Consider the following 106,859-nt stretch of genomic DNA (forward strand, 5'->3'; position numbering starts at 1 on the left):
TTTCTTAATGAGGTGCTCCCTGCACAGGGATCAGGGTTCCCACTGGCATCTCATCCCTTCCTCATGGGACGCTAAACGGCAGGAGAATTCCCCAGTTCCTCCACCCTGCACATCTCCACGGGTCTCTGGTGTTGCCTCCTCTCTCTAGAAGCACATGTGCAGGGCCTCTCATCTTGCTGTTCCCTCTGCTAGGTGCACTCTTCAATCCAGATGCCCATGCACCTTGATTCTTGATTGCAAACTTCTGCTTCTGTTCAGTGTCATCTCGGGGAGTCCATCTTATTTGGAATTGTAGTTTGTCCTCTTGTCATTCTTATCCCTTCTCTGCTCATTTATTTTTTCCAGTAGCACTTTTCACCTGCTGCTATTCTCTGCATTTGCTTGTCAATTATCTGTCCCCTCCCCCCACCAGAATGTAAGGCTCATCAGAGAAGGAGCGTTGTCAGTTTTGTTCACCTCTACAACAATCACCAGTTCCTCAGAATAGTGCCTGGTACATGGCACTTGGTAAATATTTGTTCATTGCATGAGGTGGTATCTGACTGGGGTGGGAGATGAAGGGGCTAATGAGGTTGTTTTCTGGCTGGGCTACAGGATAGGTGGCAGGTTAGGTTCCGGAGTTGGTCGGAGGGGAGTAATGTTAGTTGGAGACAGGTTGAGCTAGACACGCAAATAAAACTTTTCTCCTTGGATATCTCACATTAAGAGAGCCCTGCAGGGGTCAGGACAGCCTCCAAGGCAGAAAGCCAGGCTTGGCAAGCGGCACAGGGACTGCGTGTCCTACCGCAGGCGTGGACCAAAAATGTGGACACACGCAGACGTTCCTGGCAGGCAGAAGCCTGCTCCGCACGCGAACCCTGGCCCTTTGCACCGCCAGTCCCCCTCCATCCAATCGCACACTTGCGACACTTTCTCCGGTCTACCTCCACCCCTACCCCTACGGCCCGCGAGTTACTGGCACTTTAAGAGCCACGCCCCCAATACCCCTCCCCCGCTCGCGTGACTGTGCCGAGACCCGCGCGGGGCCAGGGAGTTGGGCGTCTGGGTGGCTGCGCAAGCCTCCAGGCTCTTCTCACGCAACTCCAGGGCACCGCGCCCCAGGCCAGGTGGGGCCGGGATGGGCGGCCCGACCTCTGGCCCCCGGAGGGATGTAGTAGGCGCACGCGAGCTAGCCTGGGGAAGCTGCGCGCCAGGCGCCCCCTCCCGGTGCTGGGCTCCCATCTTCTGCCTCGCTGGGGGACTCCTAACCCTTTCCTGGGCCACCCGCACGAAACCCCACTCACAGCCTGGTTTCTCTGTCCCGCCAGTCAAAGCTTTAGCAGCCCTAGGAATCAAGAGGGAAGCTCGAGGGCGGGTGAGCCCCTGGTGGAGGTGTCCCTGCGTTGCAAACTAAAGTGACCCTAAGAGGTGGCAGCGAGCCGTTAGCTCTCAGCTAGACTACACTCCCTACCATCTATTCACGCCCTTCGATCAAGGAGCGCGAACTTCGGCAGGCCGTCCAGGCTCTGGGGGAACAGGGTGCTTCTGGTCTTTGGGCCCGCGTGACCCTAGGGTCACTGCGCTTCTCATGCAAACCGGGACTCAGTAACCACAGGGAAGGTGGTCACCATCCAGTGGCCCAGCCCCTGTCTGCCTGGCATCAGTTGGTTTATAGTGAGGAGAAAAGCACTTGCCCGCTTGTGTTCTGGTGGGTGGGCAAATGATGGAGATGAGTACGAGTGCTCCGGAATGGAGCTCCCCATACCCTCTCTTCAGGCTGTCCTGGGACTTCTCCATCAAACCCCTCCCTCGGCTGGGTTCTGGGTTGTCCACGAAAGTGGAAGGTCCCAGATGTCCACAGTCCTCACCCTTTTCCGTGCCAGAACCTAGATGAGGTTCCCGTAATGCTTTCCTGTCTATCCCCCTACCCGCTTCTCCTTCCTGGAGCGACCATTACCACCCCCAGCCCCTCCCTCTGTCCCATCGGGGAAGGAGGCGTGGCCGGACGCACAGCCTCCTATAAAGGTAGTGGTGTCTTCACCCTTAACCTGAAGGTAGCAGTTCCCTGGAGCCTTCCCTGAACCCCTTTGGGGTCTCTGCCCCAAAGACCACTCTACTCAACTCAGCACCTCCTTGCAGGCAGCCTCAGGTGAGTACTGGGCAGCTTCTATCTTGCTCCTTCCCTCCCAGTAAAAGAAAGATTTTGGTGACTCCAGGTCTTTCTAGGTAGCTACTAGTCTAGCACCACCAAAAAAGGAGGCTGACTCTAGTGATTAGGTAGTTTGGTACCTTAGTGGGGAAACTGAGGTCAGAGAAGAAAAGAACTTGCCCAAGGTCCCATGATTAGCACAAAGCCTTTAGATATAAATCCCCTTCTTTCAGAACTCCAGGATCTAGGCTCCCTCTCCATCCCCATTGACTCCCTGACAACTCTGGGGCTTCCCCATCAGGGCTACCTGGGATCCTGGAAGAGGATACACAGCTGAGGGAAGCTGGGAGCAAGTGTAGTCCCTCCCTCAGGTTGTGTGATGTGGGTGGGGGTGAATGAGGGGATGGGATGGGTTCTTATTTGTACTCTGCCCTATTAGAAGGTACCCCTGATGGCCTATACCCTCCAAGGGTGGCTTATCAGAGCTGAGATGTCCTAGCCTGGTCAGGAGGGGCTGATCATAAGCTAGGCACACAGTAGCACACCAGTTACTCAGGAGATTGAAGCAGGAGGATTGCAAGTTCAAGCCCAACCTGGGCAACTTAGGGAGACCCTGTCTCAAAATAAAACATAAGGGCTGGAGATGTAGCTCAGTGGGTTCAATTCCCAGTAAGGGGGCGAGGAGGTTGATCTGACCAGGAGTCCAGGGGCCTTCTCTAGCCTTTTGACTGTCTCCTTTGTTCTTTGCTGTAAGACCATCAGTTTGACAGACTGCCAGGTGCAGGGAGATAGAAATACTAGAAAATACTGAAAACTCACCAGCCATATCTTCCTTGGCCTTTTACCATTTTGCAATGTCTGGAGATCCTTGGGACATATATTGTGTGGAAAGGAGCACCCTGGCACACCAAGGCTGGCAATAACCCCATTTCACTGTGGGAGTCAGGGATCTATAATCTCTGGGATTCAGTTCCTCCAGGGAGCCTCCCCACTACTGAGGCAGCTGTTGTACTTGAGGTTGGAATCACACATCTTGTCTTATGTGGTTCTCTTTTAAGGAAACCTTATAGGCAAGACTGTGAGGTTCCCCGGGGTAGATCTAGGTCTTCTCTTTCCTAGGAAGCAGCTGAACACTCTGAATTGGAAAATCTTGTCCCCCTTGTACCCTCTCTTGCACGTTATGTATTTGGAACCCAGAAAGGTAAAACAACCAATCCAAGGCTATTTGAACTAGACATTGGTTCTCTTGACCTCTAGTCCAGTGCTCTAGCAGATGCCAGGCAGAACTTGATGCTTGGGAGAGAGTGGTTTGTGAATTTGTACACACTTTCTAGGGCAAGCCTAGAAATCTGTTAAGTTCAGATCCATTCCTGATTTCCTTAGTCCAGTCTGCAGTTTTCTTACAGCCCTGGCCTGGTGGGAACTGTCCAAGTATTCTTTGTTCTTTTGATGACATGCAAAAGGCAAAAGTTCAGACAATCCATTCACTGAGAATTAAGTGTAACAAAAATCTGGTCAGGATTTCTGTTATTGGGGATGCAATCTGACTGGGTTTCAGCTACTTTTTAAACTTTGGACCAATAGAACTCAAAGAACTGGGACAGAGAACTGTGTGGCTTGGGCAATAGCCTTTATGTCCCTTTTCCCCTCCCTACTATGTTGCAGGGTTTGGTGGGATTCCTTAGGTCCTGAGCAGTAGAGAACAGGGTTATTGGGACATTCTTTCATTGATCTTCAAAGGAGGTTCCTGTGACAGCAGGTGGATACTCCAGGAAACTTTCTCTAAGAGCTGAATTCTGGCTCCTACTGATTGCTGGGTGATGTTGGGCAAGTCACTGCCCCCTCCAGAGGTCATTTTCCCCAAATATGAAATGAGGCCAAAGGAGCAGATGATCCCTAATTCCCCTGAGAGCATGGTTTTCCCAGGTGTGAGGACACAAAGGGTCTTGAGGTGACTCATGTTGATTATGTGTTTATTTGAATATGTTTAGGGGGGAAAGCTGTGCTTTCACAGAGATATTGTTTAGGATGATGTTACCTGAATGGGTTTAAAGCTGAATTTTGGATAATGTGAATCAAAATGATAGTACTGGTGCTATATGAAAACCACAGAGAAAGATTAGAAGACATTGTTTTAGATCAGTACAGCTGTTAATAGATGGTGTTGAGAGATCTATAATCATAGCTTCTTGGAAAGCTGAGACAGGAATATGGCAAGTTCCAGGTTAACCTGCACAACTTAGTGAGATCCTATCTCAAAATAAAACATAAAATAGACTGGGGGTGTAACTCAGTGGTAGAGTGCTTGCATAGCATGTGCAAGGTCCTGGATTCCATGCCCAGTACCAAGAAGATGTTCTGGAAGCAGGCAATTTGAAATCGGAGTCTGTGTCCAACACAACCTGTGTGACCTTGAGCAAGTTATTTAACCTTTCTGAGCCTCCCTGCAGTCTCCCTTGTAGCTTGTGGCCTGGACTGAAAGACAAATTACTGAAATTCTTGGTATACTCAACAATTTCTGCCGACCTCCTTCTCTTCTTCGTGTCTAGTGAGCAGTTCTGGCTAAGAACTTTTCTTCTTTATTTTTGATCAGCATACTATCATTTTAAGATACTGGCTTCTTCCATCTTCAATCTGATGACTTGATTTTTCCCCCCCCTTTTTGCACCACCTATCAGCAGCCACCTAGAAGAACCCTCCAACGATCATGCTTTCTGTGTGTGGATTCCCACTCTCTGTCTCAGCCACAGAGCTGCTCCTGGCTGCCGCCATCTTCTGCCTGGTATTCTGGGTGGTCAATGCCTCAAGGCCTCAGGTCCCCAAAGGCCTAAAGAGTCCACCAGGGCCCTGGGGTTGGCCCCTGATAGGACATGTGCTGACCCTAGGGAAGAACCCTCACCTGGCACTAGCAAAGCTCAGTCAGAAGTATGGGGACGTGATGCAGATCCGCATTGGCACCACACCCGTGGTGGTGCTGAGTGGCCTGGACACCATCCGGCAGGCCCTAGTGAGGCAGGGTGATGACTTCAAGGGCCGGCCAGACCTCTACAGCTTCAGCTTTATTACCGATGGCCAGAGCTTGACCTTCAACCCAGACTCTGGACCAGTGTGGGCTGCCCGCAAGCGCCTGGCCCAGAGTGCCCTGAAGAGTTTCTCCATAGCCTCGGACCCTGCTTCTGCATCTTCCTGCTACTTGGAGGAGCATGTGAGCAAGGAGGCTGAGTGTCTAATCAGCAAGTTCCAGGAGCTAATGGCAGAAGTTGGGCACTTTGAACCCTACAGATATGTGGTGGTGTCTGTGGCCAATGTCATCTGTGCCATTTGCTTTGGCCAGCGCTATGACCATAACAACCAAGAACTGCTTGAGCTAGTTGACCTGAATAATGAGTTTGGGGAGGTGACTGGCTCTGGGTACACAGCTGACTTCATCCCTATCCTCCGCTACCTGCCCAACCCTACCCTGAATAACTTCAAGGACCTTAATAAGAAGTTCAGCAGCTTCATTGGGAAGATGATCAAGGAACACTACAGAAAATTTGAGAAGGTAAAGGCTGGGGAGAGACAGGTGGGTGGGGGGAAGCTGGTAAGGGCCAGGGGCCAGGAGGTCAGAGATGAGAGGAACAGCTAGGGGTTTGGCAAGTTCTTAGGGAGGCTTCATCCTGGGAGTTTATAGTTGTTAGTGGAATGGACTCCTTCCTTGGCAGGGAAATAGAACTTTTTCTTGATTAACCCTTCTGTGCTTCCATCAGAGAGCAAGAGCCACTGCACAGCCACTCCAGGCAGGATGCTGGGTCAGTTGTTGCAGGAACCAGGAAGAGTTAGTCTCCTGGCCTCACAATAGAAAAAATTAAGAGCACATCCAGCTGATAACAGTACCTGACTCTGCTTCAGGGGTCCTTTGGATTGGGGCTATTAGTATTCTGAAGTAGGAGAGGGCCTTGGAGAGGCAGAGAGAAGTGGGTACAGCAGTTTCAGTGGTGTCACCTTTGAACAGAGATGCTAGTGACAGCAATAGCAAGGGACCAGGCCCAAATGGAGAGGTAGGTCTCGTCCTAGGATCTTGCTCACCTGCATGCCCTCCCTACTCAGGGTCGCATCCGGGACATTACAGACAGCCTGATTGAGCACTGTCAGGACAAGAGGCTGGATGAGAATGCCAATATTCAACTGTCAGATGAGAAGATCATTAATATTGTTTTGGACATCTTTGGAGCTGGTAAGAGTTACCCCATTGTGCTCTTCCTGTGCCCAAGTACCCTGATCTGCCACCTGCCTAACTTCTTTCTCTATTCTACCCTCTCCAGGGTTTGACACAGTCACAACTGCCATCTCCTGGGGTTTAATGTACCTGGTGACAAATCCTAGGGTTCAGAGAAAGATCCAGGAGGAACTAGGTAGGTGGTGGCTCTGTTGAAAGGGCTCCGGCTGGGGACCCTGCCAAGGTCTCGGAAGCCCCTTAGCACAACCAGACCTTTGTGTTTTGCAGACACAGTGATTGGCAGGGAGCGGCGGCCCCGGCTCTCTGACAGACTCCAGCTACCCTATATGGAGGCCTTCATCCTGGAGCTCTTCCGACATGCCTCCTTTGTCCCCTTCACCATCCCCCACAGGTGAAGCTTCATAGGCCCATTGTCATCTGATACTGGCCTTACCTCTGTTTCCACACCCAATCAGGAGGAGACAGGGGGATTCCCATGTGACCCTGAGCCTGATTGAACTTCTTCCCTCCCCAGCACTACAAGAGACACAAATCTGAGTGGTTTTTACATCCCCAAGGGGCGTTGTATCTTTGTGAACCAGTGGCAGATCAACCATGACCAGTAAGTTGAGGGGGATAGCCCACCCTGTCCTGAGTTACGGATTTTCCTGTTCATGGGCCACTTGCCCATTCCCTGTCCTTTGGGGCTCAACCTACTTGATACTTCCTGAGATGCCACCTCAGCTGCCTCTGTCTGATTACAGGAAGCTGTGGGGTGACCCATCCATGTTCCGGCCTGAACGGTTTCTCACTCCCAGTGGCATTCTGGACAAGACACTAAGTGAGAAGGTCATTCTTTTTGGCTTGGGCAAGCGCAAGTGCATCGGAGAGACCATTGCTCGCTTAGAGGTATTTCTCTTCATGGCCATTCTAATGCAGCAGTTGGAATTTAATGTGTCACCAGGCATGAAGGTGGACATGACCCCCATCTATGGGCTGACTATGAAGCATCCCCGCTGTGAGCACTTTCAAGCACAGGAGCGGTCTTGTGGACCTGAGGGCTCTGCGGCCTAAACTTTGACTGCAGGGATCTGAGATACCATGCCTGAAGGCGATCACCTTTGTCTGCCTTATCTCCTGACAGGTGCAAACAGGGCTACCTATTTGTCAGGCTCCAGTTTCTGTCCAGGAAGGGCTAGCACTTGTATCTAAGAGGAGCAGAGAGCAGAGAGACTGACACTAGGACCAGGGCTAGAGAGAAGGAGTGGTGTTTCAATCACCTTCTCCTTGTCTCCCTTCTCTATGTCTGAATAAAATATTAAACATATTTGTATACAATGACCTTTTTATTCTCACCTGCATTGTAGTTACATGTGTGCTTTTGTCATATATAAGTGCTTAAGAACCATTTATTTGTTGCGACAGAGACAGTTCTAACCCAAGCATCCAGAAATGTGCAGGAAATATTTACTTGAACTGAATAAAAAATGTTATCCACAAATCCCATGGATGAGTGTTTTTGGAGTTTGGATGAAGCCGTCCGTGATGTGTATGTTCACCTTCCACCCAGTCTTATGCTAGGTTTTCCTGTGAGGGGAGAGGAAGGGAAGCTGCAGTGGATGGTGAAGTCACTGCTCTCAGGCAGCCTGTGTAGGAGACAACACTTCACAGTCTTCCTCCCTCTCTAACTTATCACACATTGGTGGTATTCTCTGAAGCAAGCACCAGCAGTACAAGATGAATAAAACAGTCTCTCACTGTGGCATAGGCCTGTATTCCAGCTATTCTGGGAGGCTGCAGTAGGAGGATTGCAAGTTCCAGAACAGACTCAGCAATTTAGCAAGACCCTGTTTCAAAATAAAAAATAAAAAGGGCTGGGGATGTGGCTCAGTGGTAAAGCACCCCTAGTTGCAATCCCCAGTACTGAAAAAGACAAAGAAAACAAAACAAAACAAAAAAACCAACAATCTCTGTGTTCAAGTCTCCCAACTCATTGAGGAGACTGACTCCTAAACATGATATTCAATTGATGGTGATCAGGGCTCTACCTGACATGCACACAGTGGATGGGGCCCAGAGCTCCTGTAGGGCTGACTGGGAAAGAGGTGCTGGGAGACTTCCCAGGTCTTGAGGATAGCTCAGCTGAGCTTTTCATGAAGGACAGGAAGCAATCTCACTAGAGGGACTCAGAGATTGCAACTTGCCCTGCAAAACTTGCCCCGCTGTGTTCATGCTCTGATTCAGGTTCTGCAGCCATATTAGACCCCAAGGCTAATCAAGGTTGAGAACAAGGTCTTTGTGGTGTTCTCATAAGCAAACTGTGGCCCACATTTCAATGCTGAAAACCCCCATCCATTTGGGGTGGCAGAGTGGCAGTGTCCAGTAGAGGTGGAGACTAGACCCATATCATCAGGAGCTTTTCTGACCAAGGGGCTGAGGGGAGACACATCTTGAGATTTGACCTTCTCCCAACCTTCCCCCAGTCCATCCTCCTTCCTGAACATTGTGAAGCAGTTGCCATTCATGCTTTCTGGCGTATGTAGATGACTCCTGCTCACCAAGGGTTTCAGGTCACCACAAGGAACAAGCTGGAACAACCTCTTTGTGTGTGGAGATGAGACATTTGGTACCCTGTTACCCCCATATTGATTTTTTCAATAAAAAATAACATATGTTATAACATAGATAATCCCTGAAAACATGCTCAGTGAAAGAAGTTAGTTACAAAAGACCACATATTGCATGATTCTATTTACAAGAAGTATCAGAATAGGCAAGTTCATAGAGACAGAAAGTAGATTAGTGATTGCCAGGGAATAAGGGGTAGGGGAAATGGGAGGTACAGGGTTTCTTTTAGGGGTGATAGAGATATTCTAGAATTAGATAGTGATGGTTGTGCCTTGTGAATATACTAAAAACCAATGGGTTATGCAGTTAAAATGGTAGAAAAAAGATTCACTTGAAAAAAGATGGGGAAGGGAAAAAAGATGGGAAGGAGGAATGGAAACAACATATGCAAAACAATTTATATACCCATTTTCAGTAATCACATTAGTAATGATAATATTGCCTTTTGAGCTGGGCATGGTGGTGAGGGCCTATAATCCCAGCAACTCAAGAGGCTGAGGCAGGAGGATTGCAAGTTTAAGGCCAGTCTCAGCAAATTTAGCAAGGCCCTAGGCAACTTTGTGAGATCCTGTCTCAAAACAAAAAGTTAAAAAAAAAAAAAGGGCTGGGGACTTAGCTCAGTGGTAAAGCCCCCCTGGATTCAATTCCCAGTACCAAAAATAAGTATTGCTTCTTTAAGATTATAGTGTGGTGATGGGAGGAGGAGAAAGAGGAGGAGGGACTTGGCAGGAGGATGGGCTTACACTCCATTTTTGCAAGTTGAAAAGTGCACCAGAACAGGAGGTGAGAATCCTTCTCCTGGACTTGGGTAATACTGGCAAGACTACTCTGCTGAAGCAGCTTGCATCTGAAGACATCAGCCACATCACCCCTACACAGGATTTTAACATCAAAAGTATACAATCACAAAGCACAGGGTTTTAAACTGAATGTGTGAGACATTGGTGGACAGAGGAAAATCAGATCATACTGGAGGAATTATTTTGAAAATACTGATATTCTTATACATTTAATTAACAGTGCAGACAGAAAAACGTTTGAAGACATGGGTTAGGAACTAGCTGAATTACTGGAGGAAGAAGAGCTGAGTTGTGTGCCAGTGTTTATCTTTGCTAATAAGCAGGATTTACTCATAGCAGCCCCTGCCTCTGAAATTGCAGAAGGTCTGAACCTAAACACTATCCATGATCCAGTCTTGCTCAGCTCTCACAGGAGAGAGTGTCAGGATGGCATAAATTAGGTCTGAAAAAAATGTCAATGCAAAGAAGAAATAATGGAGAACAGGAACTAAGGGGACTGAAGTGAGTCCTGAAAACACTGATTTGCTACTTTCTGACGAAATATTTTTCCATCTGTGTATAACTATAGCTGTTTGAAGCAAGAAAGCAACACACTTTAAAGAGAATCCCCATTCCGGCAATAGATTTAACTGATCTCTAAAGTTCAGCATCATTTTTCGAATAAAGAAATTATTCCCTCTGCAAAACAAAAAAAGATTATAGTGTGATATGGGATTTAACAAATGAGTAATTAATAATGAGAATAGTCTAATTAATCATCTCTTTTTTCCTGGAGAGCCAGGATTTTCGTTATGGAAAAGGGGAGATACAGATATAACATAGATGCCAATCATACTTCAGATAGAGCACTAATCTCCAGAATCTATAAAGAACTCAAAAAACTCTACACCAAGAATACAAATAATCCAATCAACAAATGGGCTAAGGAAATGAATAGACACTTCACAGAAGAAGATCTACAAGCAATCAACAAACATACGGAAAAATGTTCAACATCTCTAGTAATAAGAGAAATGCAAATCAAAACCACCCTAAGATTCCATCTCACCCCAATTAGAATGGTGATTATCAAGAATACAAGCAACAACAGGTATTGGCGAGGATGTGGGGAAAAAGGTACACTCATACATTGCTGGTGGGGCTGCAAATTAGTGCAGCCACTCTGGAAAGCAGTGTGGAGACTCCTTAGAAAACTTGGAATGGAATCACCATTTGACCCAGCTATCCCACTCCTTGGCCTATACCCAAAGGACTTAAAATCAGCATATTACAGAGATACAGCCACATCAATGTTCATAGCTGCTCATTTCACAATAGCCAGATTGTGGAACCAACCTAGATGTCCTTCAATTGATGAATGGATAAAGAAACTGTGGTATATGTATACAATGGAATATTACTCAGCCATAAAGAATGATAAAATTATGGCATTTGCAGGCAAATGGATGAAACTGGAGAATATCATGCTAAGTGAGATAAACCAATCTCAAAAAACCAAAGGACGAATGATATCGCTAATAAGTGGATGATGACACATAATGGGGGGTGGGAGGGGTTAGTGTTAGGGTTAGAGTTAGGGTTAGGGAGGGAGGCAAGAATGGAGGAAGGAAGGACTGTATAGAGGGAAAAGAGGGGTGGGAGGGGTGGGGGGGAAGGGAAAAAATAACAGAATGAATCAAACAACATTACCCTATGTAAATTTATGATTACACAAATGGTATGCCTTTACGCCATGTACAAATAGAGAAACAACATGTATCCCATTTGTTTACAATAAAAAAAAAACAGATATAACATAGAAATGGTTAAGTTTAAAGAATCCATCCTATCTCTATCTCTCTATCTTCCTAAGTATTAGAGGCAATACCTGATTCAGCAATGAGTAGCCTCATTACCTAACACCCAAACTATGATCAGAACTTCTTGGAAAAACAACCATGAATTTGGGACAAGGGCTATAAAAGATAAGCCTGGAATATTTAGTCATGCCAGATAGGGATGCTACAAAGACTACCAGGAGTGGCTCTGGTTATTCTGAAACCAACCTGAAGAAGCCTCAACTCTTGAAGGTAGGACAATTTGAGTGTTGATAATAATAACAATGATCATTGCCATTGATTAAAATCCATCAAATATGTTTGAACACATGAGTTCTTAAGATTTTTTAGAAAAAATAAAGCTGGTTCCTTAGTGGAACCAATTTGCTAACTTGAAAAGTGAAAAACAAAATGAAGAATCATGCATTTATCCTACCTGGCCTATGTGAACTATACCAGTTCATAACCAAATAGTAGATTAGAAGCATCTCTTCTTATTTCAATTAATAAATGACAATAGAATTTTAATGTCACTATATTGCAGTCACCAATAAATTAATGGATCTGGACATTGGCTTAATAAATGCTAACATTATAAAAAGAGAGAAAACCCAAACATTTTGTGACTTCTGAAGAATGCAAAAAGGACCAGTTACAGCATTCTCAGAGTGATTGAACCAGCATCTGACCAAGTCTCTCGATTCAGCTTCCAAATTGCAATTAATACCAAGGTTGATAGGGCAGGCTGAATTGCTGCATGAGTTTGCAGTCAGTAAAAGGCTCTAGATTTGATGCTGTTGTATAGTGGGGACAATTCTCCAAGTGGCTATTTGGTGGCTTGCACAGGGACCTTGCTTTTATATGTGCTTTGACGAAATTATGAAGCAGACTTGCTTTGTTTCATTTTAGCATGCTTGCAGAGTAATCTTATTTGAGGTTGGTGTTCTTTGGACTGGAGAACAGGAGAACAAAATGGCCTATGAACTTCAGGGAAGCTTGTAATAATATTGAGGTCTAGTTGGAACATTACATCTGTTCTGGCTGCCGTAGACCTTCTCAGTTCTCCTTTACCAAGGATGGAGTTAAATCTCAAGACATTCACCCATTATATTCAGGTTTTCATCATGATCAAGGTTATATTTTATCTTTTAGCAATACTGGTGATGGGACCCAGGGCCTTGTGCATGCTAAGTAAGTGCTTTACTCCTGAACTATATCGCAGTCCTTTTTAAAAAATGATGTTTTTGTTTTGGGATTGAACCCAGGGATGCTTAACCACTGAGCCACATCCTTAGCACTTTTTAATATTTTATTTAGAGACAGGACCTTGCTGAGTTGCTTAGGGCCTCAGGAAGTTGCTGAGGCTGGTTTTGAACTCCAGCTCCTCCTGTCTCAGTCTCTTGAGCTGCTGGGATTACAGGCGTGCACCCCCACACCTGGCACATCCCAGTCCTTTTTAAAAAATTATTTTGAGACAGGGTTTCACTAAATTGCCAAGGCTGGCCTCCAACTTGTGATCCTTCTTCTTTGGCCTCCTGAGTATCTGTGAATTACAGGTGAGCCCCACATGTTTGCTCCATAGCCACATGTTTGCTGATTAAAATCAATTTGCTGATCAAGAAGAGCATTCACTGAATGTAGTCTATAAATGTAGTCTTTCCTTCTTTTGTTGTAAGATAAAACTTTGGCCCATATGATGTGACAATGGCTGCTGGGCAGTAGCACTTAAGATTCTGGATATTAGCTGGGTGTGGTGGCACACACCCTAATCCCATCTACTCAGAAGTTGAAGCAGGAGGATCACAAATTTGAGGCCAATCGGGGCAATTTAGTGAGAGCTTGTCTCAAAACAAAATTTAAGATTCCACTGCCTGTTGCCCGAGAGAATCTTAACCCAAGGACCAGCGTGATGAAGGCCTTAGTCACACTGGAAGGGCTGTTGCTGCTACTTTTTTCCTGGATGTGGATGTGCTCTGGGCAGACGTCAGTGGTACTGGTGGAATGCAGCTATGTTAACTTCCATGCAGTAGCTAAAAGAGCACTCTTCTATGAAGATGAACTGGTAGGCCCTGACGAATTGTTTCTTGGGACTGGCTGTGTGGCAAATCATGTGCAGCCAGAGGAACTCTAGTTTAACTATCCCGTCAGCTTCTGTGGAATCATCCCCCAGATTTTCTTTGATGGTTTCGTCTTTCATTCCTGGCTCACCTATAAACCAAGGAATCAAGCAATTTCTGTGGAATTTCATTTGCAGTGTATGGTTCCCAGCTCCCATGCCTGACCTTATGACATCCAGTCGACTCCTTTTTATGGGATACGCCTTTTTATTCATCATCTGATCTTTTGAATTTTAGAAGCCTCTGCTTGTGGATATTCGGCAACAACACAAATTAACTCAGTTTAAGGACAGGATGGGATCTTTTATTTTTATACATTTGCATAATTTTAATTCATTTTAACCTACTGTAACCCCCTTTATGATGCCTTTGAGAAAAGGCTATCAGTGTTTTTATATTTCAATGTGGACACAAGTCTATAAATAAAACTTGACATTTTATAAAAAAAAAAATTTAAAAGGGTTGGAGATGTAGTTCAGTAGTACATTGCTTGCCTAGCACAAGAGAGGCCGTGGGTTCAATCCCTAGCATGCACCCAAAATAAATAAATAAAGGTTAGGAATCTGCTTTATCAGCCACTTATAATAGGCAATTATCAGAATCAAAATAACTCTTGGTCCTTATAAAAAGTTTAGAAGCCAAGGGCGTAGGTTATGAAATCTAGGCAGTAAAAATACAACCCAGAATCTAGTTGAATTTGTTTTAGTCAGCTGGGTTTTTCTAGTTGCCTTATTTGTATGGGTGCAGAGAGTAGTGTTTGCTATAGCACAGATTCTGCCTTGACTGGCCTAGAGGAAATCAAAAGTTATATGATTGTCAATGGCAACTCTAGTTAATTTAAAAAAAATTGTTTTTGGTACCAGGAATTGATCCCAGGGGTGCTTAACCACTGAGTTAATTCCCTAAACCTTTTTATTTTTTATTTTAAGAGAGGGTCTCACTAAGTTACTTAGGGTCTCACTAAATTGCTGAGGCTGACTTTAAACTTGTGATCCTCTTACCTCAGCCTCCTGAGTCACTGGGATTATAGTTATGTGACACTATGCCCAGTTAATTAATTCAAACTAAATTTTTGGGTTTCCCCAGCCAAGTTAGATCTCAAGACATTAATCCATTATACCCAGGTTTTCATCATGGCTAAAGTTTTGTTGATTAAAATAATTTTGCTGACCATGAAGAGCATTCACTGAATGTAGTCTATAACTGAGTCAGAGCTAATCTTTTCTTCTTTAGTTTTAGGATGTTATTGGGCCATCAGAGGTGACAACTCTAAGTCAGAAACAGGTTTTGAACTTTTCTAGTTGTTCTAATCCCACCATGGGCCTTGTAGCTGACAGAGTGTGCGTGAGAGGAATCCATTATTCTTCCTGAATGTTCTCCTGAATATTCTAGGTTTATCACATTTGGGGGATTTTGAGTGTCTTTTCAGACAAGTATGGTATATTTTAGTGTTCTTAAAAAGAAACAGTCACCCATTACTGTGAAAATGCAAGATGATATAGCTGCTCTGGAAAAGTCTGCACCTCCTAAATAGGTTGAACATGGAGTTACCACTTGACTGAGTGACTCCACTCTGAAGTATATACCCAAGAGAAAGGAAAACAGGTGTCCACACAAAAACTTGTCCTAACAGCATTAGTCATAATATCAAAAAATGTTGAAACAATCCAAACTAAATAACTCGGATCACCAGATGAATGGATAAATAAAATGTGTTTTGTCCTGTCCACATAATGGAATGCTAGTCAGCTAAACCACAGAAAGGAATGAAACCTGGATAGGTGCTGCCACATAGATAAACCTTGAAAACAGGCTAAGTTAAAGAAAACAGAACATTATTATTTATGTAGGTCATATATTATAGATCCCATTATCTGAAATGTCCAAAGTAGGCAAATCCATGGAGAAAGCGTATTAGCTTGGGGAGGGAGTCATGGGGAGTGAAGTGATAACATGCTCTGGAATTAGCAATGATGGCATAGCTTAATATAATCAAAACCACAATGGCAAGAGTGCATATTATGGTATATGTATTAAATCTCAATTTTTGAAAATCGCACCAGGGACTAGTAGTCCAGAATATACCCATGTTATAGAGTATTGAAGTTGCTCATATTTGGTCTAAGAGAATCAGAATCTTTTCTTTGTCATTATTAGTCAGGGCTCTCTCTCTCTCTTTCCTTTTGCCCCCACCCTCTGCAACTATGGAGTCCTAGATGTCCCATAATTTGTCATCTGCAAACTGGAGATCTAGGAAAGTCAGTGGTGTAATTCAAAGACCTGAGAGCCAGAGAGCTGATGTTACAGATTCTATTCTGGGTCTGAGGGCCTGAGAATCAAGAGTGCTGAGGACAACGGATCAATCTCCAGGCTCAAGAGTTAGGCAGAGATAGTTCAACCTTCCTCCTCCTTTTTGTTGCACTCAAGATAATAGATAGTGCCCACTCATATTGGGGAGTGCTATCTACTTCACTCAGTCCACTGAATCAAATGCTATTCTCTTCTGGAAACACCCTCATAGACACACCCAGAAATAGTGTGAAACCACTAAGCAGTTTTCTGTGCATCCCATGTCCCAGTAGGCTGACATACAAAATAACTATCACACCCTGTTTGAGTTGACCCGATTCTTCTGTGGATACTCAGTGTAACATAAATAATATGTATATATAGCTGTACAACACTTAGCAATGGAGATACATTCTGAGAAACATAATTAGTCAATTTCTTATTCGTGTAAACATCACAGTGTGCCTACCCAAACTCAGATGGCACAGTTCAATCATTTAACATGACTTCCTGATGCAACTCTGTAAACCCAAAACATCTGAGGTTGCTGCTGGCATAACACAGTATACTGCTGTGCAGTAAACCTTTTTTTTTTTTTTCTTTTTAGTAAGTAGAAGGAGTACACTATAAAATAACAACAGAGCCACACATGGTGGCACATACCTGTATTCCCAGTGGCTTGGAAAGCTGAGGCAGGAGGATTGCAGTTCAAAGTCAGCCTCAGCAAACTAGTGAGACCCTAAGCAACTCAGTGAGACTCTGTCTCTAAGTAGAATACAAAAAGGGGCTGGGGATGTTGCTCATTGGTTAAGTGACCCTGGGTTCAATACCCGGTACCAAAAATAATAATAACAATAGAAAGTATAGTATAGTAGATGCATAAACTCTGAACAAAGAAGTTTATTATCATTATCAAGTATTATATACTATACATAAATGTTCCTCAAAGACTTGGTCCCCAGTCTGTGGTGCTATTGGGAAGTGGTGAGACCTTTAAGAGATGGGGTCTATTAAAAGAAAGTTAGGTAACTGGGGGAATGTCCTTCAAGGGGACATTGGGAGCTGGACCCTTTCCTCCCTCTGTTTTCCTGCTGCCATGACGTAAACAGATCTCCTCCATATGCATGCCATGAGGCTAAGCAAACGTGGATTGAAAATTCTGAAACTGTGAGCCCAAATAAATCTTTCCACATGATGAATTGGTTTGCTCAGGTATTTTGTCATAGCAATGGAAAGCTGACCAACAAAATAATTTTAAGTCCCTTTGAAGCTGTCCCAAGCTGTGGCTGTATTACATACAGTAGGGATGTTTACACAGCATCACCACAAACATGTGATTAATACTTTGCTCTAGGACTGGTGGACAGATATGATGTCTTTAGGTGATAGCAACTTTTCGGCTCTATGATAATCTTCTGGGACCACCATCATTTATGTGGTCTGTCATTGACTAAAACATTGTTAGGTGTTGCATGGTTGTATATGTCTGAATGGTCAAAACAAGGGAAGGAAATAACATGTTCATTTGGATTTGGGATAGACTGGACTTCCAAATGAATGCAGGTATTTTGTTGCTTAGTAAGTTTAATAAATTCATCTTTGTCAGTTGGTCTCCTTATCTCATTAACAGTTTGAAAATTACACCAAAATGAAAGCCTTTGAACATTGTTTATAAGATCTTTTTCTTCCTTTAGAAGTTCTTGCTGATGCCCAACAAAAGAGCCTTGGGCCATTTACCACCAGGGCATTATATTATAGAATTAGATGGGTTAAGATACTTGTTGACTGCATGAGGTATTGTCTGTCCTTTGGCAAACTCCTTCTCTTGTATATTTGGATATATGCTACTGTTCTTAGCCAGATGCAGTCGTACATGCCTGTGATCTCAGCAACTCAGGAGGCTGAGGCAGGAGAATGGTAAGTTTGAGGCCAAACTCACCAACTTAGTGAGACTCTGTCTCAAAATAAAAAATAGGGACTGGGGTTGCAGCTCAGTGGTAGAGCACTTGCCTTGCATGTGTGGGTTTTATCCTCAGCACCACATAAAAATAAATCAATAAAATAAAGGTACTATGTCCATTTACAACTAAAAATATATATATATGTGTGTGTGTGTAAATAAATAAATAAATAGTGCTGGTATGTAGCTCAGTGGTAGAGTACACCTGGGTTCAATCCCTAGTTCTTTTTAATTTTTTAAACATTAATCAAGTAGAAAGTTCTTTACAAAACAAGCTACTTGACTTCAAAACTATCCTTTTTGAATCAAGTCTCATGACTACATCTTGGGAAATTTTGTATTATGGTTTAGAAGTGCTTTCAAACCCTACCTATAGTTTGAATATTTATCTTTACATTAGAGTCATGTGTTGCTTAACTGTCAGAATCTCAAAAGCTACTGTGAAGCCACTGTTTAAAAAAGGAATCATGGAATGACATTCCAGAGAATGGACGTGGATCAATTATAATATCAACTCAATTTGAACAACTGATCATCAAGTGGGCACAGATTAGGAAGAAACAGAGTTGTGAAAATCTGGAGATATGACTTCGAATTTTGTGGTCTCTTCTTATAAAAAAGGAAGATTGGGAAAAGGACAAACAGGGTGCTAATTCAGATAATGAGTATCCAATGCCTAATATTAGAAATTATTTTAATTGAAATCATATCAACATCAAAGACAGTACTTAAAGATATTATTTTTTAAATTAAAAGACCCTAAAAAACTTTCTGTTTAAAATCATTACAGGGAATAAGAGGAATAAAATTGAAGGAATCACATTTCCTGATTTTAATACTTATTACCAAGACACAGTAATCAAAATAGTGTAGTACTGACATAGGACAGACATATAGGTCATTGGAATATAATTGAGTTTTCAGAAATAAATCCATACATCTGTCTATGGTCAACTGATATGTTTTCAGTACTGGGGATTGAACCAGGGGCACTCTACCACTGAGCTACATCCCCATCCCTTTTAATTTTTTTATTTTGAAAGAGGGTCTCACTAAGTTGGGTGAGGCTGGCCTTGAACTTGGGATCCTCCTGCCTCATCCTCTTGAATAGCTGGGATTACAGGTGTGGCCCACCGTACCTGGTTACTAGTCAATGGATGTTTAACAACAGGTACAAGACCACTTATTCTCCAATAAATAAATAAGTCAATAATAATCTCTTCAACAAATAGTGCTTGGTATCCACATGTAAAGGATGTAAGGTCCAAGGAAGTTGGATTCTTACTTCATATTATACACAAAAATTAACTGAAAATGGATCAAAGACCTAAATATAAGAGCTAAAGCCATGAAACTCTTATAAAAAAACATAGAGGTGAATCTTTGGCAATGGTGTCTTAGATATAATACCAAAAAGCACAGCAACAGTAGAAAAAACTATATAAATTAGAATTCATGAAAATTTAAAACTTTTGTGTATCAAAGGACATTACTGGGGGCTAGGGTTGTAGCTTAGTGGTACAGCACTTACCTAGCACATGTGAGGCACTGGGTTTGATCCTCAGCACCACATAAAAATAAATAAAATAAAGGTATTGTGTCCATCTACAACTAAAAAATATATATATATTTATATATATATATTTAAATATATATATATTTAAATATATATATATATAAAAAGGACATTACTGAAGGAGTGGAAGGACAACATGTAGACCAAGAAAAAGACTGATAATGGACTAGAATCTAGAAATATAAAGAACTTTTACAACTCAACAACAACCACAAAAAAAATTAGTAAAGGTCTTGAATAGGCATTTCTCCAAAGAAGATACACAAATGAGCTGGTAGAGGTGGTACATAAGGTAAGCCCAACTATTTGGGAGGCTGAGGCAGGAGAAGTACAAGTTGAAGTCCAGCCTGGGCAACTTATTGAGACCCTGTCTCAAAATAACAATAAAAGGACTAGGATGTGGCAGAGCATGTGTGAGGCTCTGGGTTCAATCCCCATTATTGAAAAAAAAAAGGATATACAAATGATCAACAAGAATATGTAAGCCAGGGGAGGTGGCCCACGCCTGTAATCCAGTGGCTGGGGAGGCTGAGGCAGGAGGATCAAGAGAGCCTCAGAGAGGTGCTAAGCAACTCAGTCTCTAAATAAAATACAAAATAGGGCTGGGGATGTGGCTCAGTGGTCGAGTGCCCCTGAGTTCAATCCCTGGTACCCACCCCCCAAATATATAAAGATGCTCAAAATCATTATTCATATAGGAAATGCAAATCACAATGAGATATCACTACATTCCCTAGAATGATTATCATTTTTTTAAAGAAAAAAATGTGTTGATAAGGATGTAGGGAAATTGGAACTCTCATGTTATTCATAGAAATATAAAAGTGTGGCCACTGCAGAAAATCGTTTGGTGGTTGCTAAAAACAGAATTGCCACATGACCCAAAAATTTCACTTCTAGGTCAATTTGAAAGAATTGAAAGCAGTGTTCAAACAAAGACTCATATAGGAACGCTTATAACTGTATTATTCCCAATAGCCAAAAAGTTGAAATAACCCAAATGTTCATCACCTGCTAAATGGATAAATGAATGTGGTATATCCATACAGTGGATTGTTATTCAGCCATGAAAAGGAATGAAACACTGATACATGCTACAACACTTATAAACCTTGAAAATATTATATTGGGTGAAAGAAGCCAAAAAGGTCACAAATTGTACAACTGCATTGCATTTTTATGAAACATCTGGAGTCAGTAAATCCATAGAAACAAAAGGCAGATTAGTGATTGACAGGGGCTGGTAAAGAGGGGAGAATGAAGAGTGATTGCTTACTGGGTATGGGGTTTCCTTTTGGGGCCATGAAATATTTTGGAACTAGACAGTGTTGATGATTGCACAACACTGTGACTAAACTAAATGTCACTATTGGTTAATTGTATGTTATGTGTTTTTTACCACAATGAAAAATAAGTTATAAAAATGTAAACTAAAAAATCACCAGGGTCTAAAAAGTGAGAATAAACCACCTGGTGTAGAATGATGAAGTTGCTCAGGTTTGGTCAAGGAGCCCATCAAAATATCTTCCATATTTATCCAGTATAAAGTCTTTCATACCTGCTCAAGAATTACTGGAAAAGAACACAGGGTTCCCTTGCCTGGCAAGTTAAACACACTCACATTTGTCTTTCTGTTGGTCTTATTTATCAACAATTCAAGTCTTAGCTCTTCCATTAACTGTTTGGCTTCCAGGAAGTGACTTAAGATTCTTAAATTCACTTTTCTTTTGTGGTACTGGGGATTGAACTAGGAGGTGCTTTACCACTGAGTTAAGTCCTAGCCCTTTTTGTTTTTTATTTTGAGACAGGGTCTTGCTAAGTTGCTTAGGGCCTTGCTAAATTGCTGAGACTGGTCTTGAAATTGCAATCTTCCTGTCTCAACCTCCCCAGTTGCTGGAATTACAGGCGTGTGCCACCACACTCAGCTTTAATTTACTTTCATTTAACTTTCTCTGAGCATCCGAAGTCTCTAGAATCATGCCTAGTTCATAGTAGGTGCATAATAATTATTATTTCCTTTCTTCCTTCATAGTTCAGAATTGTGAATGTATAAAATCAAGCCTCAAGGAGGTCATCCCTAAGAGGCAGGTGCTGAGGATGGATGACAGTGTGTACAGAATGGGAATCTTGACCTATTCTTTTACAACCCTTCCTGGAATGGTTAAAATGAAGAACTTACTGTGGCATGTCCTGAGACCTTGGGAAGGGCAGAACTGGACGTCAGAGGGCCACTCTAATAACCTGGCCATTAACTAGCTATGGGTCCTTGAACTAATCACTCTTACAATCTGAGTGTAGGGGCCATAGATATATTCCACATTTTTCTCCTCTTAGAGAACCATTGTGGGGAACATAACTGGCTGATGACACCAATGGCAACACTACCCTCTGTCCAAGGCCACTCCTCCCCTGGGCTGCTTCAAGTCAATGACTGAGCACAGAAGGGGTCCTTGGTGCTGAACTTTTTCTGCAGGACTGGGACTCTTCTAATGGTCAATTGGCTTGAGGACTCCTTTTATCCTGGCCAAACTTTTCTTAGCACTGCACTGAAGTTTGAAATCTTCCACCCCCAACCCTCCTTCCTTCCTACTTTCCTTTCACAGGCTCAGGCCTCCATCCCAACCTGCATACTCCTGTTTTTCTTTATCCTTCATGAGCATTTCCCCCAATAAATCTCTTACTCATCTGGTCCCACTTAATCATCTGCTTCTTGGGAAGGTCAAAATGGATGGATCTTGGTTCATTCATCCATAAATGAATGTTGTTTGAAAATATATAACAAATAGAGATAAAAATAAAAGCATTGAACAAGACCTTCAGGGTTTCTTCTAAATCTAACATCTGTGAGGAGGGGCATCATTCAAACCCAAGATAGTCAGAAGATTATTATTTGGTGAGTTGGCTAGCTCCATTGTCACTGTGAACAGAGAAACAGAAAGAGGTTTTAGTTGTGATTTAGGATTTGAAGGTTTTAAATAACATTTGCTGACAGTGAAAGAGGCTTTAGTTCTAGAAATGGGTAACTGAGAAAGGTTGGGGTATGTTCTTTTCTAAAACCTCTAACTATTGAAGCAAATCTGGCTTCTGTGTGGTGGTTATAAAAGGTAAGGTAATGAGTGAGTTAACATCATTAGAACTTTCTCTGTCCTTTAATCTGGTCACAGGCTCAGCCCTAATTCTATCTTGTTGGAGAAATCGTGGTATCCACTTGCAAACAAGCAAAGACAAGCCTGTATTGGGCATTCAGGTTGTCCCTCATGCTGGCTTAATGTGAAGCAGCCTCCAAGTCCCTTTCATATCAACCCATTCCTTACCTGTTTCTCCTCACAGGCTGTACCAAGCATTATATTGCCATTTTACAGATCAATAAGTTAAGGCCTAGAGCACTCACATGACCAGTCAACTGTCACACAGATTTGATGTGGAAGATCTAGCCCTGGAATCTGGCCTTCTGTTTCTTTTCTTTTGTTTCTATTTTGGTATTTTTTTTAAATTGAGCTTATTGCTGAAGGTTACTGTTAAAACTGGTGGTTCAATCAGGAATAAGGCAAGAATGTTCCCCTTACCATTTTTCAACATCATTCTAGAAGTCCTCACTAATGCAATAGGATATGAAAAAGAAATGAAAGTATACAGATTAAAAGGGAGGAATCAAATTGTCTTTGTTTACAGATAACATGCTCATTTATATAGACAATCTGAAAGAAGTCTTCTGGAATTAATAAGTGATTATAGTATTATGGTTTGGTTATGAGGTATCCCCTGAAAGCTCATGTGTGAGACAATGCAAGAATTTTCAGAGGCAAAATGATCATATCATGAGAGCTGTAACTTAATCAGTGAGTTAATTCATTTGATTAAGAATTTGAAAGGACTACTGTACTGGGTGGTAACTACAGCAGGCAGGGGATGACTGGAGGAAATAGATCACAGTGGCAGGGGTGGCAGTGAGGCTTCTGGGGTTTATATTTTGTCCCTTGGTCCTTGTTCCCTCTCTCTGCTTTCTGGCTGCTGCAAGTTGAGCAGCTTTCCTTTGCCATGCCCTTCTGCCGTGGTGTTCTGCCTTACCTCTGGCCCAGAGCAATGCAGTCAGTCAACCATGGATGGAAGCATCTGAAACTGTGAGCCAAAATAAACTTTTCTTTCTCTAAGTTGTTCTTGTCAGGTACTTTAGTCACAGAAACAGAAAGCCAGCTCAGTAAGACTGTAGGATACAAGGTTAATATACACAATTCATTTGCTTTCCTATATGCCACTGATGAACAAATAAAATTTGAAATTAAAGCATTAAATTGACCTTAGGACTCCCAAAATAAACTATTTAGGTACAAATCTAACAAAATGTGTAAAAAACTATATGAGGAAAACCACAAAACTCTGATCAAAGATATCAAAGAAGAATAAATATGGGATGGGGAGATAGCTCAGTCAGTAGAATGCTTGCCTTGCATGCACAAGGCCCTGGGTTCGATCCCCAGCACCGAAAAAAAAAAAAGAGAGAATAAATATGATGAATGATATTTCATTTTCCTGGATAGAAAGACTCAATATTGTCAAAATGTCAGTTGTCTCTAATCTGATCTATAGATTCAATGCCAATTCCAATCAAAATCCCAGCACATTATTTTGTGGGTATCAACAAACTAATTCTAAAACGTATATGGAGAGACAGAAGACCCAGAAGAACCAACTTAATGTTGAAGGAGAAAATTAAAATTAAAGAAATGATACTACCCAACTTCAAGGATTACATAGATAGTAATTAAGATAGTATGGTATTAGTGAAAGAACAAATAGATCAATGCAACAGATTAGACAGCACAGAAATAGGCCCACATAAATAATTAACTGGACTTTGACAAAAGAGGAAGGCAATATAATGGAGCAAAGATTTTTTTTTCAACAAATGCTGCTAGAACACACATACCAAAAGCAAAAACAAAAACAAAAACAAAAAAACAATCATCTGGACAAACACCACCTTTCACAAAAATTAACTCAAAATGGATTGTAGACCTAAATGTAAAATACAAGATGGCAAAACTCCTAGAGGATAACATAGGGGAAAAAAACTAACTGACCTTGGGGCGACAATGATTTTTTAGGTACAACACCACATTATGATAGGCCGACTTCATCAAAATAAAAATCATTATTTTGTGAAAGACAATATGAGGAGAATAAGACAAGTCATAGACTGGGAGAAAATATTTGCAAAAGACACACCTAATAAAGGGCTAGTATTGAAAATACACAAGAGCTCTTAAAACTCAACAAGAAAATAACCCAATTAAAAAATTGACAAAAGACCTGATCAGATTTTACCAAAAAAGATATACACATGGCATGCAAGTATGTGAAAAGCTGTTTAGAAACATGTAATTAGGAAATTGCAAATTTATCAATTAGAATGGCCAAAAACCAAAACACTGATACTACCAAATGCTGATAAGGATTTGAATCAAGAGAAATCTTTGTTCACAGTTGGTGGGACTGCCAAATGGTATAATCACTCTTAAAGAGTTTGGCAGCTTCTTACAAACCAAAATATATGAATTAGCAGTCACACTCCTTGTAGTCACACAAAGGAACTGAAAACTTATGTGAACTCCAAATTTTGCATGTGGATGTTTATAGCAGCTTTATCCATAATTGCCCAAATTTGGAAACAACCAAGATGCCCTAGAGTAGGAGAGTGGATAAATTGTTGTGCATCCAGTTAACAGAATATCAATTTGGCACTAAAAATAAGTGAACTATCAGGACATGAAAAGACATGGAGGAACATTAAATGCATATTACTAAGTGAAAGAGGCCCATCTGAAAAGCCTATATACTGTTTAATTCCAACTAAATGACATTCTGGAAAAGGCAAAACTACGGAGACAGTAAAAGGATAAGTGGTTGTTAGGGGTCAAGGAGGGAGGGATGCCTAGATGGAGCCCAGAGGATTATTAAGGCCGTGAAAATATTCTGTATGACAATACAATGGTGGATAAATATCACTATGAAGGTTTATGGAAAATATTATTCTTACAAGACAGCCCTGGGGAAAAATGGAAAGATTGTGTGTCTTGGGAGGAGGGAAGGAAATTAGTCAAATAGTAAACCTCTCCCAGTAAATCCATTTCCAGTAACAATGGGCCCCAACGAAAAAAGCAAACTTTCATTCCTTCTGGAGTTTATCCCCAGCATCTCCACCAAAAGCAAACATCCATCCCTTCCCAACCACAGTGGGTCTTGAAAGGAGGACTGTCGTGGGCAGTGAGTAAGACAGGAATCAGTTTGGTTCCAACAAGTGGATTTCATTCATGCAATGCACACTCAACTTAACATTCCTAATAATAGCAAGTCACGAATACACTCCCTAGAGTCCAATCCCCAAGAACTTACTCAATGCAATGTCTCTTAACCAAGAAGCCAGTCAACAAGACCGAGGGGATTCTTCTCAGCTCAGCTCCTCGGATGTCTTTGGATGTCCTCGGGTATCCGATAAGCTGGAGGTTGGATCGCAGTTGTCATCACAGGAGAGGTGGTCAGTCATCTGGCCTCAGTGACAATGGTCAATCAGCAATCAGCGATGGTGTGGACAGCAGCCGGGGCAGTCAAGAGACAGAGCGACATGGAGTCCTCTGGTCATGGTGCTGCTGACAGTTTGCTCCAAAAGTCCAGGGGTTTGAGTGGTGATTTTCAGCCCAGTCATGCTCTGGTCTTCATTGATAAAGACCAGAACACGACTATACTAGAGCCACCACTCAAATCATAGATAAAGGTTCATATCAGCATTGTTCAGGAGTGTCATCCTGCTACACAGTAAGTTTGTCACCGGGCGCCTTTTATGATTTTAGTTTTACAAGTCCAGGCAAATACCAAATACAGTTTATTATTACTTCATAACTCACAACTATAGCAATTCCTATTATTTCCTTGTCTCATTACAAGGACTCAGATACTGAAACGCTGGGCTCTGGAGTTCTACCCTTTTCCATTGATGATGAGTCCTGGAAGGAGAAAAGTAAATAGTGAAGCTCTGGGAAACAATGGGTCCCAGAGGAAGAAGATAAGCAGTGGACACGGAGTTCTGAGCATCTCCCAGTGACCAGTGATTATGAGTTCTGGGCTTTTACATCTTCTTTCCTGACTGTCCAAACCAACAGGTTCTGCCTCAGTTTCCAATTCACCCTCATTGTGAACTATAAAACAGACTCATTCTGTAACCAACCGTCATTTTTCCACCCCAAAAATGGGCCCCTTCAGTGCCTGATTGATGGACTCCACTGCTGCAGAATAGAGGAAAACTTGCTGATCTGTTTGAGGTCTGCTTCCATCCCAGTTATTTGTGCTTCCATAATGGTGCGAAACTGTGTTGGTTATTTTTGCTTACACACCGTAACATTTGTCAAAATCCATAGAATGTATAATACCAATTGTGAGCCTTAATGTAAACTATGGACTCTGGGTGGCAATGATCTATCAATGTAGGTTCATCAATTGTTAACAAACATATAACCCGTGGCACAGGATGTCCATGGGGAATTGTGTTTGTGTGTAGAGAACATACAAAGGAATTCTCTGTACTTTCTGCTCTATCTGCCCTGAAACTAAAAGTGCTCTAAAAATTAAAGTTTGGGAGTGGTGGGAATGGGTAGAGACAGTCAGCCAGTCAAGGTCCTTCCAGACCTAGGGAATTTCTGGTAATGTTGGGTGTTGGGGAGGAGGAAGGGGAAGGGGGTTGAAGTAGCTCCCTAGAATTTCTTTTGTGTGGTACCAGGGATTGAGCCCAGGAACGTTCAACCACTGAGCATGTCACACCCCCAGTCCATTTTTATTTTGAGACAGGGTCTTGCTAAGTTGCTGAAGCTGGCTTTTAACTTGCGATTTTCCTGCCTCAGCCTCCTGAGCCCTAGAAAATTTTAAAGTTCCTGATTTTGTAGCAGAGCCATGTCTGGAACTACAATACTACCCTATTCTAAGATGCCTGCTCATGTAAAAGTCCTCAGGTATGGCCTTACAAATTTTAAACTCCGCAAGGCCTCATTATGCTAGGTCTTGGTCCTAAAGGCAAGCCTGTTTTCAAAGTCAAGGTTACTTAAACCCTACAATTCCAAGGGGAGGAGAAAGCATCATCCCATGTACGGAACGCAGAGGCGGAGGGAGTTAAGCACCGACTAACTTATTATAACCCCTAAATGGGCTACAGCTAATAAATTTTGAAAATCAACCACGGTCAGCATTTGTTTCCTTTAATCCGTTGGGGTGAGGGGTGGCCTATTCATTTCAAACCATAGCTGCAACTTAGCAAGGAGAGGGTACCACGTGAACACGGAAACCTAAAACTCGTCTACTCTATCTGGGTGATGGGCGCTGGGCCCTGGGCGCTGGGCGCTGGGCGCTGGCCGGGGAGGGTAGGGAGGGACGGACAGGATGGGAAGCAGGAGCTTGTCGTGAAGATTTGCAAGGGGGATGGCCCCCCGGAAACCTGCACCAGGAAGTGGGAGTGCTGAACCCCGATTCCAGCCCAGATCCCATGGAATATAAGTAGGTGGCACGCGTAAAACGAGATCTCTTGCACATTTCTGAACTGTCGCGGGGCCTGCCCTCACGGTGCTGTCCCAACATCTCAAATTTCCCGGGCGCCCCGCCCCTTAATTGCTTGCCCTCCAGTTTCCTAGGAGTCGCACCGGAAGTGGCCTCATGACGGCAGCGTGGAGACGCGGGGGCGCTTCCGGCACAGCGACTGTGGTTGTGGGGGTGGGGTGGAGAAGCCCCCTCTGTGGGTCTTTTCGCGCTACGGGGTCGGCTTGGTGTGGTGTGTGGAGGAGGCCCAGGCCAGACGGCGCGGAGGTGGGAGCGAAGGGAGGCGGCTCGTTGTGGGTGCCTGTGGGAGGGGGCTTTTGGGGTTGCCATCCGGTTTGCTTTTAGACCCTAGGGTTCCAGGCCTTGTAAGCCTTGATAGAGGCGGGCGCGAGCTCGGGGGGAGAGCGACCCTTCGAGTTCGCCACTTTATAGGGGTGGTCCCAGAATTTTGGTTTGAGGTGGGAGGCCGAGGACAGAGGGATTCCGAATAGTGTGGGGACTGTGTGAAGCACTAGAGGCCTGGGCTCTTGGTCCTCCTTGTTCGTGGCTGCCGCCGCTCACTCGCTCGCTCTTTGCTTCGTGCCTCTCTTTCCTTTGGACAGTGGGACGAGTGGTAGGGGAGAGCGCGAGCGCCTCATACTTGACTGATAGCTTGAGCACAGAGGTGAACGGGATGCTGGAGGAGAGAGGGACTGAGAAATTGATACCTGACAGGGTACAGCTTCTGAACCCGCCGACTTCCCCTCGATTCATTCTTGCCCTTTGTAAGTCTGCCGTTCTTCTTACCAGTACCCTTTGTGTGACGTCGATTCTTTTTATCCATAATTGACTTGTTTAGTGGTTCAGTTGTTTTGGTGTGCGGGAGGAATAGCCCTTGTTGCCTTGACCAGGTGATACTCAATCTCCCAGTTGCAGAATTTGGAGTGGTTTTAATCCCCTCCTGTTGGTACAGGTGAGGAACTCCGGGAACTCGAGTGTTTTTTCTTCCCTAGCCACAGATTAAACTGTTTAACTCCCCTGTCTGTCACATATGGGTCTTAATTCCGACAATATAAATGAGCAGTTTTGTATTTCAGCTGGAAACCTCAGATGGATTCTCATGCTTTATTTTTTTTTTAAGTTGTGAAGGAAGGAGATTTATTTTGCCTCTTCTTTTCGAGTGAATGATAGTTAGTTGTACTTGGTACAAAAATTCTTTCTCGTTAGTTTCTAGGTTTTTTGTTTTGAGATAGGGTCTCGATAAATTGCCAAGGCTGCCCAGGAACGTGTAATCTTCCTTCTTTGGCCTCCCATTTAATCAGGATGACAGGTGTGGGCCATTTTGGGGAACTTGTTATCTCCGTATGAAGTGAAAATGGTTGCAAGGAGCGTGAGTTTTTAATTGCCAGGAATATTTTAGTGGAACTTCCTTGTGGGGTTTGGTCTGTAGACAAGTGTCTCAAACTTTTTTGGCCTGTGGTAAAAGTGTTTTACCTTGTCAGTCCTGCTGGTGTGCACACATACTAATAGAAAGTTTACTTACCCTTTCTACAAATGATGCCATCTGACATCCTCCATTTCATTAAAAAAAATAATAAAACTGGCAGTTTCTAATAAAGCAAAATACAGTATCTACTCTGATTTCCTGTGTAATGTGCACAGCAGAAATGGGTACATTTGCCAACTATGAAAATATGTATATATGAATGTGAATTATCTATATTAATAATTTGGAATTGAAAATAATCCTACTGTCTACCAACAGTAGAATGGATAAATATGTCAATGCATGCTTACAGGATACAGCACAGGCAAAAAAGAATTAACTTTTGGTATGTGCAAGAATAGGGATGAATTTTACAGGTGTACTACTGAGCAAAGGAAGCCAACTACTTTAAAGAGAGTCGCTATGATTCCATTTATATGAAGTTTTAAAATAGACTAAATGGGCTTTCATTATGTCAGAATAATGGCTACCTTTAGTAGGGTACAATAGAGCCTTCAGGGGTATTTGGGTGGTGGTTACATGGGTGAATTAATGTGTAAAAAATTCATAAAGCTGTATGCTTAAAACATGTAGACTGCTATATATGTCATAATTTGACATAAAGAAAACAAAAGGCATCAAAGATAGTAGTCCCTTTATAGCTCCTTTATTTCCTGCTTCAGCTGTGACTCTTGAAGTAGGGGTTTTCACCCTGTAATGGATGAAGCACTCTTCCTTAGTGTCTTCATCTGTTGAACCCAGTGGTGGCACTCTTATTTAATTTAGTATTTTGTGTAGAAAAAGGAATTTTCTTTAATTAATGCATAATAATTATACAGAATAGTGGGATTCATTGTGGCATGTTCATACATGTACATGATATACTTTGCTCAGTTTCATTCCTTAGTTCCTCCCACTGCCCTCCTCTTCTCCCTCCTTCTAAACCTACTGGTCTCCTTTCTGTTAGGAATTTTCTTTATAGAATAAACCTATTTGATGATTTTTCTTTTTTTTTTTTTTTTTTTTTTTTTTTTTTTTTTTTTGCGGTGCTGGGGATCGAACCCAGGGCCTTGTGCTTGCAAGGCAAGCACTCTACTGACTGAGCTATCTCCCCAGCCCCCTATTTGATGAATTTGGAATAAAGCATTAATGTGTTTTACAGAGGAACTTTTCCACAAAAGGAAAGGGCAGTTTGTTACACATTTAGTAGTTATTTTTTAAAAAGTTTCAGAACTAAATAGAAAAACTGCATCCACATTTTCAGAGTTTTAAAAATTTGATTTAGATTGGGCATGGTGGTGCATGCCTGTAATCTCAACAACTTGGGAATCTGAGGCAGAAGGATTGTAAGTTTAAAGGCCTCAGCAATTTAGTAAGGCCCTAAAGGACTGGGAATGTAGCTGAGTGATAAAGTGTCCTGGGTTCAATTCCTTGTACCCAAAAAGAAGAAAAATTATTTTTCTCTTTAAAATTTTGTTATTAGCATAGTATAAACCTGAATGTAGAGCATCAGGATACTAAAGATATATGTTGAATGGAAAAATAAAAACTTTTTCCTATCCGGATAATTTCTGGTGTTTTTAAAATTCGTATCACAGCTTTTTATTCTGCATCTACCTAAAATAACCATTGGGATGGAGTATAAGTAATAGGGAAGGAAGTTTGTGCTTTTTTGACATTAAATAGGCAAAGTCTGATCAGGAAGGGAAAATAACCTCAAGTGTTTGTATTTTGTGCCTTTTTTTTTAAACATCATCATCATTGTGGCAGTTAATATAGCATTAGAAATTCACCTGATTTCTTAAACTCATATATATTGATAATTGCTGCAACCCTGTGATGGGTATGTGAGGTTCATTATGCTATTCTCTCTGCATTTGTGTAAGTTTGAAAATTTATATGTGTTAAATATGGATGAGCCTACTGGTTCATTTTTTTTATTTTCTGTTTTGTTAACATAGTTTTTTGATACTTAGTTAGATCACTGGATAACAATGAGTTTGATTTATCTTAGAGATGGCTTTCATGGTCTGTTTCTGACAAGACATATTCTTTTTACCATAGGAGTTTTTTTTTTTTGTTTTTTTTTTTTTAAATTGCTCCTTTATATTCCTTCCTCCATCCCTTTTTCTTTCTTTTGGACCCCACATTTTTTGAAAGTATATGTCTAAAATTAACTTTTGAGTGATTAACTTCTCCCACATTTATTATATCTAATTCATTCATTCATTGAATATTTATTTTTAATATTTTAGTATTTTAAATTCAGAAATCAAATCTAAATGATAAATATTTATTTATTGTATTCCTCTTCCATTTCAGGCTATCTTCTTGGCTAAAGAAGACAGATATTCTTGGCCCTATTCTTGTAGGGTGACAACACAGTATAAACAAACAAGGAAATTTAGATGGTGATTTCATTTCAAAGTCATAACAGAAGGTGAAGTTTGAAGAGTGATGATGAATGTTAGACTGGGTAGCCAGGGAAAATTTCTTTGGGTTGCTAACATTTAGCAGGTAAATGAAAGACAAGGTGGAACTAGCCATTCATAGAGCTGGCAAAAGAGTGTTCTGGAAATACTACCTGGTGCAAAGTTCTGGAGGAACAGGCCTGATGTGTTTGAGGAGTATTAGGAAGGCCATTGTGTCTGGAGAATAGGGAAAAGGGAGTGTTTTGATTTCTTTAACCTTCTAGAAAATCTTGAAATATGATAGTGTAAAACATGTTTATTTTTCTCTTTCACATTGTTTTGACTATTCTTAGTATTTTGCATTTCCGTATATATTTTAGAATCAGCTTTTCAATTTCTCCAAAAAGGCCAGCGAGGATTCCCCCCCCCCCATAGGATTTTGGGTGCGATCTCAAGGCTTCCTTCATGCTAGGCATGCACTCTACTACTGACTGAAACCTCCAACACCTTAACTAGGGTTTTGATTCATATTTGTATTTGATCCATAGATCCAGATGGGCTGGGAATGTGACTTAGTGCTTAAGTGCCCCTGGGCTCAGTCCCTGGTACCAAAAAAATAATAAAAGTTTAAAATACCATTTATAATAGTATTAAAAATATAAAATACTAAGGAATAAACCTTAGGAATAAAAAGTTTGCAGAAGCTATATAATGAAAACTACAAAAGACTGCTCAGAAAAATTTGAAAATCTAAATGGAGAGAGGGGTATCATTTAGAGGTTAAAGAACTTAAATGTCAGTTCTCCCATACGGATTAAACCCAGGAACACTCTGTCACTGAGCTACATTCCTGTGCAGTAGTAAGAAGTAGAGCTTCTATGTACCCTATTTAGTTTCTCCCATTGGCAACATCTTGCAGAACCATAGTACAATATCACTATTAGGATACTGACGATGATACAAACATTTTCATTACCACCAGCATCCCTCATTCTCTTCTTTGAAAATATTACTTTTGTTCCACCCTATGCCTCCCTTAACCTCTGGAACCTCTATCTGTTCTTCATTTCCATTATTTTGTCTTTTCAAGACTGTTACTTGAACATAATCATGCAAATGTAACCTTTGAAAGTTGGCTTTTTTACTTTTTCCCTCCCATGGTATAGATTTACCAGTTTGTTTATTAACTTGTTGAACATCATCTGGGTTGTTTGTAGTTTGTGGCTATTTTGAGTAAACCTGATATAAACATTTGTGCACGGGTTTTTGTGTGAACTTGTTTTTCTTTCTCTTAGATAAATGACCAGGAGTACGACTGCCAAGTCTTATGGTAGTTGCATGCTTAGATTTCCAGCCCAGTTGTTGCCCAGTTGTTTTCTAGACAAGCAATTTATACGTATTCAGTTTTTCCACAACTTAGTAGCACTTAATGTTATTACTATTTTTTATTTTAGCCATTTTGAAAGGTGTATAGTGTGTATCTCATTGTGTTTTTTAAAATTTTCAGTTGTAAATGGACACAATACCTTTATTATATTTATTTTTAGTTGATGCTGAGGATGGAACCCAGTGCCTCACATGTGCCAGGCAGGCACTCTACCTCTGAGGTACAACTCCAGCCCTCATTGTGGTTTTAATTGCATTTTCCTAATTAATGATGTTGAACATCCTTTCATGTGCTTATTTGCCATCTGTATATCCTTGCTGGTGAAATATCTTTTGTTCTTTTTCCAGTTGGATTGATTTTGAAAATCCTGGGTGTATTCTAGATACTAGTACTTTTGTTTTTGTCAGGTACATGGTTTGCAAACATTTTCTCTCAGCCTGTCTTTTTATCCTTATAACAAGCCTTTGCCAGAACAAAAGTTTTTAATTTTCAGTAAGTACAGTTGGTCAGTTTTTTGTTTTGTGAACTGAACTTTTGGTATCAAGTCTGAGGAACTCTTTATGCCTTGGATCCTGAAGGTATCTCTTACATTTTTTTCTAATAGTTCTGGACTTTGGTGTTTTACATTTAAGTTCCTGATCCATTTTGAGTAAAAAAAAATTTTTTTGTTTTGTTACTGAGGATTGAACTCAGGAGCACACAACCACTGAGCCACATCCCTAGCTCTTTTTTGTATTTTATTTAGAGACAGGGTCTCACTGAGTTGCTTAGTGCCTCACCATTGCTGAGGCTGGCTCTGAACTTCCGAGCCACTGGAATTACTGGCATGCACCACTGGGCCTGACTTCAGTAAATTTTTGTATAAAATATGAGACTTAGATTGAGATTTCCTTTTTTTTTGTACTGATGGGTGTCCATTTGTTTCAGTACTAGAAAAGTTCTGTTGCTGTGTTTGATTATTTCTGTATTTGTCAAAACTCAGTTGAACATATTCGTGTGAATCTATTTCTGGGTTTTTTATTTTCGTTATGTCTTTTCCTCCTCAAGTGCCACATAATCATGGTTACTAGTTATAAGTAACCAAGTCTTAGAATCAGGTACACTGATTGTTTCTACCTTCTTGTCCAAATTGATTTATTTTTGTTCCTTTACTTTCCATATACATTTTAGAATAATCTTGTCTTTATCTACACAACAAATTGTGCTAGGATTTTGATAGAAATTGCGTCAATCCTGTATAACAATTTGGGGAAAATGGATATATGTTGAATCTTTCAATCCATGAATGTGGTACATCTCTCAATTTATTTAATGCTTTTGATATTTTTTTGTCAATGTGTAGTTTTCAGCATGCAAATCCTGTACATGTTCTGCTAGATTTGCTTCTAGTATTTCATTTTTTGAGCAGTTGTAAATACTATTATGTTTTTAATTTTAGTGTCCATGTGTTTATTGAAATAAAATTGACTTATTGCAAGATCTTCCAGTGCTGTGTTGAATAAAAGTAGTGAGAGTGAACATCTGAACCCTTTTAGAGGAAAAGCATCCAGTATTAAGCATAGGAGTTTTTAGATAATTTATCAAATTGAGGGGGTTTCCTCTTCCATTTTTTTTTTGCTGAATTTTGTCATGACTTTTCTGCATCAATTATGATCACATGACTTCTTTAGCCTGTTAAGATTCCATTCATTAGTTTTCTAATCTTGAGCCAACATTGCATTTGTGGACTAACTTCCACCTGATCTTGGTGTATAATTTTTTTTTTTTTTTTTTTTTGTGGTACTGGGGATTGAACCCAGGGCCTTGTGCATGCAAGGCAAGCACTCTACCAAGTGAGCTATATCCCTAACCCTGTATAATTCTTTTTATTGTTGAATTTGATCATCTGGTATTTTGATGAGGAATTTTGTGTCTTTTCATGAGGGGTATTATTTTGTAGGTTTTTCAGTTTTGTACTCTTTGGTTTTGGTATCAGAATAATTTTTCTGTGTTTATTGATGTTTTTCTCATTTTATTAAATGATATAAAATTGATTTAAATATCAAACCAACCTTGCATTTTAGGAATAAATATCTAAATAATATGGTATTTAATGGTTCATGATTATTACTGGATTTGATTTGTTAATATTTTGTTGAGGATGTCTTGTCTGTATTTGTGTGGGTTTTTTTTTTTTTTTTTTTTTTCTTTTTGTAATGCTTTTGTGGGGAGCTTTTCACATCAGGGTTATACTGACCTTCAACAAGCTGGGAAATATTTCATTCTCCTATATTTTATGGAAGTTTTTTTTTTGTTGTTTTTATTTTTGAAATGGAGTCTCACTGTGTTGCCCAAGCTAGTTTTAAACTCCTGGACTTGAGTGATTTTTGTCTCAGCCTTCCAAGTAGCTGGGACAATAGTACATGTCACCATGTACCTTTTTTGAAAGTTTGTGTGAAATTGGCAGTAGTTCTTAAATGTTTGATAAAATTAACCTGTAATGCCATCTAGGCTTAGAGTTTTCTTCATGTAAGCAGTTTTAGGTTTGGAGCAAAATTGAACAGAAAGTACAGAGCTCGCATATATCTTCTGCTTCTCCTACCATGCCTCCTCCACTATATGCTTAGCCAATACATTTTGGTTTGTAAAAAACTGTCAAACTTTTTCAGGTGACTTTACTATTTTGCATGCTCACTAGCAGTGAATTAGGGTTCCTGTTCCTCCATATCCTTGGTAGCATTTAGGATGTCAGTGTTTTTGGATTTTGGCCATTCCAGTAGGTGTATAGTAGTGACTTGATTTTTTAAAATTCATTTCTGTAATATGGAGTGTCTTTTCATGTACTTCTTTGCCTGTTGTGTATATTTAATGAGGTGGCAAGTTCTTTTGCCTTTTTTTTTTTTTTTGAATATATTTTTAGATGTTGATAGACCTTTATTTTATTGATATTTATATGTGGTGCTGAGGATTGAACCCAGTGCCTCACACATGCTAGACAAGTGCTCTGCCACTGAGCCATAACCTCAGCCCTCTTTTGCCTTTTTTTTTTTTTTTTGAGAGGTGGGTACCAGAGATTGAACACAGGGGTATTTAACCACTGAGCCACATCTCCAGTTCTTTTTTATGTTCTATTTTGAGATAGAGTCTAAGTTGCTTAGGGCCTCGTTCAATTGCTGAGGCTGGTCCTGAACTTGCAGTCCTCCTGTCTCAGCCTCCCAAGTCACTGGGATTATAATTGTGTGGTACCATGGCTGACTTTTGCCCATTTAAAAAAAAAAATTGTAGTTGTATGTGGACAGCATGCCTTTATTTATTTTTATGTGATGCTAAGGATCAAACCCAGTGCCTCACACATTCTGGGCAAGCGCTCTGCCACTGAGCTATAGCCCCAACCCTTTTGCCCATTTTTTAATTGGGTTGTTTTCTTGTTGTTTTTAAGAGTTCTTGGTATATTTTAGATAACAGTTCTTTATCAAATGTTTCTTTTACAAATGCTTTCTTTCAGTCTATGGCTTGTCATATTTTCTTGGCAAATTCAGTTTCTAAAATAGCACAGAGCTATCCAAGTCTTCTAATTCTGTGTCAGTTTTGATAACTTAATGTCTTTCAGATAATTTTCCTATTTTATCTAAGTTGTTAAATTACTGGCATCTTTTTAAATTTCTGTGATGTCCCTTTGTTCATTCCTGATATTGGCCGTATTATCTTTTTTCTTGACTAAAGATTTTATTAATAACTTTCAAAGAGCTAATATTATTTCTTATTTCATTGAATCTTCTTTATTTCCTTTCTATTAATTTTGGGTTGGTGTGCAATTTTTTTCCCCAAACTTCTTAAGATGGAAGCTTATATCATTGACTTTACATATTTCTTTTTTTTATTTAATTAAAACTTTTAAACTGATATATAAAACATAAAAATTATACATATCGCCAGGTGTGGTGGTGTCTAACTTTAATCCTAGCTTCTAAGGAGGCTGAGGCAGAAGGTTCACAAGTTCAAGGCCAGCAACTTAGCGAGACCCTGCCCCAAAATAAAATTTGAAAAGGGTTGGAGGATAGCTTTGTGGTAGAGCATACATGAGACCCTGGGTTGAATTCCCAGTACCACACACACAAAATATATATATATAATTTTACATATTTATTGAGTACCATGTAATGTTTTGATACATATATAAATCGTATAATATTTCAATCAGGATAAACATATTTATCTTCTCAAACATTTGTAATTTATGGTGAAAACATTCAAAATCTTTTCTTTCTTTTTTTTTTTTTTTTTATATGAGGGATTGAATTCAGAGGTGCCTTATCACCAAGCTACATTCCCAGTCCTTTTTATTTTTTGTTTTGAAACAAGTCTTGCTAAATTGCTGAGACTGGCCTCCAATATGTGATCCTTCTGCTTCAGCCTCCTGAGTCTCTGGGATTACAGGTGTGTGCCACTGCACCTAGCTCAAAAATCTTTCTTTTCTAAAAGAAACATTTAAAACTATAAATTCCCCTTTTAAGCACATTTCACAAATGTTGGCATGTTGTGTTTTTGTTATTGTTGATTTCAAACTATTTTCTAATTTTCCTTTTGATTTCTTCTTTGACCTATAGTTTATTTAGAAACGTCTTACCTAATTTCTAAATATTTGGGCATATTCTAAATATTATGAATTTCAAATTTAATTCTGTTGTGGACAGAATATACTCTGGGGTGTCAGTCTTTTGAAATTTATTGATAATTGTTGAAGGCCCACCATATGTTGATGAACATTCCATGTGGACAATGTATATTCTGCCAGGCACAGTGGTACGTTCCTATATTCCTGGTAACTCGGAAGTCTAAGGCAGGAGGATCCTAAGTTCAAAGCCAGCATCAGCAACTTAGCAAGATCCTTTCTCAAAATAAAAAATAAAAAGGACTGGGGCTGTGGGGATGTTACTCAGTGGTTAAGCACTCTGAGTTCAATCCCTGGTACCAAAAAAAAGAAAAAAAAATGTATATTCTGTAGTTGTTAGGTGTGGTGTTCTGTGGTGCCTTCACTTGGGTTTTTCTGGAATTCAGAATTTATAATTAGCATTATTTCCAGGCAACATATTCTCTTTAACAGCATTTTAATGGAAGATTTATTAAAATATAATTGAGTAATATATAAGTATATAAAACAGTATAAACAATTGTAATTTGTATAATTTGATGTCTGGTCAGTATTTAATGTATGCATTTTAAAGCAGTTCTAAAATCTTTGTATACATGAAGTAATACTTCTTATTAATATGCATACTCCTGGAAAAACTTTTAAAAAATTTTTTATGCTTTATTTCCTCAGTTAAGGATGTGATAGAATATGTATTATCAACCAGTACTTGGTATGGAGCCTGTTTTAATAATTGCTGAATTTAATTGAAAATGTCTGGGTGTACTGAATGTTTCCTTCTCTTCACAGTGGTCTCACATCTAAACCATGGCTACAGATTGGCTGGGCAGTATTGTGTCCATCAATTGTGGAGATAGCTTGGGCGTCTATCAAGGAAGAGTGTCAGCAGTGGATCAGGTCAGCCAGACCATTTCTCTCACCCGGCCTTTCCACAATGGAGTGAAGTGTCTTGTGCCAGAAGTCACCTTCAGGTGAGGATCCTGTCTTCTTCCAAATCCGGGGTGCTTGAACCTATGTCTGATTGCTAGTGTTCTTTTGGGTGAGGCTGCTTTTGAGTAGAGTCTTGTCAAGTGTGAGATTTTGCAGTTGTAGATCTTAGAGTTTAGCTGCTGTTCTCAGCAGAGGCTTTGTGTTGTAATTAGCTTTCAGCTAATGATTCAGGGTTTGTGAATCTTGTTTCTTATCTCTGTCAAATCTCTGTCAAGCTCAGATCTTTATATTATTCAGCATGACCTTCTTTTTTCTTTTATGGTTTCAGATTACTTTCTCAATTTTGTATTTATGCTTTCTCATGTTGAATGTCCTTATTAGTTTTTCTCCTGCATAAATATTTCTCTTTGTAGATTTTGTATTATTATAAGTTATCCCCAGAAGCATACTGTCGCCAGTAGCTAAAGTCCTTAGTTTCAGGAGAGTCCTTTCTTTGTATTTGCCAACAGGTCTCAGGTTCATTGTGTATTCATGTATCTCTTTTCACCACTTTTAACAGCCTCCTATTCTTATGTACTCCCCAAAAAAGGTGAAGGCTGTCAGGCAAGAGCTTCCTTCCTTGATTTTCTGAGTAGTTCCCCAATTCTTTCCTTACATATACCCATATATAACCTTTTTCTGTGAGTATACCCATTCTTAATGCTTGCCTCCTTAGCAAAATGCAGACTTGTAAGGGGTAGATATTTGTTGTTGATCCCATTTTCGTTTTTGTTATCACTATTATGATTTTAAAACTTGGACTTTTTTATGTATTTCAGGGCAGGTGATATAACAGAATTAAAGATTCTGGAAATACCAGGTCCTGGAGATAACCAACATTTTGGAGACCTTCATCAGACAGAATTAGGCCCCTCTGGTGTTGGGTACCAAGTGGGTATCAATCAGAATGGCACAGGCAAGTTGGTCAAGAAGCCAGTCCATTCCAGCAGTGCTCCTCAGAACATCCCTAAGAGGACAGATATGAAGAACCAAGAAGTTACCATTTCTCCCCAGCAGCAGCAGTGCTCAAAGAGCTATGTGGATAGGCACATGGAATCCCTGAGTCAGTCCAAAAGTTTCCGTCGGAGGCACAACTCCTGTAAGTAGGGTCATGTTGTTGTTTCTTTTCAGCTTAATGTTTGAAGGCTGTAAGCTCTTATCCACTGCTGCTTTTTAAACAGGTCCTTCATTACTCTAATAAAAAGGTTGTGACAGAGCTTCTCAGATACATATATGGTTCTCTCATTCTGCGTCCCTCAAGATGTCAAAGGCAAGGAAGTGAGCTGTTTCAGATGCACTCAAGCTTCCTGCCACTCTTATCACTTTCCTTCCTTCAGGAAAAGTCAAGGATCTGCTTAGAGTTCATTTAGATTGTGAATGTTGTTTTAAATATGACATCCGATGGTGTTGTGATATCTGAATTGAACCTGCATGTGGGCTATTCTAGGAAATTCTTGAGTGACTTTTTCTTTTTGTTGTTTGACTCCAATCCTCAGTTAAAGGAGAGGTGGAAACTGGTGTGGGCCTCTCTAATCTTTCATTTTCTGATATACTGATCATTTTAAGTTTGCTGTATTTACTGTTCTTTCTAGAACAACAAAGAGAGCATGCACTGGTGCATGTTGCTTCCCAATTTTGTTTGGTAATAATGAATTATTGAATGCCATTTGTTGATTTTAGAATGAGAATTCACTGGAAACTGTTAGGCTTTTTAACGTATTCACTAGAGTAACGTAACAGTGAATCATAACAGATTCACTTGCATCTGTTAGGTCCTTAAATGAATATTAATATTCTTTTAAAAGATTATTTCTGGATGACAGAATATAACTTTTACTTATTAGTTCTGTACCCAGAGATAGTGGCAAGATATATTAGGAATTTTAAAGGAGTATTAACTAATTCATAGACAATTACAAGCTAGAACCTTGCCTTGGCATTACCTTCTAAAAGACAATTTAAAGTAAACTAGGTCTCTCTGGAACCCACACATAGGAAGTTTATTTTATTTTATTTTTTTTTTTAATTTTTTTGTGGTGCTGGGGATCGAACTCAGGGACTGTGCTTGCAGCACAAGCACTCTACTGACTGAGTTATCTCCCTAGGCCGGAAGTTTATTATAGAAAGTTCCAGATGCTTCTTGTTGCTTCTTGTACTGTGATCCCAGTGGCATTAGGGAGTTTTTAGTGTGCTGTGTGAATGCTAACTCATTTCTTTTTTTTTTTTTTTTTTGCCTCCAAGCTCATTTCTGTTTTCCCCCCTGTGTACATGTTCTTCCTCCACAGCCAGTGCTGGGGCCTGACAGGGACACTCTACTATTGAGCTACATTCCCAGTCCTTTTTTATTTTTTTTTTTTAATGTTGAGAAGAGGTCTCAATCAGTTGGCTAAGCTGGCCTCAAACTTGCAATCCTCCTGTCAAAGTGATTTCTTTAAGTGCCTGGGAATCAACTATCAGAATTGATGATTGAAGTTCAATTGTTACTTCTTCTGTATCCTTAGTAAAACTGTAGAATGCTTGGATAGGAAATGACACATTCCATTTAGATTTTAACCTCTTCTAAAAAACAAAAAAACTTTCTTTAAAAAATATTTTTAACTGCAAATATTTACTTGTTAATAGTTCAAATATTCTAACAGTTTATAATGTTCCTGTGCATTTTTTTCTTGCGTATTTGTTAATATCTTACATTGTGTGGTATGTTTTTTATAATTAATGAAGCAATACACTATTAAGTAAAGTACATGTTTTATTCAGATTGCCTTAGTTTTTATCTGATGTCCTTATTCCTGAATCCCGTTCAGCATACCACTTCACATTTAGTAGTCACAACTTCTCTGGGCTGTGATAGTTTCTCAGAGTTAGATTTATTTATTTATTTATTTGTTTGTTTGTTTGTTTGGTGCTGAGGGTTAAACCCAGCGGTGCTCAACCTCTGAACCACTTCCCCAGCCCTTATTCAAATTTTGTTTAGAAACAGAGTCTCACTGAGTTGCTTAGGCCCTTGCTAAGTTGCTGATGCTGGCTTTGAACTTGTGATCCTCCTGCCTCAGCCTCCTGAGCCACTGTGATTACAGGTGTGTGCCACCACACTCTGACAGACTCTCCTTATTTTTGATGACCTACACAGTTTTGATGAACACTAGTCAGGCATTTTGTAGAATGTCCCTTAATTAGTATTTGTCTCATGTTTTCTCACGATTAAAATGGGGTTGTGTGTTTTGGGGAAAACAGAGGTAAAATACCATTTACATCACATTGTGTCAAGGGTGCATACTGTGTCCACAATTATGACTTTCTTTTTGTTTAAGGTTTTTTTTTTTTTTTTTTTTTGTGGTGCCGGGGTTTGAGCCCAGGGCCTTGTGCTTGCAAGGCAAGCACTCTACCAACTGAGCTGTATCCCCAGCCCCTTGTTGAAGGTTTTTAAAAAATTTTTTATAGATGTCGATAGACCTTCATTTTATTCATTTATTTATATGTGGTGCTGAGAATTGAATCCAGTGCCTCACACATGCTAGGCAAGTGCTCTACCACTGAGCCACAACCCCAGCCCAGTTATGACTTTTGATATTAAATTCTGATCACGTGGCTAAAGTAGTGTGTCAAGGTTTCTTTGTAAATTTACTCATTTTCCCCCCCTTTGCATACTATAGTCTTTAGTAGGGAGTCACCATTATGTCCAAGGAGGGAGAATTGTGCTCATTTTCTGTGATAGTATAGTTTCTACATAAATTATTTGGAATTCCCTGCTATCAGAGATATATCTCTTTTCCACCATTTATTTATTTATTTCTTCACTCATTTTTTTCAATATGCTGTGGACTCAGGTGTATGTTTTTACTTTGGTTTATAATTTAGTACTACTTTATTTTGGTGTTCAAATTATTTCACCTTTGACCATTGGAATCTCATCTCTTTCAGACGACTCTTATGTCCTTTTTTTTTTTAAACTATAAAGCTCTCTTTCAGTTTCTTTAATTCTTCTGCTGTGTGTCTTTTTGTTGTTATTGTTGTTTTCCTGTGGTACTATAATTGAACTCATTCATGCCAGGCAGGTGCTCTACCATGGAGCCGCATCCCCAGCCCTTTTATATCCTTTTGACATCTCCCAGCATTATGGAATTCCCCCCCACCCCATCCCCAGTACTTCCTTGCTTTCTAGCACTATAAGGTGCTTAAGGCTTATCTTAAATATTTCCTGTCCTAGCCCTGAAATCAGTTATGTCAACAAGGAGCCCTGTCTCCTTTTATTGTAAAATGGTATTAGCTACCAGGATCTAGGCACAGATGTTCTCACTGCTACTGGGTATTTTCCTTATAGCTTATGGCAAGGAGATATATATATATATGTATATTTAGCCAGAATATATATTCATATCTATAAATATTTCTGCATATAATCATATATATTATATTGTGCTAAATGAGTCCATATTGATGTCTTCACCTTTAATCCATTACCATATTGCTCATTCTAACCTTTTTTTTTTTTTGCGGTGCTGGGGACTGAACCCAGGGCCTTATGCTTGCGAGGCAGGCACTCTACCAACTGTGCTATCTCCCCAGCCCCATTCTAACCTTTTAAAAAAAATTTTTTTTTAGTTGTAAATGAACGCAATACCTTTATTTATTTTTTTAATATGGTGCTGGAATCATACTTTCAAGGCAAGTGCTGTACCACTGAGTCACAACCCCAGTCCCATTCAAACCTCTTTTTGGTGTAACCTCCCACTCCAAAAGTGAGATACCTGTCTCCTACCATTTTATCCATTTATTCAATTCTAGTATATGTGTATAGTGGTATACATTGAGTATCCCTAATATGAAAATCCAAAATCCACAGTACTCCAAAATCTGAAACTTGAGCACGGATGTGATGTCACAGTAGAAAATCAGTAATGCTATCCTTATGTGACAGGTTGTAGTTAAAATGCAAGTATACTGAAATTACTATATATAAAAAAAATGACCTTTGGATTATGATTGTAAAGGTGTATATAAAGCATAAATGAATTTAATGTTTAGATGTGGGTCCTATTTCCAAGATAATTTTGTTTTATATATATATATATATATATATATATATACACACATATATATATATGTATACATATATATATATATAGATAGATATTCCAAAATTCCTGAAATCTAAAAGACTTCTTTTCCCATGCATTTCAAATAAGGGTACTCAACCTGAATCATTAACTTTATCTCCTATCCTCATGGTAAACTGTCAAATACAGTGTTCATGTAGAGTCTCTTTTGTCTTTCATCTTAGACTATTTCCAGAATCACTTAGGTTCATTACCCACTTCATTGATTTTTTTCCTGTGTATTCAGAATACAGTTAGATTATCACATTCTGCTTTCCATCCTGGGATTTCTCTATCCTCCTAAATTAATTTTTAAACTTGGGTATATTAAGTCTCATTCTCTATGCTATAAAATTCTGTGGATTTTGACGAATACATAGTCTTGTGTGTGTCATTACACTCCCTGTCTTTCCTCTCCACTTACCCTGGCAACTATTGATGTTTTTACCATCTCTACGGTTTTTGTTTTCTACAGTGTCACGTAATTAAAACCATACAATATGTATAGCCTTTTCAGACTGGCTTCAAACTTAGCAATATGCATTGAAGCTTCATTCACATCTTTTGTGGCTTGATAGCTCATTTTTTATTACTGAATAATATTCCACTGTGAGGATATATCAACATTTGTTTATCCATTCAACTATATCGAAGGACTTTTGGTTGCTTCAGGCTTTTGACGATTTTGAATAAAGCTGCTATAAACACTTGTGTGCAGGTTTTTGTGACATAGATTTCAGATCAATTGTACAATTAAATACCTAGGAGAAAAAAAAAAATACCTAGGAGAGCAGTAGCTGATTTATGATAAGAATTTTTGCTTGACCCCCCCATTACTAACTTTTGTAGCAACTTTCTTAAAAGAATGCAGTTAGCTTCAAAGCAAGAAATTTATTTGACCTTTAACAAGTCACTCTAATACATACATACATACATAAGTGAGGTCACTCTGAAAAGCATACTGTAGGTGATGCTTATTCTGTTTTTGCTCTTTAATCAGTTATTTTTTTCTAGATAAACTGCACCTAATAAGGTAAAGAGATCATGGGAGCAGTAAATGTTACTCTGTTTCAGGGCGCTTCTTTAGAATCCAGATTAATATGGAAAATATCTGATCTTGAAGTTAATGATGAGAGGTGGCTCAGAATTGGCTTCTGGTAGAAGATAGAGTTCTATTCCTTGTAGATTGTAGATGGACACAATTCCTTCATTTTATTTGTTTTTATTTGGTGCTGAGGATTGAACCCAGTGCCTCACATATGCTAGGCAAGTACTCTACCACCGAGCTTATGACCTTGAGCCCATAAGATGAACAGAAAAATCTGCCTTAGGATTTTATTCAGTATATATTGATGTTGAGACTAGTAGATTGATGAAGCTGTAAGAATGTAATCTCTTCAAATCTGACTTTTAAGTGTTCTTTCAAGGTTAGTATTGAGTTGTTGAGGAATTTGTTAGTCGTAGTCACCTAATTCAACATTGATGAGAGACTTGGCACAACCAGATTTTAATCTCTTCCCTTAGGTTGGTGGTGGGGATGAATAATTTTCATGAACCCAATTTCCATGAACAGAATATTTGTCAAATGGAGAAATTTGTCAAATGGAGTCCCAAGGAGTGGACAGAAACTACTTAAGATTTGTTAAGAATTTAGGTCTGTGTATGAATGCAAATCATGTTTGTCAAATTCCATGACATAGCTAAAAATGGTAACCATTAGTGGCAGATTAAAGGCAACCCTTTCTGAAATTGCAGCTTGTGAACTTGTCATTGGCTATGTGCACTTGAATAAAAATTTAATGTTTGCGTTAAGGCTCCTTAGGCCTAAAGAACATGAAAGTAGCTCATTTGCATATAGGCAAAGGTGGTTACATTTCCCTTTATTTTACCCCTTCTGGGTATAGAGAATTTAAGAAGTGGAATTAAACATTTTAAATTGAAAGATATAGTATATTATCTTGTTGCAGTGTGGTTGTTCTATAATAGTCTATTCAGTGTAATAGTCATTCCTGCATTTGAGGTCAGAAGTAATGATTTGAATTTTCATGGTCCTCCTGACTTATCTCCTTGATTTTTCGTATATCAAACAGACAAAAATGCAGGACCTGGAATTTTGGAGATAATCAGAAGTCCCAGATATCATCAAGCACCTTTTCTTAAAGTTTGTCAAGTCTGGCTCTAAAACACTTGGAATTTGACCATAAAGTACCCTTTAGCGTGCTAAGTGCAGGACAGAGTTCCCCTTTACAATATGTGTGTGTGACAAAAGCCAATAAATTCGTGGCACTGAGGGTTACACAACAATGGGTTTGTTACAAGATGTCCTGGTCAAAAGGCCTGCGTGCCAAAGGCTGGCAGAAAAATGGCACAGGAACATGGCCAGCCTCCAGTCTTAACATATGCTTGGCCCTTGTTATCAAAAGGTAAAGTGTGGGCAGCACTGTTTATCTTTTCCAAAGGAAGTGTTTCACTCTCCCAGTGGCCAAAGGCTACCTTGCTTAATACAAAGCCAGACACTTTGGTTTGAGGAAGCCAAATACTGAGACAGCTTATTCACCCAGGACTTCCTAATTTTGTCATACTGTATGAAGAAAGGGAAGAACAAAACAACTGAGTATCTTAGCCTGATTTTTATTTATTTTATGTTGTATTATCTTTCTTTGCTAATTTGTAATGTCATTGTATCCTCTTGGAAATGTTTTCACTCTGCTTTTCTGGAAGTGTTTAAAACATAGCTGGTCCTTAGTGTATAGATTTTGAATGAATGGAAAATCCTGCATTCAGAAGAGCACACACACAACAACAACAACAAACCTGAGACCTTCTAAATTCACAACTCTGGGTTTAGTACAAGTTATAATCGTAGAGTACTATAGCAAAGCCAGAAATAGTGCCCAGTGACCAGGATCATTAGGACCAATTTAAGGCATTACCCATTGTAAATCCTGTTAGTCTTTAGAGCAGGACACTTTGTCAGCATGCTGAGAAAAGCTTTACAGCCAGCCATGATTGTTTTCTTTGCCTTTCTATGTTTTTCTGTACCTGAGCATCATGTGGCATGATATGAAGTAGGTACCACTTAGTAGCCTTTTTTTTTTTTTTTTTTTTTTTTTTTTTTCAAGTGAACAAAATGTGTTGTTTCCACACTGTACTCTCTTCCTTCAAGTACTTCTAAACACTCATACTGATATAAGTCTAGTGTTTTTTAGCCCTAGACACCAGTCTGGTTGTTAAGAGAAACAAGTGATGATGTTGCAAAAATTGACTTAGCACCCAAATAAGTAGCCTTTTTGCCAAGGTCATTGGGAAGTCTGAATTGTCTGCAGAGTTTTTTTGCACTTTGAAGACTTGGTTCTTTCTGTTTTCTCTTTAAAACTGGCTCCTTTTTTTTTTTTTTTTTTTTTTTTTTAAGCAGTGTCTGTTATCTTTTTTTCTCTACAATTTAGTCTACCTTATCTTTGCCCTTATTGATCAGTTGCTTATCTTCATCTGTCATTGTGATGATTCAGAATAGTTCATTGTCTATTCATGTTGGTCATGACTGAACTTTGTTTCTCTGAAGTCCTTGCCTCATACTGTCAACAACTTCATCTTGCTGTCTTGTTCAGTCACACAACAAACTTGGCATAATTTTTGGTGGCTCACTCTTTCTCCGTAGTTAATCTCAAGTTGCCTTTCTTTTATAACATCTTTTTAGAATCTGATCTTTAGTTTGTTTGGCTGATGTTTGTTTCAGTTTGTTTGATATAGCTGTTTAGATTTAATTCATAACCTCTTTTTAGACTCTGAACTTTTGTTTGGTTGATGTTTATTTTGTTTAATACAGATGTTTTGATTTCTTAAATTCGGTAGAGATTTTGTTTACGTAATGGTAGACCAGACATAGTGTTGGGTGACAGATATGAATGACATGGTTTCTTCCCTTTTGTTGGTTTATAAACTCCTTAGGGAATTAGAGCAAGAACATGATTAACTACAGTACAAAGAAAGTATATAGAGTAAGTGCTGGGTCATGAATACTCAGGTGGGGGTAATTTTTCCAGCAGGAGTAATCAAAGATGGTGTATTTTGGCTGAGTCAATAACAATAAAAATGAGAAACACCTTAAAAGATCATCAGTAGAGATGATCTGTATACTCAGTATTAATAGAGTATAATATGTAACTTATGTAGTCATAAAATAAGATTTGAAGAACTATTTTGTAAAAATAGGAAGATGCTCCTAAGCAAAAAAAGCAGGATGCAAAACTTTGCCTTTGAAGCCCTTCTTTTACAACTGTGCAGTGCTGAAGCTTTTTTAATTTGGTGGTAAATGGGGATTGAACCCAGGGCCTTACAAATGCCAGGCAAGAAGTGCTCTGCCACTGATCTACATGTTCCTCTTTTCTGGTTCTTTTAACTTTGCCTACATCTGTATGAGCTATATGGTTTCCCTACGCCTATATACATGGAAATAGTACAGAATTTGGAATTTGATAATGTTCATATTGTAATTGAAACATTTATTAGCTGTGTAAATTTGCAGTGGGGTATTTAGCCTCTCACCCTTGTTTCCTCATTTGTAGACTGGCAGTTTTAACTGGATTGTATAGAAACAAACAGATAACATGTATATTAAATCCAAATAAGATTGTGTCAGTCAATAGGTTCGCCAGGATGACAAAAATGGGAGTTTTTAGTGTCTTTCTTCCTTTAAACTAGTAGATGACTGTAGACAATAACATTTTTCTGCTTTCTAATACCTTGCAATATTATAAGAACTAAAATAGTTTTGTGAAAAAAAGTTATGGTAACTATTTAAGTGACAGATTGATTATATTAGGATGTTGCGGATATGAATAGTAGAAAAACCCTGCTCAGTGACTTAGGTAATAAAGAAATTTTATCACAGTAAATTCAGAGGTATCATTTCCAGGTACAGTACAGTCAAGTCTTTAATCATTTCTCCAAGCTCTCCTTTGTGTATTGGTTTTGTCCTCAAATTGATAATAACTGACTATAGCAGATCTGTGTGTCTCATCCAGACATAACAGAAAAAAGAGGACCTCTTCTAATGTGTCATCTTTAACAGGGTTTCTCAACCTCAGTACTGTTGACATTTGAGGCCATATAATTTTTGTTGTGGGGCTACTGTCCTGTGCATTTTAGGATGTCAAGCAGCATCCCTGGCTTCTCTATACTAGATGCCAGTAGCACCTTCACCACCATCAATTGTAACAACCCCAAATAATTCCAGATATTATCAACTGTCCTTCTCGAGCCAGGCACATACTTGTTAATCCCAGCTACTGAGAGTCTCAGGCAAGAGAATTGCAAGTTCAAGGCCAGCCCTGGCAACCTAAGGAGACCCTATCTCAAAATTTGTTAAAAAAAAAAAAAAAAAAAAAAAAAATTCAGTGTTTGCCCCTAGATTCAATCCTGAGTATGGCAAAAAAAAAAAAAAAAAAAAAAAAAAAAAAAAATCCTGTCATCTGGGAGGCAAGATTGTTAGACTGAACCAGGATTTTGGGAGCGAGGAGATTTTTATCATTTTTATTATTTTTATCTGCTACCTTCCTCAACCCGTCCTATCATGTTTTCTTGGCCTGTTGTTTCACATGCCCATATTTAAATCATTTATTTGCATGAGTACCACCATGTGATTTAGAAATTAATCTCTCTCACCTGAAAGTATCTGGGGGGAAAAGTGGGATTTTGTTTTGAGGGTAGAGGGGGTCCAGATGTTGGATAAGCAACAATAGGATTTTCTACAGGGAAGAAAATTCACTCTAAAATAGCTTACCTATAGCAAGGGCCTTTTGAAAATACTGTGTTGGAAAAATATAGGCAATTTCAATACTAGGTCTGCAGAATAATTCAAAATGATGATAGGGATGAGTATAACATTAGATGAGGACTGAGCTTATGGTTATACTATTCATCTGTAGCACCTGGCACAGGTCCCAACATATAGAAGGTATTTAATGACTATTTTGAGTGAATGAATTAATAAAGAAAATTGCCGATTGGAATACTGTCATGGGTGAAATGGTATTTTGGATTTAGTAGGCAGTTGGTGTGATTGTAGATGAAGTTGGCTGAAATGAAGAGACTCATAAAGATCACCCCCCATTTTTTTCTTACAAATAAATTGTATTTGGCTTCAAAGAAGTTATGCTTTTGACTTGAATAGTGCCTTAAAATAAAAATTAAATATTGACTCATAATATTGATGCTATTTCATTAGGTTTCCTCTTTTAGATCTAAACATTTCTATAATATTCATCCAAACCCTTGATTGGTTCACTAATTTATTAACTTCTATCATACCTACATATTAGATATATTAGATATAAGACATAAAGGTACAAATTTAAAAGGATTAAATATGAAAGAATCTTTTTGCAGTAATATTTTATTAATGATTCAAAATGTTTTTTATTAAGACATAGGACAGAGAGTCTGGGGTAATGGCTCAGTGGTACAGCACTTGCCTAGCATGCATGAAGCACTGGGTTCAATTCTCAGTACATATAAGTAAATGAATAAATAAAGATCTGTCAACATCTAAAAAATAGTTTTAAAAAAAGATATAGGACAGAGTGATTAACCGTGAGTCATTTAATTTTAAATTTTTTTTTTTTTTAAGCCTGGGTGTTGCTGTGTTGCCTAGGCTAGTCTTGAACTCTTGAGTCTGGGTATTTCTCACACTTCAACCTCATCCTCAGCCTCTCAAGTATCTGGAAATGCAGGCATGCACCCCTGTGCTCATCTTTCATTGATTTTTCAAACATTGATATACCACCAGGGAAAATAATCACCAGAATCTTGAATTTCAGAGAAGAGGCTTCACAGAGGTATTGCCCATACTTATGAGGGGGTGCAGTGAGCTAGTTCTCTCTATTCATGCCAGAAGTAAAAACTGGAGACTGGAAGTAACTGCCTGGACAACTCTTGTGGTTGCCCTCTTCCCTTTTCCTCTTTTCTTTCTCTTTCTTCAAGTACCCATTATTGGGGTAGAATCTAACAGGAAGCCAGCTCACAAATGAGAAGTTTAGTTTGTTGAGTTATAGCCCTAGCATCAGGACTTAAAAGACAATAGATTAGGGCTGGGATTATAGCTTAGTGGTAGAATGCTCACCTAACACATGTGAGGCACTGGATTTCAGCCTCAGCTCTACATAAAAATAAAATAAAGGTGTGTCCATCTACAACTGAAAATATTTTTTAGCAAGACAATAGATTAATAAGCGACATACTTAACATTTTGAATGAAACATTCAAAGAATTGGTCTAAAGTTAGGTGAATTTAGTTTAGTTTTTTTTTTAATGGTAGTCATAGCTGGAAAGAATACTCCTGAGAGGCATGATGTAGAGCAGGGTCAACAGACTATCTGTAAAGAGTGATGGCAAATATTTTAGGCTTTACAGGCCACAGTGTCTCTGTTTCAAATATTTAACTTTGACTTTGTGGCACAAAAACAGCCTCAATTTAACTTTATTCACAGAAACAGTTGGTGAGTTGGATTTGGCTCCTAGGCTGTGGTTTGCAGACTCTCAGTGTAGAATATAAACTTGGGGTGATGTTAATTAGTGATAGCGTGAATTTATAGTTGGAATAAGCTTGATACTTTTTTTAAGTACTAGGGGATTGAGCCTAGCTGATACTTTTTAATTTGGGAGGCCATCTTTATAGATCTGATTTTATTACTTTTTAAGGGCCTCGTTCTGTCCAAAATAGACCTTTAAAGGGGAATAGGGTCCAGGTTGGCACAGTGGCCCACACTTGTAATCCCAGTGGCTTGGGAGACTGAGGCAGGAGGATTGAGTTCAAGGTCAGCCTCAAAACTTAGCAAGACCCTGCCTCTAAATAAAATATAAAAAAGGACTTTAAATGTGGCTCAGTGGTTAAGTGCCCCTAGGTTCAATCCCTGGTACTAAAAGAGAAAAAAGAGGAATAGGGAAAGTGTTAGTTCTGCTCTTCTCCTGTTCACATATGATAGGCATTAGTATTTTAGGGGGAGGGGGCATAGTGGCGATTGAATTCAGGGGCATTTAACCACTGAGCCACATCCCCAGTCCTATTTTGTATTTTTTTAGAGACAGGGTCTCACTGAGTTGCTTAGCACCTTGCTTTCGCTGAGGTTGGCTTTGAACTCACAATCCTCCTGCCTCAGCCTCTCAAGCCGCTAGGATTACAGGCATGTGCCATTGCACCTGGCTTAGTATTACCTTTTTTTAAAATTTTTTTTTTTAGTTGTATATGAACATATTACCTTTGATACACAGTTTTTTCCTCCCCGCCCCCACCTAGGCCTAAGGCATGCTTAGGAAAGTGCTACAAGTACCACCTGTGCACTAATACACAGTTTCTTCATTGGACTCTTTTTTAGTCAGGTATTCATTTTCTGATGCTGTAGTTAAAAATCGATATGGTTGTACAAGTCGAAATACTAAATGCCACTGAATTGTATATACCCTTACAAAATGATTAAGGGATTGGGGTTGTAGCTCAGTGGTGAAACACTTGCCTAATGTGTGCAAGGCCTTCGGTTTAATCTTCAGCACTACAAAAAACAAACAACCAACAACAAAAAAAGGTTAGAATGGTAAGTTTTGTGTGTGTCGTCATGTGCCACATAATGATGTTTTGGTCACCAGTGAACCACATATACATAGGTGATCTCATAAGAAGATTATATTACCTAGTGACATAGCAGTCTTAATTTATATAAGTATTCTCTGATGTTCAAACAATGATGAAATTGCCTAACACATTTCTTAGAAGTATCCCCATCTATTGCCTCATGACTATATTTACCACAATTTTAAAAAGTTGATGTAAATCCACTTTGATAGACAAACTTTTATTATGGAATGTCACATTTCCTCAGATATCTCAAATACTCACCGATTTGTTAGCATGAAACCTTGTAAGGATGCCAGTTTCTATTAGTACATTAAATTCATGATGTTAAATTTCCTACTGTTTTTAGATAAAAGAAAAATAAATAGAATATTTAGTATCTTCTTCTTGCATCCCAGTGGATCATTCTGTACTCCCTGGGGGTTGAGAACACCCACTAGAGAGAGATACCAATTTTCTAATAGATAGTTTGATTTAATATTGAAGCAGAATATCTGGGTGCAGTGATATATGCTTATAATCCCAGTGATTTAGGAGGCTGAGAGGAGGATTGCAAATTTAAGGGCAACCTTAGCAACTAAGTGAGGTCCTAAGCAACTTAGTGAGACCGTGTCTCAAAATAAAAAATAAAAAGGGCTGGAGATGTAGCTCAGTGGTAAAGTACCTCTGGGTTTAATGCTCAGTACCAAAAAAAAAAAAAAAAAAAAAAAAAACCAACTTGAGGCAGTATATTGATAATCCTGAAAACTGGACTCTTCTTCCTTTATTGACATGTTGCTAATGGTGTGTTATCTTGACTGTAATTTCATACCTATTCTCTCACTCCTAATCTATATTCTCTATAGATGTATTCTCATTTATATTTCTGTGGCCCTTTATATAATCTTCTTTCATGACTTGAATCATGTTGTATATCACTATTTGCATACATATTTCCCCTCCCTTGCTGTTGAGCAGCATGTCTTGGTTACATACTATTAACAGATCCTAGCTCTGTCACACTGCATGTTCTTAGTAAATGCTTCGACAAATGATTGAAAATGGAACTTAATCCAAACTGTTTGTGGTATCTCTGCCACTCTTCCTCCCCTTCATAATTGTAGTTGTCATTTGTTTTTTTTTTTTTCCAGAGACTTAAATCATATCTTAAGCACAGCTCTTTTCCATACCAGTATTTGGCATTAGGAAAACTTCAACATGAGTATATTTGCATACCACACTTTTTAGAGTAATCATTATAATTGATCTTGCTGATGTTGATTAATTTGTCAAACAAATATTTACTGATTGCCTAGAAACCCTGCTGGGGACACCACAGTGAACATTTTGCATACAAGGAAATTGGGACCCTGAGAAGCTGAATGATAAGTAGAAGCTTATATAGCACTTTAATGACAGAACTGTAACTGGTTGATAGGTCTTCTCACTCTTGGTCCTTTGAAGAGGAGTGATGTGAGAAAGAGAGCAGTGTAATTGGGCTGAAATTTGTGAGGGGGTTTGCTTCTCGTTCAAATTGCTGCTTAAGGGTTTTCAGTAATTGAGGAACTCAGTTTCTCAAAAGAAAATAAATTGCCTTTATTTAGACTAAGACAGAGGTTCAGTGTGCATAGTGGTCACTTAGTCCACCCTTTCAGGGTAGTCAGGCAGGGATAAGAGTATAAATTTAATTCAGGATTCTCTGGGAATGGTTAATTTGGAGAATTTTGTGGAACTTTCTGCATTGACTGCTAGAGTAGTAGTTGACTGATGACTGATGTGTGGTAGCCAAATAGGGTCTCAGCAGTGGAGGGTGGTTGGCTGCTCTGATGTTGCTGTGCATCTTGGTGGGTCTCTACAGGATCAACCTAATATGTCATTATTTAATGGTTCAGAAACTGCTTACCTAGAAAAGAAAAAAATGCTGAAGAAAGAAGTTAACCAAAAGGCCTAAAGACAGCCTTAAAAGTCAGAATACCAGTTTATAGTGGTAGATGTAGCTCTGGAATCTGTTTCTAAAGCAAGTTTTTCTTCCTGTTGGGGTCTAGCCTTAGTTGCTTCCTGAGAAAGCACAGAAAAAGAACCAGTTGAATACTCTGTCATGTTTTGAGGAACTTGACCTTCTTTTACTGCAGAAGTATTCTCTTATGACTGAAGGACATTCAAATTGAAGCCACCTGACCCTGTGGGGAGAAAATGCTGCTCTTGCCCTTCCACTTTTCTGATACTAAGTGGTCATATTGTCAAGTTATTCCTTAAGAAGGGCAGAACAGGTTAAGATTTTTTAATAGTACTGCTTATTTTGTATTCATCAGTTAGTCATGTGGGTAATATTTGAAATCTGTTACTCCACATAAGATTTGTGGTAGTTTGTGCTGCTTAATATGATTTAGAAATAATTTACCTTTGATTTTTGTCACACACTCTACAAAAGAATAATGTACTATATTTTTCCATTTCCACTGAGCAATTTGTGAGCACACTAACTTTAGTCCCTGTATTTTCTCCAGGGTCATCGAGTAGCAGGCACCCAAATCAGGCAACTCCAAAGAAAAGTGGTTTGAAGAATGGCCAAATGAAGAATAAAGATGATGAGTGTTTTGGGGATGATATTGAGGAGATCCCAGACACAGATTTTGATTTTGAAGGGAACCTGGCCCTTTTTGACAAGGCGGCTGTGTTTGAGGAGATCGATACCTATGAAAGGAGAAGTGGTACTCGTTCCCGGGGCATCCCAAATGAAAGGCCTACTCGGTATCGCCATGATGAGAACATCCTGGAGTCGGAGCCCATTGTTTACCGTCGGATCACAGTACCCCACAATGTGAGCAAGGAATTCTGCACAGGTGAGTTGCGCTACCAGGTCCCATATCCCACAGACTGCTCTTTGATCTGTGTTATCCTTCAAACAAAAGAAAAACAGTTTTAAGAGTTAGAATCTTATACTGGGAAGTAACTTAAGTGACTCAGTGATTGGCCCAGTTTTGTCTCTTGGGGATTGTGTCCTCAGTACCCTACCACTGAGGAGCAGGAGTTTCTCTATCTGTCCATTTACCTGTATCCAGTCTGCTGTTAAGTATGCTATGATGAACATAGCTTAGAGACTATCTAGATTTGAATAGTCAGATCTTTTGTCACTCTGGCTTATCTGAGACTGCCTGTACATTCCCCAAGAAGTTCAACTCTGTTTTACTAGTTACTTGTGCTATAAAAAACAATTAAAGATGGATAATTGAAACCACTGGCTAAAATTAGTCTCTCAATAAATTTGTTTGCCGTGTTGTCTTTGTTCTACAGTTTGGCTAGTATAATTCTCATGTAACAAAGTAGTATCTCGGGAGTTAATGTAGGTCACTGTAGATGATAGTCTAGGTCTGTAAACTCACTGATCTTTTTCATTCCTTTTTATGGTGTTAGATCCATTTCTTCAAAACATATGGCCTATGAAGGAGTTAAAAGCACCTTTGGGAGGGGTGGTTCTCCTCATATCTGGCCCAGCCTCTCCCCCTAAACCATGCTATTTACAGGGTTTCTTGAAGTATGGTTTGCAAACCATTGTTGTTGAGTGATCTAAGAGCTAAAGGAAAAATCATTTAAGAAGTAGAGATGGAACCATTTTGGTTTGAAGTTCAGAATGTAGGAAATACAAATCTTGAATGCTCGTAGTTGTTAACAGGGAGAATTTTGGAGACAACTTAATTGTATTTGGAGGAAAAGCACAAATGACTTTTTTTTGAGACAACAGTAGGGCTCTTTTGTATTTGAGTGTAGAGCTTGTTTTTGTGTGCTTTTTTCCCCTAATTTGTTTTTTTTTAGTTATACATGACAATAGAATGTATTTTGACATATCATATATATATATAGAGAGTATGACTTCCCATTCTTATGGTTGTACATGGTATGGAGTTACACTGGTCATATATTCTATATATGAACCTAGGAAAGTTATGTCTGATTCATTCTACTGTCTTTCCCATTCCTATCCCCCCTCCATTCTCCCCATTCCCCTCTGTCCCAATCCGGTGACCCTCCATTCCTCCTTTCTTTCCACCTATTGTGAGTAGTATCCGCATATCAGAACATTTGGGCTTTGGTTTTTTGGGATTGGCTTATTTCACTTAGCATGGTAGTCTCCAGTTCCATCGTTGTACTGTCAAATGCCATCAATTCATTCTTCTTTATGGCTAAGTAATATTCCACTGTGTATATACCACGTTTTCTCTATCCATTCATCTATTGACGTGCACCTGGGTTGGTTCCATAGTTCGGCTATTGTGAATTGAGCTGCTGTAAACATTCATGTGGCTGTGTCATGTAGTATGCTGATTTTAAGTCCTTTGGGTATATGCTGAGGAGTGGGATAACTGGGTCAAATGGTGGTTCCATTCCAGGTTTTCTGAGGAGTCTCCATACTGCTTTCCAGAGTCGTTGTACCAATTTGCAGTCCCACCAGTAATGTGTGAATGTAGCTTTTTCCCCACATCCTCACCAACATTTATTATTATTAAATGTATTCTTGATAATTGCCATTTTGACTGTAGTGAGATAAAAATCTCAGTATTGTTTTAATTCACATTTCTCGCTAATTATGTTGAACTTTTTTTCATATATTTGTTGATTACTCGTATTTCTTCTGTGTCTGTTCAGTTCCTTTGCCCATTTATTGATTGGGTTATTTGTTTTTTTGGTGTTGAGTTTTTGGAGTTCTTTATATATGCTGGAGATTATTGCTCTATCTGAGGTGCATGTGGTAAAGATTTTTTCCTATTCTATAGGTTCTCTCTTTATGTATTGTTCGTTTCCTTTGCTGTGAAGAAGATTTTTAGTTTGATTTCATCCCATTTATTGATTCTTCATTTTACTTCTTGTGCTTTTAGGAGTCTTGTTGAGGAATTAGGTTCCTAGGCCTACATGATGGAGATTGGGGCTGACTTTTTTTTCTAGTAGGTGCAGGGTCTCAGGTAACGCCTAGGTCCTTGATCCATTTTGAGTTGAGTTTTGTGCAGGGTGAGAGATAGGGGTTTAACTTCATTTAGGTACATGTGGATGTCCAGGTTTTCCAGGACCATTTGTTGAAGAGGCTATCTTTTTTCCAATGTATGTTTATAATGCTTTTGTCTAGTATAAGATAACTGTGTTTATGTGGGTTTGTCTTCTTCTATTCTGTACCATTGGTCTTCATGTATGTTTTGGTACCAATACCATGCCATTTTTGTTACTATAGCTCTGTAGTATAATTTAAGGTCTGGTATTGTGTTGCCTCCTACTTTACTTTTCTTGCTAAGGATTGCTTTGGCTGTTCTGGGCCTCTTATTTCTCCAAATGGATTTCATGGCTGCCTTTTCCATTTCTGTGAAGAATGTCATCAATATCTTAATAAGAATTGCATTAAATCTGTATAGTGCTTTTGGTAGTATGACCATTTTGGCAATATTAATTCTGCCTATCCAGGAACATGGGAGAGCTTTCCATCTTCTAAGGTCTTCTTCAATTTATTTCTTTAGTGTTTTGTAGTTTTCCCCCACTTTAAATTTATTTTTTATTATTTTTTTACTTAAAAATTTATTTATTTCTGATTCATTGTACACAAATGCAGTACAGCTTTCATTTCTCTAGTTGCACACCATGTAGAGTCATACCATTCATGTAATCATACATGTACATAGGGTAATAATGGTTGTCTCATTCCACCATCTTTCCTTCCCTCTACACAATCCAAAGTGCCTCCATTCTTCCCTTACCCCCTCTCCCCCATTATGTATCAGTATCCACTTATCAGAAAACATTTGGCCTTTGGGTTTTGGGGATTGGCTTATCTCACTTAGCATATTCTCCAACTTCATCCATTTACCTGCAAATGCCATAATTTTTTTTTTTCTTTTCTCTCCAGTATTTTGTTTCAGTTGCAGGTAGACACAGTACCTTCACTTTATTTTTATGTGATGCTGAGGATTGAACCCAGGACTCCATGCATGCTAGGCGAGCACTGAGCCACAACCCCAGCCCCATAATTTTATTCTTCTTTATGGCTGAGTAATATTCCATTGTGTATATATACCACAGTTTCTTTATCTATTCATCTATTGAAGAGCATCTAGGTTGGTTCCACAATCTAGCTATTGTGAATTGAGCTTCTATAAACATTGATGTGGCTGCGTTACTGTAGTATGCTGATTTTAAGTCCTTTGGGTATAAACTAAGGAGTGGGATAACTGGGTCAAATGGTGATTCCATTCCAAGTTTTCTAAGGAATCTCCATACTGTTTTCCAGAGTGGCTAAACCAATTTGCAATCCTACCAGCAATGTATGAGTGTACCTTTTTCCCCACATCTCCATTTCCCAACACCTATTGTTGCTTATATTTTTGATAATAGCCATGTAGTTTTCATTGTAGAGGCCTTTTTGTTAGATTGAGTCCCAGATATTATATTTTCTTTGAGGCTATTGTGAATGGGATAGGTTTCCTAATTTCTTGTTCAGTTGATTCATCACTGATACATAGGAATATATAGGATTTGTGGGTATTAATTTTATATCCTGCTACTTTGCTAAATTCATTTATGAGTTCTAGATGTTTTTTGGTGAAGTTTTTTGGGTCTTCTAAAATACAGAATCATGTTGTCAGCAAATAGGGATAGTTTGAGTTATTTTCCTATTTCTATCCCTTTAATACCTGTATTCTGTCTAATTGCCCTAGCTAGCATTTCCAGGACTATGTTGAATAGAAGTGGTAAAAGAGGGCATCCCTGTCTTGTTCCAGTTTTTATGCTTTCAATTTTTCTCCATTTAGAAAATGGAGAAACCTGGGGTTTAGAATATATAGCTTTTACAATCTGAGGTGTGTTCTTACCATCCCTAGTTTTTCTAGTGTTTTGAACATGAATAGATGCTGAATTTTGTCAAATGTGTTTTCTGCATCTATTGAGATAATCATGTGATTCTTGTCTTTTTTTTTTTTTTTTTTTTTTTTTTGTTGGCGCGGTACTGGGGATTGAACTCAGGGCCTTGTGCTTGCGCGGCAAGCACTCTACCAGCTGAGCTATCCCCCCAGCCCGCCTTTAAGTCTTTTGATGTGATGAATTCTGTTTATTGATTTCCATATGTTGAACCAACCTTGCATCCCTGGGTTGAACCCCACTTGATCATGGTGCACTGTCTTTTTAATATGTTTTTGTTTTGCATGTGTTTTCAATGTGAAAAATAGGCAGGCTGTCAGATAAAGAAAAACTAGAAATTGTCTTTCATTAGCAGATTATGGTAGGCATGCCTCTTTACCAAGGAAATTTTCTGACATGGCAGTTGACAGTGTGACTGCTGAACTCCTTTGAGGTACACCCTTGCTCAGAATCAGTCTTAATTAAATTGCCAGGTTTTGTTTTTCAAAGGCATTTAGTAATTTATAGGTACTACTCCCAGGTTCACCTACTGTCCTCCTGACTTACTTGCTCAGTTGTAAAGGAAGCTGTTCCTGCTGGTAGCTCTCTTTATGTATAGTCTGGGTGGTGCTGCCAAGGTTGTTAGAGTATGCAATATGTGATTTCCTGAAAATATTTATACTGTAGGAATTCCTGAGTTGGGAAAGATTATGGTCTGCCTTGGAGTCAATTGACTAAAAGGGTAAAAATAACAGTGTGAAGTAGCAGATTTTCTCAAATCTAAAAGAGCCTGAGAAAACACCTGACTAAAATAGACAAAAGAAGAGGTAGAAATTTTCCCTGTTTTGCATTCTCCTCACTTCCCCAACTTGATTTTTACACCTCTTTTGTTTTAAATGACAGAGGTCGTAAAGTTGTCTCCTCTCAGGAAACTATTTTCCTGAAATTGCCGTCAACATAGTATAAACCACAGATGCTAGTTCTTGGCCAAGAATCTAGGTATGGCATCTTGTGGTTTGTAGTGACCAGTAACATTCTGTGGGTACATGACAGTGAGGGGACAAGAAGCCCAGCAACTTCATATAATCTATGGTTCCTAACAGTGATAAGGGGTAGAAATCAAAGCCCTTTTGTCTTGCTGGAAATAGAGCAAGCAGCAGTTACTTGCTGAACAGCTTCTGTGAATTTCATCTCTGCTTCAGCTTCAAGGTGCATAAGCTTCAAGCAGATTTTTATCCAACAGTATTCAGATAGTGCAGGGCCGAGGACACATTTTCAGTTGATCCAAGTGTTTTAGGATCAGAGTAAGGCAAACTGTCTGGAATATTTGGAGGAACAATCTAGGGCTGTAAAATGTTAGTGTTAGGCTACTTGGTCATCTAGTGTAATTTTCTCATCTTACAAATGAGGACACGAGACTCAGAGAGGCAAAAGCTTTTACCCATCACATCTCTTTTTCTCTTCTGAATATGGAAAAGTTAAAGAGGTAAGGATGTAGTATAAGAAGAGAAGGGCAGTTTAATGGCAAAATAGACTACATCCTTTTTAATACTCTCAGAAATTTTCCAATTTGACCAGCAGTTTACAGCAGTATCCTGGATAGTGCTCCAGTCTGGCCTTGTGACTTTCATGTTCTAAAATACTAAATATTTTCTACTAATCCCCAGAATAGCAAAAGAACAGCATGATTATTACCCGATTGGTGATGGTTTGGATTTGGGGATTCTGACAGCTTGCTGCTGGTGTCCTACATATTGACTTCTTACTCAATGGTGTCAACAGTGTGCAAGCCATTATTCACTAATTGCTCATACTCCTTTTGGTAGTACACTTTGCCAGCTGTGTGTGGGAGGGGGGACATTATAATCTGTCTTTTGATTGGGAAACGTTCAGGAAGCAGCTAAATTTAGCACTTTGTTTAATCCAGAGCTTTCATTCTGGAAAGCCCTTTTAGGTCCTTTGGCAGGGCTGCTGTTTCTAACAATCATAGACTGTCAGTCATTCCTCTAACTTGAGTATACCCTGCAAAATAATGGTGTCCATTGTTCCTCCCCTGAATTGATTACAATCTTTCTGGCTCCAGACTTGTAATTTGAAATTTTGGGAGACATTGTGTGTGTGTGTGTGTGTGTGTGTATACACCCACATGAATATTAAGTTTAAATATAAAATGCTAGATGTGTGTGAGTACTCCATGGTGACAAGATGTTCCCAGAGAACACTGCTTAGGAGACTTCAGAGAAGAATCTTTGCTCAACACTCATAATATTCTAAAAGAAATACTTAGGACATTTTGGGTCAGTCAAAATTCTGTGTTTATTATGTGTCAGTCATTCTTAAGATAGTCCTTGCCTTCAGTATATTAAAATGTGATGGAGATGAAAAGCTGCCATATGTGAGAGTGTAGATATATTAGTGCACCAGGTATTCAGAGGCAGGAGGGCTTCTGGAGGCTGGATCAGGGAAAGCTTCAGTAAAGGAGTGGGAATGGTAGCCTTGGAGCATGGGCAGGATTTCTCTAGCTAGAGAGAGAGAGAGGAGGATGTTTGTGGTAGGCTAGGCAGGTGCTGGTGGATAGTGTGAGTAAAAGACTTTATGTGAGATTGGTCACACAGCAGAATTTGGGGGAGTAAAAGACATTAAGACTAGCTTTGCACCAAAGCACAGAGGGCCTTGTGTGCCAGTGGTATCTTCGTCCTGTGAGAGAGATTACTGAGTCTGTTCCCTTATTGGTAAGTGGAATATTACTTGTCAAGCAAATGAGACTGTAGAAAAGCAGCTAGCAAGGGCTGGGGAGATAGCTCAGCTGGTAGAGTGCTTCCCTTGCAAGCACAAGGCCCTGAGTTCGATCCCCAGTACCGGGAAAAAAAAAAAAAAAAAGCAGCTAGCACAATTCCTGGCTTGTAGTTGTTACTCAATAAATATTTGACTTCAAAGTGGGTATAATGTGACAGTCCTACAGCCCCAACAACACAGGAGGCTGAGGTGGGAGAATTACTTGAGCTCATGAATTTTGGACTAACCAAAATAATTTCAAATGTGAATTGCAAATGCTGGCCTAGTAAAGGTATTTCAGACCATCAACATTTATGGAATACCAACCATGTGCTACATATTAGATAATCTGTAAGTTATGGTTATGTCTCTAAGTCAGGGACTTTAGAGTATAGGGCAGCCAAATGTATAAATACAGAAGTAATAGAAGCGGATATAGTTTAACCAGGTGTGGTGGTGCATGGCTGTAATCCCAGCAACTCAGGAGGCTAAAATAGGAGGATTGCAAGTTTGAGGTGAGCCTCAGCAATTTAGGGAGACCCCGTTTCCAAAAAGGGAGGGGTGGGGTGGTTGGGGAAGTGGCTCAGTGGTTAAGTAACCCTGGATTCAATTCCCAGTACCAAAAAAAAAAGTGAATACAGCTCTTAGCAGTAGCAGAATGGGGAGTATAAGGATCTGGTTCAGGAGAAGCAGCAGTTTATTATCAACAACATATCAGCTAATGCTCGTTGTTCTAAGTACTCTTCTAAACATTTCATGTGCTCACTTCACTAATTTCCGTGGCATCTCTATCAGGTTGTACTGTTCTCTGTTATCATTTCCATTTTGCTGGAGCTGAAGCTAGATGTTCCAGTAAACCTGTTAAGAGGAGTGACTTAAAAGTCCCTTGAGCCGGGTTTAATGGCATAACTGTGATCCCAGCAACTCAGGAGTCTGAGGCAAAAGGATCATAAGTTCAAAGCCGGCTTCAGCACTTTAATGAGACCTAGTCTCAAAATGAAAAATAAAAAGAACTGGGGACTTAGTTCAGTGGTTAAGTGCCCCTGGGTTCAATCCCCATTACCAGGAAAAAAGAAAAAAGTCACTGAATTCTTTGTTCCCTAGGTTATAATAAAATCTTACTCATGAGCTCTTCTTTCAAGGTGGACTTTTTATTAAGACTCCACCATTTTTTCTCCACTCTGAAGCCTCTTCTGTCTTCAAGTATGTAGAAGCACAGATGGAAGGCAGTGGGGTGCTGTTGGTGCAGGCTTTGAATCTCTGCAGTTGTCCCATCAGCTTTGCTTGAAGAATGTTTCTCTGCCTCTATATTATATCTGCAGAGACTCAGGAAGCAGCAAGACCTGAACTAGAGTTTGAGTGAAGCACTCTTGTCTGCCCTCCGGCAGCACTTACCCAGATTGATTTCTCTTGGCCTCTGCTCCAAAGGGGAAACAACTGGTGAAGCCACTGTTAGTTTTTCTCTTCTCCTTTATGGTTGTGCTCTTTCCACCTTGGCTAGCTAAGATTTTGAGCCTTGATGGGATGTCTCTTGCTTTTGAGATAAGTTTGATTCACATTTCCTTTCTGGCAGTTGTCTTCAACAGTTGGCATTCCGTTCTGCCTCTTAGCCCTGGCCTCTTTATTCTGTTTCTTTTTACTAAAATCCCCTCAAGAAGCCTTCTGATGCTTCTAAGATCAGCAGTGTTTTTATCTCCTCAAGAACAGGTAGTTCGGAAATGTGTGTGTGCATGTGGACATGCATGCTTGTGCACATATGTTTAGAGTAATTTGAGAAGAAATAAATTTGGATTTTAGAAGTAGCCACTGAAGAATTTTACCCTATGGGTAGGGAGGCATCTCTGGGCAGCTGTTGTGCTTCTGACCAGGCTCCTGCTCATTCAGAATCATGCAACTGCTTGCAGTGGTGTTAGTTGCCATCTCATTGCCTCCTCACACTGTGAACCTGATTCACATGAGTTCCAAGTGGAGTCTCTCCCATGACCTTCAGCCCCACTTCATTCCCCCATCCTGTATTCAGAGGTTAGATCAGGTGCTGCAGGGAGGGAATTCTGAGGGATAGTTGTAAGGAGACAGTAGGGGATAAATTATAGGAGGTGTTCTGGATCAGAATGCCTGAAGGGATAACCCTGTACATCTATATACCAAGCCAAGTGGCACAATTTTTCATTCAGCAGAGCTAATGAGCCTAGTTTCTAAAATTGTTTCTCTGCAAACAGACTGTGATGACATTTGATTGATTTGAGGAACCTCATATTCTAGCAGATCCTCTAGTGTCAGGAGTGAAGGCAGTAATCATTCCATTTCCCTCAAAAACCTCAGAGTTTCTAGGCCTATATAATCAGGCACATGGTTGTCACAAGCCTGGAGAACTTGCTTTTTACTTATTGGTAATCTCATGAGGTCTTACATAGGGCAGGACAATTAAGACAGGAATCTTGACTGGACTCTGACCCCAGTAATGAATCTTGTGCTTCTTAGGTTTTCCACTGGAAAAGGCTTCATGGCATCTTACTGCCAGAATTTTAAGAGTTTTAATTGCAAACTAGAGGATCTGAAGCCTAGTACATAATGTAGCCTGATAACCTGAGGGTTGTTTTGTGGGTTTTTTTTTTTTGGGGGGGGTGGTATTTGTTTTTGTTTTGTGATGGTGCTGGGTGATTGAACCCAGGGCCTTCATGCATGCTAGGCAGGTACTCTCCTCCTGAGCCACATTCTTAGCCCACAACCTGAGTTTTTGATGATGCCCCCAGTTGTTCATTGCAGAACTGCACTGATCTCTACTCATGTGGCTACTTTGCTAATATGTGCCCTCAGAACCACAAGGGTCTAGCCAGAGTAAGAAAGGAGTTTGATTTCCAAGTTTCCACCATCTTCCTCAAATTCAGCACACCAAAGCTGTCCCCTGATTGCTTGGCATTCCCATTTCTTTAATCGGGCACACCGTTCTTTAAATGTCCATCATGAAAGTTTCCTTTTCCTTCTCATAAATATTCAAATTATGAGTCAGACACAGTGGTGTATACCTATAGTCCCAGCTATGTGAGAGACTGAGATAGGAGAATCACAAGTTTGAGGCCAGGCTAGGCAAATTAGCAAGACCTTCTCCCATCTTAAAAAAAGAAAAAAGAAAAAAATTTAAGAGAAGACTCTGGAGACCATTTTTTTCCTGATTGAATAGCAGATGATGTGGATTCCTTTTGAAGCAGAACATTTTTCTTTATCCTTGGTTGTATTCATTCTGGTTCTAGGTTTGCTGCTGCTTTCATAATTTTTCTTGAAATTTTCTTAATCTGTTAGTTTCTTGTGCTACCTCATAGGTTCCCTTGAAATCAGTTCTGTTTGGTCTTTCTATCCTCTTTTTGCATTTTTATCTGCTTCATTCTGCATAAAACAACTTGGCTTTCTAAGTCTTCTGAAGACTGGTGCTTTCTCAGGTTCTAGGCTGACCCTTCCTTCTTGACCTCTGAGCTTCAGGGAGGGATGTTTGCATGTGTATATGTCACACCCATTCTGACCTTTTGAATTTGTTCATGGTTCTTCCCCACCCCCACCTGGAATCCTTCTTTTCTACTATGATTACATTCCTGCCTGTCTTTCAAGGCATAGTTCATAATGAGAACTTGACATCTCCTATCCATGGCTTCTAATTTGAAATCCATACTTGGCCCTTCTGCTTGGATAACACAGTTTAAGGACTGCTGTGTGTTCGCTTTCATACTTACACATATGTATTTTTGTTTCCAGCTAGATCATAAGACTCTGGGAAATCTGTTTTCTCTCTCCTACCACTCCCCACCCCACCCCACCCTACCCCACTACTGGCTTAATGTATTGCTTCTCTACAAACATTTGTTGATCATATTTGGAAGTCCTTAACTGTTTTATTTTTCCCCCACTTTTTATATTGAAAAAAATCACAAACTTGCTAAAAGTTGCTAGAATAATGTAATGAACAATCATATACACTTCATTTAGATTCACCAGTAAACATTTGGCACAGTTGCCTTACATAAAATAAATGTGCTAGCATGATGGCACATGCGTGTAATCCCAGCGGCTCGGGAGGCTGAGACAGCAGTATCTTGAGTTCAGAGAGAGCCTCAGCAATGGTGAGGCGCTAAGCAACTGAGTGAGACCCTGTCTCGAAATAAAATACAAAATAGGGCTAGGGATGTGTCTTGGAGGTTGAGTGCCCTGAGTTCAATCTCCAGTATCAAAAAAAAGGGGACTGGGGATGTAGCTCAGTGTAATAGCACCCCTGGGTTCAATCCCCAGTTCTACAAAATAAATAAATAAAAAAATACATATATGCACATATAACACATCTCTGAATCATTTGGACTTTATTTACATTCATCATTACATTTTACCTCTAAATACTTGCACATATATTTGGTGGGTTATTTACTGCTCTGTATAACCACACTGCAAGATTGCTTTCAGGAAATTTAAAATTAACACAAAAATATTATCTAATATTTTCGCAACACTATGCAACACTTTCCAATTGTCCCAATAATTTCTTAAACTGTATTTTTAAAAAGCAATTTATTTGAAGAATGTCCTTTTAATTTTTTGTTTCCTTTTGTTTTGCTTTAGTTGTTGGTAGACACAATACCTTTTTATGTCCTATTATTATTTTTATGTGGTGCTGAGTATTGAACCTAGGGCCTCACGTGTGCTAGGTGAGCGTGCTACCACTGAGCCACAACCCCAGCCCTTCCCTTTGTTTTGATTCATGTTAAACATGTTCTCCAGGATTTGGGTGGTGCTATATGTTTCCTCAGACATCACAGCACCCCATATCATATTGTCCCATCATTGGGGCATTTGATCACTTGATAAGGTGTTGTCCACCAGATTTATTCATTGTAAAGATGATTTTCCCCCTCATAATCAGTAAGTTATCTTTTTTAGAATTATGGGAGTGTTGTTTGTTTTGTTTTTGTTCTTTGGTTTTTTGGGTTTTTTTTTTAACCTCTTGAACCCAGAACTTGTTTCATGTAACTTTGGTTTGGAAGAAGGGGGCCCAATATGGACAGGAGGGGCTGGGCATATAGCTCAGTTGGTAGAGTGCTTGCCTTGTAAGCACAAGGCCCTGGGTTTGATCCCCAGCACCAAAAAAAAAAAAAAAAGCCAATATGGACAGGAGTGTTGGTCTAAGTTGTTATAACTGGGAAAGAGGAGTGGAGTTAAGAGTCAGAAACATCTTATGTTCAAGTGTCTTTGGTTACAACTGGGCTCTTATCCAGCTGCAGAATAGAATGCCCTGAGGCTGACCTGTCAGGTCTGCTGTACAGGTTTCTTTCCCATATGTCCATTAATTTAACACATACTTTTATAACGTTTCTCTTGAAAAACAGTTCTCCAAGCATTGTGCTACTAAGGGCACAGTGGAGAGTAAGGGTTACAGCAGTGAACAAGGCTGAGTTGCTACTTTTGTGGAACTCACAGTCTAGCAAGGTAAATAGGCCAGAAGGTTTGAAAAAAAAAATTTATAAGTGTATTAAATATAGTGAAGGAAATAAGTTGTGTGCTAAGATGAAGGGATATTCAGCTGAGACCTGAAGAATGAAGAGCTCGCACTCTGTGGGTAGCATCAGAAAAGAAGAGAGTGCCAGGAAAGGGAAGCCAAGAAAAACTTGGAGTATTTACCAATCACCAGCAGGCAGCCAAGGTGTCTGGGGCCTGATGGGGGTTGGGTAAAAGGTAAAGGTTACATGAAAGATGAGGCCAAATCATGGGAGGTCTTGTGGGTCAGGTTAAAGTATGTTGGGATTACAAACTCTTTACAATGAATCCTTCTTTCTGAGATACATTTGACAACAAATTGTGTTTTGTGTTAGCTGAATATGTAGAGCTATAGGGACCATCTATACACTGCTGGACTGAAGGTACCAGTTTGCCAATGGTTTTGTATCCCAAAAGTGTGTGATATCACCACCCCATTTTGTGACTGCTGGATTTCACAAATCCAGAGAAATTCCACACCCATTAATGAGCTCTGCTTTTTCTTGTTGATGAGACATGGGACACAATTTTGCAACTAAAGGGCCATGTCCAGATGAGAATTAGGTTCGTTCTGAGAGGGCAGTTGGTTGTGGGAGTCTTAGCAGAAAGACTAGGTAGGTTGGGAGGAAAGGAAGAGCTTGGATATAGTGCTACAAAGTATCTGAGGGAGGAGAGGTGTCATGGAGGGTGAGAGAATGTGCACACATGTCCATAAGGAAGGAAAGACCTAAATGGTATGTACCGGAATGAACAGAACTGAAGTAAACACATTGCAAGGGTCAGGCACATGCAGTGCTGGGCCAGGCTGCTGGGTCTGTGGCCTCAGGAGGCAACCCAGCCTCATGCTATGGAATGGGTTTGTGCAGGGAGGATCTTCTTTCCTGGCCTCACCTGCGTGTGCTTGAGTCATTTTCATCAATGCCCTAAGGTTAATCAGATCCTAAGGAATGCTCTGTGTGTCATGAACTGGTTATAATTATAGCTCCCTTTCTTGTTTCACTGACAACTGTAAAATACATAGTAATATTCAGAGCAACGTCAACTGATTTTACTGCCTTGATTCCTAAACAATAAAGATCCACCTTCCAACCCAAACATAATTAGACTTGGCTTATGTTCAGGCTTTAGCAGTGTTATTGTTTGCAGTTTACGTGCTATGTTCTTGGTTCCCTTCCTTTGGAGTTTATTTTATTCCCTCTGCCTGTTTTTGATAAGCCAGTCTAACTAGTTGGACTTAGTGTGTAAATGTTAAACAAAAAAAAAAAAAAGTTTTTGTGCTGCACATTGCTTTCAGAGAAGCAGAGTAAGGTACAGTGGGATTCTAAACCCTTTTACTGCCAGACTATGAGCAGAAAGGATTCTGGGCCTTGTCTTTCCCTAGGTTATAAAAATAAGCCAGTTCATCAGCAATGCCTGCAGTCCCCCACCCCAACACAGACTACTGAGGAGATGGTAAAAAGTATCCACCTGTAGCATCTAGCCAGCCAAGGTTGGGTGAGCTTCATATCCCTAAAGGGCTGCCAGGGGGCAGCTAGCAGCAATGGCTCTGCTTGTCCCCAGAGATGTCAGAGGGAAGGGAACAACCCAGCAGTAGGAGCCAGACCCAGAAGAGAGCTTGATTTGTGGAGTAGCAGCCCAAGACACTCTGCCCTTACCTGTTCCAATTCAGCAGAGAAAGTTTTGATGAATGGGTGAAGGAATGCAGAGTCTTGGACGAGTTCTACCTTGTGTGAGTTTCCAGGTAAAGAGAGTGTTTGAAGTAGGCAATGTGTGTGACTTGACGGGTTTGCAGTTGTTATTGGCTTAAGACTCTTGAGAATTCATTCAGCTTTTTCACACTGCTATCAAGGGTTCCTAATGACTTCTGTTAATGTTTGCATGTCTGAAGTGGGTTATAAAAATGACTCTTTTAATCAACTATTGACTACAAGATCAGGCTGCAGCCTCCAATGTGGGCACCTGGGACACCAGTGCCTGACATTTCATAACAGTGATAGGAAAGACTCTGCACTCCTATCTAATGGCACTGTTTGTTGCCTCTGCTCCAAACAGAAATAGGACTTAGGCACTCAGTCAATAGAGTAGTCCCTGGTTAGGCATTTTGTATTATCATCATTAACTTAAATTGTTTTCATTCTGCTGTCTTAAAGAGGATACGGACCTGGGTGCTGTGAGATCAGTCTTTGTACTTGGCTTCCTGTTGCTAAAACATGCAGGCATAGCCTCGCTCTGTGGTGCTCAGAATCTATGCAGATGGGACTGGATATCTGGGAGAACTCAAAATTTTTTCTGAAATGACCAATGAAGAAGGCAATTTTTTTATACAGGACTCTATCAATGGGATGGTGATGAAGATCCAAAATAGCACAAGGCTTCCATCATTTTTATGTTTGAGCACTTGATGAGAACTAGTCTATGTTAATAAGTGTGACTGGAACAAATTGGGGAGGTGAGGGCCAAAGAAGTAAAAGACTTAATTTCTTACTTTGAAGAGTTCACAATCTAGTTATATGTAATATAATATATGTTAGTTATATGTAATTCCCTGATGACTTGATAATTAGAATCTGCATTTGTTGCTCCATCAGCCAGGGTTCTTAGGTGATGGGTCTGTTCCCCCGTGGCCATCCCAGAGGCTTTGTCATTTATAGAATGACATTGGCATTTTGCAGGGAAGGAGACCTTGGTTGTTAAGGCAGAGCAGTCTGTTGCAGATCACCAGTTTTGAATTTGCTGTGTTTTTCCTACCTTGGTTTTCTGAGCCCTGAAATGTCACTGGTATGCTGATACCAATGCACAGACCACAGACTTCAAGTGTACCAGCTCATTTTGGCTTTGAGCCTTCAAGAACCAAGTACTTTCTATGGTGTACTTGTAGTGACTGTGATTCTCTGCAACCTTTTTATAATTCTTTGTGAATAAAAAATTCACAAAGATTCTTATAAGTAGCTTAAGGCAAGCTGTAGGTTACTTTCATTGTATTCCTTCTGTGTGATATGAAAATTTGGTTACACTCACCCTAAATAGGGAGAAACAAATTACTTGAGAAAACAGATTGCTAGCTGAATGAATTTTTTTTTTTTTTTTTTTTTTTTTTTTTTTTTTTGATGCTGGGGATTGAACCTAGGGTACTTAACCACTGAGCCACAGCCCTGCCCTTTTTATTTTTTAGTTTGAGACAGGGTCTCGCTAAGTTGTTGAGGCTGGCCTTGAACTTGTAGTCCTCTTATCTCAGCTTCTGGAGTTGCTGGCAGTGTAGACGTGTGCCATAGCATCTGGCTACTAGCTGAATTTCTTAAGCAAAGAATAAGGGCTAAGAGAGAGCAAACAGGGAGTAGATACATGAAACAAGACTCTTTGGCTTGAAATTAAAAGAACACCAGTGGCTCTGGAGACTGAGGAAAGAGGATTGTGAGTTCAAAGCCAGCTTTAGCAACTAAGCGAGACCCTAAGCAACTTAATGAGATCCTGTCTCAAAATAAAAAAGGACCAGGAATGTGGCTCAGTGGTTAAGCACTTCTGGGTTCAATCCCTGATACAAAAAAAAAAAAAAAAGGATAGCAGGCCAGAGGGTAAAGGGTCAAGTAGTATCTGTAGTATCTGTTCACTTCTTAAGCAGGATGAAGGACCTGCTTGTGAAGAAAACCCCACTGCCCAGGATGGTTTTTCCCCCAGTTTGAGGAAAGCATGTTCTTTTTCAATGTGATTGCTGTTACATGCTGTGTGCCAGTCTTCTTTGGGTAGTACCCAAAACACATGGTGGGTTTGTTCTTCATGGTCTAAAGCTAAATTACTAAGGAAAGATGAGTTTAGTTTGGAACAAATTAGTTCATCATTTACTACTTGAGCTCTGGAGGCTGCGGAGTATGCCTCAATCCCAGAAGAGGAAGATGATGGGCCATCTGAGGATTGGTCTTAAGATATTGGCATTTACAGAATTCAGAATACAGTGTACCTCTTTTGGATCTGGCTTCCCATCATCACTTTCCCTTTATCTCTTTGCCTCCTTTTGAACCAGACTCTGGCCTGGTGGTCCCAAGTGTTTCCTATGAACTGCATAAAAAGCTGTTATCTGTAGCTGAGAAGCATGGGCTGACCTTGGAGCGGAGACTGGAGATGACAGGTGTATGTGCCAGTCAGATGGCGCTGACCCTTCTTGGAGGACCTAATAGGTAAGTGCCTCTAGAACTGGGAGGGGTGAATGTGGGGTGATAAATCTGTGCCTCGTCACCCCAACAGTGCCTCACGTGTGCAGGAGAGTTAGTGAGACAGTTGGTCATCCCATGTGAGCTTCTCAAATCACTTTCCTGGATGCTGCCAGGTTCTTTGCTCTTCCTCTCACCTATCTCTTGTCTTCTCTCATTCTTCATTTCTTTCCTGACAGCAGCTCTCTGGCTTTGTGACTCCTGCTGTCAGACCTGGCCTTTGACATTCACCATTCACTTTAGGTATCTGGGATGCACCTCAGTCCTGAGCTCCATACCTGAAAACTTCTAGAACCACCCTGACTGCTGGGTAGGACAGTTGGGGTATGGCATCTTTCCACCTGACCTTGAGTTCGTATACTGATAACCATGTGCTCAACCCTACAGACACCAAGAACAAATCACTGCTCCTGTGCTGTAGTACCCTAGAGAGGTCTCCAGAAAGTACAGGGCTTTGGTGGAGGAAACAGAAAATTCTCCAGGAATTCTCCAGTTGTGTTTGGGTGGAAGACAGCTCTTGATTCTGAAGTAATCTTGATTAAAGCAGGCTTGATCCAAGCTGGATTGAGATTTCCCCATCTTGTCCTCCTGACCTAATACCTGTCATTCCTCCTTTCCCCTGGGTTGGGCCTGCTTCCATTTGTGCTGGTCCCTGGTGCTCCTCTGCAGGGAATAGCAGAGGAGGGAGTATTATGTGCTCTGAAGGAGCATCTGGCCCCAGACTGAATTGGCTGTGCCTCCTCCCAGAGCATCCTTTAAGGCAGGTCTTGGAGTGAATTCTCCAGGAGTATTTGAGACTATCAAATGGCTTTCCCAAAACCATAGTTTCAGGACATTCAGGAGCTAGATGTCCTCACCAAGTCATATTCATCTCTAGGCTGTCCTTGTGGCTATTTTCTCTGTCTGAACTCTCAGAAAATTTACTCTGTCCTTGGCAGCAGTAACCGATTTACCTTTGAGAGACAAACCCACAGTTAATAATATTGAAGTTTAATGCATGTCAGATGCTGTGTGGCTTTTCACACTGCTCTCACTGAAGAATTTAATGTGCTCCTCATAACTTCACCTCAAAAGTAAATATTATAGCCCCATGTTCAGGATGAGCACACTTTGACTCAACTGAAGGACTGCCCATGTGAGTCTGCTGGTATGGGTGTACAGGTTGATTTCTAGTGTCTGAGTTCTCCCTCCTGTGGTGCTGGGCTCTGCTTTCATTCTTTGGGGTGGTGGGTGAGAAGGAGAGCCCATTTGGGGACAGCATCACCTTACTAGCTTACTGGCAGCTCGGGAAAGAAAACTTGGATTGGCAGTGAATTGAGGATAATTTGGAACTATCCTAAATTGGTGGTACTTGCTGTAAGTTTATTAGGAGTTGAGAAAAGGGAAGAATTTAGTGCAAGCTAGAATAATCCCTGAAGAAGTAAACCAGAGCTCAAAAGGTGGGTGGGAGTTTGAAAAGTAAAGGATTTGCAGGGCAAGAGACATAGTTTGCATAGAAGCAGAAACAAGCCTGACAAGCTCTGGAGAGAATGAGAACAGCCTTGCTGGAGCAGAGCAGTATTTTGGTGATGAAGCCCAGTGGAGGCCGCAGGGATACAAAGACCAAACAGAGCATGGATCTGACAGATCAGGGAAGACCCATTAAGCATTGTTGAGTCAGAGGTGGTGGTGTATGCTGTGAGATCTGGAAACTCCTTGGTGAGTTCACTCCAGCAGTGAAGTGATAGGATGTGGGACAGTGGGAACATCAACCTATAGGCTTGGCCTGCTGTGGAGTTTGGCCCATTTGGAGCTTAGTACTGGGGGAGAGCCCTGAGAGCAGCAGGTACCTATTTGTCTGTTATGGGGATTAACTAGCCCATGAGTAATTTTAATTAGCCAATCAGTGCTTTTTTGCTTTCTGTTTTAGGTTGAATCCTAAGAATGTTCACCAGAGGCCCACAGTGGCTTTGCTGTGTGGGCCCCATGTGAAGGGGGCTCAGGGTATTAGTTGCGGAAGGCACCTAGCCAATCACGATGTGCAGGTCATCCTCTTCTTGCCCAATTTTGTCAAGATGCTGGAGTCCATCACCAATGAGCTGTCTCTTTTCAGCAAGACCCAGGGTCAGCAAGTGTCTAGCCTCAAAGGTAAGCCCTAGGGCTGGGGATCAGTGGTAGAGTGCTTGCTTTGCCTGTGTGAGGGCCAGGGTCCCAGGAACAGCAAACAAACTCAACCTAATGCAGGATAAGGCAGAAGACCTCCTACCTCCTGGTAGTTTGATGGTCTGGTGGTGCCACCCAGTGGAAACTGGAGGAAAGGTGCATAAAGATGGTATTCTGTGTCTAAGGAATCTTGGAGGTGCCGATAGGAATAAACCCCGGGTGACCTATTGTCTATCCTCTCTCTCTTTGCCCTCTCTCACTTACTCATTTCTCAAATGCTTATGGAACAGGCACTGTTCCTGGTGCTGGGAATAAGGAACAGATTCTTTTATAATTCATTCTTCCATAGAGTTCCCTTTCTGTAGGAGAGATAAATGCATAGATAATTAACATATTAGGTCATATGATAGTGTTATGGAGTGAAATAAAGTGGGGAAGGGGGAAAGAAATGTTGGAGGTTGGGAGGGGAGTAGGAGACAAGCATTTCAGGGTCAGTCACGAAGGGCTCCACAGATCACCCTGAGAGTTTGGGCTTTTACTCAAGGTGGGCTGGAGAGTTACTGAAGGAATTGGTGAAGGAGTGGTCTAGGTTCCAGATGAGCAGTCTGGTGCTTACAGTACATGATCAGAGTACAGAGGGGTGCTGAGATGCTGTTGTTGAGACTTGGGGCAAGAGCTGTTGGTGGCTGAGAGAAAGCCTTGTTCAAGCAGAGGCGCCTTTTTAAATGCTGGGACAGCAGTGATTGTTTCTCCCTGTTCTTAAATTTGGGCTCAGTGGAGGGCAGGTAGCTAGAGTAGAGTGAGTAGGCCAGTAGAATAGGCGTGCTTGCTCTCACCTGCTCATTGGTCATCAGGTCATCAGGTCATCAGCTCCTGTTTCTGCTGGGCCCTGATCAGGGTTTCCCTATAAGGGCTGACTCCACAGTGGACTCTACCTTCCCATCTTCTCTAATGTCCCTGATTAGTGGGATGTACAGAGGCCTGCCTGCAAGGCAGAGGAGGTGAGGGCTTTATGCCTTGAGAAACTACTCTCATCAGGTTAGTGCTTCAGCCCTAAAACCCCATGAGGGCAGTGGTTCATCAGATGACATACTCTCAGCCTCTGGCACCCAGTCCAGCCAGGCGTTGGAAAGATGTCCGCAAGCAAGACTCTCTTGGGTCCACCTGGGCTCTCAGCACAGCCTGGTTGCTCTGTGCTCTAGGTGCTTAGACAGTTTTCTTTCCACCTGCAGATCTGCCCACTAGCCCTGTGGACCTGGTCATCAACTGCTTGGATTGCCCAGAGAATGCCTTCCTGCGGGATCAGCCCTGGTACAAAGCAGCCGTGGCCTGGGCCAACCAGAACCGGGCACCAGTACTCAGCATAGACCCTCCTGTGCATGAAGTTGAACAGGGCATCGATGCCAAATGGTCACTGGCACTGGGCCTGCCTCTGCCACTGGGGGAGCACGCAGGCCGGGTCTATTTGTGTGACATTGGCATTCCCCAGCAGGTCTTCCAGGAGGTGGGCATCAACTACCATTCACCCTTTGGCTGCAAGTTTGTCATCCCCCTGCACTCTGCCTAGAGGGGCCCTGGGCAGGCTGGACCCTGCAGTCCCTTGCTCCTGCCAACAAACGTGACGACGAACGCCTTAAGGATGTGAAGTTTCATGGACCTTGTTAAGTTTTTCTTTTGAGGTTTGTTTCCTCTGTAAAAGAACAGAACATACTTAAACCTGACCTGTCACTTGCCTGTGGCCAGGGAAGGCTTTCCCACTGGGTGTGGGGTGGGGTCAGGCTGAGCACCGTGGCTCCAGGCATCTCTGCACCCAGCTGGCCGAGTGCCAGGTGGGGCTTTGTTTACACACATAGGCAGCTCTCAGACTGTGTTTCAGGTTTACAGCCCTTGGGCCTGGATGAGCGCCTTGGGGTTTGGGCCAGGTCCTGAAGGGGGCCTTTACCTGCTTTATTTTATAGCTTATGGCAGTGTGTGTCTGCTTCCTCCCGCCAGGAAGCCCTTCTGATCATGTAGACCAGGCTGCATGCAGCTGTCCACCAGAGGGCAGGCCTGTGCTCTCCATCCATTTTGAGGGCTGTGGCAGCTTAGCCCCACCCCAGCTGATTTAGGGGCTTTTGACCTTTCTCCTGAGCAGATCCAAACTTTACACTGGGATTTTTCCTCGGGTCCTTCCACTCCCATCATTCTGAGAGGCAGGGAAAGGGATACATCTGGATGGTGTTAACTATTGGGATTTTGTGCTGGTCTTCTATTATCTTCAGTACAGGTCACATAAGATGTTATTGTAGAACCATAGTGCCCATCTTGCCAGCAGTGCTCTTCCCCTAGCTGAGGACTAACCCCTCAGTGTGCAGCTTTAATGTCCAGGATCGGCAAGGCCCCAGGGGAGCCTGGTGCTGAGCCATAGGAGGCTCCTTGGTGCTTTGGTCCTAGGCCACCACTTGCCACCTCCTTGCCTGTACTTGTATGTCCTGCTCATCTGTCCCCTCTGCCCGTTCCCTGAAACGATCCTCTGCAGCTGGCATCCCAGGGCAGGGTACATGTCCCTGTCCTGCCTGGGCTCCACCCCTGCTCTTACATCTGGGCCTTGAATCCTTTCAGGTTGTCTACTCTAGACACAGACTTGGGGCCAGTGGCCTATCTCAAATACTCAAATGAGGCTGGTTCTGGATGAGCTGGTGGTGGAGCTTGGCCATGGGAGCACCCATTGCTCAGATCCTAAGACGCCAAGCACAGGACCTGCCTGGTCCCTGGAGGCTACAGGACAGGGTCCATGCCTAGAGACCTTACGAAAGCTTTAAGGCCTTTTTTAGAGCTTTAGGATTTTGTTCTGTGCCCATCACTTATTGAAGAGTGGGTGGGCTGGTTTGCCAAGGATTGTGGACACAGGGTAGGCCCTAGTATTGTAGGTTTTAGGCTGCTTATCTCTTTTTCTTTCTAGAAAGGGCAGAGGGCTGGTCCTGGTCCCTCCTTTCCTCTCACTATCCCTCTAGTGTTGTCTCCAGTGGTGGGAAGAGGCCAGGGACTGGGACCCTCTGCTCACTCTTGGGGACAAGCTCCCAAGCTGAGCCTTTCTCTGCAGAGGCAAGACCAGTCTAGGGAGCAGTCCATATAACAGGCTTTTAGCAGTAGTTACAGGTTCTAGCCACCAACCTGGAAATAAAGGCCCGTGACTGGGCACAATGGAGAGTGAGCTAAACTCTGGTCCTGAAGACTGCTAATGCCAGGGGTTGATGGCCTTCTTGAGGGGCCACTGGGTTTGTGCTCAAACCTCTCCCTGTTTCTGCCAAGCAGCATGAGGGCTTCTTCCTGCCCTCAGCCAGTCCATACCCATAGATATTAAAGATGGGTACAATTCCTCTACTCTCAGCCCCCTTCAGAGGCATCCTACCCTGTGGCCAGTTCCCCAAGGGCCCCAGTCAGGTGGTCAAGTCTATCATTCATGCAGCTCTTGGGAACCAAAAACCAGCACTACAATAAAGCTGAATGACCGAGTCCTGTGCTGTGTGAACTGCTCTGCAAGCTGCCTCCCCCAATCTTAGGAGCCCACCTGGATCATCTTGTACCCGCCTCAGTTGACCAGTCTTTGGGTATGTACAGCCTGTCCCAGCCAGTGACAGGGCTTAGGGGTACAGGAGCCTTCTGGGTCTTCTTGCCTGTTGCCTCAGCCCCATCTTGGATTGGAACTGCTCTGCTCCTGGGCCCAGAGGGATCCACCAGCCTCTTGTCTAGTCTGTTCATTGGCTTACCCCTCTGTGCCTGGCCCAGTTCACACTTAGCTCTCCACAAGCTGAGCTGCTAAGAAAGACTTTATTAATAAGGTCAGGGAAGGGAGAAGACAAGGAAGGAGCCTGGAGATGGACACACTGGTACCAGGGGTTACAAACAGTAAGAAACACTTTATTATAACTTTACAACATATAAATAGCTTGAGTCAAATCTGTGCTTTCTGGCAGCTGGGCACCAAGTCTCCTCCCCTGCAGGCTCCTGCCTTCCTTCACATTGCACTGTTCATCGAGTGGCTCTGGCTGAGGCCCGGTGGAAGAGGCTGGAGAAAAGGGGCTGGCAGCCCAGTCCCGCTCTCCCTCTCCTTGAGCATGGGCCTGCTCCTGTCATCTGCTGGGGTTGCGGCTGGTGTGGAAGGACCGCTCCTCAGGGGTCAGGCCAGCAAAGAAGGGATGCAACAGGGCCTCCGCCAGTGTGATGCGCTGGGCAGGATCAAATTCTAACATCCTCCTCATCAGGTCAAACAGCTGCACATGCTCCAGAGAATCTTGGAGCATGTAACTCTGCTCAAGGACACAAGGTGCCTCAGTGTCACAGCAGGGTCCACAGCAGTCCCCTTGCCTCTGGGATGCCTCCTTGGAGGACTCTACTTCCGCCCTCTGGGACAGACAACAGCAGCTCCTTGCCTTTCATGCCCAAGTTCTAAGGTTTTGCTCAGAACTTAGGTTACTGGGTGTCTTGCTGGGTTGGTGCCTCTACCCCACATGCAAAGTCCTGACAGGTGGGTAGAAATCACCTGTCAAAATTCACTTGTCCAGGCACCAGATGCAGTTGACAGGCTTCCTGGCCATGTATAGAACTTCCCTCCCCCTCGCCTCAGTCCTGCCTAGTTCTTCCCAAAAGTGAGATGAGAGGGAGGGACAGGTAGCAGCAGGGTCTCTGACATCTGGCTCTTCTGGTATTCCCCAATTACATTCATAGCCACCCTGTGGGGAAGGGGTAGGGCTAAGGGCTCTTCTGGGGCAGTTTGCAGAAAGCCTCACTGCCAACACCCAGCAGTCTTGGGTGCTGTCTCCCACAGAGCCGGAAAGAGGAGGCAGCCTTTAGCTGCCCGTTCTGTCTCTGCTGTTTGTCTGGTGCCTGGGGTCTCCTTGGCATGAGTTGAGCTGGGGGAAGCCAGAAACTGACCTTCAAAGGTTTGCAGTTCTCCTTCACATACCGGCCATCAGAGCTGTTCTCATCCCAAACAAGGCCCCCTTTGTAGAAATATTTCTGCTTTCTAAAAATTAAGAGAGAGAGTTTAAGAGTAGTGGGAGATGGGGAAGGGCAACTCCTGGCCACACCCAAGACAGCGGCAGTCTGGGGAATCCTAGTCTGACCCAGCAGGGCAAGAAAGTCTGGGCTGCGGTTTTGCCAGTTCAGTTGGAGGGACATATGAGGAACACTGTTAGGAGCCTAGAGGAACTGTGTAATGTCCAATAAAGACTACATATCTTGGGTGCCCTGCTAACCCACAGCCTAGAAGCAAAGACCCTCCACTGCCCTGAGGGAAAACACCAGGGGTCCTTACCTGGTACGGTGGATCATGTGTGATGGGATGGGCCCTAGGATTTTCTCCATCATCACCAAGTGCTCTCGGTTTTCATGGGTCTACAGAAGGCCGAGGAGAGAGCAAGTAGGAGTCATTTCCAGCCTTACCCACTTCATGGAATACAAGGGGTGAGAAGAGACAGGCAAGGAGCCTCACTGCCCAGGAAATACAAATCTACCAATGGATCCTCTCAACCTCTGACCTGCTGGCAGCCCTGCAGGTGGACTTGTCCCTGACTGTACAACACTCTGGTTATTTTTTCACTTTCCCCAGCTCGGGTGCCCTGTTCCAACCATTTTTAAGCCCTCACTCATGCTGTGCCCCTCGCCTACAACTCACTTCTACCCCAGTCCTCCATCTTTAATAGTCTAGCAGAAGGCTCTTTCCTGAGTGCTCCAAGTGTGCCAATCTCTTCCTTTCCCTGAGCACCCACAATTCTGAAAAGTCTGGATCTCACGTGACTGATGGCGGGGATAGAAGACACCTATCACCTCAACCATTCAGGGATTCCCACCCCAGTGCCCTGCAGGCTGTCAGAGGCAGCGCTCAGCTCAAGAGTGTACCTGGAAGAGTGTGAAGCCCCGGTAGTACTCGAAGAGAATGCAGCCGATGCTCCAGACATCACAGGGCTGTGCCCAGCCCAACTCTGCAAACCAAGATGGGGAGAAGCTGTGAGACCTAGCCTAGAGGTCATGGGTTACTGCCACTCTGGCTGAGGGGACTCTTGCCCAGATGTACAAGGCCCACTCTAAGGCTATTCTTACAAGGCCAAGTCAACCTGTCTCATGACACTGCCAACCCTAGGTGGCAGACTGACAGCATGCTACCACCTGTATGCCCATCTAGTAACTACCAGGTATAACAAGGTTGAGGGCTACTCACCAAGAATCACTTCAGGCGGGCGATAGTGACGGGTGGCCACAATGGTTGTGTGATGTTCGTGGTCAAAGGTGGCACTGCCAAAGTCAGCCACTCGAATGCTGGTGTTCTTCACTGACTTCTCCTCGCAGCTCTGAAAGGCAAGGTAGGCTAGCCAGGTCAGTCTACCAGCTTATAGTAACCAGCCCCTGGAGTACCACACCCATGCCCCAACCATGCTTTACCTTGTGCTCATTGTAAAGAGTTTCAAACTCAGAATTCACAAACAGGATGTTCTCTGGCTTCAAGTCTGTGTGGGTCAGCTGGTTCTCATGTAGAACTAGAGAAGTAGGGGAAGAGGAAGACGACCCTGAGACCCTTGTCTTCCCCTTTGGTTCTCCCACCAGCTCTAGCCCAGACTCTTCCAAAGCCAGCAACTGCCAGAGCTGTGCACACCCAACCTCAGCAGGGAGTTGGCCTGATCTTGTCTCTCTACTGTCTTCCCTTTCAAGAGCTCTACCTGAGACTCAAGAGGGTTTGCCTTTAGGAGGAAGGCAAGTTTTCTATCCAAAAAACCTCCCTCCTCCTCCCTTCTGCAAAGACCAGGCCTCCTTCCCAGTCCTTCACCAAAGTCATATCAAGACAGGGAACAGCCATGTCCCCTCTCAGTACCTGCTGTGTAATTTGCAGGGTCTATTGTGAAATGAAAACACAGGCCCCTTGTTCAAAACTTAAGTGTAACTGACCACAGGTCACACACCCATGAAGGCAGTCCTGAGCAGGGAACACTTGCCTCCAGCCCACATCCCACCAACAGTGGTTTCTGCCACTCATCACATCTGGCATAGAAGATCCTCACAACTGTGTGGCCCACCACTCACCAGTATGAGCCCTCTCTCCTCCACTGGAGTGAGTCTTAGCATGCTGCACTAGGCCTCTGCTGAGCTGCTTCCCTTGCTCGATTGTCCCCCTTCCTGCTACCCATCCAGATAGGCTCTATTTCTTATTGCCTTAATTAAGAGGTCTTTCGATACTACTGTAACTGTCACAAATCTGATGGTGTGGAACACTTGCGCCACCAAATATGGTCTTCATGGTTGGCTGGCAGGCAGATGAGTAAGGCACAGACAGAGGTAGAGGGGTCTATCAGGTCCAGTTTCTACCTTTTTCTCCTATACATGAATGTGGGCATCAGGGCTGGCTCTAGGGCCAAATCTAGAGCAGCTCTTTCCTGTTTTCTTCCTGAGCACCTGGGGACAGAGCCTAGCACAGGAGGTCCCTGGGGGACAGGGAGAGACTAGTCTTTCCACCGTTACAACACTAAGGTTCCTACTTAAATATACAAAGGCCTTTCATCAGGACCCCGGGGGCCTCTCAGGCCCAGCACAATGGTTAGCAATGCTCTGGAGTTAATGGGGGCAGACAAAAACAACCAGGTGACTTTGCTGCAGGAGTGTAGCCATCCCATGCTCCATCTGAGGGTGGACACTTACATCTAAGGGCGTGGCAGAGCTGGTAGGCCATGTGCCGGACATGTGGTAAGGGGTAAGGCTGGAAATTATTCTCCTTCAGGAACTCAAAGGTGTTCTTGCCCAGGAGCTCAAAGGCGATGCACATGTGACCGTGGAAGTTGAACCAGTCAGACATCAAGACGCACAGGCTGGGGGAGAAGGATGGGTGGGACTCAGGCTCTGTGCTGGGGGCTGCCTCACTGCCCCTCAGATGAAGACAGCCCCCACCCACTCCTAGGCCACTGAGTTGCACACCACAATGCAGATATATGTGAAGAGACCATCAGAGCCAGAGCACATCTCCCCACTGGCCATCCATCACCCAGATGAACTCCGGGCAAGGACTGAACTTCCTGCTGCAAAGAAGGGCCAGGGCTCTGGTCTGAGCTCATTCACTTATAGGATGAGAGAAGCCCTGCCTCAGAGTTGCTGACAGAGAGATGGAGTAGTGGCAGCCTACCATACCAAAGAATACCCCATGCTACTGAGCTTCCTGAGGGCCTGTGTGGACTTTGCCCTGTGCCCAAGCTTGACTAGGCACCATGCTAAGGGGAGAGGACCTATGTGCTCAGAGTCTATCTGCCAAAGGAAGGCTCTCCTCTGGAGGTCTCCTACTATGTGAGGTCTCCAAACAGCTTTGAAACCCAGCAAAGTCCCCAATTCACAAAATTCAGGACTGGGGCCTGCCTCAGAACACAAAGCTGGCTGGTCTGAAGCCTGGACTAAAGTCCAAAGGCTCTTTCAAGCAAGATTCACTTGTCAGACGACTCTGATTCTGGAGTGTGGTGAGAAAGCACAGTGCCAAATAGGTGATGAGACACTGTGAAGCCCCTGGGAGTGCACGCAGTTAGGGCTAGAGCAAACTACCCCGTTGAAGGCTTCTCTCCCAAACCTTGCAGACACTTACAACTTGTTCTCTTTGTCCTTCTCCTTGATTTTCTTGAGAACATTGATTTCTAGTCGGGCAGCCTCCCGGTACTTGCCCACGTTGCGGATGATCTTCAAGGCAACCTGAGACTTCCCTCTGGCACCCAGGATGGAAGCAGAAGTTCTCATCAGTAGCTGCCCAGCCCTTCATTCACCCTCCACCCAGCAACTCTGACAAACCAGCTCCATAAATCACTTGCCTGAAAAGAGCAGATACTTGAGGCCCAGACTGCCCCATGCATCACCAGACCTGTCATCTAATAGCAATGATTTTTTTTTTGGGGGGGGGGGGGCATTGAACTCAGGAGCACTTAACCACTGAGCCACATCCCCAGTCCTATTTTGTATTTTTTTCAGAGACAGGGTCTCACTCACTGAGTTGCTTAGAGCCTCGCTTTTGCTGAGGCTGACTCTGAACTCAATGATCCTCCTGCTTCAGCCTCCTGAGCCACTTGGATTACAGGTGTGCACCACCGCACCCGGCTCCTAATACCAAATTTGCCTAATATCTGAGTTAGCCATCTCAGGCTCCATGCTCATATCAGGCTTTTAGGTTCTCAAAGCCCACTCAGTAACATAATACTGCAAGACAGGCTGCCCCACCTAGAATCCTCCCACACCTCTTGAGCACATCTGCAAGCCAAAGAGCCTCTGGGAAAGGGCTTTAGGATGCAGGGAAGGCCTGAGAGGCCAGGGTTATCTCCTTTACCATATTCCTTCCCAGGCCCACCTCTCCATCAGCCACAGTATTTACCAACAACCGAAGAGTGCTAGGAACCCTTTTATGTGTCAAAGGAGGATCTAAACAATCCCTGCCCTGCCCACCCCAGGAGGCCATTGAATGTGAACAGAGAAGAAAACCTACTGAGGTTGGACTGCTAGACCCAGTCAAAGACAGTGAGTGTTCATATGCCCAATGGTGACTTGACATGAGATGACCCTGACCCACAAGGGTATATTTTCTGAGGCCTCCATGGGGCTAGACTTCCTGATGCCTATGAAGTCCCAAAGGCAAAGGCACCTTCTAGAGAATACCCTACTTTGCTCTCCCTAGACAATTCCCCCAGACCTTCAGGAAGGTTAAGGACCTCAGAACAAAGGCTACTACCCCAGGCTCCCAGCACAAGACCCTGCCAAGCACTTCAATCCTCAAGAAAAGGCAGTCTATTGCTTTTCGAGAAACCCCACCAGGGCTGTCTGAGGATGAGGCCTGTCCTTTCACGGAGCTTCCACAAAATCACTCTGCCAATCTTGCCCCCTTCAGGTCCCCTGAAGGTTCTTTAGATCCTGTGTCTTCCTCCTAGTGACTTCAGAGGCTCATTTTCCCTCTGGTTACTCAGAATGGCACAGCCCAGAGAGCTTACCTGCCCTATCTCTACATTCCCCACCGTAAGCTCTTGGATCCATGTATGTTTAAATGGGAACTGGGAGCAAAAGGATGCTTCCTCTCAGTCATGTCACTGCTTTACCTCATGGCTAGAGAAATGGCTGACTCCTGGGTCTAACAGTCCTATGTGAGCAGTTCTCTCTCTCTCTCTCTCTTTTTTTTTTTCCCAGTGCTAGAGATTTTACTTTAAAAAATATATATATTTTTATATTATATTATAGTATATTATATATTTTTATATTATATATATATATATTTTTTTGTAATTGTAGATGGACAGAATGCGTATTTATTTTTATAAAGTGTTAAGGACTGAAATCAGTACCTCACACGCTAGGCAAGTATTCTGTCTCTGAGCTACAGCCCCAGCCCCGAGATTTTATCTTTTTGCAGTGCTGGACCTTGCACATTCTAGTCAAGTGCTCAATCACTGAGCTATACCCCAGCACTGAGCAGCCCTTTTAATGTAGAAGCACGGGGCCTCCATATCTGCCTTAATAGCTAAGATATAATACAGACAAACCCTGTGTGGGGTTCTTTAAAATAGTGACCAACATGGCTCATAGCTCAAATGAGAAACCAGCACTTCAAGGCTAAGGTCCCAAACTGTCAGAGAGCTAATAAGGCAGGGAGGCAACTGGTTTCCAGAGGGTGGCCTCCCCACCTAGAGCTACATAGGAAGCCAAAGCTTGAGGAATGGTAGAGGACAAAGGTATTGTACTCTTAAGCCTGGGAGGGAGTAAAGTACACCCAGCAGCACAATACATACAAGTATACCCCACTCTCCTTGACAAGCTCAACAGGGATTACAGAGACTCTAGTCACACTCGGGAAGGCAGTGAGTAGCCTGCTTGGTGAAAGTCCAGGGTCTTATTTCTCTCGATCAGGATTTGCATGGCCTTTCAGAAAGCCTGGGGTGGGGGGCTGTCAATTCTGGGCTGGGCTTAGCAGCACTCCTAAATCCTTCCCAAGTCAAGGACCTGAAAGAGCTCACAGGAAGCACCTCTAGGCCACAGAGGAGCCAGGACCTTGGCTCTGCTCTAAATACTACCATCATAGCCCTGGAGAATTGGGGCAGAGCCATTTATTGACCAGTTCTTGTTCAGGGACATCACATGCCTGCTGAACCCCAAGATTTCTCCCTTATTTCAGGAGATCAAAACGTATAGATCAGAACTGCACTGTAGTGCTACCCTTCAAAAAGAAGGAAACTCTGAGAGCCACCATTCCTGAGAGCCTCAAGCTAACTCTTCTTAAGATGGCATCCAGAACCAGTTGTGCTGCCCCAGTTCACTCACCTGGCATGGTCCAAGCACTCCACCACCTTGCCAAAGGTGCCTTCACCTAGATTCCCCACGATTTCATCTACAAGAGAAAAGAAGCTGGGCATGAGAGTCTGAAGGGCAGGAGGTCGGCAGCTCCTGCAAGTTCACAGCATTCAAATTCTCAAAAACAAAAGAGGTTTCTCTCTCACTGCTACTCTCTTAAAAATGGAAGTTGCTAGTGTCTGTGTCATTCAGGCAATTACTGTGGCCCCACTAAGGCACCACACGCACTAGAGGCCCCTCCAGGCAGGAGAGGTCTTGTCTAACAAGGGGGGTAGAAAGTAGAGAGGTAAAGTTTTACGAAAGGTGGCTGTACATCGCTCTTGGAGCCAATCGCCGATCCGGCACACCAGGTGGCCCTCCTTGTCATCTTCCACACTCCGGCTGCTGCGCTTACTGCTCTGTTGGCTTCTCTGCATGCACCGCCCCCCGAAACGCCATCCGACCAATCGCATGGTAGGCGGTTCCGATTGACAGATTGAAGTGTCAGTCAAAGGCAGAGGTGGAGACGGTGAGGAGCCGGTGGGTTGGTTGGTTGGATTTTCCAGATCCCAGCATTTCATAAGGCACACAGCATATATAACGATAGGGATATTGCAAGGGACACGTCAAGACACAAACTGACTTCAAAAACAGAAAAGTAAAAACAGCTACAGGTATGTAAAGAAAACTCGGACATTATCTATAAGAGGAGCGCCACAAACGCTCAGAAAGACGTCCAGCCTCTGCCGCCAAGGGGCTGGGCCCTAACGACAGCCACAGCCCTGACTCCCTCTTCTTCAGAGTCGTCCCCCTCCCAGGCCCTCCCATAGTGCCTTTGGCCAGAGCTAAAGACACAGTGAGAAACAGCGCAAGAAGGCAGCTGGCCCAGCCTGGGTCTGACCAACTGGAATGGTCGGAGGGCTACCCTGGCTTCAGCTACAGAATGTCCAGCCTGTCCTTGCCTGCCTCCTTCACCCACACAGCCTTCTTTGCACGTGCCTGACAGCTGCCACACAGAGCCAAGCTGCTACCTGCTCCCAAATGGCACCCTCGGCCAGACGTAACCGCACTACCAGAGACAGCCTTCCATCAGCAGCCCTCCTGCCACCAGTCTCAAGCAGGAAAGGAACCTGGGATCTTCTGGGCTGGCTGACCTCCAGGTCTCCTACAACAATGGCCCACACAGGCCCCAAATCAGCTACTGCCCTGGCCTTGGCACCTGTGCTGCGCACAGGCCAGGCCTATCCCAAGCCTCACAACCACAGAGGGCACCAAAAAGAGAAGAAGCAGAGCCACAGACTTGCACTGCCATCCTGTGGCAGTGTGTGGCACTGTACAGAGGCCACATGGCCACGACGGATTTGCACGCGCAGAGTCAACCATCAATCCATGGCCACTCAAAGAAGTCATAGAAAGAGCTGGGCAGAGAAGATGCCTGGCCCCTCCACTGATCCTCAGGAGCCTTATGGACGGCAGAAGGGAGGGAAGAGGGATGGGGAGAAGAGAAGACAGCACATAACCTCAGAACACACACTGGCTTTCTTCCCAGGGAACTGAGTACAGTCCGGACTCCTGGTCTCGGCCCAGATCTGTACCATCCTCCACATCAGAACACTAGCCAGCCCTGTTCTTAGTATTTGGCCTGCAAGAGGGTGAGGCCTGGGGCTGCCTGGGCTGTGAACCTTTTTGCCATTTCTTCCAAAGTCCCATCACACAGGCAGCTGTCCCTCCTCACTGTGACTGCTCCTCCTGTAAAGAAGTGAGGCTGAAGAGGGCCTGGCTGAAGTCAAAAGGGAAACTCCCAGTCTGAGCTCTCTGACCATACATGGTGGCGCACATTTGTAGTTCCAGCTACTTAGAAGGCTGAGGCAGGAGGATTGCTTGAACCCAGGAGTTCCAAGATCAGCCTAGGCAACATCGTAGAACACCATACCAAAAAAAAAAAAAATGTGGGTGGGTGGACTGGAGATGTGGTTTAGTTGTAGAGTACTTGTACAGCATGTGTGAGGCCCTGGGTTCAATTCCCAGTACCACCATAAGAAAGAAAAAAGTCAAGAGTTGATTGACAGGCAAATCATCCTCTCCCACAGGGCACTGCGGTCTCAGGGCCTCTGGGGAGGGGTGTGGAAATGAGACTGCAGAGGTGGGTGCAGTCCAAACATTAGAGCACTCAGCTACATGGTGGGCGATCTCTTTAGGAAGGACCAGGTCATATAGCCCAAGGTCACATACTGAAGATCTACTGGGGTCCCTGAGAAGTGTCCCTGGCCACTTGTACCATGTGGCCTGTATCTGGAGTAGTGTGTAGACACAGACAGGCTGGGACCAGCTAGAGCTGGAGCCAAAGCCCTACAGTTGCCCCTGGCAATGGGCCAGAGGGCAGAGAGCCAAGGTCCCTGCTCAGCCCTGCACCTGGACCAGACAACACATACACACACACATGCACGCACAACAGCGCGCAGGGCTGGCAGTACTCACCCAGACCAGCCAGCCTGAAAGAAGGCTAGAAAGAGATGAGGCCTTTGGCCCCAGCCAGCACACTCTGGCCACCACTCACCGAGGAGGCGCTGCTACAAGACCTGGTGCGGCGTTTGTGGCAGTGATGGGCATGCTTTCGGGTTCGATATGGCCCCCTGTCCCGTGACCGCCGCCGATGACGAGAACGTGAAGATCCATAGCAGTCCTCCCCAAAGGATGGGCTCCGCTCTTCACATCGGTATGTATCACTGTCTCGACGCTCCCGGTATCTCCTCTGGTAGGGCAGGCGGTCATGGCTGACAAGAGGAGAAGGCGGACACCAGTCAAGTGGGGTCCTTGCTCCCACCAGTCAGGTCCCTGTTAGCAGGTAAGAGGCCTGTGGTGGGATCCCTAAAGCAAGCTCTCAGGGAAAGCTTGTTGGAGCAGAAGCATACAGACTGAGGGGAAGTGAACAGGGAAGGGGAGGGTGTGAAAGTACCAAGCCAGAACCATGGCTAATGATAGCATCCCTCCAGTGCCACAGAAGGTAGGGGACAGGGGAAGATGAGCATGGTAGAGGACCTCGTAGGGCACCAACACTCTGAAGTTGCCTATTGCTTGCTATGACTATAACTTTGGTCTGGGGCCTGAGACAGGACCAGGGACCAATCTTTCCAAGACTGAGGCTATGTTCCTAATTCCAAATGAGGAGGGCTCAGGAAGTTAGCAGGGAAGATGCTGCCTTCGAAAATGGCACAATGTGTAGGAAGAAGAGGAAGCGACACTCCAGGACAAAGAAAGGGTGCCAAGGAAGGTTGCTACTGTTAAGGCCAGAAAATGTAAGTTGAGATTAGGTAAAGAGCCCAGAGAGGTCAGGGCAGAGATTGGGGTAGTGGGGGTTGGGGAGAGGTAGAGTGATCTCAGTGAGACTGGGGCTGCCAAAGCCTCCAGACAATCTTCCTTGCCCAGCTAAAAGGAGTCCCTCTTTCCTATCCAGCTCCCACTCACCTTCTGGACCGAGATCTTCGGGGTGGAGGCTCCCTTCGGGCTGGGTATCGCAGTCTCCCTTCATGTTCCCGACTGTAAGACCGCCTCCTCTTCCAGCGGTAGCTCAGGTACGGGTCTGGCTCAGGGGAGCGGTATCGCTTACAGTGATGCATCTAAGCCGTGAGAAAGAACCCTGCTCAACACATAGCCTGCCGCCTCCAGCCACAGGGTGGCGTGGGGCACACCAGATGCTCATGAAGAAGAGGCCCATTGTTCTGTTTGGGGGCAGCCCCTCCCAAGGGTTTATGAAGTGAAGAAGAACTCTGAGGTCACACTGGGCAAACAGCAGACAATGGGTTACTCCCCTCTCTGCCAGTGAACAAATAAACAGCTGCCTCCCTGGCATGGCCCAAACACTTGGAACTGGGTGGGCCAAGGTGGGAACACATGATAGAGATGGTGAGCACAATCATAGGGATGCCAAGGTAGAAGGAGCAAGGAGAGCCTCCTGTGCTCAATTCCCTTCTGCCCGTGGGGTCCCATGACCTAAATGCTCTGGAAAACCTGAGGCCAAAGGGCTGCTGGCACGGAGCCAACACACAGAGCAAAGGGTCAAAGCCTGGTTGGAGAGGATCAAAACTGCCTGGCTGAGGCACTAAACTAGATTCACTCAAGGGGGTTAAAAACAAGTCAGCACCAGGAGTCACAGCAGATATGAGAAGACAAGCCCTTGGAAAACGAGGCACACAGAGGCTCACCAGCGTTCCCTAGCTTGCCCAAGGGTCTAGCCAAGTGAACTTGGACCTACTCAACCCTTGTTGATCCACACTAGATATCAGCACCAGCAGGATGCCAGGATCCCCAGAGTGTCCAAGTTTCTTGCCTGGGACCCATTTAGCACCCCCAGAACACCTGCAGTGCCATGCCAGGTGCCTTACCTTTCCCCAAAAATACAGGTACCATGCCCTCTTCTAGCTCCCTTGCTCTCGCACCCTATCCTAGGCCCATCTCAGGAGCAGCTAGAGGACTAGCTACCTGGCAAGCCTGTCTGCACAGGGAGGCAGGGCCCCACCTAAATATCCCTGGTCAGTGGCAACTTATATCCACCACAGGAGTCAGACTGGATTAGCCACCAGCTAAGAAAGGTGGGTAATGTGAAGCCAGCTCCCTGTTCCACCTACATCCAAGCTTCTGACATTACTTCCACAGGATGGCTGAGCAAGAGATTTGGCAAGCCTCTTTCCAAGCCTCCATTTGGCCATAGCCAGTCTCCCATCCTGGGCAGTCCTGGGCTTGCCTGATCAAGCACATTTTGGACAAATCTACCAAGGCTGCCACATCTCTTCAATAGTCTGTCAGGATGAAACAGTTCCCTGTGGATGAGCAGGATGATGTGGCATACCTGCCCCTGGAAACTTTTCCAAGATCCTAAGAAAGGCACTGCCCTCAATTTCCCCAGTAGCAACACCCCCTTCAACACACCTGGAAAGTCTGGTCCTCAGCAATCCTTGGAGATAAACACTATGTAAACTCAGTGACAGAGCTTATATTTGTTGTTTTGATGATCAGCTGACTAATGTTTCACTGCTTTTCTGCAATTACCTTGGGTCAGGTGTCCAAGCTATGGACTGAATGCTGTATTTCTGCCTCCACTAATTAACCCAGAAGACGCCCCACTGGCCAGGGCACACATCTTCCCACAAGGCAAGTGTGGTCTTGCCCAACTTCACTGAACGGACAAAGCACCAAATCTGGAGGATGTGTATGGCCTAATCCACACCCCTTCATCCCGGGACCTAAAATATTTTTATGTTGACACATGTTTACATGAAGGGCAAGTCATAGATTGGGAGCCAGATGTCAGTTTGAATTGTGGCAATGCCACTGCTAGCTGTTTGCCTTTGGGCAAGTTGTTAAAACTACCCTGATCTTTAGCATCCTCTTACCACAGGGACAGGAATCTCTTACAAGGTTCTGTGAGGATTAAATAAATCTGATCTTTAAGTCAAATACCTTGGGCCCACAAGTGGTACTAAAGGTAGCTTTTCACTAAAAAGGTTCCATGTAACCCTTCAGTTCTGTTAAATACCTTAAGGACATTTTATAAGCCTCTTCTTCAAGGGATCTGGGAGAAGAGACCTCTGACAGAAAACCCTGACAAAATCCCAGTGCTGCCACTTACTGGCCTTGAGACTTTAGACAAGTCACTTTAGGCCTTCAAAAATAAAGATAACACCTTTTTATGCCTGGAAAATAAAAACACCTACCAGCCGGGCAAAGGAGTTGCAAGTATGAGAGCCATAAAGTACCACACACAAGACAATAATAGAGAAGACAATCTCTCCTGTAACATTTCCAGGCAGGTGAAATACAGAAATACCAGATGCTTCTCCTCGTCCTCCCAGCCAGGGCTGTAGTAGAACCCTTTTCTCACCAATTGGCACTGACTGTCTGAGATCTCAGCAGGCAGGTAGTTTCAAGAAGCTAAGGGACACAACACAACTGCGCCCTGGGAGGCTCTGCACAATGAAAAGGCAATGTGAAGGAAACCAAGGCAAGGATGCCAGCTTTTCTCTGAGCACAGGCCTAGTCGGCTTCTCATTTGCTTTTCCTGGCCAAAGAACTGGGCTGACAAGAACAGCCAGCCAGGTCAGCGGCTGCCCTCCCAGATTCAAGTCACCCCAGTGCCCCATGGTTATTTTTGGCTGGCACTGCCCCACCACTGCAACCTCAAACCTGCCACCTCGCAAGCCGCGGCCGCCGGCGGGTGAAACGCTCCTCCTTTTCAAGGGCACGGAGGAGGGAAGCTGGAAGGCCGCCAACTCCGCCTCGACGGGGGCCTGGCTCGAGCAATTCCCACCCCAGCTCCACATCAGGGCACCCGCACCCGGAACTGGAGCATAGACTCCCGGCCGGACCGAGGAGTAGTCTGGACATTTGGACAGTCAAGCTGGCCTGGCCCATTCCCCGGGCTGAAGTGGCTCCATCATCACAATAAAACACGACGGGGACCTGCGGCCTCGCTCACATTCCTTCCTTCCGCCCGGTCCCCGGTAACCGCCACTAGTGGCACGGAAGGAAGACCCTGCGGGCAGAGGCCAGTCTAAACCAGAATCAAACTCCAGGCGGCGCGGGGAAGAGGAGCCTGCGGACTAAGCCTAGAGTTGGGGGTAGAGAAGCAATCCCGACGCCCTTTCAGGCTATCCTAGGTCGGACCCGGATCTCATCCGGCGGGCAGACTCAGAGCCGAAACAGAATCCTCGCAGGGGCCTCTGAGGCCGCTCGGGCTCCGTCTCCAACACCGCGGGATCCTGAAGTTGGGGTCTGCAGTGGCCGCCCTCTGGGAGAGAAGCGGCGGGTCAGGGGTGAGAGGTCGGGGCCGCGGCCTGAGGTGAGCCGACGAGGAGAAAGAAACGGAGTAGGCCAAGACTGAACCGAGAGCCCGGGTACCCGCACCAGCCTGCCTGCCCAGCCGACTGACCCCAGCCGCCGCCGCCGCCGCCGCGGGCCCCGGCCCACACTCACCGTCTCCCAGGCTCGGGCTGCGGCTAGGCCCCACTGCCCGCTCCGAGCGCCTCTTCCGCTTCCGGCTCCGGCCTCCGCCCGTGGCGGCCCCGCCCCCTCGCGTGACGCAGCCGTAGTCGTCCCGGGCTCGACCTACCCTAGAGGCCTGGCCACTCTAGCTTCCAACTCGGAGGCTCTGGGGGACCTGCTTTCTCCGCTCCGGCTGGTGCCGCAGCTGGGAAGACTAGTTCCGGGAGGGATGAAGGGACGTTCCCGGCTGCAGCCCGCCCCGCCGTGTCGCGACGCACGTAGGCCCCAAACACCGGATAGGTGCGCGTCTCTAGCTGGTTGGGCTGTCGGAACCAAAAGGTGGAGCCCAGTGGACTACGAGGCTCTGCCCTCTCTGCTGCCGCTGCCCGGTAGTGTCTGCCAGCCCAGTCCTACGAGCGGAGAGGACTGGCATTGTTTGCCTGCGGTCCCGGAGAGCACTACACACAACAGACGCCCGTATGTCGGGACTCCGGGAAGCGGGGTGCAACTCCGCTTAAGTGAAAGAAGCAAACCACATATTATTCTCTCGGTGTGTGAGGGTTTTTTGAAAGCCTTGGCGGCACGCTCCAAATTGCTTGCCCTTGCTGAGCAGATTCTGGGTGGGAAGACACCCATGAGCCACGACGGTGGGGTCCCTTGGAGGGGCAGAGGGTCTGGGTAAGAGGGCGTCCGCTTTTCCTTGAGCTCCATTGGAGGGTCTTACTGCCGTCAGTACTGATTCTTAAACCCGCGCTGAAAACCAAGTCCCGCGCCCTGCCGCCTCTCCATCGAGTCACTTGATGAACCCCTGTGGCAGCGGCCTTGAGTGTGGGGCTAACTAAACCCTGCCCACCTGATGGCCCACGCTTGGTCTGGGCCAAGAGGATTACGAGGCCCATTTCCAGAGGTGAACACAGGTTGGAGTCCTTCCTTCGGAAGACCTCACTTTGTGAGCGTGCGCGCCCCGCCCGCTCCCGGAGTGGCGTCCCAGCCCCCGGCGTCGCTCAAGCAAGAGGGCGGGCGGGGCGCCTAATTGCCCCACGCTACGCCAGAGCCAGCAGGGCCGGACCTGCGGGCTCGGAGTGGCGTCTCCCGGTGTGTTGTACCTGCAGGCTCCGCCCCTCCTCGAGCCAGCTCCACGGGGACAGCCGTAGTTTCCCCAGCACTGCCAGGGCGCCTGTCCACCGGTTCCCTTCCCACCGAGGACTGGGGATGAGCGCCCCCACAGGCCCTGTGGTTGTGTAGCCATAATCCGGAGCAGGGCCGTGGCTCTAGTCCTTTGCCTCTTACTCTTCCGGAAGTTGGGATCTGGCGGAGTGACTTGAGTAATAACCCCTAAACCTCCGCCATGCGGCACCACGCCCACCTGAAGTAAACAGAAAGTAAAAGCTTGGTGCTTGCTATGCTAAGGCAGAATTAAGACCGACCCTTAGTCCCTTCCAGTCAAATGCACCCGACCACCACCACCACCCAGCCCCTCACAATATAGACATTTAGGAGCCACTTAAATATGCAGTGGATGACCCAGAACCCGGCTGTACCCGGCTCTAGATGCCACCCCTCAAGAGCCAGAGTTTATGAAAAATCCCAGATGATACTCCCACTTGGGCCACAGGACCTCAACAACTGGATTTCATCCACTCAGAAGAGGCAGAGGACTCAGTGCCTTCTCCCCGCACAGCTCAGTGTTGCCTGCAGTTTCTATGGCTGTGGGAAACCAGGAAGCATCTACATCTGCGCTTAGGACAGAGGTCTTCAGAGAGGATCCTGCCCTCTCCCCGCCCCAGACGTCAGGGGTGAGTTAGGCAATCTTCTCAACAGCCCTCCACTCATGTAGAACCCAGGAGACTCTGCCTCCCAGCAACAAAGAAGCACCCTTTCCCTGAGATGGAACAGGAGTCATATTGCAGTCTGGAGACCCTCCTGCGAGAGAATCTACCTTTGGAGTTTCATTCCTTTGTCTATTTCTTCCTAAAAGAACTCACCTTTTGGAGAGACACCCATTAGACTACTCCACTCCTACTCCTCCACACCACCATTCCTCCAGTGCTCCTTGGCTGAAAGGGGTGTTCCAGGGTGGGCCCACTCCCAGAAGAAGCTGCCCCACACCCACTGCCCCAAGTTCTTTCTCCAGCCCCCAACCCTGTGATCATCAAGTCTTTTCTGACTTGTTGAAGTCTGCAGCATGATTCAAGGCACCAAGGAGATGCTCTTGCTCTGTATTCATCCAAATCCCACAGCTCCTGTTGCACTTCTTGGTCTCTTCTTTATCCCCAGGCTCCTGGACTCTGATCCCCTCCTAGTCCTGCTGTGCTTGTGCCCTTCTTGACTGCCACAGTCTGCTTTGCCTTCTCTGAGCACAGCTGATTCTCCTTTGAGTTTCAGCTCCAGGATCACCTCCTAGAATCTGGAAAAGGGAGTTAGGTCCCCCTTTCCTGTGCTCTTACAACATGATGCCACCCTCCCTTGGCTCTACATGCCCCAAAATATGGCCAGGGCCTGCCCCCTGGCTCTACCCACTGTGAGCCCCTCTGAAATCAAGCCAGGCTTAGCTTAGGTTGAGTCAGGGCAGAGGCTGCCATGGAAAGCTCCTCACTGTCCCCTGGGAAGCAAATACCTAGGTGGGATGGAGTTGTGGGTGATGGGCCAGGGTGTGGGAGGTGAGACCAGGTGCCAGTCTTCATGCTCCTCTGTGGTGGTGACACATAGGGAGACAACTGGATCAGGAGGGGCTACAGGAAGGAATCTGGTCCTGGAATGGAGAGAGGAGTCAAGTTGTCCAGAGGGAGAGGGCCTGGGGGAGGGTATGCCATCCTGAGGGGGAAGTTCTGGGAATGGGAGGTGTGGCAAGTCTGGGGGTGGTGTGGGGGGGACAGAGGTGACCAGGGTCTTCCTGCTCAGGTGGAGACACACCTCCTGGGCCCTTGCAGAGCTGGAGCAGGCTGCCTGGTGCCTGGGAGTGGCAGGGCAGTGACAGGACTTGGGCCCAGACCCTGAAGGTGAAGAGAGTGGTGGTGAGGAGTAGAAGGTAGAAAAACCAGCCAACTGCCCCCATCTACCTGATGAGTTCCTTCACTAAGTGGTGAGCATGGGGATCAGGCCCCCTGAAGCTACCTAAGTCAGAAAGATGTCAGAGTGTAATGACTTGACGTGAGGGCTTCTGACCCCGATGTCATAGCTAAACCGTAGAGGCCCCAAATGTTTCCCTGATGACTGCCATTTCCAGACTCCCACACTAGGAGGAGGAGCACTATGGGGCAGTAGGGGTGGGAGAAGGTAGGCTCTGATGCCAAGCTGCTGTGTTTGGTGGGAATTCCAGGTCCCCTGGACTCCCACATGACCTGGGCCATTTGACTTTCCCTTGGAGCTTCTGGTTCCCCTCCCACACTGGCTGCCTGTGCAGATTAAACAAGATCATGTTTATTGACCATGTGGCTGCCCATAGCACCACAACTCATAGAAACTTGGATATGAGAATTTGTTAGTGAATTTGAGGCTAGTGTTTATTTGAAGTCCAGATCAACAGAGGAACTCTGAGGCTAGGGGTCAGGATTAAGCCCTGCTTGCAGAGCCCACTGTGACAGAGCCCATAGACCTACTGCCTAGCCCTGCCACCTGTCCTCAGCTGTCACCTCTGGTCACTGGACTGCGTTCATCCACTGAGCCCCACTGATGGGTGCAGGTGCATGTGGGGAATTAGTGATAGCATCCCACCATGGCAGGGTCCATTCTGAAGCCTGGTTCCTCTCTTGGTGGCAGGTGCTCAGAGTTCCAGAGTGGTACTGGAGACGGGCAAAGAAGGAACTGCAGGAGCATCTGGCAGAGAGCAGGTGGCAGTGCACTAAGCTGGTCAGCACCTTCAGGCAGTGCTGGAGACCCTGTTGGAGCAAGCCCAGGTGCCGCAGAGGCAGGGAGCACCTCAACCTGGCCCAGTGTGAGCTGCTGGTTCTGAAGCAGAAAGTGAGGGTCCCATGTCTGAACTAACAAGTTCTCCTTAACCAGGCCAAAATCTCTGTGCCCACATCTGGTGTCATATTCTTAAGAGAAGGTTTGCTAGGGCCTGGGGCACCTGAAGGAAAAAGAGAAGAATGGAGTCCCCAACAAGGATGCCATGTTGAGCAGAGTCATCTCTAGGTAGCACTCTGGAGGTGTACATTGTTTCAGAGAGGCATGTGCTGCGTGTGGCTGGGTACCTGCTGGAGGCAGAGGAAGGACTAGGGGTTTTGTGCTAAGCTCAGTCTCCTCTGGTGAAAGTGGCAGTTCCCAGAGAAGGACAAAGGGCTGTGCAAGCTGAGGTTTCTTGGGGAGGTCAACCCTGCCTGTGTGAGGGTAAAGGTCTGGCCACCTGTGATAGCCTAGATACTCAAGCCTTTAGTGACCCAGTTTCTCAGCTGATAGCTGACCCTCCTGGATCCCACTGCTTCTTATAAGGCCTGGATGACCTCAGGACCCAGTTGACAACCCATCCTCTCATTCATGCCTTCCTGCTCTCTAGCATTCTGCAACTGCATCCCCAGTGTCTTTGCTGGTTTAAGCTCTAAAGCCATCAGCAGCTGGGGAGGAAAAGTGGTATGTCTCAGGCCAGCACATCTGGAGCCTGCAGTGATAGATAAGAGCTGAGCAGTTCCCCAGAGCTTTGGGCAACAAGTTCCTTGTATTCAAGCCAGTGTTCAGGCTCATTCTGGCTGGCAGCAGGCCCTTGGCTGGAATCTGTCTGCTTTATCAGAGGCTGCAGACTCTATCCTGCCTGGGGGAAAGAAGGCTGGGCCAACGCTCTTCAGGGGCTCCATGCTGCCTTCAGCATTCCCCCCAGCAGGTGGAATGCTTCCTGACCCCCCTGGAGCAGGAGAGGCACCAGTTATGGGGGATCCCAGGGACAGAAGGTGTGGAAGAGGCCAGATCAGGACACAGAAGACAAGTGAAGGACAGAGGGTTGTGCAGGTGGGAGCAGAATGTCAGAAGACATGCCTTCTGTCACCAGAATCCTAATATGGAAAAGGCTCAGTGGCATTTGGACCATATGTGCCAACAACGCCTTGTCCCAGAGCCCAGCTTGGGGACCCCTGGGGTTTAGATAATACCAGAGCCCCCTCTAAGTGGGTGCATGGAGACCCCTGAACCCTCGCCCTGCCATACTTTCAACCCTGCCCTATACTTTACTCTCTGTTCTTCATTCTTGGAGCAGGAGCTGGAGAAGGAGCCAGTGTGGGGGCTTCTGTCCCACCTGATAGGGACCCCCTCCCAATACTTGAGAAGACCCCGAGACCATCTAGCCCACTTCCCTTCTGGTTAGATGGAGAATCTGAGACCAGAGGGTAGGAAAGATCTTTTTTGGGGTCATAACTTGAGTTAGAGTGAGGCTCCTGCCACAACATGTCTCTTGGAGGCACCAGGGGTCTTGTGTTGAGGTTGGGAGGAGATCCCAGCATCCTATACCGAGTGTTTATAGGAGCCACTGGGGCTAGGCCTGCAGAACCAGGAACAGAACTGGGATGGAGACCAGGTGCTTTAGGGGCACAGTCTTCCTGGGGGCTGCTGAGACCCCTGACCAAGCTCAGGACACAGCCCTCCTGCAAGAGCAGCTGCTGTTGCAGGTAGGCTGCAACAGGTGGAAGGGGCAGCCCCATATGGAACCTGCCCACTTGTGCCTGAGGGCAGAGACAAGGGAGGCTGGCCCTGTTGCTGGGGGATTCTAAGGTTGGGCAAGGGGTGCTTGGGACATGGTGGAAAAAAGAATGAAAGGAAAGACAGACTGGGGCAGGGACTCCGTACAGTACGACTCAAGAGGCTCAGTCCACTGGGCAGTCCACATAGTTGGTGCACTCTGCTGGTATGCAGCCTGGCCCAGGTCCATAGTCAACACCTGGTATATGGAAATGCCTCTGTGGGTTAGGTGGTCATAGGAGGACTTCTGGAAGGGTTGGGTTCCAGGGGAGGATCAAAGGTAGTCCAAGAGGAAGGGACTATATGGGTAAAGGCTGGGGTTAAGCCTGAGCCCACTCTGGCAGAGACTGAGCCACCACTCTGGGTAGGGCAAGGTCTTTTCAGGTGAACAAGAGACTCTCAGAAGAGCTAAGCCGGAGCCACCAATGACTAGGGATTTGCTCCCAACAGCAGCAGGGAGAATAGTAGGTGTTGGAGGGCCATGTGCAGGCCTTAGGCTGACATGCCTGGCTACCTCGGGAGAAGTCCCTGCTGCTAGCAGCACTGGGGGCAATAGCCTCCGGCCAAGAGACCTGGTAGGTGGCTGCTCAGGCCCATCGCTGGGTCTAAGCTAGGCCAGGATGGGTACCCTGCTCTTACACTGGGTGAAATGACTGTTGGCAGGGGCCAGGCCAGTCTCTGTCCTGACTTGGATGGGGGAGGGCCCATAGCACCAAACCTGAAATTGCACAGTCAGAGCTCAACTCCCTTCCCTGTGTATCAGCGCTCTTTGTTGTCACATTTTGACTCTTTTGGGTTTGGGGTGGCAGGGATCCCTGAAAGAGGCCTTTCTGTCCCACCCTTCTTCCCAACTAGCAAGACATGGTGAGGACATCTAACTTGGAGAGCTAAATCATGAAAAGCAATGGAGTGAGGTGATCTGAAGTCCATGCTGTACTCATGCTGGGCATTTCTCCCAGCACACTCCAGGTCCTTGAGGTACTAGTGTTCCTCAGGAAAGAGCTCGAGAAGCAAGAATTGTCCCAAGCTTCATGAGGAGGTGGCTGAGAACTGGAAGGTACCCTGGCACCAGGTGGCAGTTGGCCCTGAAATTTAAACAGGAGGAACTACAGAGACTCCAGAGGTAGAGTGGGCCTGGCCTTCCCAGGTGGATGTTCTCTGTGCTGTGCTAGATACACAGGTCAGTCATGAAATGTTAGCTATTAGCCAGGTATGATGGTGCACACCTGTAATTCCATGTACTTGGGAAACTGAGGCAGGAGGATTGTTAAATTGGAGGCCAGCCTGGGCAACTTAGCAAGACTCTGTCTTAAAAGTTAAAAAAATTAAAAGGACTGAGGTGTAGATCAGTGGTAAGTGCTTAACTAGTGTGTGCAAGGGCCTGAGTTCAGTTCTTAGTACCAAAAATAAAAGGAGGAGGAAGAGGAATAAGGAAGAGGAAGGAGGAAGAAGGAAGAAAGAGGAGAAGGGAAGGAAGGATGGAATAAATAAATATGTGAACAAGAGACTTTCTAGCAGCACAGACTTCTCTGCAAGCAACCAGGGGAGGCATGGCCCTCTAACACCTTCCTCTCTCCTTGCAGCAGCTCCAAGTCAAGTCCCTAGTTGTTGCTGGCTCTGGTTCAGCTCTTCTAAGAGTCTCTTGTTCAACTTCTTGCTGCCCCAAGAAGAGCCACTTAGAGGAGAAAGTTCCTTCAAAATCAGGCTTCTACCAGGCACAGTGGTGCAAACTTGTAATCCCAGGATACTCAGGAAACAGAAGTAGGAGGATTCCAAGTTTGAGGCCAGCTTGGATAACTTACTTGTAATCCCAGGATACTCAGGAAACAGAAGTAGGAGGATTCCAAGTTTGAGGCCAGCTTGGATAACTTAGGCCCTGTGTTAAAATTAAAAAAAAAAAAAAAGGCATGTGGCTCAGTTGTAAAGCACCCCTAGACTCAAACCCCAGTACCAAAACCAAAACAAAACAGAAAACAGTCTCCCTCAGGTGGAAGACCTGCCCATGGGGTTAATTTGCTAGTACCTCCAATTGATTGACTTAAATGGCAGACCATTGGTCTCCCAGTTCTGAAATCTACAAGTTCACATCAAGGTGTCACAGGGCAGGGCTGGCTCCTCCTGAGGGCTGTGAGGAGGCTCTGTTCCCGGCCCCTCCCCTAACTTCTGGTGGGTCCTGGGAATGGTTGACGTTCCTTAACTCGTAGATGACTCATCTTGGCCTCTGCCTTCATCTCTGCATGGCATTCTCCAAGTGTGAGTCTGTGTTCATGTTCCCCCTTTTGATAATGACCCCAGTCACACTGAATTGAGGCCTACTCTCAGGACCTCATTTTAGCCTGGTTACCTCTATGAAGACCCTATCATCAAATAAGTTCATATTCAGAAGTTTGGGGAACTTCAACAGCTTTTTTGGGGGGACACAATTCAACACAAAACATCTCCTAACTTGCTTCCTGCTACTTTCCTGTTGGGCAACTTGGGTATGACTTGAGATTCCAGGGACCCAGCTGCTGTCATCTTGTTTTTCTCCTCCTATAATACCAGGACCTTCACATAGCAGAGAGGCCAGAGTGTGTGTAGGAGGAAGATTTGTGAGTAGGGTGTGGGGCACTGTTCAGTAAGCCCCCAGCACCTCCTCCAAATCCTGGGTGAAGTCCGGGCAGGCAGGGGCCAGGTTGGAGATTGGCAGGTTAGACCCAAGAACCTATGGGAGTGCCTGTGTGTATGAGAGGAAAGGGGGTCCTATCAAATGGGATACAATCTGCCCTCTCACAGCTCCTACCTGGCCAGCAACAGAGGCAGGACACAGACTCTTGTGAAAAAAAATAACCAGATGGCTACTGGGATCAAGAGGTACAAGGTGGGGTGAGGAAGAACTCACATGGATCAGGATCCACAATGAACCCTTCCTTAGGACACTAGCGTCCCTTCCCAAATCTGAAATCAGGGGTCTAGCACAAAATGATGGGAGGCCCAGGCTCTGCCACAGTCACCAACCCCTTCTCCTCATGGGGCCTTAGCTTCCTCATCTGTATAATGGGTCCCTGCACTGACCTCTATATTACCTGGGGTTTAGGTCCACAGGTGTAGGTCCTCTGAGATGCAGGAGCTCATCTGTTCACAAATGGAACCCAGGCTGAAACTGATGCTGTGGGAAGGAGCAGCATTTCTGTTGCTGCTGGCACTGAAATTTAGCATCAACTGCTAAATTTGGATATTGGATGTCCCCAGGTCATTGTAGCCTGATCCTGCCTACACCCAAGGTACAGGGACATGAGAATCTGAATAATCCAGTCAACTAGAAGGGAGGGAAGCCACCCCTGAAGCAGCCCAGATGTTCTCAAGTCCCCACCATCTGTCTGCTTCCCACAGTGACAGCCCCCAGCAGAGGCCCTAGGCCAACTCCAGGAGTCTACGAATGCAAGTGGAACGTGGGCCTCACCCAGCCTCTGGTGGAGGCCTGGGCACAGCTTGGTTTCTCTCTGGCATTTCCCCTGAGTGGGTACTAGTTAAGCCCTCTCCCTCAGACTGTGAGTGGGTGCTGTGAAACTTCTCCTGGGCCCATCGTGAAGCAGCGTTTCTACCAACACCCAGATGGAGTTTCTGGTCCCAGTTCTGCCAGATTGACCCAGTAGCAGTGTCTAAGCCCTTTGTCTTCCATCTATACATTGGGAGCAGCACCAAAGGGACTCCAAGTAATTCTGACAATCAAAAGACCCTATGGCCCTATTCAGTGTTCCCAGTGGGTTACTGTCCTAGGGTCATAGTCTCCCCAGCTCCAGAGAACTGGACTTATGTCACAGCACAGCAATCTACTGACTTTAGTTGGTTAATGATATTTAGAATGGGGTGAGGTGCCTGGAGTAGTGGCATACCCCTGTAATCTCAGCTACTCAGGAGGCTGGGGCAGAAGGATTTCAAGTTTGAGGCCAGGCTCAGAAACTTGGCAAGACCCTGCTCAAAATAAAAATTTTAAAAAACAGGAAGGGATGTTACTCAGAGGTAGGACACCTTGGTTCAATCCCTAGTACTATAAAAGAAAGAAAAGAAAGGCAGGAAAAAGAAAGGAAGGAAGGAAGGAAGGAAGTTGCCTTCCCAAAGGTTAAGCTGGCAACAAGGACTGAGGGTGGGACCTCCCAGAGGATGTAGCTCTGGCCTTCCTTTGCCGTCTAAAGCCACACTGGGTCTCCTTCCAGGAACTGGAGGTGCTGAGCTTAAGACTACCTGGAGGAGGGAAGGTAGGGCCTAGGCCCAGAGGCAGGGGGATAGTGTGGGGTACCTGTCTTGTGGGACCCAGGAGTCAGGATAGAGGTCTCTCCACTAAGGGCCAAGGGTTGAGCCCAGACCCATCCTTGGCCCAGAAACCCAGGCTGCCATGGCCTCACACTTTCTCAGGGGTGACACTGGGAGTGGGCTAGACTTCTACTCCTTGGCAAGGGGGTCTCACTGATCTACACAAAGCCAGTGCTTTGTGTAGGTTCTTGTGCTTAGGACCCAGGCTCTGTGGGCCCAAGCCCTATGCACTGGGACCCTGTGCAGGGGGATAGGACAGGACCTGGAAATGGAGGACCACCTAAAAACCTGGGCTCTGGGTAGCACTAGGTATACAGGGAACACTGAAGGACTGTCACCCATGGGTATTTTGGAACTCAGAGATAAAAGAAAGGAGTTAATTAAGTGAAGCACAGAGGGTTTGGGGCAAGCCTTCTAGATTTTCAGTTACCTGTACAGTTTGGAAATGAGTCATTTCACTCCCTCCCCTAGTACTGTTCCATCAGTCCTGCACTTGATACTATTATGGCCCCTTCTTTGGGGAAAAGGCATAGTCTTAGGAGAATGGAGCGCTGGATCCAGGATGTGGCTGTGTCCTTGAGGAAGGACCAGAATAAAATGAGAGCCAACCCTGCCCCTCTCTGGCCCAGACTTCCTGCAAGAGGTGGGCATGGAGCTGGCCCAGATATGGACTGAGCTCCAGAAGGTCTGGGATATGCTAGAAGCTGAAGGCTCAACGGCAGGCCCTGGAAGCTACTCAGGGCCAGCTGCTCAACAGCTGCACCCCAATTCTGCCTGGCCCAGGTCTGCAGGGTCCCACAGGCTCCTCCATATCCAAACTTTGGTGCCCAGCTAGCCATCACCTTCCCTTCCCCACACTGGGTCATTCAAAGTCCTGCCAAGCCCCCGGGAGTGCTCAGACCTGGAGTGGGCTCACTACCTCTCCCCCAGCTCCAGCTGACTCCCTGAGCAGCTAAGGCCTCTGGGGAGAAGTTGGTGGAAAAATGAGGACACAGGGCAGGGGACTCAACCCTCATGGAGCATTCGGTAGGCCTCATAACCCTTCTCTCACTACAGGTTCTGGGGACACAAGTCTTCTAATGCCCTCAGGAGGAAGGACAGGGCTGGGGCAGCAGGTGTGTGTGTGTCGGGGTGGGTGCTGCCAGGCCTGGGCCCCACATCTCTTCTGACATGTCTTCTTTCTCCTTGATAAGGGACACAGGGAAGAAGTTAGAGGGCAGCAAGTGGGTTCTGGGGGTGCAGGGAGTCAGGATGTCTGGTTCCTGGGCCTGGGTGTCCAATGGAGGAGAGTGGTCTTCAGACCACTGCAGACTCCGTGCTGCACTGTGTGTCACTCACCTGCTTGGTGGGCACGAGCAAGTCCTGCCTTCACTAAACCTGCTTCCTCATCTGTAAAATGAGAACAGTGTCAGTTCTGTATATAAGATTGATGTGAGGATTACATGGGACACTATACTTGTGCCTGGTTCAGGGCTTGCTTTCCTGGTCCCCTATTTCCCCTCTACCTGGGGTCCAGGTGAACTGAGCTAGGACCAAAGCCATAGAGCTGTGCACATGTGTCCAGGACCCACTACATGTGAGCTTGAGTCACAAAGTCCATTTTGCCCAGTGTGCAATGACCAAGGCTTCATTTGCCTTTGTACTAAACTCAAACAGGACGATGCTGTGAGCAGCTGCTCGCAATCACCAATATGACACATTCACTGATTAGAGACAGTGCTTGCCTGTGCTTGGAAGCTGTTCTACTGTGAGGTCTTCAGCTTTGAGGTCCTGCGTGGAGGAGCTCTGTGGGGCAGGGATCCTGTCCTCTGGTCTAGCTGCTCTGGGTGCCTTAGGAAAAGGGTCAGGGCCCCTGAAGGACACTGAGAGGCTCCAGCCAATTAAAAACCCCTGCAGGTAGCATTTGTACCCCTCTAAAGGGGCAAGAGTGACCCTGCCTCCCTGCGGGACTCAGGCTTAGTTCCTCTGTGTCTCAGTCTCCCCGCTGGCAAGTTGGAGGGAAAATAGAAGGCTGGAAGTGTTCTTCCCGCAGGGCCTCAGCTAGTCTCTCTTCCTGGCAGAGCCAGAGCTACCCCATGCCTGGAACCTGCAGCCTCTTAGTACTACATGGAGTCAGCTGCTGCTCATCTGTCCCAGATCCCAGCCCCAGCCCCTGAGCCACAGAGAAGAGAGCACCTGAGGACTGCTGGGAGCCAGGGGACATGTCCAGGCAGCGTGGAGACCATGGCCCAGTGCACCAGGGGACAGATTCACAGCTTCATAGTGCAGCTCAGGAGATTGAGGTCAGGCCCTGGCCCACTGCCAGTGGGTGGGGTGGTCCTAGCATAGAGGGACTGGATTCCTCAGGGAAGAGTAGGCCCCTGTGTCTGTGTCTGTCAGTGTTTGTGCTAGACAGCTGCAGTCAGTCTCTCCCTAGCAGAAACTCCTCCTTGTCCCCTGCCTACCCAGGGGACTGAAATGTCCACATTCACACAATGTTAAGATTCCTGACTCTCAAATGAGGCCACCAGGTCTTTTCCCAGGGCATTCTGTGACTAGGGGTAGAGCTGGGAAAGGAGTGGTACCTGGGGGTACTGGGGTCTTTGTGGGGCATCATTGGCCCAGTGCCATCAGTGTGCCCACCAGCACCGCTTGGTCTTACTACGGAAGGCCTTGGGCACTGGGCTTTAGACATTTCAGTGAGTTATTCACTTATGCCTCAGGCCACGCCACTGTCACCATTTCACAGACAGGGAGAGAAGGGCAGTAACGTACTCTAGGTCACACAACAAAACAGCAGTCAAGCTGTTAGCACCATGTGGTACTAAGAGGCTGCCCCCTAACCTGTCCCAGAAAGGCATTTCCTCGTATCATACTGTGTATTCTGAGCTTGATAGCACAACTGTCCTCAACAGCCAATAGCCACAGGCAAGCTGGTTTAGGCTATGCCTCCCCTTCAAGTTCATCTGGCTACTCTTCACTCTTCACCTGAACTCCTTTCCCATCCTGCTTTGTGCTTCCTCCCCTGTAGAACTCGGTCAACCAGGCCCCACACCCAGAACCCTCCCTCCATCTACTCCAAACTGAAGCAGCATCGTGTAGATGAGGCTTCATGTCACCCTGTCCTTCTCTTCTGAAATCTCCAAGATGCTACCCCAGCTTCACATGATTGCTCTAAGGCTGGGTATTGAACCCAGCTGGACCTGTGGGTCCCTGCCTGGATTACTGGACTTGGAGCAGTGCTGGTAACCTCTAGGGCTGAAGACCAGACACATAAAACTTGGGAACTATCAATTTCCCTGGCTTTCACCATGTGGAAAGAACTAGATTTCAGTAACAGTAAATGAAGAAAGTGGAATTGGGATGGAGAGATTTTAGTTCAGCCAAGGGGATCTCATATGAAGACAGAAAACTGACCTTTGGGGTGGTCTTCGGAGGGAGAACACCTACCATGGGCAGAGCTTCCCAGCTTTCAGGCTTTTTCTGGAGCCAACATGAGGTCCAGCTTCCCTTGGACTCCTCCATATACCCTGGGGTCCAAGAATAAATCCCTCTCCTGAGTGGTTTTGGTTATCGGCTCACAAGGAGCCCTTGCCAGGCAAACATCCCCAGTGCTGCTGCTCCCACTAGACTCTTGTCATGAATGTCCCTCCTTGCATCCTGTCTCCCTGTCTGCTCCCTCAGTCCTCTGCCCTCATATAGCCCCAGCTCCTGTATGTCTCCCTGACACATGGAGGACCCACACTCCAAGAAGGGAAGGCCAGGGGCTTTTCAAAGATCACCTACCCCTCCAACTATTTGGTTAACTGTTTTTTAATTTTTTTTTTTTTTTTTTTTTTTTTTTTTTTTTTTAATAAATGGGGCCTCATTATGTTCCCTGAGCTGATCTTAAAACTCCTGAGTTCAAGTTATGCTCCAGCCTCAGCCTCTGCCTCCGGAGGGCTGAGACTATTGTGTCCTACAGCGCTCAGCTCCTCTTGGCTCTTTGTATCCTAGCTACTGTGGAGGTCTGCTCCTCCAGTCCAGTACCTTCCCCTCTGCCCTTCCTATTCTGGCTACTCCTTAGTTCCCTCTCCGCAGCAGGAATTCCAAACCTTCTTTCATAAGCCTCTCAGGCACCATTTCCCCTTACCTTCATGGCAATGACCTTCACTCCCATCTGCTAGCCCTCCTTCCCTGCAGGCAGAGGGGCAGCCTTAGGGGATATTCCCTTTTCTGTCATAGCAATTAGGCTAGTCATATCTAGGCTTTGCCATTGAGCCCTCTGCCATACTCCCCACCACCAAAACCTGCAGGGGAGGGTGTGGCCTGCTGAGTTTAATGGGAAAGTATTTCTCTCTCTCTTTTTTTTTTTTTGCGGTGCTGTGGATCCAACCCAGGGCCTTGTGCTTGCAAGGCAAGCACTCTACCGACTGAGCTATCTCCCCAACCCTGGGAAAGTTTTTCTTTGAGCTGCTACCCAGTGACCTCTGGCTG

General features: G+C 43.9%; 3 protein-coding genes and 1 pseudogene across 11 annotated transcripts; 3 read left to right on the plus strand and 1 right to left on the minus strand.

Moving 5' to 3' along the window:
• Positions 1–1,401: 1,401 nt before the first annotated feature.
• LOC124977051 (cytochrome P450 1A1) lies at positions 1,402–7,821 on the plus strand. Of its 3 annotated transcripts, none has more exons than XM_047540228.1 (7): positions 1,402–2,128; positions 4,807–5,672; positions 6,218–6,344; positions 6,433–6,522; positions 6,615–6,738; positions 6,862–6,948; positions 7,091–7,821. In XM_047540228.1, the coding sequence occupies exons 2-7, from the start codon at positions 4,836–4,838 to the stop codon at positions 7,398–7,400; spliced, it is 1,575 nt and encodes a 524-aa protein (XP_047396184.1). In that variant the 5' UTR covers positions 1,402–2,128; positions 4,807–4,835; the 3' UTR covers positions 7,401–7,821. The 3 variants fall into 3 exon arrangements, with proteins under 3 accessions (XP_047396184.1, XP_047396185.1, XP_047396186.1); XM_047540229.1 differs by having other exon boundaries at positions 4,810–5,672; XM_047540230.1 differs by lacking the exon at positions 1,402–2,128 and adding an exon at positions 3,297–3,329.
• A 1,826-nt stretch (positions 7,822–9,647) lies between these two features.
• LOC124976355 (ADP-ribosylation factor-like protein 3) lies at positions 9,648–10,189 on the plus strand (annotated as a pseudogene).
• An 18,036-nt stretch (positions 10,190–28,225) lies between these two features.
• Edc3 (enhancer of mRNA decapping 3) lies at positions 28,226–75,883 on the plus strand. Of its 3 annotated transcripts, XM_047540235.1 has the most exons (8): positions 28,255–28,357; positions 28,693–28,854; positions 38,773–38,954; positions 39,732–40,051; positions 55,161–55,496; positions 71,834–71,987; positions 73,930–74,147; positions 75,395–75,883. In XM_047540235.1, exons 3-8 carry the CDS (start codon positions 38,791–38,793, stop codon positions 75,727–75,729), a joined length of 1,527 nt encoding a protein of 508 aa, XP_047396191.1. In that variant the 5' UTR covers positions 28,255–28,357; positions 28,693–28,854; positions 38,773–38,790; the 3' UTR covers positions 75,730–75,883. The 3 variants fall into 3 exon arrangements, with proteins under 3 accessions (XP_047396190.1, XP_047396191.1, XP_047396192.1); XM_047540234.1 differs by lacking the exon at positions 28,693–28,854 and having other exon boundaries at positions 28,226–28,357; XM_047540236.1 differs by lacking the exons at positions 28,255–28,357; positions 28,693–28,854 and adding an exon at positions 37,714–37,769.
• Positions 75,884–77,964: 2,081 nt separating this feature from the next.
• Clk3 (CDC like kinase 3) lies at positions 77,965–92,638 on the minus strand. Of its 5 annotated transcripts, none has more exons than XM_047540239.1 (13): positions 92,439–92,638; positions 88,935–89,086; positions 88,027–88,243; positions 85,804–85,900; positions 85,461–85,527; positions 82,756–82,872; positions 81,831–81,997; positions 80,583–80,677; positions 80,362–80,491; positions 80,043–80,125; positions 79,459–79,538; positions 79,077–79,167; positions 77,965–78,451 (listed from the first exon to the last, which is right to left on the minus strand). In XM_047540239.1, the coding sequence occupies exons 2-13, from the start codon at positions 89,084–89,086 to the stop codon at positions 78,275–78,277; spliced, it is 1,473 nt and encodes a 490-aa protein (XP_047396195.1). In that variant the 5' UTR covers positions 92,439–92,638; the 3' UTR covers positions 77,965–78,274. The 5 variants fall into 5 exon arrangements, with proteins under 5 accessions (XP_047396195.1, XP_047396196.1, XP_047396197.1 ...); XM_047540240.1 differs by lacking the exon at positions 92,439–92,638 and adding an exon at positions 92,395–92,415; XM_047540241.1 differs by lacking the exon at positions 92,439–92,638 and adding an exon at positions 90,396–90,516.
• Positions 92,639–106,859: the final 14,221 nt, after the last annotated feature.

The sequence above is a fragment of the Sciurus carolinensis genome, chromosome 2, assembly GCF_902686445.1.
Source record: "Sciurus carolinensis chromosome 2, mSciCar1.2, whole genome shotgun sequence".
NCBI lineage: Eukaryota > Metazoa > Chordata > Mammalia > Rodentia > Sciuridae > Sciurus > Sciurus carolinensis.

Coding starts and splice junctions, on each gene's coding strand:
- LOC124977051 (XM_047540228.1), top strand. CDS start 4,836: ATGCTTTCTGTGTGTGGATTCCCACTCTCTGTCTCAGCCACAGAGCTG. Junction 6,345..6,432: donor TTTGGACATCTTTGGAGCTG/GTAAGAGTTACC, acceptor TACCCTCTCCAG/GGTTTGACACAGTCACAACT. Junction 6,523..6,614: donor AAAGATCCAGGAGGAACTAG/GTAGGTGGTGGC, acceptor TGTGTTTTGCAG/ACACAGTGATTGGCAGGGAG.
- Edc3 (XM_047540234.1), top strand. CDS start 38,791: ATGGCTACAGATTGGCTGGGCAGTATTGTGTCCATCAATTGTGGAGAT. Junction 55,497..71,833: donor GAGCAAGGAATTCTGCACAG/GTGAGTTGCGCT, acceptor CTTTTGAACCAG/ACTCTGGCCTGGTGGTCCCA. Junction 74,148..75,394: donor GCAAGTGTCTAGCCTCAAAG/GTAAGCCCTAGG, acceptor TTCCACCTGCAG/ATCTGCCCACTAGCCCTGTG.
- Clk3 (XM_047540239.1), bottom strand. CDS start 89,086: ATGCATCACTGTAAGCGATACCGCTCCCCTGAGCCAGACCCGTACCTG. Junction 85,901..88,026: donor CTTGTAGCAGCGCCTCCTCG/GTGAGTGGTGGC, acceptor CGGTGCATGCAG/AGAAGCCAACAGAGCAGTAA. Junction 79,168..79,458: donor CACATGATCCACCGTACCAG/GTAAGGACCCCT, acceptor CTTAATTTTTAG/AAAGCAGAAATATTTCTACA.